The sequence below is a fragment of the Camelus ferus genome, chromosome 1, assembly GCF_009834535.1.
Source record: "Camelus ferus isolate YT-003-E chromosome 1, BCGSAC_Cfer_1.0, whole genome shotgun sequence".
NCBI lineage: Eukaryota > Metazoa > Chordata > Mammalia > Artiodactyla > Camelidae > Camelus > Camelus ferus.
The window spans coordinates 46883742-47004941 of record NC_045696.1 but is presented as its reverse complement, the minus strand read 5'-3'; the positions used below and the strand labels follow the sequence as shown (position 1 = coordinate 47004941).

General features: G+C 38.3%; 1 protein-coding gene and 1 long non-coding RNA gene across 2 annotated transcripts; both read left to right on the top strand.

Moving 5' to 3' along the window:
- Positions 1-19052: 19052 nt before the first annotated feature.
- IFT57 (intraflagellar transport 57) lies at positions 19053-71403 on the top strand. The gene is made up of 11 exons (XM_032478597.1): positions 19053-19393; positions 21968-22130; positions 22963-23081; positions 26043-26133; positions 30226-30294; positions 45681-45803; positions 65709-65780; positions 66583-66714; positions 68049-68111; positions 69953-70019; positions 71012-71403. Exons 1-11 carry the CDS (start codon positions 19179-19181, stop codon positions 71188-71190), a joined length of 1293 nt encoding a protein of 430 aa, XP_032334488.1. The 5' UTR covers positions 19053-19178; the 3' UTR covers positions 71191-71403.
- Positions 71404-77207: 5804 nt separating this feature from the next.
- On the top strand, positions 77208-96352 carry LOC116663282. Its single transcript, XR_004319521.1, has 3 exons — positions 77208-77218; positions 89580-89585; positions 96256-96352. It is a non-coding gene; the product is annotated as an uncharacterized LOC116663282 (long non-coding RNA).
- Positions 96353-121200: the final 24848 nt, after the last annotated feature.

Genomic DNA, 121200 nt, shown 5'->3' with positions numbered 1-121200 from the left:
CCAGAAAAATGAAAACTTATGTTCTTAGCAGCTTTATTTGTAATAGTCAAAAACTAGAAGCACAGATAGCCTTCAATGGGTGAATGGTTAAACAAACTGTGGTATATTCATACCATGGAAAACTACTCAGCAATAAAAAGGCATCAACTATTGATACAAACAACAACCAGGATGACGTCTCCAGAGAAGTATGCTGAGTTTAAACACTAGTTCCAAGAGGTTCCATACTGTTTGATTCTATTTTTATAACTTTTCTTTAAATGACAAATTATGTAAACAGAGAACACTTCTGCAAATGCCAGAGGTTAAGTGGGGTGGGAGGGGGGTGGATGTGGCTACAAAAGTTCAATGTCAGAGATCCCTGTTGTGATGTATCTTGACTGTGTCAATGTCAATATCCTGATGATAATACTGTACCACGGTTTTGCAAGATGATACCACTGATGTATATTAGGTAAAGGGTACAAAGGATCTCTATGGATTGTTTCTTACTACTGTGTATGAATCCACAATTGTCTTAAAATTAAGTTTAATTTAATTTTAAAAATCTAATTGAAAAGCAGGGCAATGGACAAGCTACGTTGTATAGCCAAACAATTCTGCTAAATTATTATCCAAGCACTATGGAAGAAGCATGGTAATGTTCAACTTACAGTAGAAAGATTACAGGCTTTGTTATTAGAGACCTTGAACCAGATACAGCTTACCACATATCAGCTGTGTGACCTTGGACAGTCTGACCTTCAGTGTCCTTATCTATAAAACACTAAATTCCTTTTGAGGCTTAAGCTAGGTAGTATCTAAATTTGATACATAAAACACTATGTGCTTAAAAACCTTGACACTGTGCCTAAGCACATAGTAAGCACTCAAATGCTAGCTATCATGAAGGAGAAAAGAATCAGAACAATTATTAGCAAGTAACTGTTTCTTCTGTCCCTGTATTAAACTTGATAAGTGATTATTAGATTATAAAACAAGGTGTAAAAGAGACAGAACCCCAACTAAGCAGACATCCATTAACAGACGTGTATATGTGATTTTTTTAAAATGGTCTATTAACTTTTCCTTATTTTCAAAGCGTATATGACTAGAGTCTGGAAATTCTTTTATAAGAAACAGATAATGCAATCATCATTACAGGATAACTAACATGATTAATCTTATTTTTATATGCATATATTTTAGAACTGATATTATACTGTTTATATGCAATTTTCAAATCTACTTTTTGATTGCATGAGTATTTTTCCATGTCATGAAATATCTTAAAACATCTTTTTCAATGTTGCCTAAATAAGAGCCCTTGTATACCATGGAATATTAACTATGTACCACTGGACATGTCAGCCGGTTCCAATTTTTTTCTATTGTAAAAAGTAATAGAAAAAGTCTATTTACATAAAACTTTATCTAAGTTGACCATTGATAGAGGAATGTTTCCTGTAGAGGGGACACTAAGAAAAAGAACATACAGGCATCCCCCAGTTTTTAAAAGTTTGCTTTACACCACTTCACTTTTACAAACTACCTACATTAGTATCTATTTTCGCTAATGGAAAGATACCTAAAGAGGATTCTGGCTTTTACGAAAAAAGGCAAAAAGCAAAAATTGCATTCAGTGTTTGTTTTGCAGCGAGCTGTTAGAGAGACAGCATGTACCCCGAGCAATGAAGAGGGGCCCCGCCAAGCTTCCCCAGAACTACACTCAGCGTCTGCATCAAGCTGCCATAGCTTTGAACTGTGTCTCTGAGCATCTGTGTCTTATCTCAATTTATTTTGTACATCCATTAGCAAGACATGTCCTAAGGTAATTGCTTCTTTGCTTTACATCATTTCAGCTTACACAGAGCTTAACAGAACACTCTAATTTCAGATAGTGGGGGAAATTTGTACTCCAAAAGTCTTGATTTGCCTGACAAATACTTCTGAAAAGAGTGAAGCAGGATTTTTAAGAAGATCCTTTTTTTGGAAGAAAAGTATTTGTTCCCATTGAATTAATTTCACTCTGATCAACATAAATTAATGCTTTTAGAAGTAGAAGTAATAGAAACTTCGGGAGGACTGTGAAAACACCTTCAGAATCTATTACAATCAAAGAAAAGAATGTCAAGTACATTTTGAAAAGTATGCCAGATATTAGGAAGGTTTATTTCAAAGCAGGGAGAGCATTCAAATGCCAGACAGTCTATTGTTGTGAAAGGCAGTTCAGGCCTGACAGGAGGCTCAAACTAAACCCTGGCTCCTTAATCATCTGGGAGGTAACAGAGGGAAAGAAAAAAGGAAAACATGTACATAAATTCCACAACTCAAATTACAGTTTCAGGGAACAGGCGTATAACCAAAAAATAAGAAAGGACTGCATCAGGAAGTCGAAATTAAGCTTTCAAAAGAAAAAGCAATAGACAGGATAGACGCTAATGCTTGAAGAACAGGATTAAAAAAATCATCCAGTGAAAAAAGGCAGAACTGCTTAATTTTGGTTTTTTTCTTCTTCATAAAGGACAAAACCTTCATTGTATGGTAGAACAGTACTGATAGGAAGTTGAAGCTCAAGGTGGACAGAGCGAAGTGATAACTAAGGGAACATTCACATTGCAAAACAGCTCAGGGTAATGTAGTTAATCCAACAAGCAGTATTTCCTGAAAAAGAAAGGAGGTAGTTCTGAATTTTTATCCATAGCTACATGATGCAAGATAGAAGCAGTAACTTTTCTGGAGGGATGATATAGCTACTAGCTGCATATCAGATTCAACTGTGGAGAATTTAAACACAGAGATGTATGGGCTCCATTCAAACACAGGAAATCAAAACATCCCTTTCGGCTGGAGGATGGGCGTCTGCAGAACAGAAGTATAACCGCCGTTTAGTGAACTAGTTTTTAATAGACTAGGATCATGAACCCTACACATCTAAGAAGATGCTCACTAAATGTTAGCTTTGGTATCTATAAGGGTTAATCCTGAATTACCTTGACTTTATAGCCAGAAACTACCAATGACAGAACAGTATTATAAAACACATGTCTTATTGATGTATATTGAATGATTATCTTAAGACTCAGGTAAGTTCAACTCATTTCTCAAACTAAAAGAACCTCCTCTTTAGTTTTGTAGCCTTAATTGACATCAAGCATAGGTGCCCTCCTTTCCCTCTCTCTGTGACTTTTAGAATGGATCCCTAATCAGGATATAACTACCCAAACAGACCTTTCTGGATTCATGGTACTTTTCATTATCATTTTAAGCTTTCAACCCAGTAGTTTATGCTAAAGCAAAGTTAGAGAACTATCTCCCATCCCTGCATACATAGTCTTTAAACAGGCCTGTCAGAAGTGAGATAGACAGACCATGGAGACAGCAGTCCACTTTGTCTATTCCAGTCTGACTATAAAAAGCAAGGGGACTTTAAGAAAGATAAAGTATAATCCTACCAGTCTTCAAGAAAAGACAGGCCCTAGTTCAATAATTAGATTCTGTATAACTCAAGGTAAGCCTATTGCTTTATCAAATCCATAATGAAAAGTACGGATTGGTAGGAAAGCTGTTTTTCTCATTTCAATGGATCTTTGTTTTCTCTTTAGAATTCAGTACATTTCCTAAGTTACCAAGCTATGCAAATTGTCACAGGCAAAATCGAATTTATAAATAAATGATATCTATTGCTGCAGAAGACTAAAATAAGAATTTTATATTTAGTGATAGGTCAAAGCTAAGTTTCCAATAAGGATTGCATTCGTGATAGAGCTTTGTACTGAGTTTTAGCTAGTCCCTGAGCCAATTTATTTTAAATGGCGGATTTTCTTATCTTCCCAACTCATTTTAGTTTGGAAAAACTGCCTTCAATCTGATACCTCTGAGTTCTCCAAACAATATCACAAATTAGCTAGCTCTTCATGTATAAATCACATAGAGATTAAACAAACTCAGGGACAATTTGACACACAGCCATAAGATGTATTTTGGTGTGGTCTCATTTATTTCCCTCTTGCTTCTTCTGTTACGTTGCATTTTAACCACTGTGCAGATAAACATTAAATACTTTAATCCATTTTATTATCTAATATTCTTCATTTACTTTTTGGTAATATTTTTAAAGGGAGATATAAGTAGGGGAAGGTTAAAGATTTGTTCTGGATGTCCTTCAGGACAAAGGCCTGTCACTCTTTCCAAGCCTCTGATAGTTCTCTTACTGCAGTAAACATTGCATTGAATATACTGAGAAGGTCCTTAAGAAGTCCTTAATTAGTTACCTATTAAGATCATTTAATTACCTTTGGATAAGAACTCAGTTCCCCAATTCCCTGGTTAGAAAGGCCATTTTGGGAGGCAAGTTAGGATTTTATTATTTTGGAATTGTATGTCAGACTGGAGTTGAAATGTTTACCAATCACTTCAGACAAAGGGAGAATCTTGAAAAAGCTCCCTGAAGTTCGTTATTTGGATAATTCCAGGTTTTCATCAACCTGGATTTAATTCAGATGAAGGAGAAAAGAAAACTTAACTCTTACAGTAGAACTTGAACTAAATGAACTTGTAATTTTATTGTCCTACATAGTTTTGCTCCCAAAGTAGGTTTAAGGGAAGAACAGTTAATTGAATGCCTATTAAGCACCTGTGTGGCAGGTGCAGGAGAACAAGGAAGACCGAAACAGAAGTAAACAGGCAATTATAATCCAAGTTGAAATGTGTTAGGAGCGTAAATCCAGGAAGCTAGTGGTGGCAACAAAGCTGCAGGTTTTCTGCAGCCTTCCTTGCAGGATCCTGTTACCCTGCCGTGGTGGTTTTAAAAAAAAGGCCACAAAACTATGTCACTCTTCCCATCAAAAGAGGGGAGGGGTTGTCCCTTCCCCATGAGACTGAGTGGGCTACAATACAGCAGATGTTGGATCAGAAAAGATGTTCCTTGTTCACTGTTACAACGCTTACACTTGGAGCCCTAAGCCAAACTGTAAGATGCCTGACTACCCAGAGGTCATCCTGTTGTAAAAGTCAAGCCGCATGGAGAGGCCATGTGTAGGCCCTCTAGTGGGCAGTCCTCATCGTCACACCATCCCAGCCCAGGTGCCTGTCATAAGTGAATTAGCCTTCAGAGGAATCCAGCCCCTGAACACCGAGCTGCCCCAGACTTCCAGTCTTCCTACTTAGTGCCCGAAACATTATAGAGAAAAGACGAGCCATGCTTGATATGCTGTATTTGAGTTCCTGGCCCACAGAATATACTATCAAAAGAAAATTCAGAGAGCTTTACTTAATATAAATACTTTATCAAGCAAGGAAAAATTGTTCATAAACAGAGAGACTTCAAAAGTGATACAAAGTTCAGGTCTCAGCAGTTACAGTTCAGTTTACAAAGCATGAATGAGAACATACAGTTGATTCTTGAACAGCCCTAGGGTTAGGAGCACCTGTCTCAGCGCAGTGGAAAATCTGCATGTAACTTATAGTCAGCCTTCTCTATACATGGTTTCTCCAAATTCATAGGCCCTCTCTTTCTGCAGTTCAGCATCCTTGGATTCAACCAACCATGCAGTACTATACTTAGTATTGAAAAAAAATGCACGTATAAATGGACCCACACAGTTTAAACCCATGTTGTTCAAGGGTAAACTGTACGTTGTTTTCTACTGTGACTGGTTTACTAGAAACTTATATTTGTTTTAGGGTGACAGCACTATATAAGCTCACTAATTTGTAGATGATTGGCTAGGAAGCTGTAAGTTCACCCTGACATGAAGAAAGCTTAAGATTTGTTTAAAATCAGAGTCAGCATTTCAAGGAAACCAGGACAGCTTAAGTTCTGGTTATGTGGCTATGAATGTTTGGTCTAGGGGTATATTCAAACTGTGGCCTCCATTTTGGTTTTTCTTTAACACTACAAATAGAATGAGGTCTTAAGCTGCAAAATTTTGTTGTATCTTGTTATCCATAAATAGCAACTAGAACACTGATTAAGCTGTGGTGGCCATGCAAATGAACAGAATTGACCAGAGGCTTCAACAGCTGCAAACTGAAAAACCACTATCTGAACAGAGGCAATGCACCCAAGGGCTGCTTCCAGGCAATGACTGAGTTCTGCAGGAGGCCTTCTCTGACAGGTGATCTTGGCTGGATTCCTTGACGGCCTTGCTGAGCCTTCCTAAGACTGTAATGACATGCTTTCAACTTTCCATCTCTTCCTCACTGGCAGTCAGACTTGCCCTTGTTCCGACAGCTCTTGCAGACTTTTCCATCTCCCTCATCACATGGGCATTTTCTGTAGTAAAATCCCTTTATGTTTAACCCAGTCTCAGTGTCTGATTTTACAGGACCCAGACAGACAAACATTAGTGGTATGAGCAAAAGCATGCAGGAAGACAGGGGTGTGGTACTAGCTCGTCTACCACCAGGCAGAGGAAGGGCACTGTCTGGCTTTGTAGGTGGAATACACACAGCTTCTGGCAGAAGACAGTAGCTGAATTGCTAGATTTCAGTAACCTCTCACCAGTGCATTCTTGATGGCCTTGGTAAATGCTCTCTGGAAAATATTCCAGTGGAGGTGAATGCTGTGACAGGTAGGGATGATACTGGCATTTGAAACATTTGGAGGGGAGCAATGCTTACAAAGATAGAGGGGTTGGCTGGTTACTGCTAAGTTGCATTGACATTCTGCAGAGATTATGGAAGATGAGGGCTGTAAACCATTAGTTAGCATCTAAACAGCAGAGCCAGAGGGCCTGGGTGGTAGCTTACAAATAGGCCTGTCTTCTGCCAGAAGAGCCGACACAGTTGAACAGCATGCTGAAGACTTGAAAAAGTCCCGGAGCTCCAGAGACATATTAATCCTCAGCCAAGGCAGGTTAGTTGTGTGAAAGTCAGAGCCCTGGTGGGGAAAACCTAGAACCCTGAAATAGTATAGGGACATCTGAGTGGATGTCCTGAGGATGTCGACTCTGCAACCTTCCAGACCCTTGGGGTTGCAAAGGCAGCACACACCTCCCCAGTAAGAACCAGCATCTCTGTAGCATCTCCTAGCACAGCAGAATTTTCACCCTGTCAAGGCAATAGAAGATACCCACACAGGCTACCCCTGCCATCTCTCCTGGCTGCCAGGCCAATAAGAAATCCTAGCTTAACCCAGCTAGAGATGGGCTGCTGGGCCTTATAAGGGAAGAAAGAGACTATGCACATAAACAATTATATATATGAATGAGCTGAGATATACTAGTAGGAGCCAGGAAATTACTCCTGAAAGTGGATTTTGAAAGTGCTTGATCAGTGAGGAAGAATACACAACTGAATAAGCAAGAATTCGTTGACTTAGGGACACTTTATCCAGACCCAGAATTTAATAACCCAACAGGATAGGTAAACTTACAGCTAGGGCAGCTCCTTAGAAGCCTAGCTAACTCTCAATAAAGTTGCCCGAACAGGAGGCAGATGAAGGAATTAAGTTGCTGAGGAAAGTGGGCATGTGGGATGGGTACCTAAGGCCAAAGACCCACCAGAGATGGAGTTCTACAGGAGGGTGCAGAGAGCACACCGTTCAGCAACACCACCAGGAACGCACTGATGAGAGGGGCCCCAGCACCTCTACTGAAGTCTGAGGTGGCCTTCTGCTACCAGCCAGGGATGTTAATGCGAGAAGCACTTGCATAGCTGGGCTGCTTAACATCCATGGAGATGAAGGGGCTTTAAGTAACCGAGGCCAGATGGCAGGACTTGCCTGTCAGGAGCCAGGAAGCTGTAATTATCATAATGACTGGCAAGACCTAGAGGGCAGGGCAGCTGAGGCCGCTTGACCCACAGGGAATTGTAGAGACGGTTAGTAGAGCATGATGTCTCTAGGGGCAAAAAAAAAAAGGGGGGGGGGCAGCTAACATTACAATCAAATAAAGAACAGAGGAGCAGGATGCTGAAAGTGCTTGCCCAGCACAGCCATGATCACTTGCTCAGTTCCCAGACCAGATTTTCACGTCTGTAACCCTTTGACTAAAGAAGGGGCTGGGGTTCTAGGAGGAAGGACTCTGCCACACCAAGGCCAAGTGTGTACCACGACAACAGAGTGCCTGTATGTGTGATTTGAGTTGATACACTTGGCAGCTGGAGCAATCTCCACACTATGTCCTGGTCTCTGGAGTAAGACCTATCAGTGGGGACAGTCAAATGGAAACCTCTGAAACTGCCTCTCAAGACAGTAAAACAAAAACACTACCATATCCCATGGAGGGGTGTGGCAAAGGTGAATACCAGCATTAAATATCTGAAGATGCAGGAATGGTGGACTATACCCTATCTCCATTTAATTTGACATTCTGGCCCCTTCAAAAGCCAGGCAGCTCCTGGAGAATGTCTGTAGATGGTCACAATGTCAACCAAGGTGTATCCTAGATTGTAGCTTCTATACTAGGCATGGTATGGCTGATAGAGCAAATTAATATGGCATCGGGTACACAATACACAGCCATTAACCTAGTGAATGTATTCTATTCAATCTCAATCAGGAAAGAGAACTAGAAAGTTTGCATTCACATGGATGGACACCACTTCATTTAAAATTTTCCCTCAGGGCTATGTTAACTCTCCTGTCCTCTGTACTAATCCAAAGGGATCTAGACCTTCAGGACATCCCACAGAACATCACACCTACCCATTACATCCATGATATAATAATGATTGAGCAAGAGTTGGCTAGCATGATGGAGGCCTGGGTAAGATGCACGTACTCTAGAGGGTGAGAGAGCAGATTCAGGTGCAAGTCCCCTCAGAGAAGTTTTGAGAACCCAGTGATCAGAGGCATGTTGGGACTTGCTCCAAAGTAAAAGACAAATCACTGTATCCTGCATTCCTCACACAAAGAAGGACACAAAACACACAGGTCTCTTCAGCTTTCAGAGGCAACATATTCCAAATCTGGGAATATTCACTCCACCCATACACAGGGTGATACAAAAGGCTGCCAGCTCCGACTGAGGCCCTTAGACTGACTGGTGGTGAAAAGTGAACACTTCTACCCAAATTTTCTTCCCTTTATTCTTCACTTGGGGCCAGTCCTGTACCAAGACCTTACTGCTGACCCAGTCTTTGCCAGCTCCCTTCCCATGTTCCATCCTAGGCATACAGCCTATAAATGAGATTGCATGTCTAATCACATTTCAATCTCTGATTCTTGGAAGACTCTAACAGAAGTGCTTTAGAGAAAAGTCACCTAAAGAATAAGAAATCATTGCCATCTTTAAAAGGAGGCTCTAGAGGAAACAGAGGGGATGAACTGAATTTACAGAGTGAGGAGAGGATGGTCACATGGGGTAAGAAACAATGAGAGTGTGTGCAACAGTTCTCATCACTCCGCCCTCTCCAGTCCCAGCTGAGAAGAAGCCAGAACCATCAACTGGTGCGAGTAAGAGTTCATCAGAGGTGTCATTAGCATGACCTCGGTGGCACTGACTACAAAGCCAGACAAAGGCAGAAGAGATAAAGAGTCCCATCAGCCATTATTAAAATATCATTACAATATTATTTAGGTCACCAATGAAAAATTGGTAGCTCAGCCAGACAAGAAGACTGTTAAATATTTCAACTAGGTGGTTAAGGATTAATGAAGAAAGTCAATTACTACCAGGTAGAGAGTTGCAATCTCAAATCACAGGGAAGTAATTTAACTTTGTTTAATTTAGCAATTTTAGGGTCACACTTGAACCAATTTAAAATAACCTACTATGATAACTATGCACTTAACAGTCTCCTCATTGTGGTGACTATTAAAAGGGCTTGAAATATCTGTCTCATATTAGAAGAATCATCCTGGCCACATTCAGCCACTGGGTCTTGAGTTCTATTCAGTGATATCTCAGCTGTAGGGGATTGGAACACAACACACCAAAATATGCCACTTTGGCATAAGAATTCTCTTGAGCTGAGGACAGTTGAAAAATAGCAGGTGCCAAAAAAAGCTCTTTGCCATCCTTGACATTTTCCTAAAACCAAACTTAGACTCTTGAATCACTGGAGACTCACCAGCCCAGAGACAGCACTGACTAATCTACCGTAACATGCCTTATCCAAACAACCTTTATCTTCCACTGGTTCCCCCCATGTATATACCTTGGAAGCTTAAAGCCCTTTTCCTTTGTCCTGTCTCTTCTCTACACATTTACTGTTCTTCATTAAAATACTGCACAAGCCCAAGTTCTAACCACCCCATTGATTTATTCATCACTGAGTTTATCCTGCATGTACCTTCACTGCACAAGTTAATAAACTGTTTATTTTTCTCTTGTTAGTCTATCTTTTTCAGTCTAATTTGCAGGGTCTCAATCAAAGAATCTAGAAGGGTAGAGGAAAAAATTTTTTTCAACTTTAATTTATTGGATACTTTTTCTTAGCCATTATTTATTGACTTGGTAACCTTTACTCATTTGAGATGATGAAACAATTCCCTTTGTAGAGGCAGACACCCAGGAAATTAGTAAAATGTATGTCCCAAAGAACATCACCCCTTTAATTATCTAAGACCCTGTAGCTCATTCTGAATTCAAAATTTTATATTTATTTTTATTAAAAAGGATCCCTGCTCCTAAACTGCATAAGCTTTAGGCCCCACAAAGCCCAGATATGTCCCTGGAGGCTTGTGTAGCGGGCTAAGAAGTACAGATTTGTCCTAAAGCGGGGCATCATGTAAGGATGCCAGGCAGGACAATGATGTGTCCATATTTGCATTTTAGAAAGATTACTCTGGGAGCAATGCAGACAAAAGCGTGCGAGCGGACCAGACATGCAGGGGAAAATATAAGGAAGCTGTCATTGTATTCCAAGCAAGAATAAAGACTTTTTCTTTTTATTTTATGAAAGGACTCGGTGTTTCCTTTGAAAGAGCAAGATCCTCTGGGGCATTTTTACTCATAAAAGCTCTGGCCTCCCATTTCAGAAGTATTATTCTTCCTGCAAGAGGCTGAGGAGATTCAGATCTTTTGCCATGTAACAGTCTGTCCTTGCCTTCAGAAAGTAAAATATGGAGTTTCCATACTCAACAGTGCTAACTGAACAGCATAAGGAGAACAGCAAGAATTTCTGTTTTAAAATTAGCTGTCAATTTAAAAATTGAAAACAGAAGTTTTCCACAGAACTTTTTAACCCACTAAGAGATTCAAATAGAGTATATGCTGTATTCCTGGATGATAAACTCAATATTACAAAAATACTGTGAGAGTACACATTTTAAAATTAAATAAATTTGGAGTTCATCTGGAAGAAGGCTCTATCATAATCAAGACAGCTGAGAGAATTAGAGGAGGGGGATGCCCTACCTGAGAGTAAATCTTGTTTTAAAGCTTCAAAAACAAAAACAAAAACAAGAACAAGTTTTTTTCACAGGCATGAGGATAAGCAAAGAGAAGTCTGTTCAAAGTCTGAAATCTGGAAATAGACCAAATAAGTATAAACATTTCACAGGAACAGGGAACGGGCTGGTAGACAGCTAGCCATTCTCTCACAGCTCTACGGTATGAAGGGGAACCATCAATTCCTGCTCGATGGCGGAGCTGTGGGGACCATCTCCCTTTCTTTCTGGAGGCTTAGGCAACCACACAGTCTACAGGTTCTCAATTGTCTATTCTTCCTCAGAAAGTTACTATGACAAATCCATTCTCTGCTTTGGGGTACTGGGGAGAAGGAAGAAAAGTTTCATACCGAGTTTATGAGCATTCCTCTGAACCCTGTAGCCACAACTTTTTAAAATGTATTTTTGGCGTGCAGGTCAAGCACAAAGACTTATTTGAAAATAAGTTGTTAGAAAGTCATAAAAAGAGTTTTTGGCTTATGCTCTTGATTCAGGGCTATATTGGGATGAGTTCTTTAGAAGGCACTTAAACACATTTCAATTTGAATTCTTGGTGAATGGGCCACAAGCGCATGCTCTTCTCCAGATTCTGGAAATATCTGACTGTATATGGCGGACCCCTTGCTAAAGTTCCGAAATAAAGAGAGTCAGCTCATGCCCCCCTGCACCCTTAAGCAAAAGGCTAAAGGGCACCAACCCCCAAAATAGACACAAAGGAGAGGAGCCATCACCTTTGCTCTGAAGTTTGGCTCTCCATGTGAGAAACTATCTCAATCATATTAATTAATCTTACTAATTTCTCATAATTCTTCCCAACCCTTCACAGCCTCAGAGACAAATGGGACTCCAGAGAGAGAAATCATCCAGAGGAGGCACAACTGACTCTGGCTTGTGGAGGAGTAGGATTAAAGAAGTCTGGAGAGCCTTCTACCAAAATACACTGTACTTCTCTGTACCCTAGGTTGCACTTGCCAATTCTCACTTGTATCCCACAATGGAGTATGAGCTATTTGAGCACAGAGACCAGGCTCATCAGTCTTTGTACCACCATGCCCGAGAATAGTGCCTAACACATTACATGTACTAAAGTATCTGCTGTGCAAAAAAAATCTAGAAAATACTCTGTGGCTGTCAAAAGCAAAACACTGATCTCTGGGTCTATTAGTTTGGGGTTTCACATTCACACCTTCAGAAAGGAAGGAAAAAAGTTCTCTCATTGTCACAATCTCACTAGATGCAAAGACAGAATGGATTACTTGTTCTATTCATGAAGCAAAATATGAAGGTTTGGAGTAGGAAATTACCTCTGCTAAATAGCCAGGAATAAAAATAAGGTGTTTGGATATAATGTTTTATGACCATGTAATGGTTTGAGCAATGGGTTCCAAAACTCAAGACAAGGTGCCAATAACCATTTGAAAACCAGGCTGTCAGAAAGCCTGGTGTATTGTGCACTGAGATGCAGAGTTGTACCATGAAAGTGTAAAATGTAGAAAATTTGGTTTTACTAGGCTGTAGGGACTCCCATTAGGAAAGATTCTTATGACGTTTGTAATTTACTCTCTGTCTTGAATTTAATTTTTCCTTGGAAAAATGCTGCCCCAGGCTGTAAAATAAATTGAGTCTTCTCAATCTAGATTTCAGAGAATAAACCTATTTCTACTTAATCTTCAAAACTCTGACAAATTGGATCAATCTTTCTTGTTAGTACCCAATATGTATCAAATTAAGTGTTACTAATATATATGATGAAATAGAACTCTTATCAAGAAACTAGACTGAATGTTTCAATATTTGCAGTTACTTATCTATTTTCCCATCTGATAGTGTATACTATAGCTAATCAATCTTCATCAGACCTAAAAAAATCTTGGTTTAAGACCATCTTCACTACTTCAGTACACATCCCACATAAGAAATTTGGAAGTGTTGCATTTTAATGTCACTTATTGTAGTAAAAGCTGCCAGTGCCTGCCCAGATCCCTTTTCACCCAGGCTGATGTCCACATTCACCAGCTGCTATGAGTATTGGCTGCTCAGTGTTCACAGCTCCATCTTTCTCCAGAAAATTACCCTTGGCCAATAGAAGCCACCTCACCCAGCGATGTCTGGGACAGCCCACAGCCAATGACCCAGGGAGAAAGGGGTATAAAGGTCGGTTTTCCTGCCCCAAAGTGGGGCATTTTGTGGTGCCATTTGTGCCCCAGAGAACATATCATGGTACCTGTTCTGTTGAATCCACTATGTTCTATTGAATATCCCACCTGATACCTAAAAATCATTTTTTCACTATTCTAATTGCTCCTCATCCCAGTTCAGGACATCTCTCAACTGACTGTTAATATTGCCATTTCAATCAATTTTCAGCTTCCTATAGTCCTTCTCTTCAATATTGCCAGAACACTCTAAGATGCAAATTTAATCATCTTTCACACCACTTCCCACAACACACACGACTCTACTTAAAAGCCTTCAACAATCATCCCCATTACGCAGAGGCAGTAAACTGAACTCAGATCACATACATACTTTGTTTCTTCCCTAAGAAAATGAGACTGTGGAGCAAAGCCAAGCCTTAAAATATGTACAATATAATTGGATGGCATTTACCTACCCTGAGAGCCAAAGTTAGCTCAAGTACTTAACTACCACCTTGGGGGAGCTAGAAGACTTCCATTAGTACAGAAGAACTAGAAAACAAAGTAAATCCAGGGGAATGGGTTACAAAACCACTCACTTCCCTTTCTAAGTTAGGGTGTTTGTTACAGCAAGTTAGGACTTAGCGTGTCCTACTGGTGTTTTGGGCAAGAATCTCTTGGACCTCTGGCCCAGGATCTCTTGGTACACTGGATAGGAAATTTCACAGGTTCAGAGGATGATGACTGGTTTCCAGGTGGGTGAGTATATATTAATCCTGGAAAACTGCAACACTAAGTAATGATAAAGTTAAACCTACAGTAGTAATAATTTTGTTACAGAATAGTGTGTGCCTACTTGATACTAAGTATTTAACGTTTGAAAATTTAGCCTATTAAAGAAACAGATTGACTTGTGATTCCAGTTTACAATATACAGTTGAATAACTGATTTAGACTTTTGGTTTTACCTTGAAATCTATCTTTACAAACAGTATTGGAATATTGAATAGAATTTATTTCCCTCCTCTCCCACTTTTTACTTTTTAGATTCAGGAGATTTTATAGTATCTGGAATAATCTGTCAGACAATATTAAAATAATATAATAAGTTTAGGAACAGCCTAAAACTTCTATAGGAATTTAAGTTGTAAATCCCCTCCTTAAACATGACTGTAACAAATTTACTACATTTACAAATTGAATAAAATTTGAATATCAAAAGAATAAGGCTCCTCAATTTTGACCTTCAGTTCATTAATAAATCAAATATATTTAGCAACTAAAGGAGCCCCTGAAATAACATTCTGTGTAGAAAGGTCATCCTCAAAGTCATTAGGATCTCACATTGACATACAAATCCAAGTTCAGATCCTTGCAAAATCATACAACATAGCAAAACTGAGCTGAAATCCTGCATGACAAAAAAGTCACTTCCTTGAGATGGTGTGTGAGTTTTCTAGTTCACCATAGTCCCTCCCCACACCAGGTACACACATCACTCAGTCACTCATTTACCTTTACATTCCTGGTCCTTATAACGGCATTTGCTATTTCAACCTATGCATCTACAGCAGTGGTTCTCAACCAGGTGTGATCTTGTCACCCAGGGGCTGGTTGGCAACGTCTAGAGATATTTTTGGCTTTTACAATTATAGGTGGGTGCTACTGGCATCTAGTGGGTAGAGGCCAGGGATGCTGTTAAAATCTTACAATGCACAGAGAAGCCCCAACAACAAAGGATTATCCAGCCTAAAATGTCAATAGTGCTAAGGCTGAAAAATCCTGACCTAGGAGAAAACATCTAAAATCCTGCAACATGGCACAGAGGCCTTGCAATGATCTATTATCTGCATATCCTGGACATTGACATTAAGCGGGTCCCAAGTCACCTTCTTTCTTCACTGTTTACAGAGTCCTCTTTTGTATCTAATTTCTTAAATTCTGATGGGTTTCTCTTTTCTTTAAAATTTGTTCTTTATTTCCATCAAGAAATCCTTCCTTACATTGAAATTAAAGATGCTCTGATTTGCTTCCTGCTAACCATCCTACAAATATTTCACATTTATATCCTCAATCCATCTGGAATTTACGTGCTGGAATTCAGAGGTATAATTTTGTTTCCATGCAGATAACCCATGACTTCAACAGCACTTATTGAATAGTTCATCTGTCTCCCCTGGTTGGTAACACCAACTTTGTTATACACTGAATTTCCATATAAACTCTCACCTGTTTCCAGGCTATTTTCTATTTATTCCTGTGATGTCACTGCTTTAAGTTATACTTTCCCTAGGAAATTTACTATCTGATATGATCCCTTCCTCATCCTTCTTTATTTACTCCTACATAAATTTACTCCTATATAAATTTTCATATCAGGGCTCTTGGAATTTTAGTTGAAACTACACTGAGTTTATGTTTTGGGTAAAAATAATTGGTTTTTTTTTATTCATGATTATTACATCCCTATTTGAATTTTCCATGACTTTCAGTAAAGCTTAACAATGTTTCTGTGATCATAATGATAGACTTATTCCTGGGTGCTATATATGGTTTGTTTTTCATTTTCAAGTAAGTTTTCTTTAGTTTGCATCTTCTATATGGCAACCTTGCTGAGATGTCTGTGGATTCTTTTGGATTTTCACTTAATCATACACCTGCAACAGTCTCTTCTTCTGCTATACTTACCCCCAATTTTTTGTCTCACTGTACTGGATCTGATCTCTAGCACAGTTTTGAAGAGTAGACATCTTCACCTTGTTATTGACTTTAAGAGGCTTGCCTCTAATACTTCACATTTAAACATCACTTTTTTCTTTCTAAATTTGTGGGAGATACTTTCTATCAGGTTAAGGAAGTTGTATTCAATTAGTGGTTTCCTAAGTTTTTAACATCCTAAATTAGTGGTACTAAGCCACAAAACAGCTTTGTTTATTCTTTAAGCCTGCCCAGTCTTCTTGGAGGGCTTGTTCTTATATTGGAAATGCAGCTGGAAAGCCTTCCTCCATTTTTGAACCTACCTCCTTTACATCCGCAGCCTTACTCACCATCTTTCAGGGAAATCCACTTACCTTAAATCACTTTTAATTGGAATGCTGTTCAGCTTTCAGATTAGCCCATTCTCAGAAATATCTTAGGGATGTTAAAAATTACCTCCTGTCATTTCACAGATAGTCTGCAAGAGATAAAAGTCAAAGTCAGAAGCCTGGCTATTAATAGTGGTCAACACAGAGCCAGGGATAAATCTTTAAGATTCTTAAAAGGAAGTATAAAAATGTCTCAACATTCCATTATCTTCAAGCTCTTATTTAACTCCTGAGTCAACCAATGAGCTAGTCCTGCAAAAATACTAACCCAAATGAACCCCAAAGCCCCTAAGTGACTGAGACAGTTGGAAGAGGGTTTTAGAGTGTAACCTTATACACATGTCGTAAACTACTTCCATCAGGGAAAAGACCTTTGGAAGCGTTAAACTATCGTGGGTAAATAAATTATTGTGGGTAAATAAAGATTCAGCAGAAATAATCCCTAAGCCTTTTAAAAATGAAATTTCATTTCAGTGTTTTTTTCCCATCTTTTTTCTGTGCAAAAACATGCAGTGTTGAACAAGTAGCTTTTCCTTTATTTCTTTCATTTTTTTCTGTGCCAGTTACTAGGTGACATTTTGTTTTCATCTTTTTCCTTCTCACAATTAAGGGGAAAAAAAAATTCTTCATGTGGTTTTCAAGTCGGGCTACACTAGTATTGTACCTGGGAAGGAAATGGCTAGGCTCTGGGAGAGCTGTTGTTTTTTTTTTCCCCAATCAAAATACACATGTTGTTGGAGGGTTTCTCATCAGCCAAAAAACAATGTTTGACTATTTCATCCTGAGTGCTACATATAACTTTCTGAGAATGTCAGAATATCTTCAAGTGAACATCTCCCTGATTGTTATCAATATACTTGGAAAGTCTGACACCTTTCTGACAGTCATTTAAAAAGCCACAGGTTGCTTGTTGATTAATCAAGGACCATAAAGCATATATCTGAGCTTCCATTTTTCTTCCAATCCTAAAAAGCTAGGTATCTACCTTGTACTCTGAAAGTTACACAGACATACAATATCCCTCCCCCACATGTGCGGTGGCTGCAGTTGGGATGTATGGGGAAGAAACGGTTCTAAGGAGGCAAAGAAAAACAATTTGGCAGTGGGGTAGGGTCAATTTTCCCAGTCACTTTTACTAAAAGCAGCTGTTGATGACTTATAGTAGGCAAACAATGTTATTTAAAAAACAATTCTCAGTGGCCTTCGCCTTTGGGTTATTTTCTACATAAATCAGTTATTTTATGTACTTCTTTGATAAATTGGAAAAGATATTTTCCCTTCTGATTTGTCTCTTTGACCCTTTATTGATATCAGAAACAGGTTAGGTCTAGACTAATATTAAACTGGAAAGTGTTCCTCTGCCCATTTTTCTAACAAAAATATTGCAGATAAATTTCAAACTTCTGCTACGTCAAAAAAAATGGGCTTCTTCTATGTTCTCTAGTAGCAGATACAGGACATCTGTGATCGATCAAAAATCACAAATACAAACCCATGTTCAACCTCTTGCCACAAATTTTCTTCTCCCAGGAAACCTCCAGCTGCTACCACTTACTTCATTTTCTATGTAGCTGATAAGAAACCCGCTTGATACACAAGCCTTTTGTGAAAACTGTGAAGTTGTTGTCAATTACGCTCCCTTTCTTGTATTTTCCAGCTCAATAGCTGCAGAATGCAGTAGTGACACTGTCTTTAGCCATACTTAGAGCCATGGCACAGGGAAATCTCTTTCAAGATTATCTCCATTACTTTGTTGATTTTTAACAAGGAACCCCAAAACTTTATACTGCACATAAGGGGCTTGAAACAGATTAAGCAACAGGGTGTGACTTTAGGATCCTTATTTCTGAGGCAGAACAAATTCTACCCCATGCCTCCTTTCTGCTCATCCTCTGCTCTTCTCCCGCCCCACCCACCCCCAACCAACAACTCCTTTCCTAGCCCTGGAGCAACAGCGGGAATTATTAACACTCCAAATGTTACAATATACTGTTAAATCAAATACAGCATTCCTCAGTGAGAGAAAGATTAAGAAAAATAAGAAAACTCTCACTGGAAAGTTTCTGAGGTAAAGACAAACCTACGATATCGACTATCTTTACAATTGTGAAAACTTTCAATTTTGAGAAGAAAATAAAAAAGATACCAGTGGGGTAGCGTAGCCTTCAACACTGCGCGTCTTTCTCTCTTTAAGCTTTTAAACGGCTACCAGCTGACTCAGACGCCGGCTCGGGGCCCGTGGTAACCACCGTCCCAAATTCCTCAACACTTCTAACGACCACCCAGAAAGCCTGCAGAAAGTCCTTGGCCTGTTCCCGCCACGCCTTTTAAAAGGGAGCGGGAGGCTGCACGGCCCGCCCCGCGATGCAGAGGCCACGCCCTAGTGGGCGGGGCTATCTCCTAGCCACCCCCTCCCCAGAAGGAGGGGGACGGGCGACGTGACGTCATCCAGGAACCCCTCCCTGGTTGGAGGAAATTTAGAAGAGCGTAGCGGGAGAAGGAGGCGGAGTCCAGTTTCCCTGGTGATGGGTTGCCCGGCGGTCGCCTGGTAACCGGTCGCGGAGGTCCTGGCTGCTGCAGCGCAGGCCGCGGAGGTCTCTGGGCCCGAACTAACGCTGGGTTCCTTCTGTCTGTTTTATGATGGCTGCTGCCGCGGCAGTGGTCACGCCGTCGGGATTGGAGGATGGGGTGTCTCGGTCCCGCGGCGAAGGGGCGGGGGAGGTGGTCGTGGAGCGGGGGCCCGGCGCGGCCTACCACACGTTCGTGGTGATGGAGGACCTGGTGGAGAAGCTGAAACTGCTCCGCTATGAGGAGGATCTCCTCCGGAAGAACAACCTGAAGCCCCCGTCCAGGTGGGTGCTCTCGTCCCGCAGCGCCCGGGTGCCGGCTGGGCCCTGGGGAGACGCCTTTCTCCGGCCTTGTGGGTAACAGGGAGCGCGGGTTAGCAAGCACTTGCCTCCATCTTCCCTTCCCACTCAGGAAAGGGCACTTCACCCCAAACTTGGCGACGTAGGGCCGGGCTGCTCACGGAGTTTAGACTTGGTATTTTGGGGGAAAGAGTAAAGTTTGGGAATTACAGAAAGGACTGGAAGACAGCATGCCTAGAGTACACACGCAGCTCCGTAAAACACAAACTGTTTTTTCTGATTATAAATGAAGGTACTTATTGTAGAGAACTCAGAAAACACAAGAAAATGTATTTAAAAAAAATACTGCAGTCACTCACAATCTCATTCCCAAAGATGGAAGAAAGCTTTTATCATTTTAGACTGATCACTAGTTTTTGTTTTCCTCTTCGAGAACCTGCCCCTACAACTGGTAACCATGGACCTTGTTGAGCACTTTATAAGCATGCAGTTCATAAACTTGTTCACTAATTGCTATGGTTTAAAAGACTTATGCCTTTGCAATAACAGTACTCTCTGAAGCTGAGAAATGGAAAAGACAAATGAAATGACAACTATTGGAATTGTATGTCACAGAGCCTAAAGTTCTGCCCTTGTTCTGGGAGGGAAAAAGCCCATCATATCCTGAAGTCACTGGCATTGGTCGCTGAGGGTGGTGGACAGCTAGCACTTTTCTCTTCCAATCGGCGTAACTTAGTGATAGCCTCATAAATAAGTTTTATAGCTTTCCTAAATGTTAGTACTTAACATTTATTTTTTGTGTTAATTTTTTGTGTTTATTTAATTGTGTGAGAGGCAATTTAGATTAAGAATCTGTAGTACTTTCTCTTAATGGCTATATCTAGACTCGAATAATTTCCCTTGACAGTTTCGGATCTCATTCCTCGCTCTCTTCTGATGACTTGCATTGGAAGATACGTAGGCTTCATGTAAACTTCATATTGCTGTCAGTCCATAATATGAGAAAAGTTATATGAAAAAGTAGTGTAGCTTGATCCATGAACAAAATGGTAGGATTGGAAATTATTACTTTAATGAATTGATCAGGATAGTATAAACAACCAACATTTTCTATGTAATAAATAGGCAGTTTTTTCTCCAAATATATATTTCAAACTCAAAGAACATGGCCTTGAGATTCTATTGATATAATCTCTGAAATATTTTGTCAGGAGTTCGGCAGGATACTTTGAGTTATGGGTTTGCGTGGAGATACCCTTGTTTAACGGCTCTTAAAAGTGTGGTCATCAGACTAGCAACATGAGCAACAACCTGGGAACTTATTACAAATGCAATTCTGCAGGTTCCTTCCTGGGTCTAGTGTATCAGAAATTCTAGGAGTAGGGAGGACCTAGAAGTCTGTGTTTTAATAGTCCTTCCAGGTGATTTTTGATGCCTGCTAAAGTTGAGAACCGCTGTCCTCGCTCTGCAGTATCTATCAGTATCCATTCCTCTGTCTTGGAGTTGTTATCAGCTGATAAGGAAAAGATGAATTGTTAGTGGCGGATGACCATATACTTGAGAGGACTTTGTGGCCTTTTTTTTCTTCCCAGCTTTTCTTATCTTCCAGAACATTTACACTTTACTGCAGGAAAAAGTTTGGGAAACAGGAAGGAGCAGACTGCTGATTCTTAGGAAAACAGTTATCATAGCTATAGATCCAATTATAAACATAATAGTGATAGCTACACGTAAAAAAGCAAAATAAGATCTTTTCTCAAACTAACTTGAATGTTGTTGCTAGCAAGTTTTATTCCTGATATGTTTAGGTAATATCATGTTGATCCTCACAGGACTGTTTTTAGTTGGCTAGCGAGTTTAGCAAAAGTCAACAAATGTTTGTTAGATCAGGGATGTGATACGCAGCGGTTCTTAATCCTGGCTTTACCTTGGAACTTGGAATCATCTAGGAAGCTTTTGAAACATGCCCATTACTGGAGTACTGATTTAATCCGTTAGTGAAAAAGCAATGTTTAGTCAGGTTGCAAAATTTTGACGAGTTCTTCAAGTGAGTCAATATGCAGTCAAGATGAGAACAACTGTTTAACACAGCGACAGGTTAGAAACAGTAAGTAAAGGCAACAGTGACACTGTAAAAAATGTAAAAATGCATACTGAGTCATCATTAAGGTCTATTTTTAAAACTCTGAAATGCTCTTAATTCCAAATTACCTTTTTCAGGAGGTACTCTCTTATTAATTATTCCTGACACATAAATGATTTTGGCCAAAGTTCTACATATGCAATTTTTTTAACATGTCCTGCATTTTTATGGATATAAGGTCTTTGATCTAATATTTTGTGTGCAGTAGTAATTGCCCTTCTCCTGTTGATTAAAAACTTTAATGTGAGTGTTGTGGATTACTAGAAACTTTGAAGAGTGAATTATCAATGTCTTTTGATGTTAAAGTCATTTGGAAAAAAAAAAGTCCTTTGGCAATTTTGGATTTAGCTCCTTTAGCTACTATAGACTTATTTGCAGTATTTCTTATTCTACCCTCCCCTTTTATTTTGAAACAGACACTACTTTGCACTGCCTACCAACCCAGGGGAACAGTTCTACATGTTTTGCACTCTTGCTGCTTGGCTGATTAACAAAGCAGGACACCCTTTTGAGCAGCCTCAAGAATATGATGACCCTAATGCAACAATATCTAACATATTATCTGAGCTTCGAGCATTTGTAAGTATAAAGAACTCTCTTCTTTTTGCATGTTCTCAAGTTAGGAAATTTTTAGCATAGGTAACCAAGCAACATAAATGCTAGCCTTTTGGAAGAATTCTCTGTAAATAACTATCTATATACACAAATACGTACATATATACATATATAGATAATTATATCTAGATTAATTTTCAGGTAAAATCTCAGAATGATTGATCTTATAACATTAATGCCACTTCTAAAAATGTTTAGTGTACACTCTTTACAGCCAAAAATAATAATATTTTTCTTAGTCTTGATATGTCTGAGGTGAATTTATGAATACTTAGTTCTCCTTCCAACAAAATGATAAAAAATAAAAGAAACTAGGACACTGAAACAATGTATTAAGGGAACTTTCATTTAATATGCCACAATAGCGGTTTTTTCATTTCTGACTTTTCCTGGGGACAAGCAGTAAGAACTTTTGGCACTGCTCATTATTAATTTTTGACAGGTGAATCGCTTCATCCTTCATATGGTTGTTCAACGATATGATATCACCTGAGTAGTTATACAGATTTTTCATCCTAACAAGATCAGTGATTTGTTCTGCTGTCATGAGGTTATTACCTCTTAATTTGATACCTTTGACAATAAAACATCTTTATTTTCCTTTAGTGTTTATGTACCAATGGATTAAAAAAAGATAAAGAGATGGATTTCTAAGAAGCAATGTGATTATAGTTATTTTAAATCATATTTAAAGGATGGAGAAGTGATATGCTTATTCAGCAGTACTTTGCTTAAAATACTTTGACATTTGCAGTATAAATAGAAAATAATACCCAGTTTATCTTTTGTATTTCAGGGAAGAACTGCAGATTTTCCTCCTTCAAAATTAAAATCGGGTTATGGAGAGCATGTATGCTATGTTCTTGACTGTTTAGCTGAAGAAGCGTTAAAATATATTGGTTTCACCTGGAAAAGGTAAAGATTACCCAACCTGGCATTAGTAATTCTATGTGCATAGCTTTTTCTTCTAAGGGTTTGGAGCTGTTTAATTGAACTGATAGAAAGTGTTTCCTCTTGACTATTCTAAACTGAAAATGCCACAGGTGACTAGAAAATTCAGTACAGACAAAACTGGGATATCTGGTGTCTTCAGAACCATTTCTGATATTGTGCCTTTTTCCAGTTTAAACATATAATTATTAAAGTTTTAATTGTAACTGTGTATCCTGGTTAATTTAGGAAATTTTTAAAAAGTTTCTTTGCATATATTTATACAACCAAACATAGTATATATATGAAGGTAACTGAAAGCTGCAGATTTAAGGAAAAAAATGGAAATTAATATAGTATTTCAAATGGCATCTTCTCCTTTGCTTACAGTGACTTGGCAAGAATAACACTGAAGAAGCCACCTGACGCTTTGTTAGACATTGTTCATTACTTCTTTCTCTGATCTAACTGATTTGTTTATATTTCTATTATTGTATTTATCCCATGATATTAAAGTCACTTGTTTACAGGTCTGGCTTTCTTGCTAGAAATTATGAAATCTTTGTACTGTATGGTAATTAGCACAGCATTATATATATCATAGATGCTCAATAAATATTGACCATATGGATGAGGGAATAAAATAACAAGAAACTGTCAATTTGTATAGGTTATAATTAGAAAATATGAATGGAGATTGGGATATTGATAGGTTAGAGATTGTGGAAGGCATTATTCAGGTAAAACATGAAAAGACGATGGTTTTGGATTAGAACTAATTTCTTGGAAATCTGTATATATTATTTGTATATTTTAATGTATATTCAGTTACATTCTCTTAGGTAATTAATCTACCCTCTATTAATGAATACTTTTAAAAACTTACTTAGGTCATCATCAGGTTGAGCCATATGAAATTACGGATATCCATCTTTTTTTGAGCTAAAAATGTCAATTTCATATATTTCAACCCAAACATTACCACTTAGTACAATATGAAGAATGTCTGCATGATCTACGTTACTCCTTTGTTAGATTCCAGAAAAAGTTATGAGATATGCTACTCCATTTGGCATTTTTTAAATTATTAAATCTATTTCCCAGTGCATTCTAAAATCACCAGAAGCCATTAGTATTTCGACCACTATTAAATTTGGTACTTCCTTTGTTTATGGGCATACCTTATTCTTGGCCGTGTATTGTGATTTGGATAATATATAGGGACCATATGTACATGGAGGAGAAAGAGGGGGAAACATTGAAAATTGAGATTAGAGAAGTTATCAAGTATGTAATATATAAGTTACATGGAAGTTGTATGTTTATAGGTGCTTATTTATGTATCTAAATATGCTAAAACAAATCCCAGAAAACATAGAAACCCTAGAAAAACATTGCCTTTAAGATTTTATCTAGTTCTAATTAGTAAAAAAAAAAAAAAAATAGAAAATCTATTCTTTAAGAAGATTGATCTGGTTTGTAGTACTTTCCTTCCTTAAAATTGAACGTCAATTTTTGTATTTTATTAACCTGCCTGAGGTATGGATTTTTAAAATAAGTTTCCAGAAATAAACGCAAATACTTTTCAGAATTTTCAATATGGGAAATACATGTCATTAATCTTAATGGAGAAATGAGTGTTCAATATGTAGTGTTAGGACCACTGATTAGATTCTGGAAATAAGAACAAGCTGGAGCCCTTCCTGTTACCTCTATCAAAATAAATTTCAGGTCAAAGATGTAAATGTGAAAAATGAAACTATAGGAGTACTAAAAGACCAAAGGCATTGTGTGAGGAAAGAGCTTTGCATATATGTTACTAAAGCTAGAATCCATGCAAGAAAATGTTGCCAAGTCTATGTAATAAGAATTGTAAGGGTCCTCAGTAGCCAAAATTTTAAGTAATAAAATAGGAAAGATATTTTTAACACAGCAAAGCATTGATGTTTTTAATATACAAAAGGGCAAAGGGCATAAATAGGCATTTCACTGAAAAAGAAACACGCATAACCAATTAAAACATGAAAAGGTATTCAACCACTCCTGTGAAAGAAATGCAATTAAAGCAAGAATGAGGTTTTTTCACTTAGATGATTAGCAAAGATTAAAGTTTGTTTACCATATTGATGAATGTGTGGAAATAGAGTCACTGTTGTTGGGAGTGTAAATTAGGGTAACATTTTGGAAGCTGGTTTTGACAATATCAAGCAAAACAATAAAATACACAAAGTTGTTGATCCAGCCATTCTACTTGTACAGATTTATTTTAAATGATATACATAGATGATAAATGTGTAAGGATGATCTTTGCAGTATTGTCTAGTAAAGAAACTAGAAATAACCTCAGTGTTCAGCCATAGCTAGTTACATTATGCTGCTGCTCTTCAATGGAATACAGTGCAGGTGTGTTAGAGAGAAAGAAAGATGTACAGTTCACCTTTGAATAATGGAGGAGTTAACAGCATCAAAAATCCCCGTATAACTTATTGTCAGCCTTCCTTATAAGGGCTTCCTCCATATCCAGTTCCACATCTGCAGATTCAACGTACCACAAGTCACATAGTAGTGTATTATTATTGAAATACATCTGCATGTAAGTAGACCCACGCAGTTCAAACCCATGTTGTTCAAGGATCAACTGTGTACGTACGTTAATATGGTTTATTAGTAAGGGAAGAAAATAGGCTGGATAACATTTTACATGGTATCACCCCATTTATGTAAACTTAATATTTCAAATTTGGAGATAAAGATTTTTGCTTCCTTACATAGAAAGCTTCAGGAGGAATACGTGAAACACTTAACAGTGATTATGGGAAGGAGGGACAGGTGAAAAAGGACCAGAACTGGCGTAGAGAGGATCCTTAATATTCATATTATGCCTTTTTGTCCTGCTAAAATGTATTGTTTTTAACTCTCATCTCATGTTAAGCCTTATTGTTTTAGACCAGCATACCCAGTGGAAGAATTAGAGGAAGAAACTGTTGCAGAAGATGATGCAGAATTAACATTAAATAAAGTGGATGAAGAATTTGTGGTATGTGTGTTGCTGAACTTTTTGGTCATTTTCACCTTTGAATTCATTTCCCTCCTCTTAATTCCCCTAAACTTCCATTTTCTGGAATATATTTTATTTCATTGTTCCTAGAGAGTAGAGTGCCTACTATCCATTGTTTAGACCTTTGGTTAAGTTAATGTTCATGTTCTCTAACGATTGAGGTTTGGATTTTAGCAGAGGTTCTTCAACTATAGACAGGCAGTAGCAGACCATTAGTTATATGGGTAAATATTTTATTCACAACCATTCATGATCTTAAATAGGAAGAATTTAGAAGAGAACAGTAGAATTTAGGATTAATACATCCTGCTTCATTAAGAACACTATTCATTTCTCAGGAGCTCCTTTATGCTTCTAAAATTAGGATAAATACTACTCTGTGGGAACTTTTAAAAATACATATAAGTACCAATATTGTTTAAATTGTTTGGCGCCTCTGGGCTGTGTCGCATTCTAACATTCTAACCACAGTGTGAAGCTAAATGATCATGTCTCTACAACAGACTAGACTAGTAAAGTGGGAGAGGCAGAGAGCAGCTTCTCACAACCAGAGATGGACGAACCCTGGTGTTTTAGGAAGTACACATATGGTTTGAAATTAAAATGGCAGGAAAAAAACTTTATAGTGTATTTTATTGTCATAAACCAATTAAATTTTCCAGGTGATTTTTTGAATGAATAGATAATAAGTTTATTCTATATTTCACCTTAAAGCAATTTATGAAGGTACTATATGCCACAAATAAATTAATCACTGCCTTATTTTATAGCAAATGCTGAAAATAGCCATTAAATAAATTAGACTATATCCAGACAATAAAATATTATATAGCCATTAAAAACTGTTTACCAAGAAATGTTAGTAACATGGGGATGATAACTTATACTATATGTGTAAGCTCAGCTATGTAAAATGTGCAGAAAAAGAAAAATAGTGTCAATATATTAACATTAGTTATATATGGGTAGAAGAATTATGGATGATTATTTTCTTTTCTATGATTCTTTGTATCTTCAAAGGTTTTAATGTGTTTCATCAGCAGTATAAATATGTTAAACCATATGTGTAAGAAAAGATGACTGCTATGTATAGAAGGAAAAAATCATTATAAAACTAATCAATTTAAAAGATACCTTTTTTTAATGTGATAAATTTTTTAAGTTAAGGTAAAGATGTATTCATTCCTGTGTTTACTAAGCACCTGTTTTGTAGCTGGCACTGGGCAAGACCCAGATGGTACTGCAAGTACAGAAACTGAGGCAAGAAGGAGCTTAGCATGATCAAGGAACTGAGAGAAAACCATTGCGGCCAGGTCTCCTGGGTACAGGGGAAGATGGCTTAAGATTAACTGGGAAGACAGACCAGGTCCAGATCATCTGCAGCATTTTTAAGGAGTTTAGACTTCATTCTTTGTGTAATAGATCTTTCCATTCAGTCTCATAAAATTTTAAGTCCTCATATATTTTCAGTTGTTCATCTCATTTATTTTACTCAGGTGGTTTCCGTGTCTTGACTTCTTAGTTACTGGTTATTAGTTAATAGTTTATCTACCTGGTCTAGTGCATCAACATTTAGCTTTAAAGGCCTGTAACTCAAAACTGCCAGTCAGGAAAAAAAAAAGCACAAAAACCTACTAATCAGAAAGAAAACTCTATGAGGGCAGAAACCCAATTTTGCACATTTTTTGTATCTCTAGTTTATTATGCAGTACCTGCTACATAGTAGATATTCATTAAATATTTGACCACAAAATCATCTGCTAGCACATTGCTTGTAACTTTCAGAAATTATAACTATTTTTTTTTCTGAAAAACCTTTAAAGTTCAAAGCAGCATTATTGGGTTTGTCAGTTAGAGAAACAAACTAGAAAGCAGCCTCTTCATATATTTCTTGCCAGCTGTGAGGTAAAGACCTTCTACTGTCATGAGCCCATGCAGAAAGCCTCCCTCAAAGGGTTACCTCTGAGGGAGTGAGTTCCCTTATGTCATGTCTCTTGAATTGTTTGCTTTCCTTTCTTCCTTACTGTCATCGTATTATTCTAAGGAGCCCTCTCTTCCCTCTCCCACTCCTCTTGCCAAGGGGAACTGGATCAGTGCCCAAAAGCCTTTGGCTGGTAGAATATTACTTCATTTAGTTGCCAAAGTTTGTGAGGTAGCTCAGGGATGGTAAGGATCATTTCTGACAGAGCGACGTTCTTCTGTAATCAATTAGAAACTTGAAACCTTCAGTTTCAGGCTGGCCAAATCAAGATAGGACATGTTGATAACTGGAAAGAAAGAGAGGGAGGGAGGGTGTGAGGACTGGGGTCACAGTGCAGAGTATTCTCACAGAATGTTCTCACAGTATATAACCATATCCTTAGTAATTGGCAGTAAGAATTAAGAGGATACATGTTAGGCAAAGAAATGGCAGGAAATTATTGAGTGCCTTCTAAATTACTGAGATTAAAATTCTCTTAATTTATTTTGAAGCCATTTTTTTCTGACCCTGTTTATGTTCAGATTTTTTAATGTTCTTTTAATAATATTTAGTAATTTAAATCTTTGTTCTAGTACCTCCTATTAAAGCTTTTTGCCTGTTAGTGTTCAATCCACTACAATTCGACAAGTGTTTATTGAGCACCTATGTAGACTGCACTGATTATGTTATTGTAAAAGCATTATAAACTTGTCTCGTCTCTCATGGACATCAAGTCATTGGCATTTCAGACACTTGCTCTGGTTAAGTAAACCATCAGTAGTGCAAACACAGGATAGACTGAGCTGTTTCTCAAAGGTGTGTATCTGCATATATGCTTAAGATTTAAGATGTAAACAGATCAGCTTTGTCTACATCAATATGCCCCACTGCCCCCCTCCCTAAAAAAGTAATCACTTGAGTGTATGGAATCAGCATTTATATTGTTCCATACTTTACTAAAATTTTTCCAGTTCCCCAAAGATTAGCATAATTCTCATATCTTACCTTAGTGGCCCAACTCCCCAAGTTTCTGAGTAGATCTTGGATGGAGCCTTAAAATGTCCATTTTCACAAGCTCCCAAGTGATGCTGACACTGACGCTGCTGGTCTGAGAACCACTTCAAGAACCAGTGTCTTAAAATATTTCTAAATGCTAGAGGTAAGGAGTATCTTTCACATCTGCAGCTTTTGTACAGCTCTACACGTGAAAGTGTCCCCCAAACGACACCCACTTGTTTTTGTTTTGTTTTGTTTTCCTTTACAAGACTCAAGGACCAAGCTCCACTGGGTTTATTACCATGTCCTTAAGCTTTGGATATTCTTGTTAATTTGTTTCACCCACTGTGCCACTTGTCATCACAAAGATGTTTGAAGAGAAAGGGTAGCTAATGTTTTGTCCTACATGCTTATAGAACCTGCTCAGACTGTATTTACTGTATATTGGAGAAGGGATTGCTTCTCAAAGAATCACTTCTGACCCCATTCCCCACACCAACTGGGCTGGGCAGCTTGGTATAAACCTGAACTATTTTTTTAGATAGTTAATATCTAAGATACAAGGTTAATATCTTACATATGTATATTTCACATTCTTCAATAAATTTTTAGTATCTTTGAACTTGGGAGTTTAGCTATAAGAGATGAGATGTCAAAAATATGTGTTACTGTGATTGGTCCCTGGAGCAGGTGAGAGTGTTCTATATCTGTCAACCTCTCATTTTTGTCCATTTTAGTCATGTTACTCAAAATTTGCATTAACTCCTTCCAGCATCTATTTCAAATATGCCACTTGGGACTGTTTCTTTTCTGTTCTTATATTTATTTATCCCTTGTTTCACAGCAGTGGTGTCCTCTCTCTCTCTTTTTTTTTTTTCTTCAATGACTGTAAAAAAAAGGGCTTATTTTAAATGGCATTATCAAAACCTCAGAAAACAGATTAGCTGTTAGTAGACTTATGCCCTGCTTTATGCACACTGCTTGGCTTTTAAATACCCTTTCCTACATCAGTCTTTCTGTTGAGCTTAGCGTATTAAGTATGTGAAATCTGGTAATACGTTTTTAATTACAAACTTTTATAATTATTAACTTTTAAACTCTTTTATTTCCCTAAGGAAGAGGAGACAGACAACGAAGAAAACTTCATTGATCTCAATGTTTTGAAGGCCCAGACCTATCGCTTGGTAAGTTACTTGGGATACACATGGGACCAACAAGCAATCAGTACATGTGTTCTGCTGGAAACTGAAATAAGTAGAAACCATTGTTGGCTGTTGTTTCGTGTGTCACTTGAAAAGTAGCTCTCAAAACTGTTTTTCTATATATAAAAATATAATTATAGCAAATATAAATATTAGAGGTACAAATGTGGCAACTTCCTGTAAATATCATGGAAAATTTCATGTAAACTGGGAATAGTTTATTTTTCTTGTGTCATTTGTTATCATGGAACGACATATAATTCAATTGCTAGTTATTTTCCATTATAATGGCCAATATTGAGTGGTCTAGAATATAGGAAAATACTTAAATGGTAATTTTTTGAAATAGAATGGATTATATTGGCTGGTATATGGATAGGCAGTCAGACAGTGCTGTAAGTCAGTTTTTGCTCTGTTTTAATTAGGAAATAAATCCAGTCAATAAAAGAGAACCCACTCAATGAGATATTTCAAAAGTACTTATGGGATTTTTGTATTTTCCTTTATGTATGTTATATTTCAATAAAGTGATATCTATTGCATGCTCAGAAAAGTACATATAGAACATAATTTTGTTTATCCTTTATTTAATTTTTCTTTTCTAAATTCTACCAACAAGTTTGGATCTAGTTTTGGGTTCATACCATGAAGCCTTCCTTGGCCACTCACCCCAAGATGATCTCTTCATTTATCATTCACCTCCTTAGTATTGTTAGTCGGCATTAGTAACTATCATTAATGATCTGTGTGTTTTCTACCCAACTTGAGATGTAACATAACATAACATTGTGGCTAGCTTGCCTATGTGTGTGAGTTGACTTTAAGACTTTTAGTACTTACTAGGTGTCTGGCCTTGGGCAGATTTCCAAACTTCTTGTGCTTTATCTTCCTCATCTATAAAATGAGGATAAAAACATTACCTTTTACATACAGTTTTTAGAGATTGAAAGCGTTAACTACGTGTAAAGCATGTGTAATGACGTCTGGCACATACAAAGTGCTAGATAAGTGTTGGCTAAAACCGAAACCAAATGTCCCCCCACATTCCTTCTCTCAAATCTGACTTGCATAATCTCCGTGCTACAAGGATGACTATCATTTTTTATATTCGCCATAGTATAACACAGATAATACTGAATAAATGCTTCTTAAATGAATAAATGTATTTGTTTATTGTTCAATTGCAAATTATTTCAGAATAGTATGGTAACATTTAAATCCAAACAGATAAACTCCGGTTGTAACAAAGCATTTGCAGATCACTTTGTAGTTCTCAAATAATTTAAAACACATTCTTTACTGACCTTATAAAGTGTTTGAGTAGATGTTATCTCCATTTTACAGATACAAAAACTAAAATTTATAACCTTGGGATGGTTTAATCTTTTAAAAAGCTAAAAAATTACACTGGCTTAATTTGAACTCAAGTCTCCAAACTCCCAAGTCTATTACTTTTTTCCCTTTACCTCATAACAAAAGTTCAATTAGGTAGGTAGAGTTTGATTCTGACTCTAAGCAAGACACTAGTGCTTGGTGTTCCTGTATGTGTTGAAGATGTGATGACAAAGTTCTCCAAAGTAGGAAGGAAAAAGAATAAAAGTAGAGATACATACAGTTATTCTTAGAAAGAATCTGTCATTTGTATGATTCATTTTTTATTGATGGTGTAAATAGAGGCCTGCAAAGACCACCTGGAATTCCCTCTGAACAAAGTAGTTTAAGTATTAGCAAGGAGTCCAGTAATTTAATTTGCCTCTGCCAGTACTCCAAATCCATATCAATCCTAATTTCAATTTTTGTATTAATTAAGGTCAATTAAGCTAGATAAGGATGGGTTTTCCCCTACCTGTGACTTTATAAATTATCTAGTTATTAGATCCTTTAGACAATGGTTATATAATACACACCTTTTCGAGCTAAGACTATGTATGATTGCATTTTCAAAGGAAGTCTGAACACCAGGTGTTTGTGGATGGTCAGCCATGAAGTACTAATGAGGCAGAAAACCCTTTCATATTTAAAAAATCTGGCAAGTTTATGATGTTGCCCACCAAAGCCATCTGCCTGAGACAGCTGTATCTGACTGTAGCTTGTGATGGCTGAGCCTGCTCTTTCCCAAAGACAGAACTGCTGTATAGGTTAGTAACACAGATTTAAGATTTTGTTTCATGCAGCAGGTGGACTCAGAATGCAGAAGAAATATTTCAGTAAAGTTGATGTAATGAATTCTTCACTAGAACAAGAGTGATAGATACTATCTAGGAAATTGATGTAGTAAACATATACTTGGCTGTGCGAGCCCTGCAGTGTGTGGATTACAGCAGTCACTCTCTACCTGCAGTTTTGAAACGGTCATTCACTATCACTTCCCCCGCTTTATTGTTCTTCATAGATCCTGGCATTGTATTCATCTGATTTGTTTATTGTCTGTCTCAACCAGTAGAATGCAAACTCCTCTAGAGCAGGAGCTTTTTTTTTTTTTTTTAACTGCTTTTTCATCTGTGCCGGGTGTGTAGAAAGTGCTGAGTAATATTGAATTGAATAATATTGAATGAATATACATGTGAATGAATGCTATTTCATATTTCTAATTTCATAGGGAAGTACAGTTTAATCTTCCTGGAGAAAAGAACTTCTTAGCAATAATGGAGTCCTCTTCTAGGCACCATGTAGGATAATGCAGGGAGAAATCTACTTATATTCCTTTCTTTCCTTAAATGAAGTGAAGTCTAGACCCTGAAAAGTATGCTCTTGAGTATCATAATTCAAGAAGCTGGGTCTACACGAGCATTTTCCTGAGATTTGTGGTAAATGGAACAAGAGAGAAGGTAAATGAAAAAGACATGTGTTGCAGATTGTGTTCTCCGGAAGTGGACGCCGAGACAGAGTTTGGGGTGCAAGATATTTATGGTGAAAGGACGGGGGAAGAAAGCAGGATTGCACTGAGGGAAGGATCTAGCTGCGATTCAGGCCTGGGTCTTGGCTTCAGCCAACCTGGTGAGGAGCTGTGTTGCCTGCTTGGCTCAGTCGCTGGAGGCGGGCTGCCCTGGGAAAGATGTACCTCCAGGTGAGGTGGCTTTCTGCAGGTGAGACAGAGCCCGAAGGAGCTGTCTGCTGGCCACCTTCCCTGCAGCTGAGCAGGAAGTCCTTCCTTGAAAGGAGACCTAGTGGTCCAGCTTCCTGACTACCATAGCATATTTGAAGCCTGTAACTGCTAATTTGAAGAATTTGTAAGGAGATTGACTAAACTTTGAAATGTCTGCCTAATCAGATCATAACCCAGAAGCAGTATTTCATGAACCCTGAAAACGGTGTTCTAAGAAAATGGTGCCTCCTTTCAATGACGAACGGGTGGGTGAGGACTATTGTCTGCCATATAAGTAAACGAAGGATGTTGTGGCCCTCACGCCATCAGCTACCGCAGCCACCCCCAACAGTGCATGCTGAGGGGATTCAGATGGAGAAAAACTAGGATACTGGCCCTAGATGGTTAAAGTGTACATCAAAGGAATGGTTTCAGTGAGCTCAGACTCTTGCATCTTCCCATACACAGAAAAGCACTAAAATTCATTAACTTGAGATGTCTGGGTTTCTTAATTAACAGTAATCTTTTGATGTTCCAGCTGCTTGGGTTTTGTTGCAAAAATTGCTAAATATCCTGGCCCTTACCTTACCTCTTCAGAGCAGTCCCTCAGAGCTATCTGAGAGGCTCTCTCCCAGGATTGGGTCCTCAGAAAGTCTGCCAAATTGAGTAAAACCTAATTCTCAACTTTTAGGTTGTGTGTTTTTTTCAGTCAACAGATGCTTACAATGATGAAATTGGTTTGTTTGGAAGCAGTGTTTTTCAGAATATATATTTATTTACTTTGAGGTTTAAAACATATTTTTAATGCCATTTTTACTGTGGTTTCCTCCTCTAATTCTCTTGCACCATTATGGTTTTATCTGGCATACCTCATTTTGTTGCATTTTGCTTTATTGTACTTTGCAGATACTGTGTTTTTTACAAATTGAAAGTTTGTGGCAACCTTACATCAAGTAAGCCCACTTGTGCCAGTTTTCCAATAGTATTTGTACAGCTCATGTCTCTGCATCACATTTTGGTAATTCTCGAAATGCTTCACACTTTTTCATTATTATTGTATTTGTTATGGCAATTTGTGATCAGTGATCTTTGATGTTGCTGAAGGCTCAGATGATAGTAAGCATGTTTTCACAATAAAATATTTTTTAAAGTATGTACATTGTTTTTTAAGACGTAATGCTGTTGCACACCTAATAGACTACAGTATGGTTTGAATACAACTTTTATATGCACTGGGAAACTAAAAAAATGTGTGTAACTCGCTTTATTGTGGTATTCATTTTATTGCAGTGGTCTGGCACCAGACCCGCAATATCTCTGAGGGATGCCTGTACTTTGCAAGAAAATAGCTCCTGCAGTTAGTGAGTGATAGCTTTAGTTTCCAAAGTTTGATTTGCAGGTTAGTTATTTGAATTTTGATACAGCTTTTCTTGGAAATAAAAACATTACAAATGGATATTAATCTTCAAGGCTGGCCCACAAAGTTCTACATTCTCTCTGTCCCTCTGATTTCTGAATGTTCTTGAAATCTGAAATCTGAAATGGAGCCAATGCTTCCCTCGGCGTGGTCATGAGGGGGGGACACTGGTGCGGTATTAAAGCTCTGACAGTTGGGCAGAGCCCACGATAGTTACAGGCCCAGGAGAATATTCAGAGATGTGAGAGGTGGGAGCAGGGAAGGAAGGATCTGGTGGTGAGGTGTTAGGCAGGTGTTCTGGTCATTTCTGTTTCAAACTTGAGTATGTCAGTGGAAAACTGCCTGTGTTTTCCTGGTAACTGCACCACAATCGTGAGTGGTCTTTGTCGCGCCCCTCCGTTCTGAAGCTCAGTAGAATCACAGCAGTAGTGTTCTGGCAGCATAATGCAGATGTGTCATTCTTCTCCCCCAGTGAAAAAAAGATGGGAGGGAAGCTATGTGCTCTCTGAATTCTATTTTTAAAAGCCCGTCATTTCGTTTCAAAACATTTTTTTCAAACATGCCATAGATACCATTCTTCCTTGAGATGCTAAATTTGAGGTTTTAGAAACCAAATTCTGAGTTATACAGCATAAAACCAACTATCTCAAAAGGTTTAAACACAATTGGTTTTTAATTACTTAGCAAAAAATTCATTCTACTAAGAATGAGAGAATTTTTAGCTTAAAAAGCAAAAGCTGTAAGGGAGGAAAAATCTGGGCTTAGAATAAAAATTGTCATTTCAGTTTCAGCTTAGGGTGCCATCATGGCAAGTCTGCAATATTGTAATAAAAAATAGGAACAAGATGGATCTACTTCAGTTATTATCTTAAACACTTTAAATTTTCATTTTACAAATGATTTACACTTCACTTTTCCACAAAATGTCCTTTCTGAGTAACACAGGAAAAATACCATTCTACAGCAAATCATATCTTGTCCCAAAGGTTACCACTGGTTCCGATTCCTGCTTGAGGAGAATGTCTTTTCTTCTCCTTTCCTAAAACATTTGGGTGTTAGTCCTCCTATCTGTGTTGTGACTGAGAAGTCTGTGGTTGGTATTTCACAGAAGAAACAATTAAAACGCCACATGTTTGAGTGTGATGGAACACATTATGGCTGAGTAAATCTTTTATTTCTCTGTTAACTAACCCGTACCACCCCATCAGTTTTACATCTGGAGGTGAATAGGAAATGTAGGTTAGAGAAAAAAGCTGTCCTCCTCCCTGCTCAGAGGAGGCTCAAACGGCAGTTCTTGCTGGGCGTAAAAGAGTTTTGCTTGATCTTTAGCGTAGCTTTTGAATCCACACTTGAAATAGGGAAAGTCCTTATTTCCATCCTGGTTTTATTGTAAGCCTAGCAAGAATTAGGAAGCAAGGACTTCTCAAGGTCCCTTCCAGATCTGAGTTCATACCTTCAAGATCGATGCTACGATGGAAAAGCAGCCTTAGGTAAAATCCTGGCCATGCGTCACTAGCCACATGGCCATAGCCATTTATCCCTTCTGTGACTGCTTTCTTATTTGTAAAATGGAGAGACAGTTCAACCCAGCATTGTTTTGAGACTAATATAACTTGTGGCCCACACCCAGCGTGGTGCTGGCAGAGTGCACATTTGATGCATTTCTTATTTTGTATAATTTTTCGCCTTTCCTAGAAACTGGAATTAGTTACAAACATTCTTATGTGCTATAGGAGAATAGAAGCCCTAATCTCTCAATTTAAATAGATTTCTAGATTGCCATGAGTATTTTTTATACATAGAATCTGTTATCAAGAAGCTTGTGTTTCAATGTAAATTAGGAAGCCTTGGTCATAGAATGGCTTTATTTCATAATCTGTCACTTGGATTGTTATTGAAGGCCCACTGGACTCTGTTTGCTGTCACGTAAGGTCTCCCCTACAGAAATGATATAGGGGAATTTAATGAAAAATAATATGATTTTTTTCCAGGAATCATTTGAGAGCTCTCATTGTATAAATGGATAAGTTATATTTCCCATACCAATACTAATAGCAGATATTTACTATGTAATTCAGTATATGAGATGGGTACCTAGAATGTGGGCTTTTTTCAGTACTTTCTGAACCTATGTTCTTTAAATATGCCCACCCCTACCCATCAACCCCAAGCAGTGTTAGTGCTTTGAATATCTGACTAATGATTCATTTTCATCCAGGACATCTTGTTAGTCCCCAGGACCTGTGGATGCTGCCTTTGAAATCTCTCCCTTATCCATATCCATCTCCACCACCCCTACCCTTTTCCAGAATATTTTTTATCTTACCCCTTGATCTTACTTACCAAAACATGACTTTTGTTAGCTCATTGTGAGTTAAATAACTTTTGGTGGCTTTTCACTACCTACAGGTCAGTTTATACAGATTTTAAAGCAATAAATTTTGGATTTGGCTTTCAGAACCCTTAGCAATTTGACTGCTGTCCACATAGCCAACTTTATTTTCTTCTGCAGAGTAACTATTCTCCAGGTAAATAAGTCCCCTCATAGGTTTTCAGACACCTCCTGAATATATCTGCGCTCACCCCATCCCATCCTCATTTCTTTTGTCTCTTATCTAAAATGCCTTCCCATGATCTCTCTACCTGACTCTTAAATGTCCAAGGTTCAGCTCAGATTTTGCCTCCTTACAGAGACCTTCCTTTATCATCCCAGCCCCGTTTAATCCTGTGACCCACCAATCTACAACCCATCGATTTTCATAAAACATAACTAGAATATTCCTTTGTGAGGATTTTTATTTTATTCACTGTTCCTAGGGTAGAACAGTACCTGATATATATATAGTAGGCACTAAATAAAGATTTGTTGGGTAAAGTCATTTTACCTTGTTTGTAACTTTTCTTGGCCTCCCCTTTGGCTTAGAGGACAAAATTCACATTCCTCAGCCTAGCTTGTAAGGTCTTTCACAATATATTCAATTGGTTTTGCTCCCCAATATTCACCCTTTTAAGCCCCTCGTCTCTCTTCTCATGTGATCTTCATAAGCCATGTTCATTCCTATTTCAGTATTTTGGCTTATGATGCCTTCCTGCCTATAAAAACACTTGGCTTGCCTCTTCTGCCTGTTTATATCCTAAACATCCATGTAAAGTTAAACTTAAATCTCACCATTGCCATTAAAACACACTTCTCTCTCTTATTCAAACTTCTAAAGCATTTACCACCTGTAACAGCTAATATTTAGAAGTTAATCAATTTATATATTTACTTGCTTTTATTGAAAAAACTTTATTCTTTTTAAAAATGAAATATATTCCTTGTTTTTTTTTAAAAATGAAAGCACAAAAAGTACAAAGAAAAACTTGAAAATCTCAGCACCCAGGTATAAATATTATATCCCTTTCTGAATAACTGCCCTGAGGTCATGTAGGATGCTAACATTTGGTAAATCTGGATTAAGGGTATATGGGAATTCTCTGTGCTATTTGTGTAGTTTTTTGTAAGTCTGTAAAAAGATTATACTGACACAGATTAATGAAGTAGTACAGAGTTCATAAAATAATCCAAATATATATTTATATTAGTATACAAAGCAATGAAGTCTGTACTATTCAATTAAGTAGTGATAGGATAACAGGGTGTCCATTTGGAGAAAAAAGATGGACTCCTCCCATCTTTTTTAATAAACCTCACATGATTCAACAAATTAAAAAATGTTAAGGCACAAACAAAAACATGAGTGGCAGGTATTATACTCATGGGTTGAAATGGGCATGATAAACATGGCAAGAAAACTAAAAACCATAAAAGAAAAATACTGATAAATCTAAATGTGTAAAATTAAAACCTTTTATATAGAGGGGTGGGGAACACCACAGAGTTAAAAGACAAGTGATGAACTGAGTGGATATTATTGTAGCCTGTATGACAAAGGATTGATAGGCATTCAGTAAGGGGTGTTTCAGAGCTTGTGTTCTAGGGTAGCATTCATTGCCTGGACTCTGCCACGTAGCTAATGGTGTGACATTGGGAAAATTACCTAAGTGCTCTGTACCTCATTTTTCTCATTTGAAAAAATGGAAATAAGACTCATTTGATTCATGGTGTTATTACTGGGCACTTCACCCATATGTAAAAGCATCTAGTACCATGCTTGGCATATAATAATGATAATTATAACTGCTAAAATAAATTGGGGGCTTGCTATGTACCAGGCATTGTAAAAGCCTTTTAAATACATCATTTAATTTAATCTTCATAGCAACCCTTCCAATGAGGGGAGTGCTATTATTATTCCCCTTTTACAGATGGGGGAAGCCTGAGATTTAGAGACCTGCAACTAGTAAAAAATGATGGAGGTGGGATTTGACCAGGGATGGGATTCCTGACCCATCCTCTTAACATTTACACCATACTGTTCAAGGCAACTTAGTTCTGGGACTGTTCAATCTCAACAGTTAATTGGATTTTCATGTTCTTCTCAGTAGGTATATGAATTGAGCTCTTCAGATGTATTTGAGCACTGGTATATCTGTGTGGTTACCGTCTCAAAGAAAAACCTCATAGAATTTCATGCCATAAAGAATTAAACTTATTTTTCATACTCTACAACACCAAGTATAATGTCTATTGTAGTTTTCTTCATATGGAAGAAAGTTTACTTCCTGGGCACTTTCTTTTGGCTTTATTTTGAGAAAATTAAAAATCGGAAATGATTTTATCTTAGCATTTAGTGTACACTGAAGTAGCTAAAATAGTAAAGGTAGATATTTGATGTATTAAATAGAAATAATATTGGAAGTTGAATTCTCATTCAAAAATAATTTCAGATTTCTTATTGGAAAATTACATTTATTTTGTGTTAATTTGGCAAGCTTTGTTTTTTCATTTTTGATTTGTGGGAGCATAATTTATTCAAATCTTGGTTCACATTGTAACTCAGAATAAAATTTCTCTTGATAGTCTTAAAATTGAACTTAAAAAAAAAAAAAACTTCTACAAACTTGATATATTTAAAGACAGAAGCTACCATCTATCTATTTCTTTTGATAGATTAGCCAAGGTTTAATTTGGTTATTCAGAACAAATCTAAAAATAATTTTTATATGGTATTAAACATTTTTCTTCATAGTAATATAGTGTTAAATCATGTAAAACCTAATTTGAGGAGAAAATAATGAATCAAACTCACAATTTGTGCTTCTTTAATCATGCAGAATTGACTTGTAGGGACATGAAAGATTTTTAACTTTGCCTTAGATATAATTTGTTAAAATCATGGGATTTCAAGGAAACATTCTTCTTGATTGAAATAACATTATTTGTCCCTCTCTTGCTTCACTAATAGATGGTAAAGAAAGGACACCAGATACCCTTAGGAGAAACCCTTTTTAATTCATAGTAATACCATATATATTATATTAGCCTCTTGTCCACCTATCCTATCTTGAACAAAACAGCAAATGAGGAAGAATGCAAAACAGGACTCTGCAACCAAAATAAGTATAAACACTTCCATTTTTAAAAATTTCTATAGGGTTCTAACCTTACCACCACCCCTTTTTGAGCTGAGCACTCACTTTTTCCCCCCTTATTCTTACTTTGTCTGAATTCTGACAAGCTCAGCTGTTAGGTTTCTGAACTCATAGCAACCTAGAAGAAGGAAGCACTGCTACAGGCAATCAGAGAGACAGCCACTGCTGATCACTGGCATCTTGATAGCAAGAGAAGCTACAGGAACAGTTTAACGGCAGACCTAAGAGTGCAAAACATTATAGTTATTTGGGATCATTTAGTGTGGGCTCAGTAATATCTAGATTTCTCAGCCTGAGTGCAACATTGTATTACAGAATCTTACAATGAAAGACATCAAAAAAGATTAAATTATGGCCAGTAAATGTCAGCATTTACCAGTATCCAGTACTCAGTCCAACGGTGGTATCTGATGCTTCTAAGAGGTAGAGATTTCGGCTTGGTAATTGTAGACTTAAACACCTCCACTTGCTCTTACAAAAGTTACAGGGAGATCACAAGTTCAGATGAGAGTTTGACCAGGAGAACCTAGATCATGAGAACCTGGGCAGAAATTGGATTCACAGACTTTCAGGTGAAAATGGGAGATGAAGGGAGAGTCAAAAGATCCCAACACTGAACTAGTAATATTAGAGAGAGCAAGTGGAGGTGTTTAAGTCTACAATTACCAAGCCAAAATCTCTACCTCTTAGAAGCATCAGATACCACCGTTGGACTGAATACTGGATACTGGTAAATGCTGACATTTACTGGCCATAATTTAATCCCAAGGAAACGTCTTCTCATGGATGCCTGAGCCTTGAGCTTCATTCTTGGGTCTGTCCATGCAGCCATGTATGTTCCCTTTACCAGACAAGTTCTCAATCAGTGATCAAAGGGCATTTTGTAGGGTATTCGTAAGTAGTCAAGTCATAGAAACACTGGCTTACTTGACTCCCAGCTTTCTTCTTCTTTATTCCCAGTGGGGAAATGTGTTAACCAGAGCCAACTGCCCAGCCTGGCTTGGACCCTTGGGATCTAAAAGATCCTATAGTACCAGGCTTTTGTTGTCATGGACATAGCAGAGTTGAAATGAGTGGAGTTAACTCTCGCTGATATCAGTAATTCATAGTCAGCATTGCTCCGACAGTGTTTAGTCTCCTGTTTAGTCTCCTTTCTCTTATGAGGTTTTCCAATAATGAGTGTGCAGTACATACTGGGAATAGTTTCACCCCAAAGAGATTGTTTTAAGTTCTTTGCTTAAGATGGCAACCAAAGTATATAAAAAATATGACCAGTGCTTCCACTGTATATCACCTGTAACAGCTTTCTATATTAATATTTATTAATATGTCTTTCTCTCTCTGTTAGTACATTACTCCCCCTGCTGGTAGCCATGGCCTACCTAGAGTCCCCAGAGTTAAGAGGTGAAGATATTTTGAAGACGTATGTATCAGGTTTTGTATTCACATTTAACCTAATTGACCAGAACAGCTTTGCAGCACTACATACCCTATCCAGCAGGCCAGAGGTTGCAAAGGGCTCGCTTGTCCTCATGTGTGCTTATATGTAGGGCTTTCCCTTATTACACCCCTGTGACCATAAAACCAACCACATCCAATTATCTATATCTATGTGTGTGTGTGTATAGTGTGTATATAAATACATAGACACACAGAGAACATAGTGTTTCTTCAGATGCTTAACCATCCCCATTAATACTATCTGGGGAAAAGGGGGTATCACTGGAACAGAATTCTGAGCAGGCTAGTAACATTGCATGTTTGATCCTTGAACTCACCTTGGGTGATATGCCCCTAGGTTACATTAGGGGATGACTTAGATTTATCTTGAGTTCTTCCTTTGGCAGGCTTAGAGTCAGTTCTCATAAGTTTCTTTTTTTTAGGACCAATTATTACCCCCCTTAACTAGCCTCAGACTCTTCCTGATAGGCTGTAAACTCTTTAGAGGCAGGGATTAAACCCTTTTGTCTTTCCACACCAAGCACAGTGCCTGGATTCTTACCTTGCATGTTGTAGGAGCTTAACAACTGGCTTATTGGTAAATTAATTAATTATAAATGAGAGTTCGGGATAGCCCGCGTCTTACTGAGCTTCTAATTGTTTCTTTGGCAGCATTAACTAGAAGACGCAATTTCCCAAGAGCTATGCTTTACCTTAGTTAATGCTTTGGAGAGGGACTTTGTCATGATGATATAAAGTTTTGATTAAATGGAAACAGCAGTTTATTTCTCTTTTACTAACAGTTCCACATAAAATACCATTTGTTATTAGAGAAACAATTGGAAAGGAAAGATATTCTCAAAGTATTATAACCAAGGCACGGTTAAGATGATTTATACTTCATATTCAGGGCTTGCTCAGTTAATGTATCCACTTATCAGGCATTAGGAAATTTTGAGTGAGGAACAAGGTTATGAAATAGATGTGCAAGAATGGAAGTAGAAAGAGGCTGTATGGTTTGAATAAGTTAATACTGCTCTGCCAAGCCTAATGTTCTCTTTTTTGCCCTTTCTTTAGTAACTAGGCCATTTTCCCCAGTATATTAACTACGGCCTAGGAATGAGTGAGAACTTTTGAGCTGCTACACTAAATCATTTCAGGACATTGGGAATAGGAGTCAGCAAATTATCGCTTAACGGAACCAAATAATAAGCTAAAAAGGGTAAATGCAACTTGCTAAAGGGCCCAGTTTAAAAATAAATGGTAGCTTATGCACTGGGATATCTCAATGCAGTGTTTGATCCCTGAGTACTCTACTGACTCTTAGATTCTGAGCCTAATTCAAACAGGGCCACTGCTAACACATTTGCCTTTGTGAAAATTAGAAAAATGTGCCCTTCCTCGAGTAAAATTTTTAAGTATGTTATGCACAACTTGAACAATCCTATGTTCAGTTGTGAAGAAAGTGGGAATGTGGATGGTACCCTCTCTGGCTTTATCTGGTGATTCTGGACTCCACCCTCCTGTAAGGAAGGAAAGAAGGAGGGAGGAGAATGAGGGGATGGAGTTGGGGAACAGTAGTGTGGGGATTTCATTAGTAACACCATTTTCAGTTCACCCAAATGGTGGTTCCCTAAGTCAAACTTATTTTTAAATAAGTGACCAGAACATCTGTGTTTTATTAAGAATCATAGAGAACTGCTGCTTAAAAGGACATGCCCCTTTTTGGCTCAGCCCAGCTCTGCAGGATTGGGATGTGGGGGCTCATAACCTCAGCACGAGAAAGTCTGTGAATATGCCATACACACACCCCGAATGTTAGGGCTCACATCCCACTGGCAGTGCATACATCCTCCCACCCAACTCCTCCCCATAAGTCTACCCTGTTTGGTACCGAAGATGAGCCGAGGATGGGCACTGGAATGTGGCAGAGTGTGCAAGTATGTGAATGTTGATGAATGTCAACGTGGAGTTCCGTGACAGAGAACTTTCCGCATGGCTTTCCCCATACCTTTCAACTGGGAGAGCATCTCTTCTCGTGCCATGATATTTTGTTATATAACATCACGCTACTTTGAGAATACTGCTGGCCCTCCCCAGCTATGGTGCTATTATACTACCTTGGATTCCATTTATATAGATATATAGCATTATATTAGGTACTCAAAATAATACAGCATTTCTATATTTAAATGAGCACTTTAATGTTTAAAGTAGAATCAAACATTTTCACTTAGGGTTTCCACATTTTACTTAAATTAATGCTTATTTTTTTATACTTCTGGTTTTTTTTTTAAAATAGAACATAACTGAGTCCATTCAAGCCACAGGCTGTGAAATATAAAAGCATGTTTTAGTTATCCACCCTCTAATTGTGTGGTTAGAGCTATACAGCCTCCTGAATTTCTGAACAGAAAACAATGCATGCTCCTTTTAAGGCTCTGAGTCCGTGCAGGACTTGCTGATACACGGTGGGAGAGAGGGGCTTTCTCATGTCAGCACTGCCCTGGAGACTCAGTTGGGAGTGACTTCAAAGCCCCGAAGGACTTACAGTTCTCCACAAAATAAAATCCAGTATAAGGTTATTCTTGTATTTAGTATTATACTGGATAAGAAATGTCTTTTAGTGACATAAATTCACATTGAGAATCTAATTTCCCCTGAGGTTGTTTTTATAGTCTTTTATTTTTAAATGTTGGATTATGAGAAATATCAAACAAATACAGAATTAGAGAGAATAAGATAATGAACCCTGATGCAGTAGTACCCAGTTTAACAATTAACATTTTGTCAGTTGTGTTTCCTCTAAAGCCCCTCCCTCCTTTTTTCTTTGCCTCATACTATTTTAAATTAAATTTCAGATAATATGTCAATTTACCTATGAATAGTTCAGCATTTATCTCTAATTTATAAGGCTTTTTTTTTAACATAACCACATGCTATTATCATACCTATAAAATTAGTAATAATTTCTTATTATCATTTAATACTCTTCCACATTACAGATTTCCCTGATTGTCTCAAAAACATCTTTTTATAGACTGTTTAAATTTGGCTGTTTACATCTCTGGTCTCTTTTTTTCTGTATTAATAAATTTTTATATTATCCTTACATTTTCTTATAATTTTTCAAGGGAACATAAAATGAAAACTTGCTGCCAAAATGAATGCAGGGAGCTTTATCTTTAAATCATTAATTTGTACATTCTTTATGTTTTCAGATCCATGCATACTAATGCCAAAAGTAGAGGTCTGGAAAAATGGAGGAAAAAGAAGTTTTCTTTTTCTGATTCAAAAACAGACATGAATTGATCTTATTACTCAACAGCAGAAACCAAATGCAGAAAGTTGGCCCCTATCTTGTTTGAGTTCAGATAGGTCTGCATTAAATTACATTTTTAAGCTGCATTATAGTTTGACCTAACCAAAATATCACTTTATAAATACAAAAATTTATAAATAATGAGCCCTTTGCTTCTGGTATCTTACCTTTTTTGCCTTTCAGATTTTGGGTTTGTATTTCAATACAATGAATTCAAACTAAGACAGTGTTTTCTTACCAAACATGTGTTTGTATTTCTTCTACTGTTACCAATTAACATACCTAAGTGGCTTGTCCATTTGACATTATTCCCATTGAGTTCACTCTGATATCTCAAAAGCATTGTTTTTTGTAATAATGGTTTTTAAAAATAGTTATTTTGCTATCCTTCCAGGTTGGTGCATTATTTTCTTTCAACATGGATAGGAGGACAGAAAAGAATTTCTTTTGCCACTATAATTTTAACAGTACTGTGCTTGATATAAATTGTGCAGTGCTGCTAAAATGCCTCAAAATTTTACCATTTCTTTTTATAAACTCTCAATCCTGTGATATCTTTCCTTTCTTAGGATATGAACGAGTCTGCCAAACAAGAAGATATTTTGGAATCCACAACAGATGCTGCGGAATGGAGTCTAGAAGTGGAACGTATACTACCACAACTGAAAGTCACGATCAGGACTGACAATAAGGTATAGCAGAGAGAGCACATTCTGCTCAAATAGATTTTTATAAGGCAATTTCAGAGTCAAGAGTATTCCCAATTATACAAACTATTTGAGAAGGGATTCATTTTCCAGTGTTTTGTCTTAATAAAGATTTACTAAATTGTTATTGAATGAATAAATGATGTGATATGGTCCACAAGCAAGGAATAGATCTTTAAAATTACTTAGAACACGTCATGTTTCCCTGGGATTAAGGCATATTTTCTCAATACATTTTGATATATTTTCTTGGCAATCATATTTTATTTAGGTGAATAATGCATGAAATTGGAATTCTATGACTGTATACTAACTGAGTAGACAGAAAGCGGTATAGAACTCTGCTGAATGGCAAAACAGAAGACATCCCAGAAGTTGCCATACGTAATCTATTCAGTACACATGATTCAAAGTTAAATATTAAGAAAATAATTGAAAAATCGTATGCAATAAAGATTTGGGGGTTAGGCCAGATAAAAAGTCTCTTTTAATCAAGTTTCTGCTTCCTTTTTACCTATAATTTATGAATAAGAACTTCAGAATAAGCTAGTAGGTGACTAGACAACATGACTTTCAGTTTGTACTATAATAGTCCCCACAAAAGGGGTTAGAGAGACATCTAGGTAGAATATCAGTTCTTGGGGAGTGATGGAAATTGTAGCTGTCTTGATTGTGGTAGAGGTTTCATTGGTGTATACATCTGTCAGAATTCATCAAGTGTACATCTGAAATATGTATAGTTTACTGTTTAGGAACCATAACTATAATAAAAATGTTTTTAAAAAATTAAAGGATTTTCATCATTGGAGGCTGGAGACAAGCCCAGAATTATGGAACAGGGCTCTAAGGAAGCTTGTCACTGTGCAGATGTGGTCATGAGTCTTCCCCCAAGGTAGAAGCCCTACAAAGATTGCTGTTTTCAGTGCCTTGGAAGCTAATTCATACTAGATTGTCTGGATTTGAGCTCGTAGAACTGTATCCTAGAGAAGGTAAGAAGTAGCCTAGTCTCCTCGGGCAGCCCTAAAATAGGGTAAGGACAGCAAAGGTCTTACTAGACTGTGAACAGCTGTGGAACAAATTTTATCTAAGCTAAGTGGACACATTGTGCAGTCTGTTTACCATATATTTACCCGGTCAGTATGGAGAACAGATATTTGATTACATTGGGGATAAACTCTTTGTTTATATATCTCTTATATATAAGTGCATATTGATAAGAATTTCTTTACTGATTTGATCTCTGCTGGAAGTCATAATTTACAAAAACTTTTTTGTAAATATGTAATTTCTGATTCTTTTGTTTTGTCAGAACAAATTCTCTTCAGAAAATTAAAAATTACTATTGTGATTCTAGTTAGAATGACATGTTAAAATAACTGCGTAGTTGGGAACTCTCAAGTACATCTTAGTCTCACAAGGAAACAAGTTTAATTTACTTACTTTCAAAGGTGAGTAAACTCTGAAAGTCAAACATCTCACTTAAAACCTAATAGGATCACAGGAGAGTGTTTTTTAAGAACAGTCATTGATCTCCACATAATAGAAGTAACTGAATAAAAAAGGAAAGAATGTAAATGTATCTGCTAAGCTGTACAGTTTTATAAAACTAAATACAAGTCAAATTCTATTACAAACCAGTATTGCAGTAATCAAAATCCTGAGTTCTTAAAGAATCAATGTTCTCCTGATTTGGGGAAGAATTAGCTAGTTCAAAGTTGGACTCTTAGTCTCATGTTATTCCTTACCAGCCTTGATCTTATGAGGATATATGTATCAAATTAACTATATTGTTTGAGTTACAGAAAACATTCCAAAATGTCAGATAAAGTTTTGTGGAGGGGTTTTTTTTTAATGTTTTTTAGAATATGTGAATATCATTTTGAGTTTAGATTTTTTTGTGGTAAACCATGCTGACCTGAAGTCATATTTGATTGCTTTTTCAGAATGCTTCTCCAGATCATTTGGTCTTTGTGTCCAAGTATTTCACAAACTCTTCTTTCTCCTAGGACTTTCAGCTGTAGCAAATGAGAAATATAGCTTTAGGGTCAATTTTTTATTCAGCTTAAGAAAAATAAAAATTATACATTGATTTGAGAAAATAAGGGGCTCCTGAATAGAGAAATGTTTTTCGTGTCTCAGAACTAAAGTAATCTGGTTATATTTGCGGTTTCTCACGGACTCATTGTCCTCCTTCAGTGGGAGAGACTGACTCCAGCGTCATGGAAGATCCCACTCTTCCTCAATTCCTGACTCTACTGAAACCAAACCCTCTCCTTTACTTTTGGATAAAATAATGACCTTTCCTTCACTGCAGGCTATTTAGGATCTTTCGAGATTTCAACTTTATGTTTGAGGGGGAATAAAGGAATTATTTTCAGATCAAGGTGTTTTACTGATCCCTGTTACATTAATTTTTAAATAGCATAGGGGTGTGGGAGATCAGTACTTAGGGCCTCCGTTATTTAAATCCATTGTAAATTTCTTTTAAATGACCTTGTGTTAGTAGTGAAAAAAAAATCCCATATTTATTTGGATCAAATGTTTGTTTTCATTTGTTTTTTTCTCACAAGTTTAGTTTACTCCTTGTAAGCATCCTAGCAGGGAATTACAAAAAAATAAATAAATCTCCTTTTCTGTTCTTTTTGCATATTATAGTTTGTATGCTTGATGAGATCCTGTCATATACCAATATTTTGTTTTGTATATTTTCTGTAACATAATCAGGGTTTTATTGCAAGGCTAGCTTAGCCCTGTTTCTGGCACTACTTGTTGCTGTTGCCAGTTCTCAAAGAATGAAAATAAATTTTAATATTAGCTTAAACAAATTACAATTGGGAAAATAAATGTGTTGCCAAAACTACAAATAATATGTTCCACAACTGAAGATAGAGGGTTTTTGTCATATGCTGGCTGGAATGGACTGTACTAGCAGTTCCCTTTCTAGAGTTGGATGTAGAGAGTGCTCCTGGTGAACTTCTAGAGTAGCTTTATACCTGGAGACCATCTCAGATCTGCCTCAGATTGGAGTAATGTGTCTGAAGATCCAGCCGAAAGTTCTGCCAAGAGAGTCAATAAATTCAGCCAAATTTTAGGTCATTCACCTCAGTTATGACCAAGTGAGTAAGGCTAATGCATTAATTCCTTAGAAAGGCAGTGTGAGGACCCCAAAATTAGACATGATGCTGGTACCATCTAATTAAACCCTCTATAGGTATTAGTCTGCAGCTCTACATCTTGTCCCCTTTGTTCTTTCCCTCTTTTTTCTTTTTATTTCTGTCTTTCCTTTTCTGCTGTGTTTTTATCTTTTTTTGTTGTTACTCTTTATTAGACCCAACAGTGGTTCCCATAGATGTTATATAACTACTCTGGTGGAATTTAAAACTAAGAGCAAACATCTGTGATTTTATTCAGACTAAACTCAAATCTGGTCAAGAATTATTCTAATCTCTGAGTCTTTTTAAAATACAATTTTGTTTTTAATTATAAAAATAATAAGGAAATGATATTTCAGAGGGAGAGGAGACAGGCAGTGTACTGTGAATTGGAAGATAGGGATCACATATTTAGTCCCACTATCAATTCCTGATTTATTGAGCCCAAGTTTCAGACACTTAGTAGAACTGTGGTAGCTATAAAGACCCTGAGGAGATGGAGCCTATCTCATACACCATCCTTTGGCACTCAGAATTCATATTTATACCTCTTATTAGCTGTGTGGTCCAGGGCAAGCTACTATACCTCTCTGTTCCTTCTTTCCTCATTTGTAAAATGGGACTGATTAGTTTAATTACCTCGTGGAGTTGTAAACACCAAAAACAGTGCCCAACAGCATAGTTTTTACTAAACAAATGTTAATTATTGCAGTGTTACAATATTGTTATTATAATATTATGTTCTATCATAGCCCTCTTGTATTTCAGTGTCTATATCAGTATTCAGGAAGAATTTACAAGATTTCTCCCTTAGTGTTTCCATCATTTAAGGGAATATTTATGAACATCAGCTTTATATTTTTACGTGGGAGATAATCAATTCATATGATTATCACTTTTTTGTTTTTTCTCTAGTAAAGGTATATATAATATGATAATAATAAAAAGTGATGTTTACTAAGTGTGTGCTTTGTGCTGAGTGCTATTCTTAGCACTTCACATATGTTAACTAATTTAATTCTTTCCACTGCCCTCTGAGATGCAGGTATCTTTTACTACAGATGAGGAAACTGAAACACAGAGAAGTTACTTGCCTCTGCCTAGTAGGTGACATAGATGATATATGAATCTCCAACAGAGGCTCTAACCTATTCTATTAGTGACAATATAGCATCCTTGTTAAAAGCACAAATTCTGTATGTATATTTTTTTTTGTTGAGGTATAGTCAGTTTACAATTTTGAGTCAACTTCTTGTGTACAGCACAATGCATCAATCATACATGAACATACGTATGTTCGTTTTAATATTCTTTTTCACCATAAGTTACAAGATGTTGAATATATTTCCCTGTGCTATGCAGTATCTACTTGTTGTGTATCTATTTTATATATATTACTTAGTATCTACAAATCTTGAACTCCCAATTTATCCTTTCCCACCTGCTTCCCCCAATAACCGTAAGTTTGTTTTCTATGTCTGTGAGTTTGTTTCTCTTTTGTAAATAAGTTAGTTTGTCTTTTTTTTTTTTATATTCCACATATAAGTGATATCATGTGGTATTTTTATTCCTCTTTGTGGCTTTCTTCACTTAGAATGACAATCTCCATGTCCATCCATGTTGCTGCAAATGGCATTCTTTTATTCTTTTTTATGGCTGAGGAGTATTCCATTGCATAAATATATCACAGCTTCTTTATCCAGTCATCTGTTGATGGACATTTAGGTTGTTTCCATGTCTTGGCTATTATATAGTGCTGCTATGAACATTGGGGTACATGTATCTTTGAATTAAGGTTCCCTCTGGATATATGCTCAGGAGTGGGATTGCTGGATCATATGGTAAGTCTGTTTTTAGTCTTTTGAGGAATCTACATACTGTTTTCCGTAACGGCTGTACCAAACTACATTCCCATCGACAGTGTAGGAGGGTTCCCTTTTCTCCATAGCCTCTCCAGCATTTACCGTTTGTGGACTTTCTAATGATGGCCATTCTGACTAGTGTGAGGTGATACCTCATTATAGTTTTGATTTGCATTTCTCTGATAATTAGCGATATTGAACATTTTTCATGTGCCTGTTGGCCATTTGTATGTCTTCACTGGAGGAATTGCTTGTTGAGGTCTTCTGCCCATTTTTGGATTGGGTTGCTTGCTTTTCTGTTATTAAGTTGTATGAGCTGTTTATATATTCTGGAGATTAAGCCCTTCCAGTCTCATCCTTTGCAAATACTCTCTCCCATTCCGTAAGCTGTCTTTTTGTTTTGTTTATGGTTTCCTTTGCTGGGCAAAAGCTTATAAGTTTAATTAGGTCCCATTTGCTTATTTTTGCTTTTGTTTCTATTGCCTGGATAGACTGCCCTAGGAGAACATTGCTGAGATTTATGTCAGATGTTTTACCTGTTTTCTTCTAAGAGGTTTATAGTGTCTCGTCTTATGTTTAAGTCTGTAAGCCATTTTGAGCTTATTTTTGTGTGTGGTGTGAGGCAGTATTCTAACTTCACTGATTTGCATGCAGCTGTAGAGACTGTAAAAGCACAAAATCTGAATCCAGAATGATTGAGCACCAATCCTAAGCCTAAAACTTAGCTGTTGGACCCTGTGGGTAGGTTTCTCAACCACTCTGTGCCTCAGTTTTCTCATCTATAAAATGGAATTCATTATAGAACTTCCCTCAAAAAGTTATTGAAAGTATTAAATGAATTCACTTATCTAAAGCACTCAGAGTAGTGCCAGAGAAATCACTTAATATATTTTGACCACTATTTCTGTGTAATTTTATGTATAATGTTGAGATTATACATCTTCTTTAACATCACATTACATCATGAGCATTTCCACATATCCTTAAAAATTGTAAACCATAACTTTAGATGGATGTCTGTAGTGCTGTAAGGTTACCGTCAATCTCCAGCTGAGTGCCAGGGAGCGAGATGGCTTGGCCAATCTCAGCAGGTTGGGGTCACATGAGGAGGTCTAGGATCTGGGTGGAGGAATGACGAGGCAAGGTCATGCAGAGGCTGGTGGTTAGGATATGGGTGAGCATAAGGGCCAGAAGATCCAAAAACACAGACCAGTAGCAAGAAATGGATCTGCCAGTGAGTCATTTTGGAGAAACAAGTGGTTGTTGAAGGTGGAAGTCCAGTTGAAAGGCAGAACATGGAGAGCAGAAAGCAGAAATGAAGATTAAATAGAAAATGAAATTTAGAAATCTTGTGTAATTACTCATTGCTCCAAGAGTGTAGAGTCAGACCAGCTGTAGCTGCTGTTACTCTTTTTCAACTTTGGGAGGAGCTCTTTTCCAGGGTATTTATAGTAATTATTGAAGGATAATATTTCCTACTTGATAGAAATATTCTAAATTCCATAATAGTAATTTTTTTTAACTTTTAAGTGAATCAGTTGACAGTTGCTGAGTTGAATAATAAAATGGTTGAAGCTGAGCTGCCGAAGAATTCTACATGTCCCATATTCCTGGGGGAATAGAAAATGTGGATGCATATTCATATAGAGTTCACTTCTGTATTTTTGATTCATTTTGATTGCTAAATACTTAATACTGTTTCTTGAGGAAAATTATTCTATCTTTTTGAGTTTTCTTTTTCCTATTAAAAAAAAAGCAAGCCTTTATTTGACTTTGTGGAAATAAACAGAGACCACCTAAGTGAGAAGAAGCAAAGGCTATTTATTCCGAGCTTATGATAGCAAAGGAGTCAGCCACCATCACTTGCATTTGGCAGAGGCTCAAAGACATGCAGGAGAATTTAAAAGAGTTATAGTGGGAAAAAGGGAAGGCTTTCAGAAACGTTTAGATGTGGCTGGAAATTTGGAGACAGGCTAACTAGAGTAGGACCTCCTATGTGATTGGTTAGGGGACGATATTTGGCTTTGTCTGATTGGTCCTACATTGGAAATGGGGGCGGGGAGTGGGCAAAAACTGGGGAGGCTGACAGTAATTAAGTCCTGACCATTCTGGCTAGTTGCTACAGAGGTCATGGTTTGGCTTCCTGGACTAGTTGCTACAGATTGTAGGTCAGAATTCTTTTTTGAATAATGGTCTAGCTGTTATCTGTTGTCTGTTTGTATATTACGTCTCAACTTCATTCATTGAACCTAGGGGAATTGTCTTCTTAAAATGATCAATCTTACTAATCTCCATCAGAAGAATGATTTTTTTCAAGTCAAGGGTTTTTACATAGAAACCAAGTAATTATTAGTAATATTTATTTCTACTCCCCAGAAATAAGGAAGAGCAGCAAGTGTGAAATCAGTTTTCAACTAAACCTTACCTAGGCCCTTTTTTCAATTATGCAGTATTTATTCCTAAAAGATTATGTATTATAATGATTTAATATTAGGCATTTAATGCAATGAACAAATGTTCTATCATGCTTTAATGCCCTGTGGATATTGTAATTAAAATTTTGATTAATGACTTAAATAGATTTTTTCCAAAGTATAATTAAATATTTCCTGCTTTGTTGTTTTAAAAGATAGTTGGCTAGGTATCCCCTTCATTCCACCAAAATGTCTTTAGTCATTATGTAAATCTCCAGGTTCATTACAAGGAATTTAGATAAAGAGATTATTTTTTATTTAAGGCTTTGTAAGTACCACAGCATGTGTTTCTAATTATTTCAAGTCTTTGATTCACTAAACTGCTTTTTTACATCTTTCAGTGTCCCACTTTCTCAGGTTGCAGTTGTAAAAAAAGAACTTTAAACTTCAAATTTCAACTCCAAGCTATTGGATTTTGTTTTAATGTAAATAAACCAAACAGGTGTTGCCTGGTGTAATTCACAGCAGGAAACCTTTTGGGAAGAGTCTGAGCTAAGGATGGAATCATTCAGTAGTCTTGAGCCCTTGGGCTTCTAGTCACTGTGAGAGCTAAAACCTAAGAGGGAACAGAGACCTGAGACCTTCATTCATCCGCAGGTGGAATTCCATTTAAATGAACCTGGAGGGACCACAGAATTGCTGTATTAGATCTAAGTCTCTTCAAACTGGAAGCCAAATCCTGCAGAAGTGTGCATGAACGGTCGGCTTTCCCTTTTTACTGATGTAAACAAATCTGTATCTGGAAGCAGTAGAGGGTATTTTTTTCATTCCAGAGCTGTGGAGACAGTAACTTGCTTTGACCTTCTGCCATCACTGTGTTTGGATGCTGTGTCACTGTGTTTGGATGCTGTGTAAGAAGAGTGTTAATAAAATTTAGCTTTCTAAATATTTCTGACTTGTAGGGATTTGTAAATTGTTACAGTTTGGGAATATAAAGAGCATTTCTTAAGACTTGTACTCTGGTTGCTGGATAGGCAACATTGATAGGATTCTTGCATTCATGAGCAAAAAGGTATAGTACATTCTGTGGGCTAGGATCCAGGAATACATTTCACATATATATTAGTAATAAAATTGGATTCTGCCTATCATTTGAATAATAAAGAAACTACATTTATAATTCTTACAAATTTTCTGGTAAGCAGACTTTTTGTTGAAAAAAATCCACAAAGTTTAAAGCAAAATAAGGCAGCAAATTTTTAAAAATCAGCTTTTATAATTACCAGTAACAAATGTAAATACAGGTGGCAATAAGTTGGTCTCCATGAGGCTCCGTGCAGGAGTAATAGCTCCAATTACTGTCACAAATGTTTGCAATTGTATCTATTGCTGCCAGACAATAAATGCTTTTTAATATAGTAAGGCCATAAATGTACATGCTGCTGTTGTTTAAACAAAATACAATTTTCAGCAAATTTATCCTTGAAACACCTGCTATAATCAAAAAGAGGTGAATGCTATCAAAATAAACTGCCTAAATTAACTAGACACACATACATTTTTAGAGCAGCCTGCGTGATTACTCAACTGCCACATCGTCTCAGCAAATAAGGGGAAATATTCACTGATGGACTTTTACAGGCAAGTGTTCTGTAAGGGAGACTACACAAAATAGAACAATGTTTTGGATTTTTGTATTATTTTTAAAACATGGTGTTATTTGGTGGATTTAAAATTGTATTCTCAAGGTCAACTTTTTTTTCCTTTGTAGTATGTGGGTCATGGACAGATATCAGAGTGGTTGGAGTGAATACTATGCTTAAATTAGACATTTGAAAATACTGCAAAGGGTTGGAGAAAAACCCAGCCATCCTTAAGCAACTGGAAATGATTTTTAGCTGCTTTTGTCACAGTCTTGTTGAACATTCAGGATATTCGGTGCTTAAAGTTAGTTGATGATGCTGTCCTTCCTATTTACCCTGAGTGTGATAAATGTTTCAACTTGATCCAAAAGGTTTCATTTATCACAGGTTGAAATAGGAGAGCAAGAGTTTTTGCTTTAGAAGTTACCATTTGCTCTAACTAAAGCACATCTATAGTGGTAACAGATTTTTTAGGAAATAACCAGTAAAGACTGCATGTCATGTAAATGCTCCAGAGGGAAGTTACTAATGCCTCAAGGCAGTTATACCTCAAATAGACATTTGTGATTGAGAGCATTGAGTTAATACACATTGATTGTAATTGAAATTTCTGGACGGCCTAAATATTTCATTATTGCAAAGTATAATTTAATGTTTCCTTTTAATTACTTAATATAAAAAATGAATTGAAGCAGAAACCATCTATCATATGGACCTTCCTGTAAAATGTACTTTTTAATTGGCTTTTTCATTTATTTTTTTCAGTCAACAGTATTAGAGTAGTTCTCACTATCAGAGTGTTTTATTGCAAATTTCTTAATATTTGGACAAATTTTTACATCTATAGTCTTTATCCCATTACATTTGATTGTTTCTTTATGCTAAGGTAATGATTTATGTTTCTTAGTTCTTCAAATGTACAGATGACTTATCTTTTCAGTTGTTTGTTTTTTGAGTATCAGTATGAGATCAAAGCTTTGATTAGTAGATTCTTGAAGTTGAGAGGGACTGGCTAGGTCATCTCTCCCACCATGGTTACTCAGCATCCTGTGAAATAATTACATTCTGAATCACCCTAAGTGTGTTCCTGCATTCTCAGAAGGGCCCCATTCACTACCTTGCCAAACCTCTTCTCAAGGCTTGTAAAGTCTAGAAACCCTCACTCAGAAGATTTGTGCGGCCTTATAAAAGGGGTGTGGGTAGAGTACACATGAATAATAAGTCTGAGTCAACATATGAAAATGCTTAGTAGCAGATGGTAGTCAGTAAAGATCATCTCTGAGCACATGTTAGAAATGTAATTATTTAACTAACAAGGTATTTTATGGAGAGATTATGGATCTCCAGTTTCAGTTCAATTACAGGCAGGTGTGAGAATACCAGTGATTGTTATGATAGCCTTTCTGTACCCTCTAAGCACTGTCTTATTTTTCTCTACAAGAGGAATATCTAGAAAGCAGGAACTTTCCTAAGGAAACACATATTTCCAGCATGGTTCCCACACCCCCTGCAACAAATACACACATACAACATACACCACACGTACATGCTGAACTCTCCCTAAGTCATATGTTTAGTTCTCTGAAAACTTGCAGAGAAAACTCATGCTGTCACACCACAAAGACTTTAAGCTGCTGACAATTAAAGAAGAATGTCACATTCAAAACTTCAAGAAAGCCATATTCTGCAATTATCCTGCAAACTGATAGATATTTTTCATTAAGAAAATAATTTAATTTCATGAAAAAGTTATTTAATTTAATGGACAGTTTCTCTCTCTCTCTCTCTCACACACACACACACACACACACACACACACAAATACATATATAAATGTGAGCAGTAATGAAGCTGAAAATTAATATAACAATTAAAACAAGAAGAGATTGCAAAGCTGCTTGTGCAAAGTGGCAAAAACAGAGAATACAGAAAATGTTCTGTCATTAGAGAGGGAGTATTCTGGGTGGAGGAAGAAAATAATTCACTCTCACATCCTTGCAGAAAGCATGATAAATTATTGACCTGTCCCGGAAATATTTGCTACAGTGAACTCAGACATATGCAGCTCCTTCTATCAAGCAGTCTTCCCTGCCTCTTTCACTTCACCTGACTTCCTGCCTTCATATTTCCAATTTAATTATTGACCGCGGATGAAGCATTAAACATGTCACAGGAACATCAGTATTCCACATTGAAATCTTGAGACTGATCACTTTGGGACTCCAGCTCACACTTGGCCCTAGCTTTCTACCACTGCAGCTACAGTTATCATCTTAATAACTAGGTCTGTCTCCTTATGGTAAAACAGAGTTGAATTGTCCAGATCTCCTTACAAGCAAACACTTGCTGCCCAGCCACAGTGAGTGCGGTCAGCAGACAACCTCCAGCTGTCTGCTCCTCAGAGAGCTGCCCAACCCAAGGTCATGCCCCTCCAGAGTAGCCCGCATCTGGCTTATGTGAGTTGTTTATAGTTTTCAACTAACATATGTAATGCTTATTTGAAAATTCTTATATAGGTCTTTTGGTAAACATAAGTACACACTTCTACTGCAGCTTCTACTAAGAATGGAATTGCTACATCATGGTGTATGCTTATGTTCAGCTTTAGCAGACCCTGCCAAATAGATTTTGAAAGTGGTTATATGAATTTATACTCCTTCTAGCAGTGGATGAGAGTTCCAGTAGCTCCCCATCTTCATCAAACATTCAGTATTGTTTTAGTCTTTTTAATTTTATTCATCATGGTAGGTATGTTGTGATGTCTCACTGTCATTTGATGACTAATGAAGTTGAGCCCCTTTCCATATGTTTATTTGACATTTGGATATTCTCTTTCGTCTTTTGCTATTGGGTTATTTGCTTTTTATTTTGATTTGTAGAAGTTCTTTATATACCCTGGACATGAGACCTTTTCCAAATACATGTATTGCAAATATCTTCTTTAGCTTCCCTTTTCCCTCTTATTGATGTATTTGATAAATGGTGATTTAATCTTAGTATGCTCAAAATGCTCTATTTTAGGGGGAGGGGAGTATGGCTAATATTTATGTTTAAGAATCTTTGCTTCCTCCAGTGCTATGAAGATATTCTCCTGTTTTCTTCTTGACACTGTGTTGTTTTATCTTTAGCATTGAGATCTACAATCCATCTAGCATTTATTCCTGTGTGTAGTATGAGGGTGTGAGGTGTAAGTTAAGATTTATTTGGTTTTCATATGTATATGCAACTGACCAGTTTATTGAAAAGGTTATACTTTTACCAGTACACTACTTTGTCATAAAAAGAGAGCATGTGTGTGTAGGTCTGTATCTGGACACTATTTTATTGCATTGGTCTATTTGTTGCTATCTGATTCTATTGAAAATGATACCTTTTAGATTTTATTTTCTGCTTATTTATTGCTGTTATGTTAAAATAGTTCTCTTTGTGTGTGTATCCATCTCCAGTGAGCTTGCCAAATTCACTTATTTGTTCTGACTGTAGGCATGTAGATTCTTTTGCATTTTCTGTGTATACAATTATATCATCTGCAAATAACATCAATCTTATTTCTTCCTTTACAAGCCCTATTCCTTTTACTTCCTTTATTTTGCTTGAAATGCTGATTAAAAACCCTCGTCTATGTTGGATGTAAGCGGCATTAGCAGGGGGAAAGCTTTCAGTATTTCAGTTTTACCATTAAGGATGATGTTAGCTTTATGACTTTTATAAATGTCATAAGGTAGGTTAAGGAATTTCCCTTTTGTTCCTAATTTGCTGAGTTATTATGAATGGATGTTAAGTGTTTTCAAATGGTTTTTTTCTTCATCTATGAAGATGACCATTTGATTTATTTCCTCTTTTTTTTCTTTTGTGTTATGGTGGATTATAATGATTGATTTCTAAAGTATTAAACTAACCTTGCATTTTGGAATAAATGCAGCTTAATCATGTTATATTATCTTTTTGTATATTACTGAATTCTATTTGCTGATATTCTGTTGAGGATTTTTATGTCTATGTTTACAAAAGATACTGATCTGTAATACTTCTTGCATTTTAGGTGTCTTGGTCAGGTTTTAGTGTAATGCTGCGCAGTTCTCATGAAACAAGTTGGTAATTGCTTTCTCTTTTTTTTCTGTTCTCTGGTAGAGTTTTATGAGGTGATTGTTATTTCTTTCTTAAATGTTTGAGAAAATTCACTGATAAAGCCATCTAGGTCTGGATAGTTCTTTGTGAGAAAGTTTTTAATTGCATATGTTTATCCCAAAATGTTCTAAATATATTTTTCATTATACAGTTGATATATAAATATATTCTTATAAAAATTCAAATATTACAGATAAAACTAAAGTCTCCTTTAACCATCACCTCATTGAAATTTTTAGTTATGCTTTACTACATTTCGTCAGGGTGATTATATGCTATGATTTAGTGGTCTGTTGTGTTCAGGCTCTACCACTGACTTGCCTGTGTGAGCTTGGGCAGTCTGCTTTAAAGTAGCTATGTCTCAATTTCCTTATCTTATTTAGTGAAGTATTTAAGGGAATTGTATGTGATGATGTAGGGACAGTGCTTAGCAGAGTGCCTGACATATACTAAGCATTCCTTGAATTTTAACACTGAGGTTATTATTAGACTTAAAAAGATCTAGAATGGATATGACCATTGAGAGACTGTTCTGTACCCACAGAAGGAGATAGAAAAGGTTTCTGAGTAGCCAAAATAGGTATTACAAAATACCTATTTATGGAAGAGTCCAATGAATTCTCCTTCGGAATTTAGATTTTAGAGATTTTTCACGAGGTTTGTTATCCAGATTGTCCACAGCAGATCAGAAGCAACATACCTACTGTAATATCTGTGTTTTAAGAGAACACCAAGCTAAGAAACATTTAATATACAAACTTGAATTGGAAATTGTCAGAGTTGCTTGTGCTCCTTATTGAAATTGGGTGACAAAGTAAGGAAATGAAAGAGTCGGCTTTGTGTAATAGAAAAGCTCAGTGAGAGAAGGGACATCTGGTTTCCTAATCATTCTGTGATTGACAGTGTAAAAATCACACAACCTCAATTTGTTATTCAGTCTGTGAAATGGAGGCACATAGGATTTCCTCCCCAGAGTGAGCCTGAAAATCCCTAGAGAAACTGAATTCAGAGGTGAAACAAAGGCCGAGTAAGAAAAATAGGGTTAGGCACCTTTAATGGACAGAGCCCATGAAAGCCCTTGTAAATATTTTTATATTCACTAAGATAAAACTGCAAAAATAGAACATTGAATTAAGATTTAGTAGGGTGAGGGTATAGCTCAGCAGTAGAGTGCATTCTTAGCATGCACAAGATCCTGGGTTCAGTCCCCAGTACCTTGATTAAATAAATAAGTAAACTAACCTAACTACCCCCCTCCCCCCCAAAAAAAGATTTCATCAATAACCATTCATAACAGAATTGAGGGAGGAACAATAAGAACAGAGGAGAAAGGTAGGTTATACAGCAGAAGTAACATTTTGTGATAGAAAGCAGTTCAAGACCCATCAGAGCCTTGGGGCCCTGCTCCTGCCCTTTGGGAAGGGAGGGGCTGGAGCAAAAGGTGCCCTCGACCTGCCCTCGGACTGCTGGAGTCGGCTGTGCTTTGGCATGGCCTCTTCCTGAGCCCAGGGAAGAACATTCCAGTACACACGTTGGTGCCTTCCTCAGCTTCTCTATATCCAGAGTCCTTTGGCACTCTGCCACTCCACACATAAAGCTCAAACTTGGGTGCAAAAAGACTGAGAGTTTGACATTTTACAAGTTGTAAATTAGTGAAACTTACATACAGATAAAAGTTCCATTTGCCATCCCTGGCTCATGTTCCAGGCTCTCTTTCGCCTGCAGTTTCAGAGAAGCGCTTTGAGCATTGAGTTGGAGATCCAGGCAGAGAAACAAAATGTCTCTGCACATGCAGAGGAAATTGTCTGGGTGGTGTTCTGTTGAAGTAAAACCCAGAGATCCATACAGGCTTCCAGTCGCCTGAACAGCTGCAGCTAGCTCTCGTGCAGTTTGACTTACGATGTAATGTGAATCACCATCTGCAAATAGTCATCATAATTCTCCAGTTTCTGAAAAAGGGAGATATATTATACAGTGCTAAAGAATTTGGAGTGGGGAGGGGGCTATAGTTACAACAGTACCTTTGACAGAGAGAATTACATGTGAGATTTTGTAGGAAAGGATTTTTAAAACTAGGAAGTCTAAAGAGATGATATACTGTATCATAATTAGTTTTCTCATTTCCATAGAGAGAGGAAATGTGCTAGATCAGGTAGAAAACTCACTTCAGTAGAGATGAGAAATGATGCTTAATGGACACACTTAGAGCACTTTGGAACAGGTGACCAGTAAACTGCAGTGATCCATGTGGTCTCACTTGATATATAACAAAAATAATTCTTGGTTTACCTTAGATACTCTTTGGCAGTTCATTTTATCACAAAGAAAAGCAGCATATAATTTGTGGAAAAGGCACTGATATGGGAAAATGCTTTTCACTTTCCAGACATGAAACTTTGGAAAGGTCATTTAACCTATCTGATTCTTATTGTTGTTGTTGTTGTTTTTTCCTAAAAATGATGTATATATAGTCAGTTTTTCTGTATCACAGATAACCCTCAAATCACAGTGGTTTACAATAATAATAACACTTCTATTCTCATTCAAGATACACATCTGCTGATGTGTGGCTCAGCTGAGGCTCTACCCCAGCTGTGTTCCATGTTTCTTATTCTCAGAGCTGAAGGAGAACCCCTATGTGGAGCATGCATATTATCATGGCTGAAAGAAAGGGCAAGAGAGCTGGTGGATGCCTCTTACAGCTTCTGCACAGTCCTGGCCTAGGCCATGTCCTGCCCAAAGGGATTCACATGGCCAAGGCCAGCATCAGTGGAGCAGGGAAGTATACTCCTCCCACAACCAGCCAGCAAATCACATAACCCTCTCATAGGGAAGGATAGAGGGGAAGTGGGGATGAGATGTGAACTCAGTGCTCCAAACCCCTGCAAGTCTCAAATATGGAAAGGTACTTAAAAGTGCATTGTAACCTGATGGGTTCTCTCTTGTGTAAGAATTGCTATCATTAACAGTTCCTTTTACTATTACTTAGAGGATCAAATTCTTACATGTCATTAAAACCTATCAGATCTCCATTCTTACCACAAACCTTTGTAAAGTTTTTAACCATCTCAGTTGTAGTTGTAGTTTTTTTTTTAAGCTATGTATTTTGCCTTTTTATATTCATGTTTTTAAAGCATTACAAGTACAATCAGTTTATATTCTATACTGTTAACTCTATTAAAAACCTTTCAAGAATATCCAGGCACCCAGAAGTTTTTGACTGTTTTTTCCCCTCGTGATTAAAAATGACAAAATTCTCTTATAGGAAATTTGGAAAATTTTGGAAGGATGAGGAAGAAATTTAAAACACCAATGTTCAAACCTCTGTCTTAATATACACATACAAATATACACAAATGTTAATTTATACTAAATTGGACATACACTCTTTTGGCAATGTTTTTCCACATTACTATATGTTGTTAACATGCATTTTTACTGGCTGTGAAATGTTTTTTGAAAACATGAATCTAATATTTCAATATACAATATCAATGTATTTAAATGCAATCACATAGAATTATAAAATTCAGTAATAAAACAAACACAAACCCACTGCCCAACTTGAGAACTAGGCCATTACAACCCCCTGGAAGTTACCTATGTGCTGCCCTGCCACTGCCCTCCCCACCCTGGGTAACCATTGTCCTCTGGTTTGTGTATTGGCATTAGCTGCTGCCTCCTCTTCTTCTCTCTCTCTCTCTTTTTTTGGGGGGGTGGTTCATATACGCGTGTATCTCCCAATTGGTATCCTTGCGTTTTGCTTGGTTTTGAGCTCTATAAAAGTGGTATCATACTGCATTATTTTTAGGGATGAAATAAATATTACAAAATTAGTTTAAACTATCCTCTACTGTTAGATATTTAGAGAATCTTCTGCTGTTTTACACTGAATTTATACATTGATCTTTGTATGTATCCCCAATTATTTCCTTGAGAGTAATTTCTAGAGGTGAAATTGCTGGGTTAAAGGTAAGAACGCTTTTAAGGCTTTTTAAAAAATAGTTGTACATCAGGAAATGTGTCCATCTAGAAGATTTGTAATAAAACAAACATTTGAATTTGCCTGGCAGATAATTATAAATCATTACTAGCTTTCCACTTTAGAAGGTAGTAAGAATACACAAATGTTCCAGTGGCTTTATCAGATTAAAAAGTCCAAAACCAGATTCTTCCTCAGTATTTCTGACTCCCTGAAAACTGAGCTGTTCTTGCCACACTGTGATATTACTATCCTCTTAGTTCCTAAGACTAAAAAGCTTAAAGACGCCTTCTCTCTCCTTGCCTGCCTCCACTTCAGCCACCCTACCCTTCCCCTTCGTCAGTGCTCCAGTGCTGCTGGTCCATCCTGCAGTGTCCCTTGAATCCATCCTTCTCTCCCATTCTTACAGGCACTGCTCTAATTAACCCCTGCTAACCTGTCAGGTGGACCATGACACAGCCTCTTAACTGATCTGCTAATCAATCCTTCACCCTGTTACTTTCTCAAAACACAGACTTGTCTTTAAAACTGAAACCAGAAGTCTTTGATAGCTCTCCATTATCTACATGATAAAATCCACACTCTTTAATTAAAGCCCTTGATCTCATTTAACCTAGCTCTCCAGCTTTGTTTTCTTGTGATTCATCCTCCCCACCCCACCCACCCCAAGAGTTTTGTGTGTTATATTCTGGCCAGCTTGGGCTACTTGTTCCCTATTTATTTTCCTGTTTTTCCTTGTTCTTGTTACTCCCTCAGCCTAAATTACCCCTCCTCTCCCCCTCCTTTCTAGCACGTTGAAATGCTGCTCCTGCTTCAGTTTTCCACTGAAATGCCAGCTCCTTCATGGAGTTTAACATCAATGGAAGTCATCATAGTTATACATAGATGAGTCAGGCATGTTTGCTTCTCTCAAAATACTTTAAATGTCAAAACATGAAAAAATATATTTTTTACATTTGCTGGGTGGAAAATAATGCTGGATAGAAAAAGCAGAACACAAACTATTTTAAACACATCAATTACAATAAATTTTAAAACTATATATAATGTATGTATAAATATATGTATATGTTTATACATTTATAAATATACACATATATGTTTGTTTGCTTGTTTACTGACAGAGACCAAAAGGAATACTTGAGCTTGGTGTTTATTAAGCTTCTAAAATTATTTTTGGAATTAAGCAGGATGAGTACTTTTTTAAAAATTTTATATAATGATAGTTATGTTTATTTTCTTTCATAGAGATGCTCGCTTGAGCTTAAGACAGGTTTCTATTTTGAGGCTTAACCATATAAGGTCTAGTTGCAACAGGCCAGCCAGTTGCTCCTCCTCCCTATCTCAGTGTTGACTGGATGGATTGGAGGGGCCTGTTTCCTTGCCGTGTCTGTCTAGCCATAGTCATGGTCAGTGAACTGTCCCCTCAACTGTAAAATGAAGGCGTTGCTCTAGATGACTGTTAAATGGATAAGTAGAGGAGCTTTAAGTTCCTTTCCAAGCTCTCATATTCTGAGATACTTTCTGCTCATGAGACAGAAAAATACTTAAGGATAAAGGAATGTGCTGATTAATTCTCTGCTCCAGTACCTTCACTGGTGTCAAGCAGCCGGCTCCTCCTTTTGTTAACTCTGAACTGCCAAAACATCCTGGGTGGGAATTAGTACATTTGGCTTCTGATCCCAGTGCACCTATCTGTGTGGCTTCGGGTGTCGCTGGGCCTCTGTTTGCCTATCTGTGTGCCCCCTTTCTGTCGCTGGGCCTCTGTTTGCCTATCTGTGCAGTGATAAAGGTCAGGCTAGGTGCTCTTTGGGGTTCTTTGCAGTTTTAATATAATTTTATAATTGGTATAAGTACCCAAGGATTTTTTTTATCCTATAATTACTAGCCCATGTGTCAAATTTAAGAAATCAGTAGAATGAGACTATTCACAGGAGTTTTTCCTTCACAAAATAGTGTAGTTAGCAAAGTGGAGCTTCAAGGTATGAAAACAGGTATGTGTGACTGAAGGGTATCCTGGTTCCATCACTTACATCAGTTCACCTTAATATTTTTTATCTTCTGATGAGTATTTCTTAAGTCTTAAAATTGTTACCTTTAGTAATGTAAACCAAAAAATTTTGAAGATCTCTTGTAGGAAATTAAAATATTGGAGTAGATTTCAAATATGCACACAAATTCAGATCTGTCTACTACAATATATCTCAAATATATGAACTCTAATAATCATTGTAGACTTCCTTTCATGAAAAAGACACCAAAATTCTGAAGAAGAGGGCCCCATTTTAATTTTCAAGGGACAAACTAATATTTGATACATGATACTTGATTCCAGACTTGCTTCTGGCAAACATAATTGTTACTGTTTAAACAAGTATTTCTTTTCCAGTAATTAGAATTTTTTTCATTTTGATGGGTAGTCATAAATATTAACCACCAGCAGTGCAGGGATAATTTATATTCAAATTGTCAGACATCACTCTGTGAACACATAAAATAATTTACATTTATTTAGAACCTTTTATCCTAAAGTGCTCTACAAATATTTCTTTATAATCTGATTGCAGGCTATATATAGGACTCTCCCACCTGAAATGGGTAGCAACTAAAGTAATTAAGATAAAGGATACAACTTCAAAAAAGTAGAGGAAAGAAGGAAATGTAGTTTTTTTTTTTATATATGTTCCTATTATGCTCTTATGCCTATAGGATTGGAGAATCCATGTTGACCAAATGCACCAACACAAAAATGGAATTGAATCTGCTCTAAAGGAGACCAAGGTATGTGAATTACTTAAGATGAGTACATGGGTACATTTACTTATCTGTGAAATCCCTGTAAGAGAGAACATGAAAGAAAAAACACCTAATCCTTGCCCTTGAGGAAGTTACTGATTGAATGTACCATATTACATTTCAACAGCCCTGACACTCAACCCAACTAAAGAAAGGTGACTATACAAAATATAATATATATCTAGTATATTACATGTATTAGATATATATAGTATATTTATATATGTATGTATATTAGAATCATTTCATCATTCTTTCCTCTCTGACTCTCAGTAGGTTTAACAGAACATGAGGCCAGCAATCCCTAGAATCTGCAGCTTCCCAGGCTTGCTGCCCTGCCAAAAATAGGGACTTGGAGGATACCACAAAGAAGCAAAGCTGGAGTGAGAAGTTACAGGTCCCAGGCTAGAGCTATAAGTTTAATGATCTACTTCCAACTAGAATATTCCAGTCATCTTTGAATTTTGCCACAAGAAAATCATCTTATTCCCTTATCTACTTTGATTGTGAACTTTATATAAAGCAGATTCCACTCACATACATTTTAGATTTGCATAAGGACAACTAAATTGACTAACACAACCAGGTGCTTTTTATTTTAACATTCTGCAAAGTGTGACGAAAATAATTCTCATTATAGCCTTGTCACTGAAAATTTCAAACTATCTTTTCATTTGTGGTTGAGAATTTGTGGGATGGATTGAGGTAGATTTAACCCATTTTAAACTACTTTTGAAAAATATATTTGTGACTTCTTTTGTCTACTAAAATTTCATGAAATTTTTAGGGATTTTTGGACAAACTTCATAATGAAATCAGTAGGACTCTGGAAAAGATTGGCAGCCGAGAAAAGTACATCAACAATCAGCTGGAGCACTTGGTTCAAGAATATCGTGCAGCACAAGCCCAGCTGAGTGAGGTGAGGGAAGAATGGTATTCAGGGATTCATTCCAATTAATGACCCTAAGCTTGACACACAGCACTTTTCATTTGAGAATCATGCAGTGCTTTTCACAAACAGCAACACATTGGTTCTCTGCCCACTTTAGGAAGCCAAGTGAGGCAATGGAATTTCTCGTCTCCATTTTACATGTAATAGAAATTACCTCCTAGAAGTCTTTAAATGCGTTCTTCACTTGATTTAAGTAAAGGAAGGCATATATGGTTGAGGAACATAGAACAGGAACAGTGTGTCAGGACACCTGGTTGTGTTTGCAAGTCTGCTGTTAATTTACTGCTGTGAGTAGGAGGAAGTAGAATAGTATGCATTTACATGTGTCAGGGAGAAAAGACATCCTTGCCACAGAGGCTCACAACCACATAGTAAGGAATATGAAAGCAAGACACATTCAAAGACAAGTAGTTTAATTAATTAAATGAGCAAATTTTTTAATCCTTTCAAAGTTTTAGAATTTCAACCAAAAATAAAATAAAACCTTCAGCTTTTGAAAGTAGCAGTGCTTTGTTCCTGCAGTAGCGAGCTAAAGCTTTCCTTTGGGGTTTATGCCCCCTCTTTCCTGATGTGGAGGAAGACTAGTAAGAATACTTGCAAATGTCAGTTGAAAGCATATTTTTTCTTTCAGCAGACAAGGTTAGAAAGAGAAAAAAATTGAAATAAACTTGAGATACTTCCGTACTTTCAGAAACTCTCAAAGACCAAGCAGAAAGTAACCTTCACTGTTTTATTGTGATTTGTTTAATTATACATATACACATCTATTCATGAATACTTTTTAAATACTGTAAGAATTCTCTGATTAAAGCCACCCTGTATCTCTCAAGCATTGATATTAAATAATTGATTGTTAAATTAGTTCCCAAGAACATATTGCAGACTGTCATACTGTTTGTAATCCTTATTAATTACTGATTCTGCTGCTCTATTATGATTGATTTTTTAGAACTGCTTTTGTCTGCATAGCACGCAGATTAGATCGACCAAGAACCACTGTCTAAACTGTTTAGGAATGGCTGAGGACAGTTTTTATTGTGAACCACGCCCATGTGAGTCACACAGTCATTATATGAAGGTTAAGGCAGTTCATCATTGTATAGTGCTTTGGTTAAATCCATAGTGCCTATTAGGGACATAAAATAGCTACCGTTAAATGTCACTTTTCACAAATGTACTCACAGACGAGGAGGGGGGTTGTCATAAAATGATATGTAGAAATTGCAAACACAAGGAGGTCATATTTAAGTAATCTGCTTCTGTTTTGAACTTGCCATTAAACAAAATGTTTTCTCCCTCAGGCAAGGGAGCGTTACCAGCAGGGAAACGGCGGAGTGACTGAAAGGACCAGACTCCTGTCTGAGGTACACACTGTGTGCTCTCCCGAATTCTCACCTGACAGCTGGGCCCTGCTATTCAAGCCATGGATGGTTTAATGCTGCTTCAGCCGGGGGTGGTTTATTTTAGTAATTGCTTCCATTTCTCTAAATCCTTTTCTTTAGAAGAAAATCCCTAAATTTTCTTATCAATACATCAATTATGTATTTATATACTGCTTGCTTCCACAAAATGCCTGAAGTTGTTTTACTAAGTGTTACATAAAACATGCTGATAATATTAGCACATTTCTAACCTTTAATCTTTTAAAAAATATAATAATTATAATTAATACATAGAAGAGTAGGTAAAGCACTGACTTAAATCTTTATAATAAATTTTTATGTTAGTCTGTGAGATATAAGATTTGTTTTTAGTGGTTGTTGTTAATAACTTGTGTGTGATCCTGAATAGTTCTCTGTCCACAAATTGGGAGTGGCTTGTAACCCTTTCCCTTCTAAATACTTACGGCATATTCACCTATATTGTCATATTTAGTTTCATCACCTTGTATGAGATATAAGACTTAATATATGACCTATTATATTAACAGTATATATTATATATTAGGTCTTACCTATATATATGTATATATGTATATATGTGTATATATACATATATATAAAAAACTAATATATATTCCCATTTTTCATTTAAGAGCTAGGAGGTTAAAAAAAAAAAACCTAACAACAAGGTCACTAACAAATGTGGGACTAAAATCCAAGATTATCTTTGGTTACAATCAAGTATAATTGTCACAAACTATTCTATATAACAGAATTAAGCTTCTTTTATGGAGATTATTTGAGGAATAGTTACTTTAAAATACTAAAAATATAACTTTAGAAATATTTAGACTCTAATCCTGTGGTGCCTCTAGCTAGATAAAACATTATACAGAAGTAAAGAGCGCACTTACGTTAGGTAAATTAACACTTGAAGGGAGTCCAGGGAACCATTTAGTTCTTTCGGAGTACGTAGTTATCCCCAGGTTGTAACATTTCAGGTGCCGGAAAAAAATTAATTTGCTTTACTTGGATGAGCACTTTATTCCCAAGGAAGTTTTTACTCACCAGGATGATAAAAATAAAGCTGACTAAGTTAAAATAATTATGGCTTAGTTCTAGATCATATGAAAATTTTTCATTTTTTTAAAGATGTTATTTTCTACCTGTATTAATGCTAGTTTGGAATTTTGCTAATATTGGAGGCTCTAGTAGTTTAATTTTGACTATGACGTGGAGTACAGATAAGAGCCAATGTAAAGGCATAGTACGCCTCTTAGAGTTCATGGTTTTTTAGATAAAGCAGTTAGAATATTTTTATATATAGCCATATGGCATAAATGCTATTTTTAGTGTCTTATAGAGGAAAAGGTATATTCTCTTATAAAACTGCAATATTAAGAAAGATGCCTAGTAAAAACCTTTAGAAATCAAAAATCTTTTTAGGATGTTTATGCTATTTTAATCAATAGCTGATCATTAGAGACTGGCATGGCAGCTGCCGTGAGATAACTGCAGGGCTTCAGTGCCTGGTGCCTAAAAAAACTTAGATCGTTTTTATTCTACAATGTTACAACCTGAGAAGGTTAATGTGAAAGTGATTTGGTGAAGTTTAACAACAGGCGCACTCTCGGAAGGTAAAAAGCTCTGCGTCCCTGCATGCACATCCTGTTAATTCAAATTATGTCCAGGATACTGCTAACGTCTCTCTATCCCTTTATGTATGTGTTATATCTGAATTAATTTTCTTAATACATCATTCAAGAATTTTGAAAGTTTATTAAAATCCAGGGCGGATGAAAACTTTTTTTTTCCAATAAAAGGTTACAGAAGAGCTAGAAAAGGTAAAACAAGAAATGGAAGAAAAAGGCAGCAGTATGACTGATGGTGGTAAGTAGACACTCATTGTAAGGAGAAAATGAGCAAAAGAAGAATATCTCTTTTAAGAAATACATTATTTAACTTAATAAATAGGAAGTCTACTTTTTAAAATGAGTATGTTTGAGGGAAAGGTACGTGGTACAAAAATGATGTCTGAAAACCAGTAAACTGCTCTTCTTATAAATGAGCTGAGAAGAGTCATAATGTTTTTACTATCATTTTGGATTTTTTAAAATTCAAACTGTATTAATCCAGAAAGAGTGGGAAACATTTAAATATGTACTTCGTTATGCCAATTTAAAAGTAATATTTTGTTCTGTTTCCATCAAGTGAGCATTATTATTCCATTTTATGTACAGAAAGAACTCTAAGTATATGCCCAAATGGCACAAAGGCAGTGATGTGACAACCTTTTTTTTCCCCTTCCCCTGTAGACCTGACTGTGCAAGGGTCAAATAGGGAAGAATTAGTAATTGTGTAGTAATCATCTCCATCGTGAGCTACTTACCTTGGCATGGCCCAGTGGTGACTGCCTAAGGCCATTCTATGCTCTGGAAAGTGTTTCTAGAGCTCTAATGGTGTATACTGAGGGATCTTTCAAAAGGCGATGTATAGGAGGTTTGCGGTATGTTTGAATGAGCCCATTAGCTATGTCTCAAAGGTATTTCTTCCTTCCCTTTCTCTCCGCTGTATCCCCTTTTCCTTCAAACAAATATACTAGCCTGTAAAAAAATATTGAAGACATCCTTAAACACTCCTTTAGCTAATCTCCTGGAAAAGAAAGGAAGTTCAGCCTTGGTACATCAAATGCTACATCATTTCCCAGCTTAAAAATCTCAGGTGTTTAAAATGCCACAGCAAAACTGAATGTCACTAAATTGTTGGCTGTGTTTTTAACCCTATTTTTGGCTTAAGACAAAGTGAGGAAAATGTCATACAGTTCTATAATATGCTGATACTCCAAATAAGCATTTTTATTCCACGTTATTTTCATTCTGCAGCTCCTTTGGTGAAGATTAAACAGAGCTTAACGAAGCTGAAGCAAGAAACCATTCAGATGGACATTAGAATCGGTGTTGTGGAACACACATTACTCCAGTCAAAACTGAAGGAGAAGTCCAACATGACTAGGGACATGCATGCAACAGTCATTCCAGAATCTGCAATAGGCTCTTATTAAAGCATCTTTCTTCTTCTAATTAGTTGGTTTTTTATATCAAATTACATTTCTTATTGCATAGATTTCAAAACACAGTTATTGCTCTTCAAGCATGTTGAATGAGTATTTTTTACAGTATGTATACACATATTGTATCATAGTGATTATGGATGGTCAAACCCTTTAAAGTGAATATAATATTTAATAAAGTAATTAAAAATTCTCACTTTCAAAGGAGCTTTCACTAATCACTACCTATATTGAAGCCCCCACCTGGTGGCTCACTGTTCTTACTGTTCCATGCGTTTGAGGGGGAGGTACATGATGCAAAGTGTATCTGACCCGTGCTTCCCGCAGGTGCTGCTGCTGTCAGCACATGGAAATGTTTATTTTTTATTAAGTGGCCTCAGATCATAGAAGATATAAAGTCAGTTTTATCAAGAAAGACTCATAATAAGTAATAAACTTCAGGTATTAATAAAGATACTGAAGTTTTTTCTTCTGCTCTTTTGAAAAAGTATAATTTTAGGTAACCATAAAGCTGAGGTGAGGGTAGTTTGGCTTCTTGGAAAGGATCCCCAGCCGTCACTGGCCGTCTCTGGGCGCAGAGGCACTTGTCATCAGAAGGAAGGGGCCAGGCTTGTGTCAAAGGTCTGTGTGCGTTGACACAACGTTGTAAAATGACTGTAACTCAATAAAAAAATGTTTAGAAAAAAAGAAAAAAGATCCATGTGCTGACAGCAGCAGCAACTTTCTAGTCTTTGATTCCTAAGTTGGTCAAATAAGCATTATTAGAGTGACCAGACGTGGAACTGGAGGAAACTGGTGAGAGGAGCTCAAACCAGAAGATAGCCCACATTTATTTTTTGAAAAGGTGGGGGGAGTCCTAATGGTAAATTTTGATAAGAATACTATATATATACATCTGACAACAAAGGTAACAAAATCCCTTTCTCTTTTTTATCCTAATATTTTACTCCCCTCCAATTTCTTTTTTTAAGCCCTTACTTTCTAGACATGTACCCTAAACTATCTTTTTCTTTCCTTCATACTCTTTCTGGTTTAAGATTGAGTTTAGAAAAAAGAATATCAGTATGTGTAAACTACTCTATTGCTCAAGAGGGTGGCAATCAGTAAAATGGTGAATAAGTCGATTTATTTAATTTGTGTTAATAGGTGGTTTGAAAAAGTTCAAAACTTTTCCCTTCTTTTATGGTCATTCGGAGGGGGCAGAGTAGAAAGAATAAAATCTACCTTTGGTCCCACAAGCTAACATTGATTCCCCTGGAACTCATTTGCATAGGTATTGTCATGGCTGAGCAGTTTTTTGATGAAGTCAGTCAATGCAGAGAACCCTCCTAGGTAAATCAGGGCTCTCCATAAGATGTACTTTTGCTCAGAAGCGAAGTGCACTCTTCATTTCATGCAAACACAGATAATCTAAGAACTCTTCCAATAAGTGGTGTAAACAACCTATTTTTATTTCCTAAAATAATCCAGTTTTCTCAGGTCGGGTTGGGGGGCCCTCCTCTCTTCCCATAGACCACTGTGAATAACTCTAATACAGAACGTAATATTGAAATTATATTTTCTTCAGTCATCTCTAACAGATTGAGCTGCTTGAGGATAAGGAGAAAGCCTTTTTCATTTCCATATTCCTAGCCAAAGACCTAGCAAACAGGATATGAGTTAGTAAGTGAATGGGGAGTGACTGGTACTATGCAGTTCCAGAATATCTTGTAGCTCCTCTTCTACAGCTGGTGAATTTAGTGACTTCAAGTCTGTGAGTTTTGACACAATTTCAAGACAGTGTTTATAAATGATGGGTACAAGATTGGAATTGGCAGCATCAGTATGAATGTGTGGGTTTTTCATACATATAGATTAATAGGAATATATAAATATAGATACAGAAATACATATACATATATACATGTATTAACTAGTTCTGTCCTCTGAGAGGCTCTAGAAGCAGTGACAGCCCAGTAACAATGAGAAAACCTAGCACTCAGATCTTGGTTTCTAAATTTTCTACTTAAAGGAAAAAAAAAAAGAAACAGGCTTTTGATTCCTGGACTGGGGCAGGGGAAGCACAAGATGAGCCTGGACAGTCTTACTCTGCCAGAAAGTAAGGAAATGCTCAAAGAATGATAGGGTTATGGCTAAAGTCAGATTGAAGGATATCCTACTAGCCAATCTGGGACAATTTAGCATCAAAATAAATAATTATAGTAATAAATTATAACGCACAGGATAAAACAAGAAACCATGAATCCATACAGATAGAGATCAATGAATCAGTGGCAGAAGAGAAAGGTCTTCCTTACAATAGAATGGCAGCTGAAGTAAAAGGAATACTGTGTTCAGAAATCACCATCTGGCAACTACCATCCAGGCACACCTCACATGTTGCAGGTTCAGTTTCAGACCGCGGCAATACAGGGAAGGTGACAATAAAGCAAGTCACACAATTCTTGTGGTTTCCAAGTGCATATAAAAGTTATGTTTACAATATTCTGGAGTCTTATGTGTTCAGTAGCGTTATGTATTTAAAAACATCATACACATTTTAATCAAAAACAACTTACTGCTAAAAAATGCTAATGATCATCTGAGGTTTAGTGACTCAGAAGCAACATCAAGATCACTGATCACAGGGCACCATAACAAATATAGTAATAATAATTAAAAGTTTGAAATATTGCAGGAATTACCAGTGTGACACAGAGAACGAAATGAGCAAATGCTGTCAGGAAAGTGGCACCGATATTTCTGGTAATTTGAGCTTGCCTCAGTTTACCCCTTTATTTAGGTTGACAGATGCTAAAACTAGTAAGGTTTAATGAAAACAATATTTACATAATCTCAAAGTAGGTAAGATATTCTATAAAGAGAAAAATTCTACCTTTACAGTAGAGAAACCTGGCAGTGATCAAAAGTTAACATTGCTAGTTGTGCAACTAATAGACATCATGTTTCTCCTGCAAAGAGCACACACTCCTGAAAATGTATGACTTGAATCTAGTCATGAGGAAAGATCAGACAGATCCAGTGGAGGGACATTGTACAATATGACCTGCAATCTTTCAAAAATGTTACAATGGCATGAAAAACAAGACTGAGGAACTGCTCCAAATTAAAGGAGATGAAAGAGACATAATTAAATGCAACAAGTGATTCCAGATTGGCTCCTGGGCCCAGTAAAAAACATTTTTATTTGTTAGAAAAGGATATTATTGGGACAGGTAAAATTAGAATAAGATCTATAGACTGGATAATAGTACTAAATCAATGCTAAACTTTCATATTTGTACTGTGGTTGTGTAAAAGAATATCCTTGCTTTTAGCAACACACAAGTATTTGGAGGGAAAGGTCCATCATGTCGGCAGTCTGCTTTCAAATGGTGCAGAGAAAAAGATGTAAATATGCATGTGTGTGTTGGTATATTCATGCACATAGAAAAGGAGAGTGATAAAAAAAATGGTGAATTGTTAACATTTTGGGAATTTGAGAGAAGAATATATAGAAATCCATTGTACATTTTTTACAACTTTTCTATAAATCAAATTATTTCAAAATATAAAGCTAAAAAATGATGGTTCTTGGAAATCATATGCTTTATATAGTAGAAGTTATCCTCACTGAATCAAATGGACAACCAACTTGTTGTAATCATATGACCTGTCCAATAAAACTATATGGCCGATTGAACATGCCTTAAAACTTATATAATCATTTATTCATTGACCAAGTAGGAACAACTTTTTGATACTTCTAAGGAAGTTTTTTTCTACTGCTGTCTTAATTTATCTAGGTCAGTATTTCCCATGAGATTAAACAAAGTTTCTGTAATGAGTAAATTTGAGAAATGTTAAGTAAGTTTCCTTTTCTTCAGGACTAATTTTCTCCATTGTGACTGTGTGGACAGCAAATGTAGTTCCATTATTTTTTTTCAAATCTGTAATCACAGACCCTTTTCACCCAGGAACACACTTTAAGAATGCAGATTTAGGTAAATGGGTGTGTGAAAATCAGTAAACAAATTTGAGATTATTTTTCAACCTTTTATTAGAACTGGTAGACCTGTGTAGGAAGTTAAGAAAACATAGCGTCACTCTCTGATTCATAACTCGGCTGTGTGGATGGTAAACAAGCATGGATGGATGCTCTCTGAACGTCAGTAGACTCTGAAGATTTGGGAAACTTCATAGAGAACCTAGGATTAAATGGCCAGATGCCTTTCTTCTTAAAACTCTTTTATGCCAGCCCAAAAGGCTTTTTGTTTTTTCTTTAAAGTAGTTTTCATTATAGCAATCCAATTATAGTAGTTAGCAAGGCCTCCCCTATTTTGTGGTCAAATAGTAACCATTGCTATAACTTTACCTTTTTTAAAACTGAATGTGCCCAACAACCAAATAATAAATCCTAAAATTTTATTTTTGAAAGGATAGAATGACATTTTAAAAGCTAAAAACAATTTTGGATTCACTAGTTTGTTGTTTGGCAAGTTAGAAAAAAAAAAATACAGAAGAGAGAAGATCAAGAACCATGGTCATCTTACTGTGTTCTAAATAACACATCTCCAGGATCAGATTTCCAGAATTGTGTGCTATTGATACAGATATGCAAAGTTCAAACCTGTGATTTGCTGATTCACCATCCGTGTTTTACTTCAGGCTCGCCTTGGCCTCCTCCAGGTGAGTGTCCTTGCACTCACTGCTCAGTACCAGCAGGACACTTCCCAGGTGGCCCTCAGAGCCCATCCCCTGCTTCTTCCCATCCCTTACTTGAGAAAGCTGTTGGATAGACTTAGTCTTTGGATATAGTCCCTACTCTATGGGTTAGTAGTTAACAAGTACTTATCACTTTCTTACCCTGCAAAACATTTTCTAGGCTAGGAAGCTCTGACATTCCTAACTAGTTGGAAATCAAAATCAAAAAGGCAACTTCAAAAAAAAAAAAAAAGAAAGAAAGAAAGAAAGAAACAATTTCCTAGCCCTCTTCTCCCTCAGTTCTCATTTCATTGGTCTTGGGTGTGATCTTGGGTGGTCAGAAATTTTAAAAAGCTCCTCAGGTGACTTTGAGGCAGCTCACCTAAGAACTGCTTTAAGAAACTACCACTTTAGAAATGTTTCCTGGCTACAAGTAAACTGATAAACTATCTTAGATCTGAAAGCATCTTTAAAGAGGATCTCAATTAGTATTTCTTTAAGTGTGGCCTATGAACTCTTAATATTAGCTCCACCTGGATTGATCATTTTACTACATACTCTAGATTATTTAACAAACACTAGCAATTAAGACATACTAATATTAAAAACTGTCACTTAAAAAAATCATAAAACCAAAGCCCAAAAAAGTAAAATGGTCTGCCCACTTAACAAACCAAGATTACAATCTGCACAATTTCCTAAATTATTCTCAACACAGCTTGGAGCAGCTCTGGAGAAACTTCATGTTCACAGCCCCTGCCACCCATCCTGTCCCATCCACATCCCAAAGCAAGATTATACAGTCATGTTTCTATTCATGTCCAATGACTGCTTTTTTCTCTATTCCCTGTATAAAGACTTCTGCATAGAATACTGCATGGTGAGGTCAGACACCTTGATTCCAATCCTAAATCTGCTAGTAATTTTCTGCATGATTTTCAGGATATCACTTATCCTCAGGGTCAATTTTTTTTCTTCTGAAAAGTTAGCACTAGAATATGCTGGATGCTTCTAGTCCTAAGACTGCATGATTTAAAGTTTTAAAAACTTTAACAGGCTCTCCTCCGCTGTTCGTAGTAACTTGCAATGATGTACTAGCTTCTAAGAGCTGATTGTCAGAGATTCAGAAACTTTAAAAGCAATCGTTAAACTGTTGGTAGCTTAAAACTAGCCCATAATGGGAGTATTTACACCACAGAAATAGGAAAACACTAAAAATCATGGCTTTAAAAAGCAAAAAGAAAACAGGACAGAGAGCTGGTTTACCAGCACACCGCTGATAGGTATTATAATGTTCCATAGACCAGAACCAAATGTGGTAAATATACAACAGAATGTTCCACCATATTTTAAGGTAGATGATTATAGTACTAATTGAATTAGACCAGATTTGCAAATTGTTCTCAAAAATCATTAAGTCTCCATAAAGCTACTGAGTGTGTCAGATGTGCGTCCCCTGCACCATTTTTTGATATTTTACTGCCTTCCTAACAAAACCCAGTTCCTTTCACTGCTTCTCAAATCAATTGACTGAAGCAGTCCAAGCATCTTCTTACATGATGGATTCAAAGATCATGCTTGTACAACTAGAAATATGTAGAATGCAGAACTAGTTCAATTACTTGACTATAAAAAAAACACTAATTCAGTTCACTGCATCATTGATCTATTTAATTGTATAGCAGCTTCCTATTGATAACAGGAAACGTCCCTGACCCAACCATGCTGAAACTGGCCAGTTTTCCACAAGCACAAATTTCAGAACACACAGAGACTAAAAATCACAGCCAGAGTTTATTAGATTTTTCTTAGTTTCCCTTGCCCTTGCATATGGCCTGATTTCTCCTATGCTTGCTGGACTTCGCTGGTCATTATACGTTAGCCTGTACTTATGTTCGTGACTGGATATTTTATTTCAGATAGACATTGTTAGAGATTTTAAGCTATCTATTCATCTGGTTCTTAGAAACCATTCAGCAATCCACGAGCTTTACAGAAGGTACCACTAATCCAGAAGTGCCACCTTCAGTCACAAATGTGACCTCTTGGTTTACGCAGATGCTATTAGTACACTTATGCTGTACAAATACAACAAAAATTGATGAATTACTACTATATTTGGGGCACAGTATTAGGTGCTGAGGGAAACTAATATGAATAAGACATTATCCTTCTCTCCGAGAACTCACAGTCTAATGGGAAAGACACATGCATATAATTAAAATGTTATAAATACTAAGTTTCATAATAGAGAAAGAGTGTTACTGAAGCTGAGTGGAAAAAGTAATTCTAACTTGGAGGAAACAGAGAAGAATTCATAGAGTTGATCCTTGAGGGATGTGTCAGATTCCAGTAGCAAAGAAAAATGGGAAAAGCCATTCCAGGCAGAAGGAAAGAAGCAAAGTCATGGGGATTTGATGGGGAATAAGTATGCTGGATCAGATAGTCCAGAGGAAGTATTAGAGGAACACTGGGATAAAAGGAAGATAAAATGGAGTTTGAATAGCAGGATAAGAGTCAAGCAGGAAAAGTGGTAAATCAAATATGCATAATGCAATAAACTGTCATCATCATAATAATAATTAATAATAATAATAATAATAGAACTGGATGCAGTGGAATGCAATTGAGCAAATATGAATCCACTGAGAAAAAAGGATACTTCAACCAGGTCTTCTAGAATTTTGCAAAATAAAAGAGGAGAAGCAGCATTCTAAGAACTAACATGAACAAAGGCACAAAGATAGTGAAAATACCAATTATATCTCAGTATGCCAGGCATGGCGCTAAGCATATTATCTATATTACCAGATTTTATTTTGCAACTGAGTGAGGGAGGTATTATTTCCATTTTACAGACGTGAAACTGAGATTCAGAGAAGCTAAGTAACATGTCCAAGACCACACAATAGTGGACTTAGGATTTGAAGTCATAATATATTCAATCTGAGAAATGTAAACATATATGATGTAGGAGGGTAAAAGTAAGTCAAGTTAGCTATAGTATAATAAAATGTTTTAATTATAGTAATCCTTGATTGAGCAGCTACTATTTTGCAAGGAACTTAATATATATACAGGCATACCTCAGAGATACTGCAGTTCAGTTCCAGACCACCACAGAAAAGCAGTGAGTCACAGGAATTTTTTGGTTTCCCAGTGCATGTAGAAGTTATGTTTATGCTCTACTGTAGTCTATTAAGTGTGTGATAGCATTATGTTTAAAAAAAGTACATATATTAATTTAAATATATTGCTGAAATATGCTAGCCATCATCTGAGCCTTCAGTGAGTCATAATCTTTTTGCTGGTGGAGGGTCTTTTCCCCTGTTAATGGCTGCTGACTGATCAGGGTGGTGGTTGCTAAAGGTTGGGGTGGCTGTGGCCATTTCTTGAAATAAGACAAAAATGAAGTTTGCTGCATCAATTGACTCTTCCTTTCATGAACGATTTCTCTGTAGCCTGTAATGCTGTTTGATAGTGTTTTACCCACAGCAGAACTTCTTTCAAAATTAGTCAGTTTTCTCAAATCCTGCTCTTGCTTTGTCAACTAAGTTTATGTCATATTCTAAATCCTTTGTTGTCATTTCAACAATCTTCACAGCATCTTTACCAGGAGTAGTTTCCATCTCAAGAAAACACTTTTTCTGCTCATCTATAAGAAGCAACTCTATTGAACTCATCCATTCAAGTTTTATCATGATGCAGCAAATAAGTCACATCTTCAGGTTCCACTTATAATTCTTGTTCTCTTGTTATTTTCATCACATCTGCTGTTACTTCCTCCATGGAAGTCTTCAACCCGTCAATGTCATTCATCCATGAGGGTTGGAATCAACTTCTTCCCAACTCCTGTTAATGTTGATATTTTGATCTCTTCCCATAAATGCCGAATGTTCTTAATGGCAGCTAGAATGGTGAATGCTTTCCAGAAGGTTTTTCAGTTTTCTTTGCCCAGATTCATCAGAGAGATCACTATCATTGGCAGCTGTAGCCTTATGAAATATATTTCTTTAAGACTTGAAAGTCAAAATGACTCCTTGATCCATAGGCTGCAGAATGGGTATCATGTTGGCAGGCATGAAAACAACAGGTACCTAATTGTACATCCCCATCCGAGTTCTTGGATGACCAGTTACATTGTCGATGAGCAGTAATATTTTGAAGGGAACCTTTTTTTCTGAGCAGTAGGTCTTAACAGTGGGCTTGTTTTCCACAAGCCATGTTTGTAAACAGATGTGCTGTCATCCTGGCTTTGTTGTTCCATTTATAGAGCACAGGTAAAGTAGATTTAGCATAATTCTTAAGCCCTAGGATTTTCAGAATGGTAAATGAGTGTTGGCTTCAACTTAAAGTCACTAGCGGCATTAGCTCCTAACAAGAGTCAGCCTGTCATTTGAAGCTTTGAAGCCAGGCATTGACTTCTCCTCTCTTGCTATGAAAATCGAAGATGGCATCTTCTTCCCATATAAGCCTGTTTCATGGATGGGATCTTCTGGATAACTTGCTACAGCTTCTACATCAGAATTTGCTGCTTCACCTTGTACTTTGATGTTATGAAGACGCCTTCTTTTCTTAAACCTCATGAACTAACCTCTGCTAGCTTCAAACTTTTCTTCTGCAGCTTCCTAATACCCAGCCGTCACAGAACTGAAGAGAGTTAGGGCTTTGCTTCTCGATTAGGCTTTGGCTAAAGGGAATGTTACGGCTGGTTTGATCTTCTCTCCTGGAAGTAGTAAGACTGTTTCGCTCCCTTATCATTCATATGTTCACTGGAGTAGCACTTTTAATTTCCTTCAAGAACTTTTCCTTTGCATTCACAATTTGGCTTAACTGTTTGGTGCAAGAAGCCTGGCTCAGCTTTCAGCATGCCTTCCTCACTAAGCTTAATCGTTTGTAGCTTTTGATTTAAAGTGAGAGACGTGGAACTATTCCTTTTGTTTATACACTTAGAGGCTGTTATAAGGCTACTCACTGGCCTAATTTCAACCATGTTGTGTCTCAGGGAATAGGGAAGCCTGAGAAGGGAGAGACAGGAATGGCCAGTCAGGGATGTCACAATTTAATACAGTTTGGGCTCAGGAAAAGGCAATCCTGGGGTTTCAATCTGGGGGCAGCAGGCCAGGGTTCAGATCAGAGTTGGTATGACACCAGATGCTAAATTAGGTCATGCCAGATTGTGGAAAAAGAGAGTAAGAGCTGGTCCTCCCAGGCCCTGGGGCTGGAAGTGAAACAGGACAGAGGCAGGGGTACTGGATGGGCCTCCCCTGCAGTGACCATCCCTCGGAGAGGATGCAGAAAGTCCAGGACACCAGAAAACGGCATGGCTCTTGGAAACCACTCAGCAGTCCCATTATTTGCAGAGGATGCAGCTCTTCCAAAAGTGCCCCCTTCAGTCAGTTTCTTATCTCCTTGTTTAGGCAGATACTGTTGGTCCTACTCTCACCGGGAGGCTGGAAGGTGGTGGAGGAGCACTGGCCCCACTCACACCCGCTGGCCGTGAGCAGTTCCGCCCCACTCATTCCTGCGCCCCTGTGGCCTGGGAGCGAGCGAGGCTGACACAGCTGCGCAACTCGGACAGAATCTGGGCCAGAATCTGGAGTCGCCCGTCCCCCAGGAGTCTCTACCACAAGCCTGGAGTGGGTGAGGTGGTGCAGAAACAGACTGGGAAAAGGCCCGAGGACTGGAAATGCTTACCCACAAGGACTGGCCAGGGGACAGAAACTAAGAAGCGTTACTCAGATCACTTAAATCCAAATGAGAGAAATGTAGCTTCTAATGTTTCCCTTCTTTTCCGCCTTCCCTTGGTCCTTGTGTACTGCTTTAATTTTTCACTTTGATTTGTAATTGGAACAAACCTCCAAAAAGAAAGTTCACTTTGTTATAAAATGATGGTAATGATCCCTCCCTCTGGGGAGCTGTGAGGCGTAAATGGGGTGGTGGAGCTGACGGCACCATGGGGCGCTCCGCGTGTAGGTCTCCCCACCTCCAGCACCGCTGCCCCCCTCCCCCTCCCCTGGGGTGCTAAGCCTCAGCTTATAAATCCCTGCATCTCATCATCAAAAAAAATAGAAACAGATGTGATTAAATTAGATGTGGCTGATTTCTACATACAGGCTTAATAGTGAGAGAAAAGAAGCAAGCCTTTGGCTTCCAAATCAGCTTTCACAGTGTATTGAAAGGGTGTTCTCTACCATACCCTTTAATGGGTGAGAAAATTGAAATCATCGGCTGAATAGAACGACCCTCTCCAAATTTATAGTTGTAGTCTGTGCCCTGGGAGACAGTTTCTTGTCTGTCACTTAGCATTTGGGAAATTCCAAGAAGTCGAAAGAAGCAAGACAATGAATCATTTGGAAGTACTTATCCTTCCAGTTCTGGAGCAAACCAGTCCACCAGAATCACCTTTATAGGATTTCAGCACTGCTGTTTTGTAAGTGCAAAGACTGTCATCATCGGCCCGTTTACCTTTTCACCTTAAGAGAAGTAGCCAGGGCTTACGATTATAGGGGTCACCAAGTTCCACTTGTGGACCAACCTTTCCTGTAATAAGATTCATCTAGCTTCCCTTAGAAATTCACACAGCTTTCAAAGTACAGTTCCATTAGCCCCGTTTTAACTCCCTTGAGGCCAGGGAGCTCATGATCTTCAACAAACCTCAACAGGAATCTAAAGCCATTCTAAAGGCTACTCAACTGCCAGTTCTTAGGGAGTTGATGGATGTCTACACATCCCAGCAGCCTCTCTACCCCTACCTTGGAGGTCAGGCTGAGCTCTGGAAAGGGAGAACATGGTAGTGTTGCCATGGTGCGAGGTTGTATCACGTCTGCACCTCCTGCAGCACCACCAACTCCTCCCCACCACCCGAGGGTCCAGGGATCCCCAAGGAGACCACCCCCACTTGTCTCCCATGATGATCTGTGCCTATGTGTATGAGTATGCATACGCACACACTAACATTCAAAGCTCAGAATAATTTCACAGAAAATTCAGATTAAGACCTCAACTAAAAATCAGAGGTTGCCACAACCTGAAGCCTGCATTCCATCTGTGACAACCAGAGCAAGAGGAGCGATGCTTGCGGTTGGACCTCAGTCCTCACCACTCCCGGGTGTGTTCCTGAAACGAGGCCATCACTGGCAGTTCTGAATACGAAACATAATGACACTGGATTATAAGAATTCTCTTGGCTGCTTCACTCCTCTGTGTAACCTGTGGAGCCCAGAGGGCATTTAAGTGGAAACCAGTGAATTTTCGCTGCCTGATAGACTCTAATCACCACCACAGGTGCCAGCAACACCAGACCCATAGAGCCACCCACTTTCAGAAAAAAAAAAAGATCAGCAGGTTTATTCCCTCTCACTGAGTTCGAAGAGCTCTTGGGTGGAATTGGTACCAGGCTCCTAAGGCCGTGGGCCTATTCCCAGGGCTAGAACGTGGGCTGGCAGGGCTCTGAGTTTGGCACTGGGTCCCTTTGACATTTCCTGTCTCTTCAGGGAGCAGAAAACCAGCACCCCTCACAGGCCAGTTCAGTGTGAGCTGGCTGAAAGGAAGGTTCTTTTTGTTGTTGCTGTCATTCAAGTATTGATATCCCGATATTTTATATCCATGTGTGCATATTTTACACATATTTAGGCCTGGATGATATTACAGTGGAAAACTTAGATATCTTATTGCTCTATAGTTCAGCTGAGGTTGGGGAGCCCTGGCCTAGAGGGGTGGGCTGTGTTTCCTGACATCTCAGTTCTCTTTCCAAGGTGAGGAAGTGCCCTGCTGAGACATTAATAGTCCTATTAATCTTTAATAGACCTTATCCTATTAAACAGCATGTCCATCCATTCTCACTCTGCTTTCCCATTCAGCCACAGAGATGCCCAAAGCAGAAACCACTACCCTGATTTAACGAACAGGAGGCTCAGGTGAAGTGAGCTGCTCACGGGCATTTGGGTGGTGGAGGAGAAGTCAGAGAAAAGCCAGCCTCCTAGCCGGCAGCCCAGGATTCTTTCTGAGACTGATGCCTCCACAGACTCCAGTGAACATTTAAAACCTAGCTGCTGATTGAATAAGCTGCCCACGGTCCCTGGCAGTGAGTACATAGGAAGATAAAGCAGGTTATTAAGAATACACATGCACTGAACCGAAAGTTCCTGCACGTTGTACGGAGTCAGAGGCTTAAAGCAGTTGTCAAGGCACTCTATGATGAAAAATGGTCATGGTTGGAATGTGCTTTTTTATCTCACTAATTCTATAACCTAACTTTTATCAGGAACCTCAGAGCTGAAGAACTCAAACTGCATTTTGAAGCTTATCTTATTAACATTCAGCACCACACCCTCAATGGGTGTGGGGCACGAATTGTTATTTTCACGTTTCCAGTGGAAATGTGTCACTGAAAAGGAGCATGGCCATGTGTGTCTGGGTTAAGGACCTAGAGCCTGTTTTCTCTTAGCGCCATCACCCGTGTCTGAATCAGCTCTGCCTTCCCCGGAAAGAAACAACACTGAGATAAACCAAGTGGGATGCGGTCATTTCAGTCTGATGTCCCCGGCATCACAGTCTGACCAAAATAATAAGATCAAAGCCCTAAGGCTATGATGAAAATAAAAGGCTATGATGAAGTGAGGTCAGCACCTGGTACTCAAATGTTCCTAGAAAAGAAGTAAAAAAACACAGATGTTTATCATTACACAATGGCAGTTAAAAACTGTATCTCCCAGTGAAAGCAGCCAGCATAGACATCCATGCAGTGAACACACGAGAGCTGGGAATTTAGATTCGATTCCAATGATCTTTCAGCCTGATCTTGAGCATCTGTGTGTCAATTTCACTGCCTCCAACAGTTCTCACTATTTCTCATTCTGCAAATCTCTCTGTGTGTTTTGTTTTTGTTTTTGTTTTTGTTTTTTAAAGCAGGCCAAAGAACCTGGAATTAGCAACCCCAATAACCACAGAAAAGAACATAAGAAATGTTATGCAGGGCAGGTCAGTGATCCATGTGGTCAAGAATTCTGTCACCATTATCTGAGACATTTGGGAGAGGACGTGACTTCTTAAAAACTGGTGTTTCACTCCTAAAAACTTATCCTACAAATACAGAAATCACTTGAAGATTATTCATTGCAGTGACACTTGTTAAAACAAAAAATTGGGAACAAACTGGTGGCCATTAATAAAAAATTGGTTGAATAAATTATGGTATATCCATACAATGGAATATAACTCAGCTCTGAAAAAGCAATAAAGAAGGTCTTTATGCACCAACAAGGAATGATCTCAAGGACATATTGTCAAATAAATAAAGCAAGATACATACAAACAACTATGTATAGGATGCTGCTATTGGGTTAACAATTGTCAGGATGAATATATTTCATCATTTAATATATATTTATTGACATCTTCAATGTCCAGGAACTTCTCCAGACCCTGAGGATATGGGAGTAAATAAGACAGACTAAATTTCCTGTCTTCAATGAATTTACTCCTCTTTGTCTATATATGCACTTTAAAAAGTATTTTAAAAGACACAGTAATTACCTGTTGGGAGAGGCAGAGGCTGGGCAGGTGTGGGACAGGGGCAAGAGAACAAGTTTTCACTGTATGGCCTTTTATTTTTCCTACACATTTAAATCAAATAAAATGCAAATAAGAAAATTAACAAGAAAATTTTAAACATCATTCTTTATTAATCTGATATGGATTTGCACTCAGTAATTTATCCAAACCTCTCTTGAACTTCTTTATCTATCTAGCCTATGTACTACCCACTGTGCACACTCTCTCATGTATCTACTGGTTGAGTTTAAATAAAATATCATTCCTTTTGTTTATCCTATAAGCATTTCTTTCTTGGTTCCAAAACAGCCCTTTCGTCTAATATTCTGAGATTAAATGAGCATATTTATGTTTATTGTCCTCAAACCATTCATTAATCTATAAGCCTTAATGACATCTCCCCATTATCTTTACCTTCTCTCACTAAAGAGTTCTCATTCCTGGTAACGAATTCCTTACTTCCATTCTGTTAATTACATAAATCAGCTTCTCTGCTGGTGATGGAAGCGACTAGGATGCCATTCTTCCTGCTACTAGAACCATCACCACCAGCCTCACCTCTCCCATGACTACCTTTCACGTTTATGTTCATCCATGAACTCTTTGCCCTCAGAAAACACCCAAAAATGATCATTCTAGAACACAGACTTTTTTTTTAAAGAATCCTTGCAGTAAATTTATCTCTTCCTGCCCACCCCCCACATCATTCCTCTAACTCCCAGTTTTCAGCCTGTCCCTTGTTCCCTTTATACCCTCCATGGAGGACGCTGTGCTGGGTGCCCACCATTGAGTTTCATGTTGTACGACGTGTTTCTACCCCTCTTCTCTCACCTAGGCCTTGAATTGCCAAACTAAAAGGCATTTCCCTCTTCTATCTTCCTCAGCCCTCCTGCAGTGTTTGAAACAGCTTGAAATCATTTATACCAGTCATAGATCACAGGCTCCCATCATCAAGAGGGTCCTTGGCTGCTAGTTGACAAAGAGGTCCTTGGCCTCTTACAGAGGGGCCTCTGGAGATTCCTGTGGGCCCCAGTCTCTCCAGTTTAGGAATATTCATGCAGCCTCTGTAGCAGATGCTGTCAGGCTCTGCCCACTTCACCTGGGATCCCCTTCTAGGGTGACCGACTAATAGTTTGGACTGCCTAGAACTGAGGTAGTTCACAAGATGTGGGACTTCCCATTTTAAATACAGACAGTCCCTGGCAAATTGGGATGAGGTCACCCTCCCTTTACAATTTTACACACACTGCTTCTGGGTGCCTCTTCACTCCCAAAGGCCAGCACTTGTCTCCTTGCTGGAGGGCTGCCCTCAGGCTGCTAACCTCCCTCACCTCCTGCCCTAGAGAGCCAGAAGTGACTGAGAGCTTACATGTCCTTGAGGCAGCTCTTAACTAATGGCGAAAGGGTAGAGAAGTTTAGATGCACCACTGTCTTTGACCTTGATGGGGACGAGGCTGAGCTATGACTTACGTGGTCTCCAGGACTCCTTGCTGGGTTAGGTCAATCTTCCCTTCCATGGGACTCTGGTGCACATCCCTGCTTAGTGGTCCTCCCTTTGCTGTCCCACTTCCCCATTCCCATCTAGTTTTCCTGGGAACACCTCCAAATAAATCATCCTTATCTCAGAGTCTGATATTTTGGTTATCTATCCCTGTATAGTAAACCATCCCAGAATCTAGTGGTTAAAACAACCATTTTATTATCTCTCACAGTTCAGTGGGTTGACTGGCAGCGGTGGGTGGTTCTTCTAGTTCATGTGATGGCTGGCAGCTGGGGCTGCAGTCATGCGGGGGCTCTACTGGGGTGGGATGTCCCTGATGCCCCACGCCATGGATCCTCATGTGTCTGAGGTCCCCTGATGCTTCTGCTTGTCACATGTGGGATCTCTCACGTGCTTATGGTCAGATAGCAGCTGGGGCTAGAGTCATCTGAAGGACCAAGCAGAAGGCTGGATGGCTGGTCTGTATTTCCTCTCCATGCAGTGTCAAGGCTTTTCCTCTGGTACTAGTTTCCCAGAGCTGCTATAACAAAGCACCACAAACTGGTGGCTTAAAACAGCAGATATTGATTCTCTCACAGTTCTGGAGGCTAGAAGTCCAAAATCAAGGTACCAGCAGGGCCATGCTCCTCCTGTGGGCTCTGGGGGAGAATCCTTCCTCACCTCTTTCTAGCTTCTGGCAGGTTTTGTCAATCCTCCAGGCAGCATCCCACATCCTCTGCCTCTGTCCTCACATGGCCTCTCCCCGCGGGTCTGTGTTTTCACATGGCCTTCTCATGAGGGCACCAGCCATTGGCTTTGGGTTCCAGCTAATCCACACGGCCTCATTTTTACTTGATGCCATCTGCAAAAGCCCTATTTCCAAAAGAGGTCTCACTCACAGGTTCTGGTTGGGCAAATGGTCTCTCCACATGCCCCTCCATCACAGTCTCCAGACTACTTTCAAGCAGCTCGAAACACCCAGAAACACAAAAGTAGAAGCTACCAGGTCTTCTTAAGACTTGCCAATTACTTGCCAATTACTCCCACTGGGCCTAGCACTGTTTTAAATGCCGAGTGAAGAACAAGACAGGCAAGGTGCCTGTGTCATACAATTTCCATTATAGTGGCAAGAGCATTACTGAACACTTCCCTTGCCGAGAACTCTTTGGGTTACCATGTTGTGATTGTGTGGGGAGAATAACAAAACTACATCTGACACCTGGACCCTAGTTGTGCTTTGGATTCCAGACAGAATGAAAGATAAAGTAGCCTGTCTCCTGGCTTAAACCCATAATGTCCTTGAGCCTCTGTTTCCTCAACACATAACGGAGGGTTTGAACCAGGTGATCTAAGAGCCTTTTGGCTCAGGTCTCCACCATTGACGCAACTGCTTTCCTTTGTTCAAACAACTTTACAACTTTCATCTTCTTCACAGGCTTTAGAAGCAGCTAATGTTTTGGGGGGATGAGTAAGGAGGGACTGAGAACTTATAAAGAGGAAGAAAGTAGATGAGGGTCCTGGACAGTTGAAAACTACCTCTCCTGCTTCACAAGACATTCCATATTCATGCACCCTTTCCTTTCAATGGTGACACTTCCCCAAATTACTAATACCCACCTGCTCGAATTGTGGTTTCCATCTCAACTGACCCATTTGGCAGGAGTGACAGGCTGCAAATTGTGATCTGGGCCAACATCATATGATTTTTCACCATTGCTATCTTGAGTGTACACCTGTTTCAGAGAATGCCAGGTGTTAGGCAACAGATGTTCTGGGGATTCACAAAGAAAAACAGGTACCTGCTCCTCTATGTTTCTTAGCATAAAACCACAGTGATACCCATTAATATGCTTGAATGGAAGGGACCAGAGGGTCAGCCCACTGGGGGCATATCTGTATGTCATTCCAAGCAAGTCAGTAGAGCTGAGAATAGGGCTTTTTTGAGAATAAGTGTTAACAGAGCTCTGAATAAAAGGTGACTGTGTGCCAGTGTTTTTTCTAAGTGCAGTACAGGGACCACATGCATCAAAAGTACTTGGGCTGCATATTAAAGTGTAGATTACTGGGCCAGTCTTAGAGAATCAGAAGTTAGTAGGCCTGACACTTAATCATTTCCCCAAAACACACTGAAAATATGGAATCCTATTAGTATCTCATCCTTTCATGCAATTCTCAACACCCCCGTTCTTTCTTCGAGGAGATGTGGATTCCAGGTCAGACCTTCAAAAATTTCCTTCCTGCTGGGGACCTGGAATGAGCCCAGCCATCAGTATCACCACTACCACCCTCTCCCTTCCCTCCACCCTCAACTCTGCATGCCTCACTTTCTGCTGAAGCTGTAGGAACAAAAAATCCAAGGGTGCAGCAAAAAATAGAGCCTGAAGAATCACCCCAACCAAGGGCCAGCAATAGGCTCTGCCTTGAAGGCACGGTAGCTGGGAAGCACAGAAGGCTGGAGACGCAGGGAAGTGTGGTGAGTGGGGTGGGAAGACGGACACCCAGGCCAGTATCACAGAGCTTCACGCTGCAGGGAGCCAAGTTTCACGACCCAGAGATGGAAGACTAGATCACACCCTTTTGCCATATGTCACTGAGAAAATGAAAAGGATTCTGCAATGAGATATTCAGAGTGTGCTAAGAAGCTTACAATAGAAGAAGAAAGTTTTGAGTCAAAGAATTTTAACTACCTTAAAATTTAGTATAGTCCCTATCACTCAACAGAGATTTTTAGTTTTTACTATTTAGTCTGTTGCATTTAAAATTAATTCTGTTGTGTTTTTAAAGTCATTCATCTTACTTCCATCCAATGAATATTTATCAATGCCTGCAGGGGATACAATGTTCAGCAAAAACTGACCTGTTCCCTGCCCTTAGGGAGTATATTTTCCACTGGGGAAGAGAGTCATTGAGTAAATAATTACATAAACAAAAGCATTATTGCCAGCTGAGTTAAGTGTTATGACAATATTACAGGGATATATTACAGTAGAACCTGCCCTAATCTTGGGAGGGGGTAGGCAAGAAGGTGTCCCTGAAGAAGTGACACGTGGTCTAAGAACTGAGGAATGAGTAAAAGTTAACCAGACTTGGTGAGGCAGGGTGGGGAGAGCATTTCAAACAGAGGAGACAGCATGTGCAAAGGCCCTATGGTGGGATGCAGATGCCCACAGGAAAGCAGGCATAGGATCCGTCCTAAGTCCAGAGAGTGGGGGATCCACATGAGACTGGAGCTTCAAGCAGAGGCCAGACTCTTCAGAGCCTTGCTGGTCCTGCTAGTAGATAGTCCTTTATCTAGGAACAGTGAGAACCATGAAAGCAGGGGGATGATATGGTCAATTTGCATGAAAAGGCCTCTTATATTGCAGTGTCAAGAGCAGAAGAAGGCCAAGGCTGGAAGTGAGGAAGCAGTCAGGGGTCTACAGCACCAGATCTGATGAGAGATGACAGTGGCTTGGGCAAAGTGGGTGGCCGTGGAGATGGGGAGAAGAAGACTGCTTTGAGACATATTTCAACAGAATCAGTCACAGGACTTAATAATGGATTGGGTAGAGGATTGAAGGGGGAGGAGAGGGATGAGTCAAGAATGAGGCTCAGGTGTCTGGCTCATATGGCTAAATGGAGGACTGCGTCCTTCACTGATGGAGGGAACACCTAAGAGGGCTGGGCTTGGAGGGGAAAATAATTATGTTAACTTTTGGATGTGTCTAGTTTGAAGCTTTTCTGAGATATCCAAGTGGAAATCTGAAGGAGGCACCCGAAGTTCCGCTGACATCAATGCTTTGATGGCAATTGCACTCAATGACAGAGGGTGAGATCACCTAGAGGTTCCATATAACCATCCATACAGAGTGGTGGTGGAGGGCAGGGGTCCTGGATTCAAGCTGCCTGGATTTGCAACCCAGCTTGGTTACCTCCTAGCTGTGCCACCATGAGGAAATGACTCAAACACTCTACACCAAATTTTCCTCCCTATAAAATAGAGATGATAATATTTCCTACCCTATAGCACTGTTGGGAGTATGAAATGGCATGATGTATTTATAACTCTTATCATGGTTCTCAGAACCTAGGAACTATCTTACTAACCAGTCAGTAAGTGTGGACTTTCCTTCTTCCAGAGAGTACAGTTAGTGTTAGGACCCAGTTTAGGACTTGGCAAAAGGACTAAACCTTGTGGAAATCTAATGCTTAATGGCTGTATAAAGAAAGATGAATAACAACCACGTTACAGCCTGAATCTGTGCTATCCAAATCCTCCCACCAGACAAACTAGGTCAGCAGCCATATATGGAACCGGCTAGGGTGGGTTATCCCTTTTAAAGCAGATAGAAAGGGAGGTCAGAGTCCTTGAAGCGAGCCCAAAATCAAAGGCCTGGTTCAAGGAATAAAGGGAGATAGAGAGTAAGGGACAATAAGCAGAGTCAGAAACAAGCTGGAAATAGCCTGGGAGCAGGTCAGAAACCAAGGAGCTAAGGACCAGGAAATGGCTGCTATCCATGGGATGCCCAGAGCATCCTAATAAAGACAGGGGGACAAGAAGGGAGGAGCCACAGGATTTTTCATACCATTCTTGGATGGATAGATGCCTACCTTAGAAATATTTAAAATTGTTCTGTACAGAAACACTGAAAAAAAGTTTCCTCTGTATCACACAGGGAACTATGTTCAATATCTTGTAACAACTTTTAATGAAAAAATAATATGAAAACAAATATATGTATGTATATGCATGACTGGGACATTGTGCTATACACCAGAAATTGACATATTATAATTGACTGTACTTCAATTTTTTAAAAAATTAATTATTTACTTTTAAAAAGACACAATGAAATGACAGAATTTGGTAGCACTTCTAGTTTTAGAGTTTTAGAGTGTTCTATGTTATGTAAGTTCAGTCATGGCACAGTCTGAAATTTTGATACTTATATGTTAATATGTTACTTAAAAAAAATGTATCTTCTCTGTTATTCTCAACTAGCAATATTGTTTGGGGATATAATACATCAGACAGGAAGTATTGGCTTTATCCAAAACCTAGTTGACAGCCACATTCAAAATGTTCTAAAAATGCTTATCGAAATGATGATAATGATGATAGTAATAGTGATGTCACCCATGTCATTAGCAATGTTGTCTGCTGACAATAGGATCTGGTCAAATGTGATACCCGTGCTATGAAAAAAACTATATATGTAAATGTGGCGTGGTGTGTGTGGGGGGGCTGCATGCAATGGCAAGAAAACTTAATTAAAAGCAAATTTGGACTGAAACCAAATATATAGCAATAGAATTTGCATTACTAAAGTATTGCTGTTGGCTCAGGCTCCTAGAAGTCTATTCTCATTATTATGATAGCTTCTATTTCTCCCATCAGATTGATGAATTGCTGAAGGAAGCAAAAAGTGAATTCGTCTCAGTAAGTGAAAATCATTTCATTGAGCATGAATTTCTTTTGGTCCAGCCCCAATACTAAAATAGTCACAGGGTGAATATCAAATGGTCTCTAGACCAGACTATTTTCAGTCAAAGGCAAACATGCAATGCAGTTCAAAGGAAGAAACATTATTACCTGAAATTTAACAAGATCTTGGGAAATATTTAAATAGACTAAATCTACCTTAATTTTTTTTTTCCTGTTGTTCTGAAAGTTCTCCAGACTGACATGATCTGTTTACTTATTGATTGCATGTTTCCTACTGTGCCAACAGCATTAGAGCCCCTGGGATCATTTTGAATGTAGCTTTTTAGTTTTCTAAATCAGTGCGCTGTCATGTATTAAAGGCAGATGGAAAGTGATAAGTGGCCATCTCTCCACACACACCTCAAGGATGAAATTCTCTTCACCCCTCGCCCCACCCTAGCTGCCGTCTTGCTGACCTGCTTCTCTTCAGGAGTCCTCTCATTCTGTTGGAGCTTGGGGCCAGAGTAAAAATCACTCATCCAGTCCTCATCTTCCAATTCCACGCAGTTAAGGACTTGGCAAAAGGAGTAGGTGGAGAATGAAAGCACACTCTCAGCTTGACCAGCAGGAACACCAGATAGGGTGACGCTGCGCCATCCAAGCACAGTCTCAGCTTGCTGTTCTGGGCCAGGGAGCACCAGGCACTTTGTTAACCTGTGCGGGAAGTACAGCCGGACCTACTAGTTCTCTGCTCTGTGCCTACACCTGGGGACCCACTGGACTGTGACTTATTACCCACCTGCAAGTGGAGAAGCAAGAACAAGCTAGTGACAAGCTAACCACTGGGAGACTTGAGGCAGGCAAGTGCAGATCCTAGGAGCACTTGGGTCTGAGAAACTGGGAGAAAAAGAGCAGAGACCTATCAACATTTAACTTAGCACAGTAAGGAAACATGGCCAAGTAAGTGATGCTTTCCCCAGTCTCACCGACCAGAAAACCAAGAGAAGAGCTGAGGAAGCCGGGAAGGGCAGGGCTACAGCACCTCTCCCAAGAGAGCCACCAACCATTCCCAGATGTATGTAGAGAAACTATTATTTTTCATTATTTCTCCAATGGAAGTAATACACAAAAATGTTTTTTCCTTTTATATCAAGCACTGGTTATAGATGACCCAGAATTTCCACTATGGAAAAGAGTTCATCGAGGTAAAGTTTATTCACGTTCACCATTTTGGTGATTATTAACCCTATTTTTCAACTGGCAGCAAAGGATTTCTGGAGATCAGCTAATTCAATGTCTCTGAAGAAGCTGGTACAGTTTGTTGTAAATGTGTTTTGCTTCACAGACAATAGTGCTGTGATGGAATGGTTTGTCCATGAGTCTGTGAATAAATGAATAAATCACACACCTGTTAAATTGTGTGCCACACATAATGAAGGGGTTGTGATGTGGGTTTTTTTTTAAGCAAGATGTTGCTTCTCTCCATTTGCTGCTCCTAAACAATTTCTAAATGTAATGTTGTGTATGTCTTCCCTTTTAGTGAAGCTCAAAGTACTTCATGGTGTTCGTATGTATGAATTCTAATTCTATTTATTCTCCCCATCAATTCTCAGAGTTCCAAATATAAACCTTGTGATTTGGCATCTGAGCAAATTCAAATATATCAACATTCTGGTCCTGTACCAGGTTATGTAGTAAGTCACATAGGGAGAAGTAGGAGTGGTGGATTCTGAACAGGTGCCAGGGCCTGCCACACACCTGGGCAGGTACTTATGTAAGGTGTGCAGGATCCTGGAGGAAACTGCCCAAGCCTTGGAGCCTCAGGCACCAATCCAGGAATACCTACTCCAGATGAGATCTCCATACCAGGAACGTGGCCACTGGCCCAGGACAAAGGAAGAAGGAACTCATGAAGATGCTGAGTTTAAAACCTTGTGCATGGATGGCTTCTGAGTCTTCAGTTGTATCTTACAGCTTTAAAACAATTTCCCCTTCAAGAGTTGGGAAGTGTACTTCCTTATGAATGAGGATATTATGTCTTTATCTAAGCTAAACAATAATTGCAACATTGATTTGGTCCTACTTTGTACCTATTATTGCCAAGATATGCAGGGAAAAGAATAAAGTCTTTGGTGATTTCCCTGGGGAAGGGGAAGTTGGGATAGATTAGGAGTTTGGGATTAACAGATACACATTACTGTATATAAAATAAACAACAAGGACCTATTGTATAGCACAGGGAACTATATTTAATTTCTTGTAATGAGCCGTAATGTAAAAGAAACTGAAAATATATATTTGTATGTATGTGTGTATATATGTGTATGTATATATATGTATATATATATACACATATAAAAACTGAAACACTTTGCTGTACACTTGAAACTAAAATTGTGAATCAACTACACTTCAATTAAAAAAAGAGTTTTAAAAAAAAAAAGAGGAAAAGCTTTGGAAGCAGACCTAACCTGTTTTAAATTCATGCTCTACATTCTAGTTGTCATTGGCCAAGCTACTTAACTTATCTGATTTGTTTATTCATCTTAAAGAATAGGCATTTTTTTAAGATTCCAAAACAAACTAGTGAAAAAGAAGCAGACTCACAGATATGGAGAAAAAAGTGATGGTTACCAGTGGGGAGAGGGAAGGAGAGAGGGATAAAACAGCAGTAGGAGATTAAGAGGTGCAAACTATTGTGTCTAAAATAAGCTACAAGGATACATTGTACAACATGGGGACTATAGCCAATATTTTCTAATAACTAGAAATGGAGTAAAACCTTTAAAAATTGCGAATCATTATATTGTTCACCTGTAACTTATATAATATTGTTCATCAATATACTTCAATAAAAAATTTTTTTAAGTAGGCATAAAATTAGTATAGAGTAGGGCTGTTGGGGTAATTAAATGAGGCTCTGTGTGTGTGTGTGTGTGTGTGTGTGTGTTTGTGTAAATGAAACATGTAACGTTCAGATTGAAACAGACATGTGGAAGTTAGATATTTTTATTTTTGTCTACTTCATGTATTAACTTCTTTACTGGTCCACCTGGTCCATATATATTTATTCATAACAGCATCAAAGAGGTTCTTTGGCTCGAGGTATTATAAAGACAAAGGGAAGTGAAAGAGAGAGAGTAAGGAAAAAAGATAAGGAAAAAAGCAAAAGAAAGAAGTGAAAATGGCCGTGTGCCATAATACTGAGCCCTACAGTTGACTCAGCCATAGTTGTGCTGATAAGCTGTATGTTCCATACAGTGGGGTTCTGATAGAACTTACGATTCCTCCTCACTAAGACCTGAAGAAGACTCCCTCGGGAAAGGTTAACAGAGTAGTCTCTGGCCTGGGGTAAACTTTCCTTTCCTCCTCGTGTTGTTCAGCTGAGCCCTCCCCGCCTGCTCAGAGAGGCTGTGTCTGAGCTCGCCCCTGTTCTCAGTGTTTTCTCATTCACTTGCTCCAAGTTCACTTTATTTTGAGAAGAGCTCTTATCACTGTATTGCTAAGGAGGATCTCATAGTCTCTGCTGATTGAGTCAAAATGCTAGCCACTGTTAACTTAAGATGGCGTCGAAATGCTTCTCTTTTCATTTTTGTTTCCCAAAAGGCTTCTTTCTCTTTTTTATCTGATCAGAGAGGCCCCCTGCCCTTATCCTCAGGAGGGCACATTCCAAAACCGCCCAGTGGATGCCTAAAACCACAGTACCAAACTCTGTACTTACTATGTTTTTTCATATACATACATACCTATGATAAAGTTTAATTGATAAATTAGGCACAGTAAGAGATTAACAACAATAACTCATAATAAAATAGAATAATAATAATGATATACTATAAAAAAGTTATGTGAATGTGGTCTCTTTCTCAAAATATCTTATTGTACAAATTTAATACCTATTCCATCTTAACTAAGCACTTATCAAGCACTGCAGTGAATTTCTTTTTCCTTCTTCACAATTTCATGAATGGAAGATTCATTCTTACCACAGATCTTGGCAACCTCAGCATATGATTTTTTTCTTTTCTTATGAAGTCAAGAACTTTTACCTTTTCATTTAAATTTGGATAGCACTTGATGGCTTCTCTTTGGCATACTCAAACTGAATTGTCAACATCACTACCCTGGTGCTTTAGGCCATTATTAAGTAAATTTGGGTTAACTGAACACAAGCATTGTGATACCTCGATAGTTGAGATGATAACCTAGATGACCCCCTGGGGCAGGACATGCTGGACAAAGGGCTGATTCACATCCAGGACGGGATGGAGCGAGTTTCATCACACTGCTCAGAATAGCATGCAACTTAAAACTTACGAAATTTTTATTTCTGGAATTTCCATTTAAACTTTTCTGACTGAGATTGACTGTGGATAATTGAAACCTCAGAAAACAAAATAGCAAATGAGAGGGACTACCCTTTTCTATGTCTTCCTGTGGAGATAGGGAGACTTGTACTTTTGTTTTTCTTCTCATTATCTGCTCCTGCTAGCAGAAGAAGTAATTTTAATGTTGGTTTCAACCTGAACAATGGATTCCTTTAAAATGTGGATGCATGACTCCTTCTGCATAATTTCTGTATCTGAACGGTACCTGTGGCCACAGGAAATCAAGGCTGCACTCCTTAATCATTTACATCCAACACTGAGTGGGCTTCAAAAGCACATAAAGTGACACTGAAATCTGTCTGTTATCTTCAAGTGCTGTTTTCAGAGGTTTGTCGGAAGGGCCTTCTAGCCTTATGAAATAACTAAGTAGGAGGCACAAATAAAAGCCATCTGGCCTCCATATGCTGCTGGGGGTGAGTATAGTTCAGGGGTAGAGTGCGAGCTTAGCATGTGCAAGGTCCTGGGTTCAATCCTCAGTATCTCCATTTCTAAAAAAAGGAAACAAAAGGAAATATGAATAAAGTATGCACTTTATTTTAAAAACTGCTGCTCTCCGCTCACCCCATCACTTTTCTATAGCTCCTGAAATTCTCAGCACTGTTCATTCATTCTTCAATCCACAAGTATTTGCTGAGGTCCTCCAAGTATTTCATCACAGACTAGGTGGTGGGAGTTCATATAATGTGAATATACATATGGCTGTGCACACACGAACTCACAGTGGGTCCAGAAAGGGGACAATTAAACAATCATGGTAATGTGTTCTCAGTGCCATGGCAAGAAAAGTACACCTCGCTCAAGAGCCTTACTGGAAACTTTTAACCTATGAAGGTGGAAGAAGGCAGGGGATGCTTCCTGGAGGAAGCGGGATTTTAATAATCCTATGATGCCATTCTTCTGAACTAGGGCATTTTTTAAATCCTTGTGAAAATGCAAACCACTTACTCAGGAGAAAAACATTTTTAGATCATAAGAACTGTGGGTATTAGCACAAACTAATCTTCAAAAGTGAGGCTCTGAAGAAATAAATATTAAAATTATTATATTTTGATGTTGGTGGAATGGAAATTAAGCCCAGGGAAATTAAGAGCAGGGAGCTGCTTCTATGGGGGTTTTGTGTCTGCAGAGATTTGAGGTGCCTGGGGGTGAGGGTAGGGCTGGGACTCAAGACACTGAAACAAGGTGCAGCTACAGCCATCTTTCCCCTCCATTTAGTTTTGCCTAAAGCTCACTCTGCTCTTGAGCTAGTCCTTACAAGTCCCTCTTATCAAGGAAAATGCCTCAACTTGGCTTCTAGATAGTGAAAGTGAAGTGTGAGAGGAAAAATATCTTCATAAAATCTGGCAATATATCTAGGGTAGCTGAGCGCCAAGCCAAGTTTGGCTGGAAAAATCCGTCTTGTTTTCCTGCAGGTTATCTCTATGACCCCTCCTTCTATGTAAATTGTTTATAGCTGTGGGGTTCATAACTCAACACAAAAATTGGTTGTTCATTATTTGATTACATTTCATGAACACATGCCGGCATCTACACTCCCTGATTCCTAGAGCCTGTCAGAAGGGCCAGTAAATGAGTCTCCTCTTTATTATTTAGAAAAGCTTCCAACTAAACATAACCACGACGTCATTTATATAGGTGCCTTGGAATGTAATAAAAATCCCTCACCCTAATCTCAACCTGTGTTCTTTTTCACTCCAATTTAAAACGTTTGTCAAACGATTTGCTTAAGTAAACTATAGGAATTGTTCCCTTGTGAACACGGAGAACGTTCACAAGTTATCAGCAACCAAGAATTTTGTTTCTACACTCCTTCCTGCCCTGAGAGATTGGCGCTTAGTGACCCAGAGTCCCTACCTCTCTTACCAGTAGTGGGGTGTGTGTGTGTTTGTGTGTAGTTACTTATAATTACCTGATTTCTCTTTTCATCCAAAAAAAGGGGCATAAAATTATTATAAAGTAAGGCTGTTGGGAGATTTAAGTGAGATCATGTGTGTGCGTGTGACTGTGTGTAAACAAAACATGTACACACTCAGGTTGAAACAGACATATAGGAGTTAGACATCTTTACTGAGTGTTGGTCACTTTATGTACTGACTTCCTTATTGGTCCACCTGGTCCATATATATTTATCTACAACAGTATCAGTGAGGTTTTTAAACTTGCAAATATCACAAAGGCAAAGGAAGGTAAAAAAAGAGAGTGAAGAAAGAGAAAGAGAAATTTAAAAAAGAGAGAGGATGCCTGAAGGCATACGTGTGTGTTTGGGATGAAGAGGGAGAGACTGAGTTTAGAGTTCCCACTTTTGCTGTAGAACAAAGATCTGTCCCTGGTGGCCCAACAGGGAAGTGCAGGAATGGGGCATGCTTCTTGGAAATGGTAACAAAGATCTGAATAGCATTTTACATTTTCACTTTCACTTTATCCCAACAACAAACCCACGATGAAAGTAGATTAATTACAGTCAATCTCCTCCATGCTGACTTTCAACCTATGGATGTTCACATTTTAAAAACAAAACCCTCCTATGAGAGCCTGCTCCATGGTACCAGCAGATGTGTCGGGGCGTGTGCTGCTGCCTGTTGGACTCTAAAATTGCATTGCTTGCCATCCGTGCATTTTGCTGTGTTTGTGTTTTTAAGACATTTTCTCAAGCAGTATTAACCACATCAGGTCCAGCAAGTCCAAGAGCACTGAGAGTGTTAAAAGTCTGTCAAGATATACAATTACCATGGAGACAGAAGAGATTTTTAAAATTTTAAAGTGGTGAGAAAAGGAGAAATGTTTCATGTGAATATAGAATGAATTATTCAAGAGTAAAAATGATTCTGAAGGACAAAGAGCAAATCATGTAACACATGAAATGCTTTGCCTGCGCCCATGAACAGCAACAGCAAAATGGACGAAGGCCCAGGGGAACACTATTTGAGTGTGTGGCTAGACACAGCGTAGGTAGGAACCTCGGGTTAATTCTAGTGATCAGAGAAGTTTAAGGACTAGCCGATGGGGCTCTCCTCCTGAGACTCTTGTCTCTAGCCAAAGAGAAGGCCTCTTCCAATCCTCCCTACATCCACACGAGGGGCGAGGTGGTGAGAATGGGGACAGACTGCTAAGCAGCAGCCCAGGATGCTGGGAGATTCCCAAGGAGAGCAGGTATCTGCCTCCACAGACTTCCAGTAGACACAAACAAGGATAATTGGGAGGAAATGCATGATTCACTCATTCAAAAGATGTATATTCAATGGCTTCTGTGTGCCAAGCACTATTGTCTCAGCTAGGCGTGCACAGCACAGCACACATATGAACAAGAACACTAGCCTTAGATAAAAGTTCGCAGAGCTGATTCACACTCCTATTCCTGGAAATGCATTTGGGATTGCAAGCTTAGTCACTTTGGATTTTCCAACAAATGGATTCATTTATAACTTGGTTGTAAGTAGAGTTTCCATATTAGTATCCAGTCTACTGATGAGGAAACTGGGCTTTGGAGACCTGCCCCAAGGAGTCCCCAGAGGTGGAGTGAAAATTCAAATCCAAGTATGGACTTCAAACCAGAAGTTCTCTCCTCTACTACATCAAGATTCTTTTTTCTTTCTCTTTCTTTCCTTTTTCAGTTTTATTAGGTAGAATTATTGCAGTTTGACTGCACATATACATTACATTGCATGTAAATACATACATACAGTATACTGCGCTTTTTTTTAGTTTACATATATGTATTGATTATTGTTTCTAAGAACAGATTAGAACTTTAGCTTTTTAAACTTACATAGTTATCAAAGGAATAAAGCCAACTACAAAGTAAGAATCAATACAGAGAAATGCAAATCAAAACTCCAATGAGGTATCACCTCACATCAGTCAGAATGGCAGTCATTCAAAAATCCACAAATGACAAATGCTGGAGAGGCTGTGAAGAAAGGGGAACCCTCCTACACTGCTGGTGGGAATGCAGTTTGGTACAGCCGCTGTGGAAAACAGTATGGAGATTCCTCAAAAGACTAGGAATAGACTTACCATATGACCCAGGAAACCCACTCCTGGGCATATATCCAGAAGGAACCCTACTTCAAAAAGATACCTGCACCCCAATGTTCATAGCAGCACTATTTACAATATCCAAGACATGGAAACAGCCTAAATGTCCATCAACAGATGACTAGATAAAGAAGGTGTGGCATATTTATACGATGGAATACTATTTAGCCATAAAAACTGACAACATAATGCCATTTGCAGCAACATGGATGTTTCTGGAGAATGTCATTCTAAGTGAAGTAAGCCAGAAACAGAAAGAAAAATACCATATGAGATTGCTCATATGTGGAATATGAAAAAAAAAAAAACAAAAGCAAACATAAATACAAAGCAGAAACAGACTCAAAGACATAGAATACAAACTTGTGGTTGCCAAGGGAGCGGGAGGCGGGAAGGGACAGACTGGGATTTCAAAATGTAGAATAGATAAACAAGATTATACTGTATAGCACAGGGAAATATATACAAGATCTTATGGTAGCTAACAGAGGAAAAAATTGTGACAATGAATATATATATGTTCATGTATAACTGAAAAATTGTGCTCTACACTGGAATTTGACACAACATTGTAAAATGACTATAACTCAATAAAAATGTAAAAAAAAATAAAAAATAAAAGCAAAAAAGAAAAAAAAAGAATCAAAGGAATGCAGTAATCCAATCATAAAGCACAGTAAAATGTGCTTACACATATTTAAGAAATCAATCATCTTAGTTATAAATAATAAGTAGTTCATTTGTGTCCTTATTATTGTTGTTATTATTTTTTAGATTCTTCATATAAATGATGTCATGTGGCATTTTTCTTTCTCTTTCCAGCCCACTTCACTTAGAATGACAATCTTCAGGTCCATCCATATTGCTGCAAATGGCATCATCTTATTCTTTTTTATGGCTGAGTAGTGTTCCATTGTATATATGTACCACTTCTTTATCCAGTCATCTGCTGATGGACATTTGGGTTGTTTCCACATCTTGGCTACATCATGATTCTTTAAAATAGGGTCCAACAAAAAATAAATTAATAAAAATAAAATAAAATAAAAAGGTCCAACATATTATCTAAAACTGGATCAAAAATTGATCTCCAAAATTTTCTTCCTTTAGTTCTTGGAAGCAAATGACATGCAATGCCTTAGATTTTCTTTTTCACATGTGATGAGAGCTGCTTTCTAATAAACTACAAAGTGTATTACTAAGGATTACTAAAATATGGTATCATAATCTAAAATTAACATAGTATTAGAGTTTACCAAGAACTAATTCTATACTATGAAGATTGAACCAAAGGATCTTCAACTCTGGCATATGACCCATGCAAAGACATGAAGATAGTTTGGAACTTCTGTAATTTCAAGTAAATATGCTGTATATTTTGAGGGTTGTTATTAAGAGCAGCCTGGAGATTCCAGTTTCTGCCATTGTTACTTTTAATTATCATTCATTGTTAATTTAATTTTAGAATTCTCATTTTGTTTGTGGTGAGTTGTTGGGTTAATCTTCTAGTGAAAATAATGTATCAGTAGTATTTTGCCTCAAAATTATCCAGTGACTAGATTTTTAAGACATAGATCCTTTGAAGCTCAAAATAAGCACTTATTTTGCTAAAGAATGTGTATGTAGAATTGATCTTCACCCAACAAATATACTTGTACATAGATACTTCATTTTTTTTAAATCAAGGGTGTTTTTTTTTTTTAAATTGGGAAGTGGGAATGAGTAGAAGAGTAAACAGATATTTTCCGCATGTGCTCAAAAATGTCTGAGAGTCACCATAGCCTCTGGAATACAATTACTACCACCCTCTAGGTGTAAGTGCTGTTTGCTATGGGTTAGCTATGCAAGAGCTGCTCCCAATCCCCTCTCTCTTGCCAGCTTCCACTGTACAGGCTGGAATACAAAATATGTGCTTTCCCCATTCTTCCTGAAGCTAGAGACAGTCAGTGGTTCTTCTAGGAGAGATTACTTAGAAAGCTTGTTCTTTCCTGATGAATTAGAGCACCCCCACTTCCAAAATCTTTTGGCATTTTGGCATTGAAGGCAATGCCTGGAACAACAACAGCCATTCTGCAACTATGAGGAAAGTAGCAATAGAATCATAGGGATGCATTGGTAAAGTCCTGAACCTATGCTGGCAGTTGCTTATCGACCAATTTATTATTATGGGAGAGAAAATAAACTTATTTTATAAGGACAAAGAGTGTTGAATTTTATGTCAGAACCCAAAAGCATCTCTATTAATACTCATATATGAGAAAGTAGGAATTTAGGTGCTGACTTTTGTGTAGGGTTCTTATTTGTAACATTGCTTCTGGTGGGTAGGGAGGTGTGTTCTGGATTCACAGACTTAGAAAAAAAGTTTTTGAAACCTAAGTCCCTATCTGATAAACAAGTTCAAGTGTTCATCTTCATTATATTTCCCCCAACTTCATGCTCTCGCTAGCACTCACCCACACATTTGTGCACACACACCTGCTGGAAGACCTCTATCTGCCCCTATTACCTAGTGCTGGGATGATAAATCGGTTCCATCTCAGGTGCCAACATTGATAGATTGGTAGCGGCTGTCTGGATCGCTATGCTGAGAGTAATTTTGAGGCCGACAACACAACTCATGAGGAAGAGCATTGTGATCAATCAGCCAAGGCCGTCATGAATGTGAAAAATGGAGTGGCAGCACCTGTGTTTTTGTAACAGTTGACCTGATCCAGTGTATCAAAGTTTAGTTGCTCAACCTAGCTCAATCCCTTTTTTCTCCCTTAACCCTGGTGGTAGGAATTTAGTGTTTTCAAACTGGGACATATAGTGCTATATACTTTGCTAACTAGAAATCCATAGTATCCTAAATAAAACAATATCCAGCTATGTACCTAAGTTGGAATTGTAGAAAAAATATCGTATCCTAAGAAACACTCACTATCTGGTATACTGACCGTGGGGGTGCACCACTTGCCTGTTCTCTTGAAAAACAACGTGGCACTCAGCTACACGAAGCGCAGTTGGCTGGCAGCATCCAGCTTCCGTGCCTGCAGAATCCACCTCAACTTTCAAACCAAGGACACATGCATCCTAGGCAGACCCAGACATCGGTGAGTATGGCAAGGAGTCAGAGCCTGGGCGTTCCTATCCAGTGTGGGGCTCCACTGCAGGGCATCTTTGCTCTGGGACTCCCATTGTAATGGTTAAGATTTCATCAGATCTGAATCATGGTCAGAAGCACTCCCAGCTTGATTCTGCTTCCTCCCACCTCTCCTTTCACAAGTGCCAGATCAGTATCCCTGCCCTCTTTCACTCCCTCTTCCTTTATCTTTTTTTTTTTTTAACATTTTTTATTGATTTATAATCATTTTACAATGTTGTGTCAAATTCCAGTGTTCAGCACAACTTTTCACTTATACACACTCATTGTCACATTTTTTTCTTTGTGAGTTATCATAACATTTTGTGTATATTTCCCTGTGCTATACAGTGTAGTCTATTCTACAATTTTGAAATCCCAGTCTATCTCTTCCCACCCTCCACCCCCCTGGTAACCACAAGTCTGTATTCTCTGTCTGTGAGTCTATTTCTGTCCTTTATTTACGCTTTGTTTTTGTTTGTTTGTTTTTGTTTTTGTTTTTTAGATTCCACATATGAGCGATCTCATATGGTATTTTTCTTTCTCTTTCTGGCTTACTTCACTTAGAATGACATTCTCCAGGAGCATCCATGTTGCTGCAAATGGCATTATGTTGTCGGTTTTTATGGCTGAGTAGTATTCCATTGTATAAATATACCACCTCTTCTTTATCCAGTCACCTGTTGATGGACATTTAGGCTGTTTCCATGTTTTGGCTATTGTAAATAGTGCTGCTATGAACATTGGGGTGCAGGTGTCATCCTGAAGTAGATTTCCTTCTGGATACAAGCCCAGGAGTGGGATTCCTGGGTCATATGGTAAGTCTATTCCTAGTCTTTTGAGGAATCTCCACACTGTTTTCCATAGTGGCTGCACCAAACTGCATTCCCACCAGCAGTGTAGGAGGGTTCCCCTTTCTCCACAGCCTCTCCAGCATTTGTCATTTGTGGATTTTTGAATGACTGCCATTCTGACTGGTGTGAGGTGATACCTCATTGTAGTTTTGATTTGCATTTCTCTGATAATTAGTGATATTGAGCATTTTTTCATGTGCTTTTTGATCATTTGTATGTCTTCCTTGGAGAATTGCTTGTTTAGGTCTTCTGCCCATTTTTGGATTGGGTTTTTTTTTTCTTATTGAGTCGTATGAGCTGCTTATATATTCTGGAGATCAAGCCTTTGTCGGTTTCACTTGCAAAAATTTTCTCCCATTCTATAGGTTTTCTTCTTGTTTTATTTCTGGTTTCCTTTGCTGTGCAGAAGCTTGTAAGTTTCATTAGGTCCCATTTGTTTATTCTTGCTTTTATTTCTTCTAGGAGAAAATTTTTGAAATGTATGTCAGATAATGTTTTGCCTATGTTTTCCTCTAGGAGGTTTATTGTATCTTGTCTTATGTTTAAGTCTTTAATCCATTTTGAGTTGATTTTTGTATATGGTGTAAGGGAGTGTTCTAGCTTCATTGTTTTACATGCTGCTGTCCAGTTTTCCCAACACCATTTGCTGAAGAGACTGTCTTTATTCCAATGTATATTCTTGCCTCCTTTGTCGAAGATGAGTTGACCAAAAGTTTGTGGGTTCATTTCTGGGCTCTCTATTCTGTTCCATTGGTCTATATGTCTGTTTTGGTACCAATACCATGCTGTCTTGATGACTGTAGCTCTATAGTATTGTCTGAAGTCTGGAAGAGTTATTCCTCCAGCCTCTTTCTTTCTCTTCAGTAAAGCTTTGGCAATTCTAGGTCTTTGATGGTTCCATATGAATTTTATTACGATTTTTTCTAGTTCTGTGAAATATGTCCTGGGTAATTGGATAGGGATTGCATTAAATCTGTAGATTGCCTTGGGCAGTGTGACCATTTTAACAATATTGATTCTTCCAATCCAAGAGCATGGAATATCTTTCCATTTTTTAAAGTCTTCTTTAATTTCCTTCATCAATGGTTTATAGTTTTCTGTGTATAATTCTTTCACCTCCTTGGTTAGATTTATTCCCAGATATTTTATTACTTTGGGTGCTATTTTAAAGGGGATTGTTTCTTTACTTTCTTCTTCTGTTGATTTATCATTAGTGTAAAGAAATGCAACTGATTTTTGAACGTTAATTTTGTAACCTGCTACCTTGCTGAATTCTTCAATCAGCTCTAGTAGCTTTTGTGTGGACCTCTTAGGGTCCTCTTCCTTTATCTTTCATCGATGAATGGGACTCCCACCTCCTCCCACACTCCTAACTCCATCAGTGTCAGCTTCCTGGAGGACCCAAACTTATACACATGCCTAATATGGATATGGCTACTTAAGCGTTCAAGGCATTTACACTATGTGTACAACCTTCCAAAAGAGGCAAAGTGCTGTATTAGCTTTGGCGTCAGAGAGTATGGATTAAAATCCCAGACACTTATCATCAAATGACATTAGTGTCCTTATCTTTATTTTTTTTTACAATGTTGCTAACTTTGTTTTTTTTAATTAAAATGTAGTCAGTTTACAGTGTTGTGTCAATTTCTGTATACAGCATAATGATTCAGTTATACATATATATATATATTCCTTTTCATATTCTTTTTCATTAAAGGCTATTACTAGGTATTAAATATAGTTCTCTGTACTATACAGTAGGATTTAGGACCCTGTTTTTTAATCTATTTTCTTTATAGTAGTTTCTGCAAATCCTGAACTCCCAATTTATCCTTCCACCTTCCCCTTCCCCTTTGGTAACTGTAAGTTTGTTTTCTACATCTGTGAGTCTGTTTCAGTTTTGTAAATAAGTTCATTTGTGTCACTTTTTAAGATTCTACATATGAGTGACATCATATGGTATTTTTCTTTCTCTTTCTGGCTTACTTCACTTAGTATGACAAAATCTCCAGGTCCATCCATGCTGCTGCAAATGGCATTATTTTATTATTTTTTATACGTGTATGGCACCTTCTTTATCCAGTCATCTGTCAGTGGACATTTAGGTTGCTTCCATGTCTTGGCTATCTTAGTGCTGCTATGAACACTGGGGTGCAAGTATCTTTTCGAATTACAGTTTCTTCTGGATATATGCCCAGGAGTGGGATTGCTAAATCATATAGTGTCCTTATCTTTAAAATGAGGATGCTAATGGTGATAACTGATGGGACTGTGTGAGGATTGAATGAGATATCCATGAAATTGATTTCTAAACTATTAAGCACTGCATAAACTTTAGTTATCACTATTATTATTATTCCAGGTAATACTAACTACCAACTACCAGCTGATCAATTAACATTTGCTTACAAATATTTATTGTGCCTTTACCATGACACTGGTGCTGATCAAGGCAGTGAGGTGGGCAAAGTCTCTGCTCCTGCTCCGGTGAAGCTTACATTGTCTACATTAACCAAGTAAACATGAGTTTCATTTTTAAAATACCAGTAAGTTAGCAACAGCTCACTAACAGGGGAGGCCCTACCTCTGGCTCGGTTCAAGTGTAATCCTGGTTTGGTCTTGTCCCAAGATTTGTCTTTGTTGATCTTTCCTGCTGAACTGCCTTTTTTTCCTTTTAGTTTCACCATCCTTGATGCTGTGAATCCTGCAGGGGGCTAACAGACTAGAGCGGTTGCTTCTTACTACTCCGCTTTCCTCTGGCCCAGCTACTTGCTGTTTTTCTCTTTGCCTTTCTCTCCTTTGACCCTACCCCCTTTTCCTTTGCTACATCTCTCATCTCTCTGTCCCCGTGTGTCTCCGTCCTCACTCTTGCACGTCCCCTTTTGCTGTCACCCCCTGTGGGAGTCATTGTCTCAGTGTCTTCAGATGGCCTTGGTGTTTGGCAGGAAAGAACAAACTTCCTGGCAGAAACAACAGGAAGATACGCCTCTCAGAAAATAAGACCTCAGCTTCTAACACTTCTTGGAGCCTTGTAACCACAGGAATCAACATGTGTTTCTGAGAGGTCTCATCACTTCAGATTAACTCAGGCCTCCTCAAGGCAGAGAGAGACGTAGTCATGCATTACAGGCTATGGTCAGGGCCAGCTGGTCGTCACCCACCAAGAGGCTAGCTGAAATGACATCGTCACCCAGCGCATGCAATGTCAAATGTATGCAGGATCTTGCGGTAGCTCACAGCGAAAAAAAATGTGGCAATGAATATACGTATGTTCACGTATAACTGAAAAATTGTGCTCTACACTGGAATTTGACACAACATTGTAAAATGACTATAACGCAATAAAAAAATGTTTTTTAAAAAAGAAATGTTTCTAAAAAAATAGTCTGCATAAAAAACATTTGAAAACCTCTGGTTCAAAATTTGACTATTTCACCACCTTCTTACACCCATAATTTTTAAATTAGAACTTAAAAATGTTTACCCTAATGTCTAGAAGCTCATGATTTTACCCTAATGTTTAGAAGCCTAAAATTTTACCCTAATGTCTAGTACATCAGTGGCTATTGAATTTTTTGACCATACTCTACTGTTTGGAATAAACATATATATGTGTAGATATACACACACACATATGTATACTTGTACACATATATTTATCTAAAATAAAAATTTCATAAAACCATATTTACCCTTATCACATGTGGAGCTCAAATTGTTCTATTTCTTTCATATTCTATTCTGTCATAATAACGTTTTTAAAATGCTGGTCTTGACCCTGGGAATTGGGGTGGGGGTTGTCATTTCTATTCAGTGTGGTGAAGCTTATGGTGCCTTTCTTGGTCCTAATGTGTTTTAATGCATAAAACAGAACTCATAGGATTACAAAGGAAATGAATCATATTGAAATATAGTCCTATCCTTGGGACCAGGTAGGGAAGGGGAGAAGAGGAGGAAGGGAGAGCTGTGTCCATGGACCCAGGTTAAGAATTCCTGCAAGACTAAATTAATTTCCCAACAGAGGGCAACACAAATCCCACAGTACAGAAACCATGGCTGTAGACAAAGCCTCAGGACACTCTGTAGTAATTAAGTATTTCAGGTGCTTATTACCCTGTCATGGTTTTATGGCTCTCTTTTCCCTCGCTTTGCCCATGCTCCCCCTCCAGTGACACCTGCCCCTCCCCGCAGATCTTAGGTCACATATCTGAAAGGAGTCAAGGCCCTAGACGACTGCGTCTGGCCCCCGTATCTCCCGGCTGCCCCTCCGTCCCAGCCCCTGGCTGCGGTCTCAGAAGAATTTCAGTGGCTCATTATCTCCGCAGGCCAGCGCTCACAGTTGTGGCTTCTTAGTTTCCTTCGCGGCACTGTGATCCAATACGTGCGTTCTAACCTAGAAAAATGGTGGTGCCCAGGGCCCTGGACCTTTACTTCGCCAGGCTTCAGCGCACCTTCGGCGGCAGGCGTTTCTGTCTCCCACCACACTAGGCAGCCGCCCTGCCGTCACTCCAGGCTGCAGCTGAAGCTCTGCCTTGGCTCCCGGCGGCCACGCTGAGCACACAGCCTCCCTAGCATCCAGCAGCTCAGCCCGGGCCTCCAAGAGGAAGCCGAGTTCCGGCCACGCTGAATTGCGCAGGTGCCTTCTCCAACGGTTTGGGGCTCTGGTTTCCCACCCAAATTTGCATAAGCCCATGAACAAAGAGAAAAACAGGAGCAAGAAGTGCCTGCATTCATTTCCTCTTTGGTATGAGAACAAGTCGGACTGCCCTGGAGTCAGTCTGTCAGCAGAGCTTCCTGGTCCAAATTATGACTTGTTTTTCACTACACCCAACACTCATCATTAAAAAAAAAAAGATTTTTCTGGATTTCACCTTAATGTCTTTAGCCTATAGACCAGTGACTGCGAAATGTCCTTTGAATCATGCCCTATAATTAGACATGCAGAGAACAGGGCCTCAGAGGCATTCAGTCCAATGACTTCATAAGGATAAGAAGGCCCTGAGGCCCGAGGGATGCTGGGACTTGGCCGAAGGTCGCACAGCTGGGAGGAGCAGATTGGGCGCTGAATATCTGCCCTCTTCTCCGGAGGTGTTTCTACCAGATTTCCATGCTCCATCCTGCTAAGGAGTGTTCTACTACAAAATCTACACCATGAAAATTAATTTTTTAATTCATGCCTTACTATCTTTCCCTCATACAAGCATTTAGAGGTTGAAAGATCATGAGGGCCTCATAAAATTATCCAGAAGAATTCTGAAAAAGAAACTGATGACAGAAGTCTTTATTTCAAAATCTCCGTTTTTCATGAAGACAGCTTTTTTTTCCTCATATAAATTGAAGTTTTCTTTTCCCCTTGATGCTCTTCTAATTGTGCTTAGGCCTTCCTTTTAAAAATTCTCTGAAATAGTTCTTTCTTTCTATACATTAATTACCTTGCAATGCTCCCTTTTTTAGCAAACAAAATTCCAAAGCTTTTATTTTTAACCCTTAGTCCTTTTCCCTTACCCTAATTCACTTTTCCTGTCCTGTTCAATCAAATATACAATTAATTACTCTCTCAGCTTCCAAATAGTTTGCTATTATAGTATGTGTCATAGTTTTCTTCTGGATGAGAAAACTCTTATTTCACACAATAGTGCCATTGCTTTTATTATTCTTCCTGTCACTGAGGGGGGAAAAGATCAAGAACCAAACAATAAGACTTTTATTTACAGCCACTGGAGCGCTGTCTTGAAAGTTGTTACAGGGCTCTGCAATTGTGTGCTTCCATCTTGGACGTGCCATCCGAGCCCCAGGGAATGGCAGCCGTCTTCGAGACCGTGGAGTCTAATCCCTTCAAGATTCCTCAGAAGAAGCAGTTGAGGCAATCAGGTCATCCTAGGACCACCACAGCTAGCTAGAGGCAGACACTGAGCCCAGCCTTGGGCCTCTGACTCCCAACACACAGTCTTTTCCACTGTCCGATAAGTCCCAGGAACTCCTCCTGAACCCATCCCTCCTGAAATTTATCCCAAACCAGGATTGCAATCCATTTGTGTTCATCTCAGCAGTACGAAGGAAAGAGAATGTCACGACTCCTGGCTACACAATTAAATAATCATTGGCCTAATCTGGTTGATTAGTTTCAAACTGCTCCAACTCCAGTTTTCAACTTCTCTTCAGAAGTTCTTTCATCTATCAGAATCCAGAAGCTGTCAGCCGGATCCTACCCATGACCTTGTATTCACCAGAGGATGGGCTCTGGCATCAAACTTGAGCGAGTTATTGACCCTCCTCTGCCTCAGTTTCCCCATCTGTAAAATAAGGATGCTCATGCTGCTGTTTTTGAGGATTAAATGAGACAATGCATGGAAAAGGCCTAATAGTCATAACAACTCAATAAATATTAACAATGATTATTCTAGCTACCAGTGAGTAAATGCTACCTGATAGTGTTTTAATAAAATATATAAGGAAATGTAGAAGAAAAATTGTGCATCGGCAACAATTGCAGTGCAGTGCAGTGCAGCAGAGATCATTGCAGGCTGAGAATTGGGAAATGCAAGCCCCAGATCCCGCTCTGCCTCTAATGAGCTGTGTGGTCAGAGAGAGGCAGGCTCATCTCTGAATTTTTTAATCAGCAAATCTAATTCTAATTTAAAAATGGGAGAAAAGGACTTACTGAGAAGTATAATTTAATGGACTCAAAATCCATCAAAGCAACCCAACCTCAAGCCAGAAGAAGGTGAACCTCTGCCAAGAATCAGGGTCCTCTCTGCAGCAAGGAAGCTGGTTCCTTGGTCCACCTCCATAGCTAAAGCGATCACTGGGACATTGCTCGGAAGCACCCTGTCCCCAAAGCAACCCAGAAATAATTCTATCCTTGCCTTTGCGTAAGCCACCTGCCTGAGCTCAAGCCGGAGAAGAGAGCAGATGAACAATGAATGTCATGGCAATTAGTTTTGGCAATTAGGCAGGCAATTAGTTCTGCCGCATGCAGAATGGGACGAGAAAGTAAATCAGTGCTGAGAGGTGACAGGGAAATATGATTAGGACATCAGGTTTCAGTGACACCCAGGTGGAAAGGCATGCGTCAGGGTCCCAACCTCCTCTTTCCCATCGCTGCCAAGACAAAGGAGGGTGCATTCCAGAGGCCGTGGAAACAGCTCTCCAATAGAAGGGGCTTCCCGCCCACAGTTCTCTTCTGCTTCTTGGGGTCATCTCATGCCTCCAGTGTTCACTCCAAGCTGAAGCTCCTGCTGGTTTCTCACCAGGAATTCTGCCCAGGACGTTAAACAAATGGACCAGCAGTTTCCTAAGGGTTGTCTTCTTAGTCGAGAATATGTTTGATTTTTTGTTTGTTATTTTTTTGTTTGATGTTTGCTTGTTTGTTTTAATAACTTTGCTAGTTCTTCTCTAGAGCCGTTAATTCCACATTTTACTTGAAGTAAGTCAGTGGGAAATATTATGTATTGTATCATATGGTGATGGGAAAAAAAACCAAAAAACAAATTGAGCTTTAAAGCCAAAGATCTGGGTTTGGATTCCAGCTCTGCTTCTTAACCAGGTTCTGAACTTTCGTTTCCTGAGCTCCAAAACGGGTATAATAATAGGGCTGCCGGTAAAATGCACGAGATTTTGGTAGCTCTTCACTAAAGGCAGATTCATTTCACATTTGGGGAAGAGGCATATTTATATTTTTAAAATTACTTGTTTTTATCTGAAATGCAAATTTAATTAGGCATTCTCTTGTTTGTTTGCGGAATCTAGTAACCCTAGGTAATAATAATGCCTACCTCAGAGATTTACTGTGAAGATTAAACCAGTGTCTTAAAACCCCTCAGCGCAAGCCTAACAGGGAAGCCAAGGAAGATTTCCAGTTAGTTAGGAATTCCAGTTCCTTTTCCCTTCCCTCTGCCATTATCCTCAGAAAGACTGGACTTGTTCTGCTGAGCGCATAGCAGAGAGCAATGCCAAAGACCATAGGTTTTAACTCAAGGCAAGAAAAAAGCCTTCCTAGTTTGCTGCTTCTGGCAAGGGGTTGGAGCCCAGGCCCAGACACCTTGAAGAGGAAAATGGAGCATCAGAAGAGTGGCTGAACTTGACCATCAGGTAGGTCCCTTCCTACCCCCAGATTCTGAACTAGTATTTTGAGCTGCTTTTCCCATGATGAGGAACTGAGGGCAGCTTAGTAGGTGACAAGTGAAACCACTGAGTGTGGTGACAGAGGAAACACAGAACACAACAGCACTTTCCCGATGGTCCTTAGGAAAAGTCAGGGATGGAATTCAGGGCAGAGTTCACCCCTGGCGGTCCTCAGTTGGTGTTCTGAGGACCCAGCTAATCAAAGGCACCTTCAGGGTTTGTGAGGCATGAAGCTTATACAATTATGGGAGCCCTCTTTAAGAAAAAAAATGCAGATTTACAAATACAAAATTAGGCATGAAAGTGAATATTTACTTCGAACGAGGAAATAGATCATGACAAGTTTCAGGAGCCCTGGAGAATTAGGTCCCTTTCTTCTGCAATCTCATCAGGCGATTTACCAGAAATGCTGACACAGAGATCCTTCTGATTGTTAACAAGGCAACTCTCTCCACCTGGAACGCTCGCTCGACAGCCCTTGGCAACGCCCACGCTCACTAGGCCCAAGCGAGTGAGGGGACCTGCGGTGACACACTTTATTAGGTTCACGGTGTATCATCTCCTGCACCCAACTAAACGCTTTTATAGCTGTGCTTGTTACACAAGTGATACTGTAAGAGTGTCAGTAGAGAACCAAAAAAAAGCAGGGGGAACTTTCATAATCCCACTATCTTAACCTAACTGTCTGTTCCTTTCGTCCATTTTCAGCCCATGCTTGCATATGCAGAACGGATGTATTTGAAACCATGGTACGGATACAATTTCATATTCTATTTCACTTAACATGCCATGGTTTCCCTATGGTGCTTCATTGTCTTCTTAATCAGCATGCTATTGCCAGGCTGCATAATAATCCACTTTCCTGCCATTGTTAGAAATTTATATTATACAAACGAGAATGATGAAGATGGAGATGGAATGTTAGCCTGACTAGGGACAGTTCTAACCTCCAAAATTGTTTTTTAAAGAAAGAAAGACCCCAGCAGCATTGTAATTCATGGAGGCATAAATTATCTGTCAATTTAAAGAGAAAAATCAATCCAACCAATGATTAGGTGTGGGCAGATAAAGAAACTATTGGCAGGCTGGATTTACACTTTTCAACTAATTTCTTCAGTTAAGCAATTGAAAATCCAGGACAAATGACCTTTCTCATGGGGTTATTGAATCAACTAAACAAGGACTGCCAGGTGACTGGATACCACAGTGGACGTTTTTTTTCCTAAGGACATGTTTCCTAATGGAAAGTATTTCTGCCAAAATCACACCATGCCAATTGTAGGGCAGTAATTTAATTATGCCCCTCAGAATGCAAATTATCATACAAATCACTATGAGGACCCTCTCTCTGAGAAACCTCGGAACAAAACATTTCAATGGGGCTCAATAATTTTGCCTTCCTGGGTGGAAATTAGGAGCTGAGTACAATGATTCATAACTTCATGGAACAGTTGCTGTGGGTGGACTCACGTCACTCACGTCCCCCTTTACGCCCATGGCTACACCTTCTAACCTTTTCCTTTCTCAACTTCTCAGTGAGGTGCAACAACCAAACCACCCTGTAGGGGTTTGTCTTTTTAAAATTCCATTGTAAAAAACTTGGGTAATAAAGATGTGGCAAAAGAATCAAAAACTCCTGTTTTCAGTGTTCTGAGTGTCATATCAGGCAGCAAGAACAGGGTTTGAAATTGTTACTTCGGTGGTTTGGAACTGTCTCCACAGCTCATCTAATTCATAAGTAAAGTGACTCCAGCTCATCACAACTCACAGCATTATGCCAGGGTGGGTATAAGCTACTAAAATTATGGCTAAGTCATTTTTAGAATGAACCTGCACATTAATTGGCATGACTCAACTTATTTAGGGGTTCTCAACATATTAAAGGTTGTTGCAAAGTTCCCTTATGAGGATTTAAATCTGCATTTCCCATGTTCTCATCTGAAGGGCAGGATGGGGGAATCTGAGAACATCTGAACTGAGACCTGGTCTCTGTTTCAGCTGAAGGTGTCTTGGATGCTATCACAACATGGGACTTAGACCCTCCCCAAGCCTCAACCTGTAACATCCCCTCAGACTTTATGGCAGGATTTGGGGGGTAACTATAAAGAAGTGATTTCACAGCGTCTCCTAAGGTATTCATCTTCCTTCTGCATCAGGGACTCACCTGATGTCACGGGGATAGTAATGATCAAAGGGTTTCTGCCTCATAAAGACAAAAATGTGTACTTTTTTTTAATTTATAAAAGTCATTGCCTATGTGAACCAAAAGCAGGGAATGACATTCTGACCGGCCAATTTTCTCTGTGAAGCTTTTGTAAAATAAAATTTTCTTTGCTTCCTATTTTTACGCTGTCTTATAGCGTTGCTGGCACAGGTGACAATCACACTTGGCGCTTCTCTCATGCTTTTCATCCAAAGATTTCAAAGTGCTCCACAACAGGGTTTCATCTTCACCACAGGGGAGGGAGGAAGGTCAGCTCCATTGTGCCCAGCAAGTAGATGGGATGCTGAGCGGTGACATGACTTATACACAGGCCCTGCAAAGCTGCAGGGGCAGAGCCAAGTTAGAGCTGGTTCTTCCCAATTCCTAACTCCGTCCACTGTTCACTTGTCCGAACTGCTGTGGCCTCTTCTTCCAAGGGCTGAACATCAGGCCCAGCAAGACACATTACAAACAGCTTGTTAAGTGTTTTACTGAAAAGCCACCATGCCAAGGGGACAGACCTCAAGGAGAAAATAGAAGCCCAAATCAAAAGAGGTTGGATTTGTTTTGAGAATGATTTTTCAGTGTGTAAGAACTTGGACAAATAACTACATTCAATATTTTGTAGTAACCTATAATGAAAAAGAATGTGAAAATGAATATACCTATGTATATGTATGGATGAATTATGCTGTACACCAGAAATTGACACAACACTATAAACTGACTATACTTCAATTTTTAAAAATCTTAAAAAAAGAAAAGAACTTGGTCAAATAAACCTAAAAAAAAAAAAAGAGTGCAAATCTCCTGAGTGAAAAATGGCTACTAGATTTCAATACTTGGAAATATCATAGTATTGGCAAAGAAGTCAAGCAATGGGAGTCTTACACTCTGAAGTTAGGAATGTAATTAGTACAACCACACAGGAAAACAGCTTAGCAATAACTTATAAAGTTGAACATGACCATACACTGCAACCCAGCAATTCCATTCCTATGTATATACATGTATGTATGCATATATTTATAATATATATAATTCATGAAATGAAATATTATCCAGGGGTGAGGATGAATGAACTATATCTTCACATGAAATATGGATAAATTTTATTACAGTACTTAATTGGGGGAGAAAAGCAAGACTGGAAAGATGAGATAAAAGATGAATCTATTTTTGTAAAGCTCAAAAACATGAAAACTAAACATATGCTTTGAAGCACAAACATATACAGGATAAAACTGGTTTTTTTTTTAAAAAAAAAAACAAAAAACAAGGAGATGTTAAGGCAGAAGCAGGTGGCAGCTCCATCTTGGGAAAGGCAGGAGTCTGAGACTGGGGAGATATTAGTCAGGGTTCTGCAGAGAAACAGAATCAATAATATTGATATGGGGAGAGATTTATTATAAGGAATTGGCTCAGGAGATTACGGAGGATGGGAAGTCCCATGATCTGCTGTCTGCAAGCTGGAGACCAGGAAAGCCAGTGGTATAGTACTAGTCCAAAGGCCTGAGACCAGGGGAGCTGATGAGATAAATCCCAGTCCAAGGGCAGGAGAAGGACCAATGTCCCAGCTCAACAGGCAGTCAGGAAGCAAAAGGGGCATATTTTTCTTTCCTCCCCCTTTTTGTTGTGTTCAGTCCCTAAACAGACTGGAGGATGCCCGCTTACACTGAGGAGGGTGATCTGCTTTACGAAGCCCCCCAGTTCATGTGCTAATCTAGCCCAGAAATACTTTCACAGACACTTTCGAATACAATGCTTAATCTGGGCCCCCCTGTGGCACAGTCAAGTTGACACACAAAATTAGCCATCACAGGGAGGAACACAGAGTAGTGGCTATGCTTTAGCTCTTAGGTTGAGTGGTTAATTCGTGTGATTTTTGTTTTACCATTTTCTTTCAAAATTACATATATATTTCATGTATTCTTTTCAAATATTACAAAATAATTTTCAGTCTGATGAGCTTAGAGTTAAAAAAATAGACTTTTAAGGGAAAGTGTGAAGGAAAAGCCGGGTTGGTCTAACAACATAACTCACAACTCAAGGAATGTGAAGGAGAGGCTGGGCTGGGCTAACAAGATAACTCACAAATCTAAGTATCGGAATACTGATCTGAGTTCTGCTGTACTAACTTGTAAATCTAGGTTAATTAGTGTTGGTTTGCTGTTCATGTTTTTTGCTAGCCAGCTGGATTTTCAAAGAGACATATCTGACTTTGGAATGTTGGTTTGCTGCCTCCCTGACTCCACTTTTGTGATAATGATGCTGCTAAAGCTGTTCCATGCCTATTGGCCGAATACCCCAAGCTTGTACTTTACCCTATAAAACCTCACGGGCACGTCTTGGAGGTGCTCAGAGCTTCGGAGCAGAAGCCCCTCTGAGCCCACTGGCGTAATACATCTGAGTACTCCAACCCTCCGAGTGGTGCTTGTTTCTTGGCTGGCCTGTCGTTTCCATAACAAAAGCATAGACCTCCCCCAAAGGTTGTATGTGTCTGAGCGTACAGTTTGCTGTACTGCTTCAAGCTCGTAAACATTGAAGGCTTTTAAGGGTCATTATTTTAAAAACATTTATCCAACAATTAACCACGAAAAGTATTTGAAAGAAGTATGATATTCAAAGTTATTATAATTAGCCTGTAAAGAGCCCATATAAATTAAGCAGCAAGATATTAAATGTAAAATATGAGAAAATATATGAACAATTTCTAGGAAAGTCCAAATGAGAATAATGTGAAAGATGTTTAAACTTCATTAGCAAACAAAGAAATGCAGATTATTTAGGGTAACTTTTTTTTTAACCTATAACATTGATCCAGATTGGAAAACTACTCAGTGCTAGCGGGAGTTCCGTGGAGCAGATGTAAATACTGCTGATATATAACCTTTTCCGGAAGCATTTCGGAGGTAGGATTCAGTAGCTTTAACTAAGCTCATAACTTTTCACTCAATATGGTCCTAGAAAACCTTTCCAGAAGAAATCATTAGAAACCCAAAGATATTCACAGCAACATAATCTTCAACAGCAAAAATTAACCTAAATGCTGAGCAATAGGAGAATGGTTAAATAAAGTATAGCGTATCCTCAATGGAAATTATGCAATCATTAGCAATGGTGTTTTCAGAAAGTATTTACTGATATGGAAGAATGCTCATGCTAAGTGAAAATCAAAGTACAGGATTATTTGTACGGCACAATTTTAGATTTGTAAAATATATGTATACAAACACACCCATACACACGCACACAAAGAAAACTGCACGCAAGGTGCCAGGAGGTTTAAATAGTGATCTCTGCATTATGGACTCATTTGAGGGTGTTAGTTTCTCCTTTATTTCCTTCCATGGTTTCTAAGTTTTCTAGTTTAATAATAAAATATAAATATTTTTGAGATAATAGAAAGTATCTACAATAGAGGGGCAGGGATTTCCTGTAACATAACAATGCTGGGTCATAAAGTATCTATTGTAGGATGATCAACTCTCCCCAGATCTCCAAAGAAAGTGTCACATCCTGGGACCCCTCTCAGCCCCAGTCAAAAGCAGGACAGTTGGTCATCCTACATTTTGGCCTGAAAAAATCATTGGAGTGGAAAGACTTCCCAGCTGTGAATTGCAAAAGTAGCCTTGATAATTCCTTCAGTCTCCCTATAGATGGAAGTGGCTATTTTGACCTTGTAGATTTGTGAAGATTTTTAAATAAGTCACATCTTAAAGAGCTTGTTGAGAATATGAAAACGAATATATGTATGTTCCTATATGACTGAAGTACTGTGCTGTACACCAGAAATGGACACAACATTGTAAAACTGGCTGCACTTCGATAAATATATGCATAAAGAACTTGTTGAAAGCAAAGCAGATCGCATAATGCCAAACTGGCTGGTTTAGCTACATTATACAAGCTCTGAATATGTACCCAGACAGGTCAGGAAACAAGAACTGCCCCTTGTCTTAGGGAAGGGAAGCCCATTTATCTCTCTTTTGGGTTGTGGTTTTTGTTTTGTTTTGTTTTGTTGTGCTGTGCATATTCTTTCCCTTTCCAGGACTGGGAGTGGCAGGTGTCTCATGTCACCAGAGGAAAACTGAGCTCCAGGGAATTGGCTTAGAAGGTGACAGGAACTCCCTGCCAGGTCTAAAGCCCTATGGAAGAACAGAGATTCAGGTTAGATTGCTCTTACCTGCTTTTCTTACACAATCAGGACAAATGCCCTCCCATCTTAAATCTCCAGGAAGTTTTCTACATCTTTGCTTAGCAAAGCATCTTGAAAATGTAATAGAACTAGGAAAATGTGTGTGCCAACGGCAATCTCTGTCACAGATGAGAGCCACTTGTGGCAGGTCAGGGGGAGGCAGGGATGTCAGGTGCCTGTGTTTGAGTTAAGCCTTTGTACCTCTGAGCAGTCACTTGGCCATTCTCTATGCCTCAGTGTCCTTACTTATAAAATAGGGATGCTAATAGCACCTGCCACTGAGCGTTGTGAGGATTACGTATGCACATAGTTAATAAGAGCCTGGAGCTTGGAGACTGGCTCCCGGCGGGTTTGTTAGGGAGAGCTCCTAAAATCAGCACCAAGTGTAGTTAAAGGAGGGAAGCAGGACTGAGCAAAGACTGAGATGTGATGAAGTCTTGACAGAGCCTCAGTGGGGACCCTCCAGATCTGTCCTGAGTTGAGGCAAGAAGGCACTTGGCCTTGATACCCCTGCAATCAATCAGGTGAGGGGCACACTGAGAAGGGGGCGTGGCTCTGGTGCTGCTGCCTTGCTTCACCTCTCAGGTCTCCTCCCACAGACCCAGGGGCTGGGACAGAAATCCATCTCTGCGTTCGTACGGACAGGGATACCAAGGCAGGCAGGTCCCTTCCTGGGAAACCAGAGGCTGATCTGATGGCTGATTTTGTCTGGAGAAATCCCCAATGTCCTTGCTGAAGCTTCCTTAGATTTCATGGGCTCTAGAATGTTTCCCCCAGCTTCCTGAACCTCTCTCCTTTCCTCAGAATTTGCTTTGTGATGAACACTGTGCTGTGCCACTCCAATCCCCTTTTAGGAACAAATTTTTAAGTTAGCTTTAAGAAAATTATTTAATTTTATTTTTTGGATATGTAAAACTATGTGATTCGAAAGTCAATACAAAACATACTAAACAAGCAAACAAACAAAAAGAAGCAAACTCAGATAATTCAGATGTTCACCTGAAAAGCAGAAAACAGGGTAGAGGAATTGTTCTAGACTAAAAGAGACTAAAGAAATATGATGACCAATTGGTTCAGGGGGAAAAAAGCTGTCTAGCTACAGCAAGATGTGAAAAAACCAATGTGACCAAATGCTAACAAGTGTTGATCTAGGTCTTTGAATCCTCCCGTGGATTTTGAAAGTTTTCAAAAATATAAATTTCGGGAAAAAGTAAGAAATCTTTCCTTGTTGAAGCGTCTGACACTCAGGTTCTTATTTATCTGCAAATGTGTTTAAATAGAAAAGATGAACAACAAGGCCTGAAGGGGAGCAAATAAATCAAACACTAAAACTACACCCTAATCTCTTGTAAGTCAAGCAGGAATTAGTAGAGGGAGATCTCTGGGCATTAATATAAAACACCCTTTCATTCTCAATCAGATTTTAGCAGAATTAAATGCATGATGTGTAAGCACTCAGAAAGGACAGCAATGATCATTAGGAGACAATGTGTATTCATGAAGAACAGGTCATACAAAACACACCTTGTCCAGTGGGAACCATCAAAGGTGTAACTTAATCGCAACAAAATATTTGAAAAACCCAATCATATTGGTATCGTGATTTAAAAGGAAAAGTATAAACGAGGTTGCTAGCTGAGCTTTCCCTCGCATTCTTCATTCCTTCATCCCTTTACTCATTCATTATTAACCACACGTTCAGCATGTGCTAGACAACCACCCTATTAGAATGAATGCACATTACTGTCAACTTAGGCTTAAAGAAATTTCTATATGTGTTTCTAAAGTGTGGCCTAGGACTCAAAGCATCAGAATCACACGTGGGGCTTGTTAGAAATGCACGGTCCTACCCCATCAAAATTTACGGAAATGACCCTCGGTAATCTGCACATTTAACAAATGTCCCAGATAATTCTTTTGTACGCTAAAGTTTGAGAGCCACACTAAAATTCTCTC

What these genes read in the sequence shown, in the direction of transcription:
- IFT57 (XM_032478597.1), top strand. Translation starts at nt 19,179, where the DNA reads ATGATGGCTGCTGCCGCGGCAGTGGTCACGCCGTCGGGATTGGAGGAT. An exon ending in CACAAGCCCAGCTGAGTGAG is followed by an intron (nt 66,715 to 68,048) that starts GTGAGGGAAGAA and finishes TTTCTCCCTCAG; the next exon opens with GCAAGGGAGCGTTACCAGCA. An exon ending in GGACCAGACTCCTGTCTGAG is followed by an intron (nt 68,112 to 69,952) that starts GTACACACTGTG and finishes TTCCAATAAAAG; the next exon opens with GTTACAGAAGAGCTAGAAAA.